Source organism: Zalophus californianus, chromosome 5 (genome assembly GCF_009762305.2).
Source record: "Zalophus californianus isolate mZalCal1 chromosome 5, mZalCal1.pri.v2, whole genome shotgun sequence".
NCBI classification, from domain to species: Eukaryota; Metazoa; Chordata; class Mammalia; order Carnivora; family Otariidae; genus Zalophus; species Zalophus californianus.
The window spans coordinates 25714260-25841335 of record NC_045599.1 but is presented as its reverse complement, the minus strand read 5'-3'; the positions used below and the strand labels follow the sequence as shown (position 1 = coordinate 25841335).

The following is a 127076-nucleotide window of genomic DNA, read 5'->3' as shown; positions in this document are numbered from 1 at the left end:
TATTGGATCCTAAAGCCAAGGAAAAACTTAATAATATCGATCCTATCTTTACTTAAAATTCTGATATTGTTGATCATGGATTTTTATATGGACCGATGGATTTTCAGGACCCTGAAATCATGACCTGAGCTGAAGGCAGACGTTTAACCGACTGAGCCACCCAGGTGCCCCTAGAGATACTTTTTTCTTTTTTCTTTTTTTCATCACAACTAAGGAAAGTGTTACTGGCATCCAGTAGATAGAGGCAAGAGATGCTGCTAAACATCCTAAAATGCACAGGACAGCCCCTCACAACAAACAACAATTATCTGGCCCAAAATAGTGCCAAAGTCGAGAAACCCCAATTATGGCACATAGAATGTATGGTGATTACAAGGATCATGGAGTTAAATGGCTTTTGCTAAGTGCTTTAGAGCCTTGAAAAAAGAAAATGTAGGCCCAGGGTGCCCGGGTGGCTCAGTTGGTTAAGTGACCCACTCTTGGCTTTAGCTCGGGTCATAATCTCAGGGTCATGGGATCACGACCTCGGAATGCTTTCTCTCCCTCTCTCTCTGCCCCTTCCCCTGCTCTCCCTCTCTCTCTCACGTGCGTTCCCTCTCTCTCTCTCTCTCTCTCTCTTAAATAAATAAATAAATAAATAAATAAATAAATAAATAAATAAAAGCTTAAAAAAAAACAAAGAAAATGATAGGCCTGGCTTAGCCATCTATAAACTCAAGGCACACTGTATAAGCCAGGAAACCTCCATGGCAGCTCTTAAAGAGACCCTCATTTCCTGCAGCCTCAGGGAAGGTGGTGCTGGAAATCAAACCCAGGATTTAACTGATTTAATTGAAAGAGTAGGACAGCTTCATAAAAAGGCTGCATGCACAGCTTTTTTTTTTTTTTTTTTTTAAGAGAGAGAGCTTGAGAGCATGACAGCCAGTACCTGCTCATGAGCCTGGAGGGTGGGAAGGGCAGAGGGAAGGGGAGAGAGAGAATCTTAAGCAGGCTCCACACCTGGCGAGGAGCCCAGTGCTGCGTTCGCTGGATCTCGTGACCCTGAGATCACAACCTGAGCAGAAATCAAGAGTTGGTTGCTTAGCCAACTGAGCCACCCAGGCACCGCTGCATGCACAGCTCTGATAGGTGTTCTATGACAAAGTCATAGCCCTAAAAGGAAATGCATAGAATCCTGAAAGATGGAACAGAAACGTTTGGTAAATTAATTGTGAGAATTTTGAATTCTCGGATTCCCTTAAACCTTCCAGTGCAGCAGCAGCAGCAGCTCTCTTCTCCTTCCTGAATAAGAGCAACCTCTCCTTGATAGGAATCCCTCCTCAAGACTCCTCTAGAGGCAAGGGGCTCCTAAGATGATGCTTATCTTCCTCAAGATCCTCCCCTGCCCACCCCTCACCACTGCCTCCAGACCAACAACTAGGGGGAAGTCTCAGCACAGCCTCAGTGGGGAAATACAGACCCTGATCCACAAGGAAATGGCATACTCATTGGGGAAACAAAACAAAAAACAAAAGAACAGGCCCTATGTTTTGGTGGGAACAGGGGTAACATGTGGGACTTTATTAACTTAGGAGCACTCTGTGATAATGCTGGGTTTAACATCGAAGCAAGGATACAGAAAAACATATCCATTTGCTTCTGAGATGGCTCTTTGAAACTTTGACACAGTTATGGCCTATTGATATAAGCTGGAGATGCCAGAACTTTCTTGACAGAGTACGAAAAGAGTCAGAAGGCTCAGGGGGAGTGAGAGTGTATTTATCGTGCAAGACCAGAGAAACTATCACCAGATTGCATTCCCAAGGCAAGTCCTGAGGACACTCCCTTCTCTTTGGCAGTACAAAATGCACAGGTGAGGATTCCTAGTGTCCGTGAGGATAAGATTCTAGAATAGCAGAGGCTGGCTGGTGACACAATCAACAGAGGCAGGCTGTAGGTCATGACAAGACTGAAGTAGCAACCAGCATGCTTACGCTGGTTGCAGCCATGTGGTGATGGCTAATCGACCATAAGGTGTTCCTAGGAGTCAAGTAAATGGGCAGATGACCAGGTGTTACTTGACTTGTATAAGAACCTCACCTCCAAAAGAAGAGCTAGTAAGCAGAAGGCTGATGGATGCTGCCATAACGGGAAATAATATTTTCTCATTAATTTCCCAGATTTAGGCCAGTTCACAGGCTCAGAGCCTATTGATTGAAAAGGAGGCCAAGTCTCTTTAAGGAAAAAACCGCCTATGCTGCCAAAAGTATATATGATAATTATTTCTCTAATCTCTTCCCACAAAGGATCTGTGGCTATCTTAGTCTGCTCAAGCTGCCATAACAAAATATCACAGACTGGTAGGCTTAAACAACAGAAATGTATTGCCCATGGTTCTGGAGGCTGGGAAGTCCAAGATCAAGGTGCTGGCAGATTCAGTTTCTCATGAGAGTCTTCTTCCTGGCTTGTAGATGGCCACCTTCTTAGGAGCTCCCTGGTGTGTCTTCTTCTAAAGGCACTAATCCCATCATAAGGGCCCCACTCTCATGATCTCATCTAAACATAGTTAGTCCCCAAAGTCCCCATCTCCAAATATGGTTGAGGGTTAGGGCTTTCAGTATGAATTTAGGGGAGACACAGTTCAGTCCATAGCAATGATCTTTTACCAGAGCAACTCTGGCCTGGGAAAAGGGAAAGTCCTAGACCTTTCAAGGGCTGTTGGATTCAGAGTATGAGCTAGCCTTGCTCCCAAGGGTTGGGAAACACCATCATGGTGCCCCAGTTAGATTGGAGGCTCATGAAAGCCAGGTGGTAAATGGAGTTCTTATTCAAACAGGTCTAATTGATGTAAAGATCCATACTGTAGTGGTCCCTACGTGTATTCCCGGTCCCTAAGTGCACAGCTGGGAGAGTGAGGCTTAGCAGCTGGCCACACCCTAAAATTTACTCTCTGCCCTATTAAATAAGAGCCGTTATGGTAGGTAGGGACAAATAGAAGCCTTTAACATGCCCACATTTTTGACCAATTTATTAAATCAGGAGTGATACCACATCCTGGGAGGAATTACAAAACTAGCACCAATATTGTGGATTTTCTCTTCCCCAAATCCTTCAGTAAGGAGAATCAAAAGCTATTTGCTTTTCTGTGGGATGAATAGCAGTACATATTCACTTTCTTTTTTTTAAGATTTTATTTATTTATTTGAGAGAGAGAGAGGGAGAGAGCACAAGCAGGGGGAGTAGCAGAGGCAGAGGGAGAAGCAGACTCCCCCCTAAGCAGGGACCTCTATGTGGGACGCGATCCCAGGACCCTGGGATCATGACCTGAGCCGAAGGCAGATGCTTAACCGACTGAGCCACCCAGGCGCCCCCATATTCACTTTCTTGCCCCTGGGCTATGTCAATTCTCCTATTCTCTGTCACAACATAGTAGTTAGTGACTTTGGCTACCTTGATATTCCCTAAAACATCATGATAGCCACTGTATTGATGACATAATGCTAATATGACTTAATGAGCAAGAATAGACAAGTACTCTAGATGTCCTAGTAAGACACACACATGTCAGAATATGGGGAATAAAAAGATTCAGGGCCTTCCACACTGGTGACATTTTCCTTTACCTTTTTGTTCTGGAATGAGTTAAATGTATATAAAAATGGACAGACTAGAAAATGTACCCTTAGACCCACCATCATGGCCAATCTTATTTCATCTATATCCTCACTTGCTTCATCCATCCTATATTATTTTGAAGCAAATTGGTAAAGTTATTAGAGAACCAGTAGTGTGGAGTATGCCTGGTGATCCCCTATAAGGTAAAGTCAAGTTGCTACACCCTGTACCCTCTACCAGTAATAAAGACATAGTGCTTCGTGAGAATACTACTCTGACCCATTTATTGGGTGCCTTGGAAGGCTCCCAGTTGTGAGTGAAGCCCAGAGCCAGAGAGAGCTCTACCGTGTGTCCAACGTACAAGGTTCCCTGCCACTTGGTCCACATGACCCAGCAAAATCAATGGTGCTAGAGGTGTTCATGGTGATAAGAATGCTGGATAGTCTCTGATAAGCTGTAATAAAAGAATTTCAGTACAGGTCTCTAGAGTTCCAGAGCAAGGTCATGTCTTCTATAGCAGAGAGCTATTTGGCTTTTGAAAAGCAGCTATCTGGGGGCACCTGGGTGGCTCAGTTGGCTAAGCGTCTGCCTTTGGCTCAGGTCATGATCTCCTTGGATGGAAGTCCTCATTGGGTTCCCTGCTCATTGGGGAGTCTGCTTCTCCTTCTCCCTCTGCCCCTCTCTCTGCTTGTGCTCTCTCTCAATCTGTCTCTGTCTCTCTCTCTCAAATAAATAAATAAAATCTTTTAAAAAAATCTCTAGGCCCATCAGTAAATGTCCACTGAGTGGGGGGGTTTATATCACCCCTGGTTCAAAAACACTGATGCAAGCCAATGTTCCACTTTCCACTTGTGTCTCTTTCTCATCTTGCATGGATGGGAGTTTCGCCACCGGGTGCCAGGCATCATTACCAGCCTACTTACTAACAGTAATGGGCTCCTTAACCCTGTTTGAAAGGAGAGTGTTCCAACTGTAGAATCCCTCCCTTCTAAGTCTGCCTTCCGTCTGGGGATGGACCTAAGGGAACAGGAGTAAGGGACTGCAGAGAGTGAAACAGAGAAGAAAAGCTACTCCAAGGGCACAGCATAGGGCTGTTTACGGTTGCGGGAGACTGGAGGATGGTGTCTCAGAAATGTCCGTCTCAGGTTTGCAAGTAGGCAAACCTATTTATCCATAGGTTTCTATCCCTCATTGGCTCAGGGGTGCTGCTTTGGGTGTTAACTCCCCCACACTTTCAGATGGCACATGTGTGAGTGTTGAGCAGGTTTCTGTATGCGTTCCAGGCCTCAGTGTCAGAGACGTCCCGGAGCAGCAAGTGGGAAGTAAGCCGCGCACTGAGATTGGGCCAGGTCGGACACAGCGGCTGCAGTAAGCAGGAGGCCCGGAGGGTCTGAAGCAGCGAGGGGGAGGTGCCATATTCAGTCGTCCTAGACGTATGTGACCAGGGAGGACGCAGCTTGTGCGGCCTTCCACTGGGTGCGGCTCAGGAGCCTGAGGGAGGCGGGCCCCTGGCAGCCTCGCTAATAAGGTGAACTCCCTCTTCTGCTCATTCCTGCCAAGAGGGTCTGCAGGCAACAAATGTGGCTCCGCGGGCCCCCTCTGGGCCCTGGAACAATCCGATCCAGCTCACTTGCCCATGTGAGCACTAAACCAGGAGTGGCGGAAGGCAGAGGGATGAGGTTGGAAATGTTGGCAGAGGCTACCCCGTGCTTGACCTTAAACATTCTTGTTACTTGGTGTTGGATTTAATTCTGAGGCCAAGGAGAGTCCGGAGCAAAACCTATTGAGACTTGTGTTTTTAGAAAGTTCCCTCTGGTGGCCAAATTGAGAATGCAGGGAAGGGAGCTAGGGTCGAAGCGGGAACACCAGGGAGACTGTTGTAGGTGTCAGAGAGGGTGATGGTAGGGGTGGCCAAGCAAGAGATGGATTCTGGAGCTCTTACGGAGGTGGCAGGACAGGTGTTGATGACCCGCTGGATGTGGGCATAAGGAAGGGAGAGGAGGCAGGGAAGATGTCTGATTTGGGTGTTGTCTTTGGCTAAGATGGAAGCATAGGAGTAAAAGTAGGTTTGAGAGAAGATGGTGAGCTGGGTTTGGGATGCTTTGAGTTTGAGGTGTCTTTGGGACACCCGGGTAGACATGTACAGGCGGTCAGAGGTCTGGGCTGGAGATACAGATTTGGGAGTGTTCACGATGGCAGAGTTCCGGTCACCAGGGAGTGGAGCCAGTCAGGGTGCCTGGCTGCAAGCCGACTCAGAGAATTGATGGCAAAGCTGGACAGCTTGAAGGGATAAGCAGAAATCTGCCATGGAGGCGGCTCTGGGTGCTGGGAAGTAAACAAACCTAAGTGGACTCCAAGCAGGACAGTCACTTTCAGATCGAGCCTAGAGAAAGAACTCCCCCTTGCCTGCGCTAGGGTGTCCTTTGTTCTCTGTCCTCCCAGACCAAATGCAGTGGATGAGGTGGGACTACAAAAGGATGGCAGGGGCAGTTTGGAAGGGGTCTAGCTATTACACGGCCCAAACAACCCAAGCCATTCTAGAGAGTGAGCTTCTGGAGAGGACGGGAGGGCTTGGGCTGGAGCTTTGAGGTAGCGGGTGCCTCAGGGACAGGCAGGAGAGGGGCAGGAACATGGGATGAGAAAGCACGGCCTGAGGGGCTGAGGGGCAAGAGACTGCTCCCACCCAGGAACCTCTCTGTGGGTGACGAGGGAGGCTCCAGTGGTCAGAGCAAGGGCCCTGGGAGCTGGAGAGGGCCATTCCCAGCTCGCTCTCAGTAGCGCCAGGAACCACTGAGAAGCTGGTGAGCAGCCAACAGCTGTTTAGCAGGAATCGTGACCTGACCCCAGAAACAGGCCTGGGGGTGGGTTCATGCATGCCACAATTTATGATGAGATGTTGTGGGCACCAGCCTCGTCTACACGCAGACCCAAAGCTTCAGGGGTCACCTTGGTTCAGCCCAGCTTCCGCCATCCCGTGGCCCACGGAGGGTTGGAAGCTCAGCCCCATGTGAGGAGGGGATGAGTCCGAAGCCTGCACTCTGGCCTCTTCTGGAGACCTGGCCGAGCCGAGACAGATTAGCACCCTTCAGAAGTGACCTAGTCGGAGTCACCAGATCATTAGTAGGGCAGGCAATGTTCTCCAGGGAAGACGCATACTTGGGGTTGCCCTAGGTGCCCTTGTCATCAAGATGAGCTAGCCAGTATGTGACACTGGCAAGTTTCTCAACATTTCTGAGCTCATCCATAAAATGTGGATAATAATTTCCTTTTAGGTTGATGTGAGTGAGGATTAAAGAAGAGTAATATCAGTTCACCAAGGACTCGGGGATGAAGGCCTGGGACACATCAGCTCTTGTGCGAGTTATTATCCAGCACACATTTCTTTCTCTAAGTCTGGGGCTGTCCTCTGGCTGCCCATGAAAACGTGCCCTTAGGCCAAGAATGCCCTGGACAGCAGCTGAGTGTCGTTCTACTGCTGCCTTTCTTGGTGAAGATGTGTGTGCGGAGCAGTGCGTCAGCCTCTGGGCTTGGCTACCAGCTCCAACCAGGGAGACAGACCCCCCTCCACAGGGCTGGTCAGTCAGGTTCCTGAGCCTGCGTGGCTAAAGCCGGCCCCAGACCCCGCAGGAACCGGTGAGGCTTCTGGCAGTCTCTCCTGGGATTTCTGGCCTCTGCCTTCAACCACAAGTGGTTGCAAATTATTTATTAGATAGGAGCAAAGAAGAAATTTGATTTCTGTGGAGACTCAAATAGAGTTTCCCACTCGTGGTAGAGGAGGCACAGGAGGACAGCCCTTGCTTGTTAGAGCGACCCCTTTATTACCCTCAATCCTTTTTAGACTTCCACCTCCAGTCAGGGGTGCTGAGGAATATTGTATGGAAAAATACTGAATGTTATGTGGGAAAATGATAAATGAGGAAATTATCTGGAGTCGTGAAGACAAGTCAGGGGCTGGCTGGGGCCCAATGGCAAGAAGCTGTTACCCTGGGTAAGAGTGAGCAGTCCAAGATGGAGCGGGAGTGCAGGTAAGCTAGGCAGGGAGAGCCAGAGGCCAAGGAGGGGGCAAGGCACTCCCCAGGTGGGCAGAGGGACCCTGGGCTCACAGCCTAGTCATCTGGGCATCACAGTACAGGTCACAACATCCCCCAACTCAGTTGTTCATTGGCTACGAGCATAGCGCCAGACCATTGTACGCTCTGGAGTGGCTCGGTCCTTGGCCTGGAAGGGAGGGCTGGCATGAAGTGACCTCCTGCCCTCACCCCTTTCTTTGAATCTCAAGGACAAAGGTGGGGCAGACAAAGCTTGTGACACAGAGAACTAAAAAGAAGGACTCCATTTTCATTTCAAGCTCCTTGGATGGTCCAGGAAGGCTGCAAGAGTCTGGAAGATAGCCTGATGAATTAAACTTACAGGTCAGCATGACTGCAGTCAAGGCATGAGGCAGGGCCGTCAGCAGGGATCAGCAGGAGCTGCTTGTGGGCTCGGATTGGGAGTTTAGGCTTTGTCCTAAGACCAATGGGGAGCTATGGAAGCTTTAATAGACAGGAGTGACATAATCAGAATGGCATTTTAAAAAGCTCCTTTGGCTGTTGTGTGGAGAAAGGATTGAGGGGCCAGACAGAAGACAGAAAGGTCAAGCAGGAGGCTATTACAGCACCCAGGCAAGAGAATGTGGGGGCCTGGGTTGGGGCTGGAGCTATGGAGGCAGAGGAAAATGGGCTAGTTAGGGATTAGTTAGGGATGAATGCAGTCATGCCTACTAACTGGTCTCCCTGCTTCCACCTTTGCCCCTTACAGTCTTGTCTTCATAGAGCAGCCAGAATGATCCTGGTTAAAACATAAAAGTCCAGGTCAGGCCACTCCTCTGGCTTCTCATCTCAGAGTTAAGAGCCAAAGTCCTTCCTATGGCTTACAGGGCCAACAGAGTCAGCTCAACTGCCCCCACATCTCTCTGGCCTTATCTACTGCTCCTAAGCATTTCACTTACTCTACTTCAGCCATTTCTTCACTGTTCTTAGAACATGGCAAGCACATGCCTCCTCCCCCTGCCCCACACAGCACCTTTGTATTTCCTGCTCCCACTGCTTGCAATGCAATTTCCCTAGATACCCACACAGATGCTCCCTTAACAGCTCAGGTCTTTGCTTAAATGTCAGCTTAAGTGAGAGATCTTTCTCAATTCCCTTTTCAATTCCCTATGTTCCTGGAACATAGTAGATTCTTAGCAAATAATTAGTTGAATGAATGAGTTGGGGTTGAGGATGCCGGATGTAGGCTGAGGATATACGAGGGATAGAGTTGCCCTCCGGGCCTTACCACCCCAGCGGGCTTAGGAAGTACGCCAGCAGAAACCAGTACAGCAAGGTGAGGAGGGAGACGGTGGGAGATGTGTGTGTGTGTGTGTGTGTGTGTAGGGGAAGGGGTGCGCGGACCAGTACAGCAAGGTGAGGAGGGAGACGGTGGGAGATGTAGGTGTGTGTGTGTGTGTGTGTGTGTAGGGGAAGGGGTGCGCGGTGCGGTGCTGCCCCTAGTGGCCTAGGGTCTGGGTAAGACAGACATAGATCTGGGCCAGGCTCTGATAAAGGAGATAACAGGTTGTGCCCAGATCTGGGCCAGGCTCTGATAAAGGAGATAACAGGTTGTGCCCAGAAGCATGGGGTAGGAATGGAAGGGGTGGGGTAGAGGGCATGTGGATGGAAATTACTCTGCCTGGGGTTGTGTGGGCCAAAGCTTTGTTCTAAGGGAGGGGACGATGGGGGCAGCGGAGTTGGGCCTTGAAGAGTGAGTAGGAGTTTGCTGGATGGACAAGAAAGAACAAAGGCATTTTGAGTTTGAGAGAAGATCTGAGAGGTATGTAAAGACAGGATGGTATGGTGTAGCAGAGGAAGCGAGACCAAGCAGTCAGCAATATCAGTCAGAGAGGCTTGAAATGCTAGGCCTACAACTGATAGATCAGGGACTCCATCCTGAGGGCTCTGGGGGCCATGAAGGGGTCCATGAAACAAGGGAGTGGGAGAATGCTCCAGCTGCCCTGAAATAGACCCCAGAAATGGTTGGGAGGCAGAACCCCAGACACAGTGGTGGGTAGGATGTGATGGTTGGGGTGATGGTGCAGATGATAGCCAAATCTCTGGTTTGAAGGCCTCTGAGGTAAGGACCTGAGAGAGGGGAAGGTTCGGGATCAGTAATAAGCGCTGGGTCCGGGCCAGGTGGGCTGGGGCACTCAGAATTGGGGATCCTGGATCTGTGTCTCCTCCTGAGAGTCGGCCGCCCTGTCTCAGAACTGGGACCCGGGTCACAGAAAACTTGTGACGCAGTCACTCCCTGCGCATCCCGGGATTAAAGGCTAGCACAAGCAGCTGGTGGATCTACAGAGCGGCGGGTGGGAGTGGGGAGCCGAGTCTGCGAGTTTGAGCCTGGCCGAGCTGTGGGGGCCCGTCCCCGTGGCGCGGGTATTTATTTTTCCGCCTGCTCCTGCGCCTAATGGCTTCTCCGGCTGCCCGTCATCCCTTCTGCGCCCGCCTAGGACGGGGTGGGGCCCGGACCTCGTCCCTGGGGCGAGGCGGGGTGGGGAGGAAAGGGCAGAGGCCTCCACCGGCCCCACCCGACTCCCAAGCGGCTTTAGGGGGCGAGAGTGAGAGGGTGCGTGCGTGCGTGCGTGTGTCCGTGTGTGTGTGTATGTGCGCGCGCGCGCGCGCGCGCGCGCGGCGCCGCAGCCCGGACACCCTGTCCGCTCCAGACTCGGCCTCCCTGCTCGCCGTCTGACCCCTCGCCGAGCAGAAGGAGACACGCGCGCGGCGGGGCCCGAGGTCGTCCGCAGGACCCAGGCCCAGGACTCCAGCCCTCTCCTCGCCTCACTTCTCAGGGGACACCTGCCCGCCGCCCTGGCCTGGGAGCCCTCAGGGAGGGGAGGAGGCGGCGGGAGGAGCCTTTGGAAGGCGCCTCTCAGAACGACTTAAAGCAGGAACACGATGTCTGAAAGAAGCAAGCAGAAATAAAAATTTACGAGATTATTTACACAACCCCTGAGAAAATGCAGAGTAAGCACGGATCACCGTATTCTTCAGGACAGGGCAGTTCTTACCAAAGGAGTGTGTAGAGACAGGGTCACAGTTCAAAAAGGTTGGTTGGTTGGTTGGTTGGTTTTTCCAGAGCTTGACACGACTGAGTCTAAAACTTGACAGTTGGAAATGGACAAGAACAGCCTTGACAAGTTAGTAAATGAAGAACAAGAAGGAGAGGTTGGCATATTAAACTCCACAACAGTAGTAATTAAATCAATGCGATTGTGTCAGTGGAATCGAGTCCAGTAACAGAGACTCTTACAAAAATATGAAAAGGTCCTAACACTAAGAAGTAAAATAAGCCTCGGAAAATGAGTGAAGGGTTTAGGGCAATTCACGCAAGAACTTTTGGAGGGAGAAGACCGTCCTGTTCCCCCACTGTTCAGTCAGCGCCCAAGAGCAAACACAAGAAATATTAGTTGAATGAAGGTGCATCACTGGTAATCAGAGGAATGCAAATTAAAGCAAGTACATTATCTTATTTTACTTATCGGATTGCCAGAAAGGAAAAAAAAAAGATAATATCCTGTGTTGGCAAGAGCACGAAGGAAAAGGGTGCCGTCGTGTGCTGATGGTAGGAGCGTGAACTGTAAGTCTTTTGTGGTTTGCGACAGTACAAAATTGAAAATAGCACAAACGTTCTTTAGTCGGGGCTCCCTAAATAAACCGGCACTGAGTAAATGAGGCTGCTTCCCGCCCAGAGCGCGTTGTGGAGAGCGCAGATCCGCGTGACGCGGAGTCCGGGACGGTTTGTTCGTGTGAACAGCTATAATTCACCAACTCTGATACCATTTATATTTTTAATAAGTGCAAGTCTGTGCAGGCTTGTGCAACGGAGCCGTGGAAGGCTCCAGGTCACCCCACCACCCTGTAACCGCCAGGCCTCGGAGAAGTGGTTGTGTTTACCCTTGGCTTTGGCAACAGGAGCTAGGCAAAGGGTGCGGCCCTGGGCCCTCTTCCTCTCCGCCCCCCCCCCCCGCCCCCGCCGCCTTCTCGCGTCTCCCACTGCCCCTCCCCGACACTCTCTAAGCGCGCCCCCTGCTGGGGAGAAAGGGGAAGGGGAAAGAAAAAGGGGTCAGGGCGAGAATAAAGTGGGCAGGGGGCGGGAGAGGAGAGAGGGAGAAACCCGTAAGAACGCCGCCGCCGAGAAGGCCAGGAGGCAGATAACCCCCCACAGCAGTGCCGGTGATCTTCCCACGCTGCGCAATCCTTCCTGCAGCTTCTAGGGGCTGCCCTCACTCTGCTGGTGGCCAGGCGGGACCTCTCCTGTCTGTGCTCACCTTAGTCATACCTGTGCACACACACGTTCCTCACCCTGAAGAGCAATTCCCTCCTCATCCCTTAGTTCTCGGCTGACACCTTCCCTGACTCCACGGAGGTCCAGCCCCTTGGCGGGACATCACTTCTAGCACCCCAGACCTCACCTCCCTATTACTGTAACTGCCCCTTGTGGTTTATATCTGCCATCCATCTAGGCTGTGGCCTCCTTGAGGACAGCACAGCACCTGTGTTGCTCACCAGTGCACCCGGTGCCCAGGACAGGCTTGGCACCTGAACAGAGGCACTGACATGTTCAAGGCCGAGCAGAGGGAATTTATTAGAGAGGCAGGGGGCAAACACATATTTACACGGGCCGCGCCGGGGCATTAAAAGCAGAAGCGGGGACGGGAGGTTCCGGAAGCAGCTCAGACGAGTTCCACCTTGGCATTGGGGTATACCGCCACCACGTCGTAGCCCTCAGGTGGCTTGACGCGCGCCTTGGCGTGGCTCTCGCAGTAGAGCCGCTCGTCCAGAAAGAAGTAACCGCGCTGCTTAAGGTTCAAGCCGCAGTCGCTGCACATGAAGCACTCAGGGTGGTAGAGCTTGTCCCGCGCCTTGACGATGGTGCCCCTGATGGGGAGACGGGGAGAGGACTGCTTCCGGCGACCGATTCTCGAGCACGCTCCCATCCAGGGCCTCGGGCGGGGCCGGGGGAGTGCCGGGGTCGGGGAAGCAGGGGAGGGTACTCACACTATGCCGTGGCCGCAGCGCGTGCACTCGGGCAGTCCTTGAAGGCCACTCAGCGGAGCGCTCAGCTTGCTGGCCGTGGGCTTGAGGTTGCGAGGGCCGCTGGGGCCAGGCCGCTCCCCTGAAAGCCGGAGCGCAAGGGGCATGAGCCCGGTGCAGAGGTCAGAAAAGGGAACTTCACTTCTGCACGGTGTGGGATGGACCCAGCTTCCGGGACCACCAGCACTCCGACTGGGGACGTTTGGAGGGGGAGGGGCCGCGACAGGGGTGGAGTGGGAATCGGACACTGAGGCGCCGCGAGGGGCGTGGGAACACTCGGAGGAGACGCGGCAGGGGTAGATGGCTGGGAGGCAGGACGGGCGGGGGGGGGGTCGCAAAGCGGCGGGGGCGGGGCGGGGCTCTCCGGGGCACCCGAGGGAGTGGTTAGGCAGGTGGGGCAAGGTGGCGGGAGTCTTACCGCCCTCCCCAGCCTCTAGCATGCCCTGCAAGTAGCGGAAGGAGCCTGACTGCTTGGGCTCCGAAGCCGAGGGCTCGGCCGGGTCCCGCAGCATCCTGTACACCTCTGAGCCCAGGTCCACGCCGCAGTCACGGCTCCGTGGGAGGCCTCTGGCTGTGTCCGCGCTGGGCAAAAGAGATGCACCAAGGGACACGGTTGTGGTACCAGCCTTCCCCCTGCCAGCACAGGGGTCTGGTGAGGTTTTCAGAATGAAACCAGCTGAGACCCAAAGATCAAGTGTCAGGGGTCAAGATGTGACCCAGTGAGATCTGAGAGATCTGGGATTAAGATGGGATCTGGGTGTGGCTTCAAAGGCCACTTCTCTGTACTACCTGTGAAGTGGAGACACATGCAGGGTGCTCATTTGGGTCAGTAAAGTAGCCTCACTGCTGCTGCCATTGTGATGGAATGGGAGGTGAGATGGCTGCCCATAAGGAGGTCCCAGGCCTGGCCTGCCATCTTCTAGCCCAATCCCGGTGGCTGAGGGCCTCCTGCTGGTCGCTGGACTGCCATCCTACGAGAGAGAGGGGCCTGAGGCACTGAGAAACCATTGGGGTAGGGCTTCTGGCCATTCCTTATACATTCCATCCTTACCCCATTATGCCAGGCCTTCTTGGAGGTTGGCTGGTTACCCCTGCTCTGGCATCTCTGGGCTGTGGTGCCCAGCCAGGGACAGGCTAAAACTTGGGCCTGGTTCAATCCCAGAAGAAATGAGAAATGACCGTGGAAAGTCAGACACAAAAACCTAAGTGCCTGAGACTCAACCTTGGCACATGAGCCATGTGGTGGTTCTCACCACCAGCGCCCGTAATGGATGGTGTTGGGGCATGACCATTCCAAGTAGCCTTTTAAGGCCAGCGTGACTGGAGCAGAGTGGGTGGCTTCCTTGCAGAGATGGTCCTGGTGCCAGGCCTTCTCACCTGCCAGAACTGTGCTGGGTATTGTAGGGGCCTGTAGCTGGGAACATGAAAAAGAAAGCCCTGTCCTGCAGCCAGGAAGAGTCATCAATCACTGTGTGCCCAAAGCACACAATGGGGGTGGGGGGCAGACTGAGGTTCAAAGGCGTCATTGTGAGGTCAGCCCCTTTCAGGACTGTACATTTGCCTCCATTCCATGCTCTGCAGGGTGATATGCATGGCCCTTCGACAGGCAAAGCAGATGAGGGGCAGTGGCTAGGCCAGGGCTTAAAGATCCCCACCCTACCACTCCATAGCCAGCCTGATGCCCTTGGCTGAAACATTTGGGTGCACACTCTCACAAGAACTTTCACAGACAAACACATGCACAAAGACAACACACAAGGTCTAGCCAGTCCACTGACATATACCTAATCATACATACACAGTCTCATATACTCAGAGCCAGTGCTGGTCACCCTGGGGACCACCATAATGGTAGCCTCCATGGCTGGGATGAGGTTGGTGGCCAGAGCAGCCTGACTTTAGGATAAGGCACAAGAGTCCAGGACAGGAAGGTGGGTCTCAGCCTCAGCCTGGGAGGTGACATGCAAATTTCCCCTCTGCTCTACCCTGGGAACGAGGAGACTAAGGGAAAGAGCCTGTATAGGACTCAGGCAGCCTCCAGCACTGGGGCACAGTGGAGCCTGCAGAGCTTTGTCCCGACTGCTGCTGCTTTTTCTGCAGCCTCTGAGCTGGGTGGGAGCTTGAGGAAAGGGCGGACCAGCCACTGAGTGGGGGTGGTGCCCCCATTTCCCCCACCTCAACAGACAAAGGGGAGGGTCTCCCGCTGCCCAGGTGGGCCCCTATCAACGAGGCAATAGCAGTAGGAAAGCCCTCTTCCCCACTGGGCCGAACAAAAGCCTCTGAGAAACCCGATCACTTTTGCACATGTGTCTGCAGGGCAGACAGGCAGGCAAGGCTGGCCTGGCCTGTAATGGGGACCAGATGGGCCATGAGCTGTGGGGGCAGGGCTGGGCCTGGTACGGAGGAGGCTGGGACAGGAAGGGGAGTCAGAAGGTCCTGGAGGAAGGAGGCCCTCACTCACCCAGCAGGGTCATCAAAGCCACTGCCCCTCCCATGGCCACCCATGCAGCCGCCTCTCTCGGTCTGAACTCAGTGGTTAGGATACACATGGTGACCTCAGTCTCGGGTGAGTCACACCTCTACCACCTCTCTGAATCCGTTTTTTCATCTGTTAAATGGGGATTGTAATGGTCTCTGCATCCTAAGTTCCTTGTGGGGATAAAATGAGACAGTTGCATGTAAAGCACTTAGCATAGTGCCTGGCATACAGCAGATGCTTGTTGGATAAAGGGCTGCCATGGGCATTCCTGAGTTCCTATTCCTCTTCCTGGATGTCCCCCTCTGTGTGGCAGTGCACCTGGTGTCACGTGCTCCCCCTCTCTGAGTATCTGCAGCTGTTGATTTGGTTGTTGAAGCCTCAGTGGGATAATCAGCAGAATGGGGGTAACTGCCTGCTTGTTCATCAGCTCCCACGTGACTGTGGTCAGAATCTGGGACACTCGGGGCGCCTGGGTGGCTTAGCTGGTTAAGTATCTGCCTTTGGCTCAGGTCATGATCCCAGGGTCCTGGGATCGAGCCCCGCATCGGGCTCCCTGCTCTCGGGGAGCCTGCTGCTCCCTCTCCTCCCTGCTTGTGCGCGCTCTCTCGAATAAATAAATAAAATCTTAAAAAAAAAAAAAAAAGAAGAATCTGGGATACTCAGCTTGGATGGAGGTGGGCACTGAGTCCAGAGGAGCGGGTGGTACCTCCGGGAGGCCAAACCCCAGCTCCCTGCAGGTCTGGAGGGGACAGGCTGAGTGTGTGAGGGCTGCCTGCTCTACCCAGCTTGCCTGGTTCTCAGCTTAAATGCCATCCTCTCCAAGAAACCTTCCCTAACCGTCATCCTTCCTCTGCCCTGGGCAGGACCAGATGCCTCTTGTGTTCCCACCTGAGTAAGGCCCGAGGGAAGAAGGGTCTCCTATGACCCTACATGACCTGCAGAACCTATTTGCATCGGGGGTGCGTGTCAGGGTACCTTGTGCTGGTCTTAGGGCCAACTGTGGTTTTCTCCTTCTCTGATGTCTCTGGCTGGGCCCACCCACTCGCCGCTGCAGGCGGAGGGTGGGAGCACTGTGGGGACAATGAGCCCTGTGTCTGTGTTCCTGAGGACACAGCCCTGCGGGGGCTGGGTGGGGGTGTTTCTGTCGCCACCCATGGAGCTCATGACTTTTAAGTACAAGAGGGGGATGGCAGCTGAGGGACAGCCCCCTCAGCTTAGAGAAAAATCCCTCTGACTCCAGCCTGAGCCACTGGCAGCCTGGCCGTTGAGGAGGTCAGTAAAGGAAGGTGTCGGGGCAGGGGCCGCTGCTCTCCAGCGCCCCTGCCCCCAGGCGCCCTGGCCCTGACGGAATAGAGCTGAGATTCAAATTCCAAAACTCCTGCGCTCATGCCCTGTCCATCCTGCTCTCACACGGGACATCGGGCCTCACATAGGTGCTGGGACCTGCACAAGGTTGCTGCCTGCCGCCTGGCCGAGTTGTCAACCCCTGGTCACCCCTGGCTCCTTGGACCAGGGCAAGCTCTGGAGACACAAGTGTGGCCACGAATCTCTGCAGGAACAGCTGAGGTCCTGGACAGTGGGAACCAAGAGACTGTCCGTGGTTCTGCCCCATCACCTCATCCCTTGCTTCTGCCCTCCCACCCTTGGAGCTTTCTTTTTCCTGAACCTATGATGCACAATCTCACTTCTGAGCCTTTGCATGTGATTCCTTGCACACTTCCCTTCTCCATGCCTCTTTGCTGGCCTTATTCTTCCTAGTCCTGCAGGTCTTGGCTTGGATTCTCCCTCCTCCAGGAAGCCCTCTCTGAACTGTTAGGTGAATCATGTGCCTACTCTGGACTCCTTTGGCCCCTGGCTTCTGCCATTCCAGAGTTGCTAAGTGCCTCTTCCTTTTCATAACGGGCACTCCCTGGCATGTAGTAAGCATCTGGCCTCCGAGATTCCAGCAAAAGCAAGGTAGGGAACAAATATCAGAGCAAGCGGATTGGGATAAATGGTGAGGGAGATGGCCTTCTGTACGGTGAAGGCTCCATGGTGAGAGAGTAGACACAAGCAGGCCTAGAAGGCCATGGCCCCACATGCTGAGTCCCATAGCTCTGGCTCCATCACAGACCAGTCCAATCTCCACCTTGTCCAAACTCTCTAGCCCAGAGATGTTGAGCTGGCGGCTCTGGATACTTCAGCCCTGCCCACTTGGCTAGCCCTCACGTCCACGGCAAAACGAGGCCCTAGAGCAGCTTCTTCCCGTCCCCCTCCCGCATTTGAGGACAGTATCACAGTTGTGACTCCTGTCATACATGGCAAGGTGACTGTGGCCTGAGGTCTGCTGGGTGCAATCACAGGATGGCCAGGAGAAAACTTCAGCCTTCGATAGAGCAAGGAAGTGCCTTATAGTCTAAGGTCAGCCTTGAGGCCCAAGTTTGGCTTTAGCCGGGTGGGTGTCCAACGCTAAGATGAGACAGAAGAGAGTACCCAAACAGTCTGAGGTCACTCCACAGCCTACAGTTTCCCCCCAGCCAGCCCCCAAGCCCAGTGACTTCCTCTTGGTCTGGCATCACTAGGCACCAGAGTGAAACCCAGCCGGGTGGGTGGTAGCCCTGAGCCAAGGCCTAGCCCCATTCCTGCCCACGCTAGGTACCTTTATCTCAGCACCTAGGACGGCCTAGAGTACAAACAGAGCTGCCAGCAGATGCTTATCACCTGGGGAGCACAGGATGGGGCATGGACATAGACCAGAGAAGTCTGCTGCTTCAGTCTCTGGCCTGGGCATCCAAAAGCCAGACAGCAAGACATCTAGTGCAATTAAACCCATGGACCAGGCCTGGCCCCTCTTCCCTGGGCTTGCTCTGAATCAGGCCAGGCCCGGTGATGTCCATACATACCTGGGCCTCAGGGTCAGTGTGGATCCTCTGTGCCTGAGCCTTGCTGTCCTCTGGGGCACCGGGCCAGCTCCTGCCTTCAGGTCTGTGACAGGAATTAGGACGGTCAGATAGGTCTGCTTACTGTGCCTACCATGACTGGGACCGGGACCAAGAGGGGCTGTGCTCTGCGCCCAGAGCCACCCAGGACCAGGCCTGGCACTCTGCATGGCAGAGGACACCACTGCCACACTTGCCCCTGCACCAGAATGGTGGCCGTTGTGGGCAAGGAGACAGAACTCTAGATCTGCCACCTGCCTAGGGCAGGGCTGTGTGTTCCAGCCCCACCAGCTGCTCCACGCCTCTCTGGTCTCATTCCCAGACAGGATGCAACAGAAGCCCTTCTGCTTCCCCACTTTTTCACCCTCTCCGTGGCCTCAGCAAAAAGGCGAGCTCAGAGCAGGGTGCGTCAGGCCTCACACATTGATCAGCGAGGAGCCCATCTGCTTACCCTCTTCCATCTACAGCCTCTGGCCTGGCCTGGAGGTCAGGCATCCATGGGCTCTGGGGGAGGTGACATAAAGGCTTTGAGGGGTGCTCCTCCCCTCTTGCTGCCGGCAGAGTCATCACCAACGTCTGCCCAGCCCAGATGGGAAACAGGCCATTAGGAAATTCCTGCTTCACCATAGAAACCAAAAGCCAAACACCACTCAGGAGGGAGAAAAACATCATAAACCTGCCATAAGCCGGGCAGGCAAGGCAGGCGGGACTGAGAGCCTATGGGCCTGGGGCCCAGTCCTGCCATTCGGTAGCCCTGTGAGGAGGCAAGCCATAGGGTGCAGGGACCCTGGACTGACAGGTGGGTGTGAGGTGAGGCTGGTTAGATGGTTAGACGGAAGGGGAGTAATGTCCCCATTCACCTCAAAAGGCCTCCTGGGGCTTTCCAAGAACTCCTCACTGGGCCAGCAGCTCAACACGGCCTCTCTCACCCCAACTCACTGAAGGATTTTAACTATCTGTCTACACCTGTAGACCACACTCACTCTACACTTCCTCACCCTGGCCCGTTCCTTAACCCAGTACAGACTAGCTTCTCTCCTCCAGAGCCTTCCACAGGCCTGTGCGACCAAGCTCTGCTGCCCGAGGCCAACACCATCCCCACTGGTGCCTGGCCCCAGCCCTCTCAGCCAGACTCCCAAGGACTGCCCTAACTCACAGCTCCACCTATGGCCTCCACCCACTCGGAACTCTGCTGAGATCAGTCTAGGACATCTCAGGTGGTTAAGACGGACTTATACTTCCCTGAAGCTCTGCCCAGAAGAGAAGTACAAGCCTGTGGTCTGGAGGTCAGAGTGCACAAAGTACCCAGAGCAAAGAGCGTGGCCCAAGGCAGCAGATCAGAATGAAGTGCTTATTCAATCTCCATCCCTAGGCCTTCACTTCAGGCCTGAGAGGTGCTAACATCTACCATCTTTTTTTTTTTTTTTTTAAGATTTTATTTATTTATTTGACAGAGAGAGAGAGACAGCGAGAGAGGGAACACAAGCAGGGAAGAGGGAGAAGCAGGCTTCCCGCTGGGCAGGGAGCCCAATGTGGGCCGGATCCTGGGACCCTGGGATCATGACCTGAGCCAAAGGCAGACGCTTAACGACTGAGCCACCCAAGCGCCCAACATCCACCATCTTTAAGCAAAATGACAGCCCAAGGATGGGCCATGTAACTGCACCTTGTAACATACACAATGGGCAATACAGACCCCACCAGAAGCCCAAGGTTGGAGCTGATGCCAGGAAGGTTCTGGGCCTACAGAAATGCCCGCAAAGTATGGGTTTGCTTGGATTGTTAGATAACTGGCTCCAAGCTCTAGACAAAATAAGCATAGCAGGGAAGGTGGGCCCTTCCTTCACTTTTCATCCTGTGGAGAAGTCTGTGGAGGATTAGAGCCCTCTATACATAAGAGGGCAGGTAGGGAACTGGTCTGGATAGAGTTCTGGGGGTGGGGGCACAGAATAGCTCTCTCCAGTCAGCTCACCAGGCTGATCTTCCACAGAAACCATGTTGAAGGGGTCTTTGGAGCATAGGTCCTGGCATAGCAGGCAGGACAGAGAACAGGGTGAGAGGCCTTGCTGGTGAGAGGTGCTCAGGAAAAGAAATGCTGGCCCTGGGGGTCAAGGTGGCCTTTATGTCTTGATCTCCCAGAATCTGCATGTGTGAGAACTGGGAATGGGGGCTAGAAGACAGGACCCCAGATTTTCACCCTGAGCAGACCTGGTACATCATAAGCATCCAACCTCCCAATCCTAAAATGGTCCCATTTTGGAGTTAAGGAAACTGAGAGCTTTGAGATTAAAACACTTGCTGGAGGATAACACAGTTCTTAAGTGCAGAGCTGGGACTTGAACTCAGATCTGTGATAGTAGAGAATGTGCTCTCACCTGCTCCATGGCCAGGCAGCATTTGGGGGCAGAGTAGAACAGGTCAGGGGACCCCTGGCTCCATCCATGCTTGGCTTGGAACAAATGACCAGGAAAGGAAGGAAGGAAGGAAGGAATGGGGACCTCCACCCTGCCCCCATCCTGCTACCCTCCCCTGACATCATTCCCTCTGGGAACCTCCTGACTCAGGCCCCCTACAAGCCCCTGCTGCCTCCCCCACCCCACTACTACCAGGGCTTCCTTTCTTTAGCCATGAAAAATCAAGGCCGGAGGTGAGTCAGGGCCCAGGAAACCAGCCAAGTGGGGCAGCCACAGAGGCCACTCGTGGGCAGAGCAGTGCTGATGTTTCCCCAGCCAGACTGTACCTCAGTCTGGGAGAGGGCGATGAATGTGATCCTGTTTGGTGGAGAAGGAAACCCAGGCTCATAGCGGTCATCTGGTGTACCTAAGATCCCACAGAGTCGGGATTACAGCCAGCTCTGCTGAACTCCCAGGCCAGGGCCCACTCCCCTTGGAGTTGCACTCAGCTCCAAGAGCACAGTCAGGGGTCCTGACCCCAACCTGGACCCAGACCCGGGCCAGACACACATGGAGGCTATCTCAGAAGCCTTCCTAACATGTTTAACGGCTCCCAGCCCTGCCAGCTCTAACTCAAAGTTAGCTGTGTTGTGGTTTGGGGAGGCTTTGCCGACATGCGTCCACAGGGGAATCACGGAAAGTCCCTGTTAGCAGTGAACGTGGCAGAGCTGAGCAGTTATGTCTGACTTCTCTGGATCCAAGCAAGAGAGGGGGAAGGGAGGTCCCACTCAGCCAGGACCTGGCCAACTGCCTTCAGAACTGAACAAAGACCCAGGGCCTGACGAGGGCTGCGGAAGCCTCAGGTGGACCTTCAATCCTAGACCATTTATAAGGCACATATGGGGCTTGGGGATCCCCAATCCTCCCCTTCATGTAGGCTGTATGGCATGATACAGGCCATAGCATCCAGATTTAACCAGGACAGAGGCAGGGCCTGTAGCGGGGCCAGCCGAGGCAGGACAGCCGTGGGGTGGCAGGAATGGTCGGCAGCCACTCCTAGGAGCGAGAGAGACCCGAGGACAAGTTTTCCTTCCCCACTCCCTTGCTGTGTGACTTTAGGCACCTGCTAACCGTTCGGAGCCTCAGCTATCTCATCTGTAATACGGGGACCATACCAGGAGACTGAAACCACCCCGCCCCCCACCCCCCCCTCACCCCGACCCAGCCTGCCCTGTGCGTACCTGCTCACAGAGAGTGTGAGGTGGTCATGGCAGCCCTTGATGCGGTTCTGCGCCTCCAGGTGCGTCATGAGCTCTGTGCTTTCCCCATTGATGGCCTGGATCAGGTCTCCGGGGCACAGGGCGGCCAGTGCGGCCTTGCTGCCGGCATGAACCTGTAGGGAGACAAGCCAGAGGCCTGGGCGTCAGTCATTACGTGGCCTTGCTGCAGTCTCTGCCCTGGACCCCCTCCAACCTCAGAACCTGGGCTGTGCGGCCCTGCTGCCCACACGACCTGGGGTGGGGCGGGGGGGACCAGCCCAGAGACCAGTTGAGTCCCCATGTGGTCTTGCCACAGCCTCTGCTCTAAACACCCCCAGTTCCAGCCCCTGAGGCACTGCTAGGGTGTGAGGGCATATAAGAGGGGCTTCTTTGGGATTGGGACAAGTGGAATGTCACTCTTGTTGCCTGCATATGTGCCAAAGGACATGCAAGGGACACATGGGGACACATGTGCTCCAGATACATACAAAGCAGGGACATGTCACAAATACCCTCCATAGACAGGGCCCTACCCAGACATACTGCAGAGCAGCCCCTTGGCCTGATATTTCCTTGTCTCCCTACTTGTTTCCTTTCATCCCTACTCCCCACCCCACATTCACCTCCACCTCCCCACACTCTGTCCCGACCAACCGAATATCCAGGCGCTAACAGCAGCCCCGGATAGTTCTTACCTCCACACGTCTGCAGATGCTCTTCTCTCGACCTGCAACACTCTTCCCTTTGACCTCAAACCCTAAGTACCAGCTTACTCCTCCTCACTTTCACGTCTTAGCAGACAGGCCAGGCCCCTAGGAGCCTCTTCTCTGGGCTCTCACAGTACTCTGCGCACCCTCTTTACCACTTTGCTCCCCTAACATTGTTAGAGCCTCGTTCTGGGTCTGTGTCATCACGTCCCCAGCAAGTCCAGGACCATGTACTTCCAGCTGCCCACTTGTGCTCCTGAGTCACAATTTTACCCACACTTCCTCTGCAGGACAGACACTCTCTCAGGCCACCCCGGTGCTACTATTGACTCCAGGCAAATAGTGTCCCGATCTGGAGCCTCTTACAATGTTGGTCCTGGACGAGAGCCACATGAGGTTACGGATAGGCGAACAGGGAGGCCTGAGAAGGGGGCCCAGGGGAAGTCAGGCAACGGGGCACTCTTTGCCCTCTTCCTGGTCCCAACACAGCCTTTGGAAAGAGACTTTAGGCGCCCTCATTTAAAAAAAAATTTTTAAGTAATTTCTATACCTGATGTGGGGCTCAAACTCATAACCCTGAGATTAAGAGTCACATGCTCTACCAACTGAACCAGCCAGGGCCCTGTAGGCGCCCTCATTCCTACTCAGCCTCCCCAGTGGTGCCCTCAAGAGCTTCCAATGACCCCGTTCCTACTGCTGGAGTTGAGAGCTCTTGGAAGCCCAGCTAGGCTCAGCTTATCCAGTTTTCAGTAGTGAGTGGACAAAGCCGAGGTGCTGGCAGCTCCTTGGCTGGAGTCCTGGTATGGGCAGTGCCTAAGCTGACACGCCCTGAAATAGGCTGCCCCAAGGAATGTTTTTCTGGAGCATGACCCCCTCAGCCAATAGCCCATGAATGCTTATCCACAGGGCATAGGCACCCGCACAAGCCTGTCATCCTGGGGGAAGGACCCCACTGGGCATTATCCCACCCTCCACTCAAGGCCCAGCTCCAGGCCCCTCTCCTTCATGGACACATGCTCTGTGACATGGCCTGGGCTCTGTGCTTTACCCATAACCAGTTCACGGCAACTTTTCAACCACCTGATGAGACAGAGGCTGTTCTCATTCCTAGAGATGAAGTAAGGGAGGCCTGGGGGAAGGGACACCTTGCCCCAGTCCCCACGCTGGAGAGCAGTCTTCTTCTTCAGGGGGGCGGCTAGCTGCAGGATGACTCAGCCAGTACAAGGGGTGCATTCAGGACCCTGTGGGTGGAGGAAGTTCTTGAAAGCTGGGGTGGCTGGGACTCTGCCAGCTCCACTAGCTCAGGGAGTTCTGGTCAGGGAGGGCATGAGGCCAGGAAACCGTGACTCTCCCAACTGCCTTTATATGCATTGTCTCATTAATCCTCCAGGAAAGTCCATTTCTTAGGTGAGGAAACTGAGGTCCAGAGAAGTGCAGAAGAATGCTCAATTGATAAATGGCAGAGTTAGGATTTCATTCCAAGCCAACGGGTTCCAAGTCTTATCCACTAACCACTGTGTGATTTTCTGCAGAAGGGGAGTGAGGGGAGAGAGTGTCCCAGGGGAGAGAGAGTGTCGCAGGTAAAAAGATCAGGTATAATGACTCATCTGGGAGAGAGAATAAAAGCAGTCTTCTGGGGTTGAAGCATCATTAGTGAGAAGAGAGCGGAAGAAAAGTCAGAGAAGAAGCAGGGACCAGATCTGAGGGCCTTGTAGGCCCAGGTGAGAAGCTGGCATTTCTCCTGGGTGGTTGGGAACTATGGAGGGTTCTAAGCAGGGAAGTCACAGGACACAGTTTAACTCAGGCCTCTCCCTCTGGCTGCTGAGCACAGGATAAATAGACAGAAGGAAGGGAGAGGGGTACAGCGAGGTCAGCTGGGAGGCTGGGGCATGAACTAGCCCCCTCACCTGCAGCAGCTACATTCCTGGCCCCTGCTCCACTCTGCCCAGCCTAGACACTGTGGTGGACTGGGAGTCACAGAGTCTGGGGCCGTATTGTCCCATACGGTCACAGCAAGTGCCAGACAGGCCTGGATTCCTGTCCCTGCTCTGCTTCTCTGGATACACCACCTTGGCCTCTCTGAGCCTTAGTGTCCCCATCTATAATGTGAGGCCAGAAGGAGTTCTTACCGGTCAGGACTCTCGGAGGACTACCTAAGACAATCAGGGTAAAAAGTCCCCACAATGGGTTGAGCACATGGTGGTGCTCACTCCAGGTGCTGGTTGCTGGGGAGCTGGTACCAACACCCATTAGGATGGGGCCTGGAATGCTGCGGATGCTCAGCCAGGGCCAGCAATCACTGTAGTTCATAGGAGAAGAAGCCCGGGGCAGTGTTCTTGGGGGCTCTCTGAGGCTTCATGGGCTGAGGTTGTAAGGCCCCAGCTCCGCCAGGCAGCCAGCCTTCTCCCTGTCTGAGTGTGGCTGTCCCCGCGGTGGGGTGGGCAGGGGGAGGCCCTGGAAGCATGGAAAAGGTTGGGTCTCGAGCCCCCTTGGTAAAAAGACTCCCACATATCATCTGCCCTTGAGGTACCTGCTGGGCAAGCTGTGGCCTGTGTCTCCCCAGCTGCATACGTCTTCCCAGATCCCACCCAAATCCAGACTCAGGCATCCTGGTTCCTTGGGCCTGAGCTGCTGCCGCAAGACTTTGGGGGACAAGAGGGAGTGTTCTTCCTGGCAAACCTTCTCCCAGCCTGCCTGCCTGCCAGGAGAATGCATCCTGGTCAGCTCCAAACAAGGCCGCCGGTGGCTGCGACTGTGACGTGTGGAGGCCTTTCCTCCACGGGCAGGCAGCCGCGTGGGCAACAGATGTGTCTGCTCCCTGCCGCCTGTGGCCGTCAGCCGCTGCCACTGAGCCTGTCAGCGGCCTCACGCCCAGGGTGCCTGGACTGCTGGCCGGCCCAACACCCCCACCAGCCCGCCCTGGCGGACACACAGCAAGGCATACATGCACACACGCGTGCGCACGCGCGCACACACACACACACACACACACACACACACACACCCAGCTGTCTCCCTCAGGGAAGTGGGAGATGAAAGGCTCCCGGATGTGTTAAAGGCCCACCTCACTCAGCCCCAGGAACCTGGTGGCCATGGGCTAAGGGCAGATGTGGGAAACCTCCCAGGACAGCTGGGCCTGCCTGTCACCCTGGCCCCCAGAAATGGGATTCCATGATTCTCCGCTCTACCCCCTCCCAAGCAGTGGAAAGAAGGCTCTGAAAGCCCAGCCAGCTTGGTCCAGCCTCCACAGAGAGGTGGCAGTACAGTGGGGGAAGGTGGTTCTCAGTTCTCCTGACTCAGGCCCCCAAAGGCAGCCTGTGTGGGGCTAAAGGATGGCCCTCAAATGCCCCCAGGTCCCCTCTGCTCTTTCCTCCAGAGTGAGAGCTTTGTCCCCTGGTCTGGGATCCCCAAAGGCAGAGTCTGACTCCCCTGTTTTAGCCCTTCAAACCAAGGGACCCTGAGGTGGGGCCAGGATCCTGTCTCCCTGAGACTGGACACCCCTTCTGAAAGGGCCTGAATCCCCTCCTCAGCTCCTCTGTCCTCTTCAGATTAGCCACCACCCAGGGCTGTGCCCACTCCTCTCTCTCCTCTGTCTTAAGCCTGGGGCAATGCATGGCCCTGGGAACCGGAGGAACTGGGCCAAGACCATACTGGCCCCTGGCCTTGTGTGGTATTGTGGGGAGGGGGTCTCACAACCTCACAGTAAAGTCTCCCCTTCCCCTGGAAGCCCAAAATTCCTCTTGGTCACTTCCCCTTAGGACGATTGAGGTCATTGATGAGAGTCTGACCAAAACTAGAGTGAGGAAGTGGATGGCTCTTCTTTTCACATTCAGAGAGGACCCCAGGCCTCCCTGGGGTCACCCAGCTCTACTGGCAGGGACCTTTGATAGGAGAAGGGGCTCTCATTTTGCCCTAAATGCTCAGGCTGGGTTCAGTTTAAGCAGCAGTGTTTCTGGGCCTCCGTAGATCTGTCCAGACCCCTGGCCCAGCGCACTCCTTCCCCGGCCTGCAGCAACTCCCCCAAAATGAGACCAGCAGGGAGGCTGGTGTGTGAACTGGGGTGGGGGGGAATCCTTCAAGGGATAGGGCAGGCAGGCCCGGCGCAGGGAGGGAGGGGGTTGGGGCCGCACTGCCCTGCCTGGAAGCCTCCAGAGCCCGTGTGTCGCCCTGGCCAGTCCTTGGCTTTCGAACCTCAGGGACGTCGGGGATTCGGGTCTCGGTGGACCTCGAGGACAGGGTCTCAGATCGAAGACCTCCCCGCCGCCCCGTGGCCGCCGGACTCACCCGCGAGATGGTGAGGGGTGCGCTGAAGTCCCGGCCGCCTACTAGGCGGAAGCCCCAGGGCGAAGGGCCGCGCAGGGTCACGGAATGGGGCATCGCGGGCGGGAGCCGCAGCCGGAGCCTGAGCCGGACACTGAGGAGCCGGAGCCGCCGGAGCCGCCGCCGCCGCCGCCGCCGCCGCCGCCTGGACGCCGCGCCCCGCCCCCGGGCCGCCCGCCCCCGTACCCCCTCCACCCGGCCCCCGCCCCCGCTCCCCTCGCGCCGGGATTGGCCCCGCGGCCGGCCCGCCCCGCCCACTTCGGGGGGCTCTGAGGACCCGCCCCTCGGCCCGCGCGTCTAGAGCCCGGCACCCCCCTCCGCGGTCGCGGAGACCCCGGGACCAGGACAGCCCCCACGTCCGGGATCCTGCCCTGGCCTCGCCCTGAGGGCCGCAGACCCTTTCGGGCACGGGCCTTTTGAAGTCCCATCTATCGGCGGCGCCCCAGCCTGAGGAGGGATGGGGGGGCGGCCCAGATGGGGGCTGGGGCCGTGCCTTGCCCCGAAAACTCCTCAAGGTCCTGGCAGGCCGACCTGCCTCCCTACCCCTCGCAGTGGTGCGAGTCCTCCTCTACACAGCAAGCGCTGACGAGCAGCCACCGGCCTGAGGAGGCCTGGGCCAGGGACACAGCCCCAGGCTGACAGCAGGCAGTGCCAAGTATGGGGTGAGAAGAGCAAGGTCCCCAGCCTCGTTCTGGGAGGCCAGGAGGTCTGTCTGGAAGAAGTGGCCCCTGACTTGAGTCTAGAAGCAAGGTGGCATCTTGTCCTTACAGGTGTCACTCCTTCCCCAGCTTCCCTCCTCTCAGGCATCTCCCAGGCTGCACTGCCTCTTCCCGTCCTCCTTTGCAGGGATTTTTGTTTCCCCAGCCTTCCTAGAAAAGGAGCAGCTAAGGTGGTTGGGGTAGTAGCGGCACCACTGGTGGGGAGTGATGTATTTGAGGGGCATGGAATTGTGGGCAGGCTCTCGCTTCACGCGCTTCCTGGTGCTGTCTTCACTCGGCCATTGTCCTCCAGGGATGTCCTTGAACGGCCCTTGCAGGTGCCATGGCTTGGCTCCCCTGGACACTTCGTGTCTGGCTGTGTCAGGAAAGCACTGTTTGGGTTTTTTTCCCCAGATTCTGAGGAGGCCCCTAACTTAGCCATTCTTGACAACCCTGTGTGCTCTCTTAGCCAACTTTTTGTAAGGGCTCTGCCCTCTTGAGGCTAACAGGCTATGGGGTGAGATATGTCCATGGGGTCTCTAACAGCCCCAAGAAGGGAGGCCACATAAGAGGCACAAACTCGGGCGCCTGGGTGACTCAGTCGTTATGCGTCTGCCTTTGGCTGAGGTCATGATCCCATGGTCCTGGGATCGAGCCCCGCATCTGGCTGCTTGCTCAGCAGGGAGCCTGCCTCTCCCTCTCCCCCTGCCTGCTGTCGCCCTGCTTGTGCTCTCTCTCTGTCAAATAAATAAATAAAATCTTAAAAAAGAGAGAGAGAGAAACTTAGCGTAGTCCAAGGAATGGGGGGTGCCTTCACAGTGGAACGTGGGTTCCTCTCTGGGGGGTGGGGTGCTGCTGTCTGTTCAGCTGGCAGAGAAAGGTGAGTGGTATGAGTGGCAGTGGTATGTATTGGGGGGGTGTTCATACACACAGAGTGCCAGCCACAGTATTGGGCTCTCAGTCCTGTGAGGTGGAGGTTTCTGCTCAGCCCTATACAGTACTGGAGAGGAGTGGACTTGGACAGAGTGGAGGCGCCAGCAGAAAGCTCTTCTCCAGATGGTCTCTCAGAGGTCCTTAGGCAAGAGGCTCCACAGACCTTGGATCCCACTGAGTGACATGGACAGTGGGGACAACCATCACCTATCACAGACTGTCCAAGTGTTAGATGCACAGAATGGCTTGGTAGTCAGAGACCCCTTATCCGGATTCCAGGAACTATAGTGAATGTAAGTGGCACAGAGTCATGCTGGGGGAAAGGGATCCTTAAGAGTCTGTGGAAGTTCCCGGCACCTGGGTGGCTCAGTTGGTTAAGCGACTGCCTTCGGCTCAGGTCATGATCCTGGAGTCCCGGGATCGAGTCCCGCATCGGGGTTCCTGCTCAGCAGGGAGTCTGCTTCTCCCTCTGACCCTCTTCCCTCTAGTGCTTTCTATCTCTCATTCTCTCTCTCTCTCTCTCTCAAATAAATAAATAAAATCTTTAAAAAAAAAGAGTCTGTGTAAGTTCCTAAGTGAGACATCCAGTGGATTCTTGAAACTCCTCCTTAGCACTGCTTCCTTCACCCAACTTACACACCTCTAGAGACTGTCAACCCACACCTCCACCCCACCCATCCTGAAATCACTTCACTGCCTTTCTGTTTACTTCCTTTTTCAGGGAGGCACATCACTCCCTTCCAGAAGTAGTTCTCCTGAATATGACTTTCCTGGCCCTTTATGATCTCGTCAGTGTAATCCATCTGTGAGGGCTTCTATCACAGGGTTGAAGATGGGGGTGGGGTGGGGAGTGGCTCTTCTAGAATCTGTACATAAACTTACCCATTTCAATGTGCAGTTTCTGGGTCCGTTCCAGGGTCCATGCCAGTTATCTTGCACAGTGGGTCCGTGATGGCATCCATGACTTGAGAGGGCTTCAGAAGCCCGTTCCTGACAGTGCCCTCCCACAGGACACAGCCTGGGCAGGCTGTGCTCCTGAGACTGGGGACAGACCTTAGGAGCCACACTGTGGGGTCACTCCTGTGGTAGCCGGTGTCCTGAATAGCAGACCAGATAACTATCCCTGATACTTCCTCCAGGAAGCCTTCAGAAATTCCTTTCACTCTTAATGGCCTTAATGCTGTGTTGTTGAATCCCTATCATGCCAGGAAATCACATCACAGGGCAATTACAGGGTCTGGGAGTCCTCTCCAAGGTGGAGATGGGTGGCAGCTGGGTCATGCCTCACCTTTGACCTAGTCGACTTCACTTGTTCACTGCACACCACCAGGCATCTGTGCTGTTGGGTATCACCAATGCATTTCATGCATTCTCTATTCATTCAACAAAGATGTATAGAGTGCTTTTCCTGCGCCATGGCCCGTGCCTACCTGGGGCTGGGGTCAAGGCATCCGTGGGGGGTAAAGCCTGTGTCTATCTTATTTATTTATGTTTTCCCGGCACCCAGCAGAGAGCCTGGCACACAGAGGGTGTTCAAAAACATTGGCTATTCAATAGCATTATCATTGTTATAGGAAATATCATCTTGGCTCACCCCTTGGCCACCACGCAGAGAGAGGCAGGGAGGGCGTGAGGGGCCAGGAAGGGGGAAGACTTCTGCTCCTGCTGCCGTGGAGGTCACTCTCAAGGGACCCAAGTGGCTCAGGGCACTATGCCCAGGCTCTCTGTGAGCAGCCAAGGTCAGGAGAAAACACAGTGCTTTTTCCTCAACGAGCTGGCAAACTCTAGCAGGAGCAGAAGTGGTTGCAAGATGCCCTTGGGGCTGAGGCTACAGTGCAGGAGAGGGAAGTGCTAGGAGAACCTCAGGCCGACCTGAGTATGAGGCCAGCCTAGGGGACAGCCCAGCATAGGAAGCAGACCTGGGTTGGGGGGTGGGGGTGCGAAGTGAAGCTGATGGAGCTGCCCATGAGGATACCTCCCTGCGAGGTGCTAGAGGTTAGTCGGAAAGCTCAGACCTGGACCTGCCCCATCCTGGCCCAGTGGCCACAGGTCTCTGAGTGGAGCCTGCCCCATTCAGGCTCAGCTCCTCAGGTCAATACTTCCCTTTCTGTAGGCCCAGTTTCCTCCCCCAGTCAGTAGCCTGGATTCCAAGGGGATTTAAACCCTTGATGGGTCATCCCCTCTTCATGAGGTACCCAGTCCACAGCACTGACTACTGCAGGGCCCCAGAGGACAGTGAAAGAAGAAACTGAGAAGCCCCCATTTTAGGGTGGCCTGTTTGGCCCCCCTCCCGGTCCTGTAGCTTCTGGTCACCCAGGGGTCTGCTCTCCACGAGGCTTGCTGCTCAAGGTTAGGAGTCTCTGAGTCTGCAGGATGACAGCAATCTGTGGCAAGGCTGGATGAGGAGGGGCTGTGGGGGCCTTCTGTAGGGCTAGGACTTGGCCCTACATTAGTAGGGAGCCAAGGTGGGTTCTAGGCAGGGTTTGAGGGGCTCTGAAAGGAACAGAGGCATCCAGGAGCATGGGCACCAGGCAATATCTAAAAGGAAATGTGGGGTCGTGTAGCCTGTGAGGCGCGTGGAGGGCTGATGCGCCACACATCCTGGGTGGACAGGATTCGGCCAAGGAGGTAATAAAGCTGGCTTTTGAGCTGGGTTTGGTGCCACAGAACACACGGGGGAAGGTGTGCCTGTGACCAAGGGAGTTTCCCAGCTCTAGTTTTGTGCCATTAGATCCCTCAACAAACACGGAGTACCTGCTGTGTGTGTAGCCTAGACCTGATTAACAGGACTTGGAGGTTTGGTGGGGACTTCCCACCCTGCCGCAATTCCCCTGGGGGCTGAGAGGCTAGGGGCTCCAGGGGAGGCCAGTGTCTGAGGGTCCAAATGGAGACAAAGCTGGTTTTGACAACTGAAGCCTAGTTCCTGGCTCTGAGCCAGGTTCCAGGACAGGCACAAAAGCAGAACCAATCCCGGTCAGGAAACTCAGCCCTGGGGAGGGCAAGTGACCACCCCAGGCTCATCTAGGTTCTCAGCAGTTCATCTGGGGCTTAGACCCTACCCTGGTGGCTTTAGGCCATGCCCCTTGCAGCAGGTACTGGACATGTCTCAGTCAGACCTGCAACCCCCAACAGCACCCCTGTCAGACCTGCTCTGTGTTTACTTTCACAGAGAAAACCTGTCTACTCTGGGTCCCAACAAAGGGGCTGCCAGGCAGCAGGGCGGGGCCAGGTTTACCCAGCTGGGCCCAGGGAGGCCCTGGCCCTGAGGCTTGGGAGTGGTGGATGTTGGGAGAAGTGCCATCTCACACAAGGGGGAGGCAGCAGACAATGGGAGAGGCAGCTCAGCCAGCTCAGGCAGGGAAGTGACAGAACAGGCCGGCAGCCTTGGTGGTGAGATTGAGTGGGATTGAGTGTTGTGCGCCGGGGCCTCAAGAAGACTGCTTCTAAAGGCACCATGGTCTTCCTCGGCCACAAGGATACCCCCGTCCTTACCTTCCATCCTACTTCTCATTCAGGCCAGAGGGTGCAGACAGCCTGCCCTGGATTACCCAGCCTCCCCTGGCACCAGATGTCTCAGTTCTACTTGTATCCTCCAAATAGAAGCCCAACCCAGGGGTTCTCAGGTTTCCAGCTTCCCCTGACAGGTGAGGGCTGCTATCAGCCAGCCATGCTGGGCCTTGTGCAGAGAAGGCACCTCCTTGTGTAAATCAGCTGCTCCGGCTGCAGCAGCAGAAGAATCGGGGAGCAACTGGACCATGTACTCGTTCTGTGCCTTGGACACTCTTTTTTTTTTTTTTTTTTTTAAGATTCTATTGATTTGACGGAGAGAGACAGCGAGAGAGGGAACACAAGCAGGGGGAGTGGGAGAGGGAGAAGCAGGCTTCCCTCCGAGCTGGGAGCCCGATGCGGGGCTCGGTCCCAGGACCCTGGGATCATGGCCTGAGCCGAAGGCAGACGCTTAACGACTGAGCCACCCAAGCGCTCCTGTGTCTTGGACACTCTTGACCTTGGCCTGATCATCACCATGCTCTGGCACAAGCAGGGGTGCAGGGCCCTCCCCCTCCTCAGCCCAGGGAGGGAGACCTGGCTGTCAGGTGTGGGTAAGGTTCCACCAAAAACAAAGGGACGACAAAGAGGAAATAAGCATGGGAGGCATGGAAACCCATAACCAGGGCTCCGCGTACACAGACCACCACTCACCCGGCAACCGGGACTGCAGCCCCGCCCCAGTCCACACAACCACAGGCACATTCAGCTGTGCCCCGGCCAGTGCGCTCTGGTCTGTTGGCTGAGGACCCTCCTCTCCTCCTGACCACTAGAGCTGAGATCCAGGACCTCTCAGAGAGCTAGAGGCCACTTCCATAGTTCTAGGCTCCCCCAGAAAAATAAAAATGGAAGTAATGTAAAAATAGTGTTTTAAGAATTATGGCCTATGTTGTTTATGCTTTGCTCATTTATTCCACAAAATATTTTACTCAATTTTACTCAATAAAATATTCAAATAGCTTTGAGAGGCTTTTATGTCTCAGGCACCGTTTTAGGCCTAAGCACTGAACAATTAAATGTCTGTAACCCACATACAAAACGTATAGCATCATTTGGAGAGAACTTCAAAGATTTAAATTCTAGACTTCCTGGCTCTCTTCCTCAGGCTGGACCTCCACAGTCCTCATCCCCCATGATTTTCTTTTTTCTTTATTTAAGGAATCTCTACACCCAACATAGGGCTTAAACTCATGACCCCAAGATCAAGAGTCGCAGGCTCTACCAACTGAGTCAGCCAGGCATCCCCATAATTTTCTCACTGGTATGGGTTAGGCTCTGTCCCCTGCTCCAAGAGGTCCTGTGGCCCGCAGTGAGATTAGTGGACTCAGCAGAGGCTTCACTGGGAGTCCAGCCAGCCGAGACTGTCTTTAGCCTGTCCTCCCAGCCCTGTCCTTTCTATATCTTATAGCTGCCTTCTCCTCTGCAGCACCAGCTCCTTTAGTCACTGATCGGTCTTGGTGAAGTGTCCTGCCCAGTGGTGCGCAGCACCGCCCCGTGGTTCCTGTGGTTCCTCTCGTGGCTGAGTCACAGGCTGGCAGGACTGTTTGGACTGACCTCACCTCCGGGCCTGGCCTTGGGACACCCCAGCTGTGGCCACCTGGTGTGAGCCTGGCTGCCTGTGTTGCTGGGAGACTGGGGCAAGGCTGTGCCACCAGTGCGCTGCAGTCTGGGAATCCAGGTGCGGGGGGCCACGGGGATTAGAGCAGGAAGAGCCAGATCCAGGCCGGCAAGGGTGCAACTGGGCTGAGGCTGCTTTAGGCCCATGCTGAGAATGGACTGGAGCAAGACCCATGAGGCAGTCTCGTGTCCTGGGTGGCTGTTTTACTTGGCTCCCAAGAATCTTCAGAATCCTTTTCCACTTCCCTTCCCTTCCAAGGTTAGGTCGATAGCTGTGCAGAGCCTGGCTCAGCAGTGGGGAATGAGTGGCAGAGCCCCGAGGGGTGGGGGGGCTGCACTCGCACCCCACATCTCTCATACCACCCCACAATGGCAAAAGCATATATTTGACTTGAGCCCCCACTGATCAGATCATTTGCTGCCTGTGAGGTCAGCGAATTTGTGGGAAGGCAGTTTTGCCTAAGCCACAGGGAGGGGACATGCCTCTCCCACATGAGAAGCCAGAATCACTTCAAAAGAATGTATAATGACAACTTCTATGGGCTGAGAATTAAACAAGAACTGTCTCATCTCAGGGAAGAGAAAGAGAAAATGGCAGGTCTGGACTAGGGATGCACTGAGTGTTGGAATGGGTGCTGCCCAGAACCCTGGGACCAGAAGTCCATGAGAAGTGGCTGTGTCCAGGATTAAGACAAGCTGACCACAAAGAGCTGTGACATTTGGCATTCAAGCATGAAACATTGTTGGCCCAGAGAAGGAGCACACACATTCTCCTTCACAAAACCGTGATGTTCTAGAGCCAGGGAGAGACGAAGTGCTTCCCTAATCCTTGTGAAGATCTATTTATTATCGTAACACCAAGATAGCCCCTGCAAAAAAACGACAGATTGGTTAAATTCGTGAATATAACAAATTGTCTTCCATAGTATGTTAAAATAGTTACCAACTTGGAGATTTTCTTGGATTACAAGGTTAATTTAATACTTAAAATCCATTGACTAAGAGATTAAAAGGAAAAAAAGAAACCCTGTGATCATCTCAAAAGGCATTTGATAAGATTTACCAGTCATTCACAGTAAAAAGTTGGAAAACCATGAAGAGAAAGAAATGTTCTTGGCACTTTATTCATTTTTTTTTTTAAAGATTTTTTCAGACAAGATCGGGCGTGTTCAGTGCACAAGCAGGGCGCAGGGGGGAGGGGGAGGGCCAAAGGGAGAAGCAGACTCCCCGCTGAGCAGCCTGAGCTCATGACCTGAGCCAAAGGCAGACACTTAACTGACTGAGCCACCCAGGCACCTCTTGGGATCTTAAAGAACATATATTGGAAAGCAAAATCCAATATCGTACTTAACCTCTGAAATTCCCATTAAATGTCTAGATCCAAACAATGTCCCTTTCACTGCTCTTGCTCAGTATTGCTCATGTCCTTACTAGGACAAAAAGGTGAGAAAAAGAAATAATGCTTAAGCACAAGAAATAAGTAATAGAAAGCATCAAAATGATCGTTACTGGCAGATGATATTATGATTGTGCCTCCATAAAATCCAGGAAAATCAATTGAAAAACTATTATGACTAGTAGAGGGATCGAGTCAGGTGGCACAGAATAAGATAAATTTGTATATGTGTACAGATTTTAGTAGTTCTTAAAAGTGCTAAATCACAACTAATTAGAGAATATGATGAAAATAATTTACGATTCACAATAACAGTGACTCATAAGAAATATGTGGAAATTCATTTAGGGCACACAGAAAGCATATAAACTTTGTTCTAGGACAGATATAAAAGAAGACAAAATAAATAGACGCATAGGTCACGTACCTGGAAAACTCGATATTTTAAATTTGTGATTCAATAAATGCAATTACAATCAAACTTCATTTGGGTGGAGGGAATTGACAAGGTGACCCTAAGGATCAAATGAAAGAGTTAATATGGATGTGAGTATTGTGATTTATAAAAATTATATATTTGGTCATTCAGATGACTGAAATCTATTTCTCCTACGTATTTGGTCTTCATCCAGCGTCCCTGGCTCACGCCTTAAAACCCTTGGAATTTCCTGCGATAAAGGCAGTAAGTGTGTCTTTTGTTATGTTCATGAAGGTGACTTTTGGTCTTCACTCATGGGGGGGGGGAGCAGGAAGGCCACTAGTTGCCAGGGCGACCAACCAGGTGATTAGAAGATTGGAACCTTCAGTCCAACGCCCTCTCCTCCACCTCTGGGAAGCAGAGTGGCGAAGGCCAGGTTGAAGTAGCCAATGTTCAATGACTTATTTAATCATGACTATGCAGTGAAGCCTCCATTGAAAGCCAAAAGGACAAGGTTCTGAGAGCTTCCAGGTTGGTGAACACATGGAGGTAGGGGAGAGTAAAGGGTCTGCAGAGGGCCCCGAAGCTCTGAGCCCTTTTCCCATACCTTGCCCTATGTATCTCTTCATCTGGTTGCTGATTCATTGTCATTAATCATATCCTTTAATGAACTGGTAAATATTAAGTGTTTCTCTGAGTTCTGTGAAATACTCTAGCAAATTAAAAGTACTGAAGGAGGAAGTCGATAGAACCGCCGCAGTCTTTAGCCAGTCGGTCAGAAACACAGGTAACAGTCTGGGGCTTAAGACTTGGTATCTCAAGTAGGGGGTGGAGGGCAGTCTTGTAGGGCTGAGCCCTTAACCTGTGGAATCTCATGCAATCTCTGGGTAGTGAATGTCAGAATTGAGTTAAATTCTTGGACCCTCTATTGGTGTCTGAGAATCACTTGGTGTTGTGTTGGTGGGGGTGGAAAATCCCTCCACATTGGAATTGGGTTTGGCAACACAAACAGAAGATGAAAAACCAGAAATTGGGTTAAAAGACTAATAAGGTAAGATTTGCCCATATAGGCATCCAGTGTGTGATAAAGCTAAAGTAAAGTAATTAAAGAATGTGGTGGCTCCACAGGGGAAAAAAATACAGTGGAACAAAAGAGAGTTCGCAGCAAGTGATAAAGGAAACATCTTAATTCAGAGGATAAAGAGTAGTTTATTCAATAAATCAGGTTGAGCCATTTATTATGGCCTACACACACAAAAACCGATTACAATCCTACATACTATGTACTTCTTCACACTATAAAATGAATTACAAATTGGTTCACCATGGGCTTCTGGGTGGCTTAGTCGGTTAAGCGTCTGGTTCGGCTCAGTTCATGATCTCAGGGTCCTGGGATCTAGTCCCACCTCGGGCTCTCTGCTCAGCGGGGAGTCTGTTTCTCTGCCCCTCCCCTGACTCTCTCTTGCTTGCTCACTCTCTCTCTCTCAAATAAATAAATAAAATCTTTAAAAAAAATTGATTCACCGTCTTTCCAACATGTATATTTTCATAAACTATTTATATACTTAAACACAAGGTTTGGTAGAAAATATAGAGAAATATTCTTATAATGAACATCTTTTTCATCAAGGTAAACATTTTACTTTTTTGTTTTTTAAAAAAAGATTTTATTTATTCATTTGACAGAGAAATAGAGAGCAAGAGAGAGAACAAGTGGCGGGGTGGGGGGATGGGGAGAGGGAGAAGACTCCCCGCTGAGCAAGGAGCCTGATCCCAGGACCTCGGGATCATGACCTGAGCTGAAGGTAGACACTTAACTGACTGAGCCACCCAGGCGCCCCAAGGTAAACATTTTAAATATGTTTTTCTATTACATAGAGATAAAAAGTATCAGAAATACAGTGTACACTATTGATAGTTGTTATTGCTGACAATAGCATTCGGGACATTTACATTTTCTAGGTTATGTATTAGTCTAGTTTTAATTTTATATAAATAAATTTGTATTATGGTTGTAACTAGAAAAATGATAATAAAATGGAAAATAAAGGCAAGGAATAAAGGATAAATACTGCTTCTTATATAATGTAAGAATCTTGCCATAACATACTTACCTTTACCCCTCTATGTTAGTGTCCTTGTACATTTACTTGTACAAATGTCATCCACTCCATAGTACATAGTTATTGTTTTCACTTTAAACAGTCAGTTGTCTTAAGTAATTTAAGAAACCAGAAAACATTTTATATTTACTTATTACATTTAGTGATAGTCTTGGTTCTTTTTTTTAGAGCCAAATTTCTGTCAGGTATCACTTCTTTTCAGCCTTAAAATTTTCCTTTCACATTTCTGGTGGTGCAGGTCCAGTGGTGATGAATTCTCTCAGCAATATCTTTATTTCTCATCCCCTTTTTAAAGATAATTTCTCTGGATATAGAGTTCTAGGTGGTTTTTTTTCCCATAGTATATTTAATATTTAACATATTCTGTTTCCATGTTTTTTGGCTTGCTTAGCTTCTTTTTTCTTTTTAAGGTTTTATTTATTTATTTGACGGAGAGAGAGACACATTGAGAGAGGGAACACAAGCAGGGGGAGTGGGAGAGGGAGAAGCAGACTCCCCACTGAGCAGGGAGCCCGATGCGGGGCTTGATCCCAGGACCTCGGGATCATGACCTGAGCTGAAGGCAAACGCTTAACGACTGAGCCACCCAGGTGCCCCTGGCTTGCTTAACTTCTGACAAGAGGTAAATAGTATTCCTTATCATTGTTCCTCTTAATGTAATACGTTTGTGTTTTTTCAGTGTTTTTAAGGTGTTATCTTTGGTTTTAAGATATTTGACTATGATGCACCTAGGCGTGGTTTCCTTTGCATTTATCCCACTTGGGGTTTCAGAATCCTAAACTTCTAGTGGTGGTGAGTTAATTTTTACAACCAAATTTAGAATTTAGCCACTTTTTTTTTTTTTTAATTTTGCTTCGGTCTCTTTCTCCTCTCCTGGGACTCTAATTTTATGTACATTAGATGTCATTTCACTGAGGTTCTGTTCTTTTTTGGTTTTGTTTCATTTCTTTTTCTTTCTATTGTATATGTTTCTATGTTTCCATTTAGATTGTTTCTATTGCCTTGATGTCAAGTTCACTGAGCTTGTTTTCTTCAGTGTACCCTTTCCTCTTAAGCCTACCTAGTAAAATTTTAATTTTGATATTTTCCAATTTTAGAATTTCCATTAAGTTCCTTTTTAGTTTCCATTTTTCTGCTGAGATGACTCATCTGTTTATTTATTATATCCATCTTACCATTTAAAATTCTTAGATATAGTACAATAGCTGTTTTAAAGTCTTTATCTAATTCCAATATCTCTATTATCTCTGGATCTGTTTCTATGCATTATTTTTTTTCCTGGTTATGGATTATATTTTCCTGCTTCTTCATGTGCCTGGCAATATTTGAATGTATGTTGGGAATTGTAGATGGTACATTGTTGAGAGTCTGGATTATGCTGTCTCCTTTACAGAGTGCTGAGTTTGTTACGGTAGGCAGTAAATGTACTTGAGGCTCGATGTGATCCTGTTGAGGCTTGATTTTAGGCTTTGTTAGGGTGAGTGTAAAGTAGTGCATACAAAATGGCTAGCGTAGTTCCTATTCCTACGCCATGGACTTTCTATGATTTTAATTAAATGCTCATCGTGGGGCACCTGGGTGGCTCAGATGGTTAAGCGTCTGCCTCCGGCTCAGGTCATGATCCCAGGGTCCTGGGATTGAGTCCCGCATCGGGCTCCCTGCTCCTTGGGAGCCTGCTTCTCCCTCTGCTTCTCTCTCTCTCTCTCTCTCTCTCCGTCTCTCATGAATAAATAAGTAAAATCTTAAAAAAAGATAAATGCTCATTGTGTTCGGCAAGGTCTTTCCACTCTGGCTGGCCTGTGTGACCTCTGGAATCCCCATTTAGTTAACAGACCCAGAAGTTGGTTTTGTTTTGTTTCGTTTTTAAGTAGGCTCCACATCCAACATCGAGCTGGAACTCACGACCCCAAGAGCAAGAGTCACATGCTGCACTGACAGCCAGGCACCCCACAGACTCAGAATTTTTAACCCACCAGTCCTCAGAGAGCCTTTCCCTGATGCATGCAACTTAGGTGAAATCTCAAGACAACCTCTACGCATATTTCTAGAGCCCCTTCTCCACGTGGTTCCCTCCTCTTCGATGCCCTGCCCCTCAAATTCATCCAACTCTTCATCTTTTATCTCTGATATCTGTTTCCTTCACCCAGCGAGACCATTGCATCATATGGGTTCCACTTTCCTCTGCCATAGCTTGGAAAGTGCCCCAGGCAAAAACTTCAGTGAATGTGGAATTCACCTTTTGTTTTCCTTCTCAAGGATCAAAGCTATTTGATGTCCAATGCCTGTAATCAGTTGCTATAAATGTTTTATCTAGTTTTATAGTTGTTTACAGTAGGGAAGTAAGTTTATTACCAATTACTCAGTCATGTTTGGAATCCAATAAAAGTTTTAAAAGAAGAAAGGCCATTAAGAGTGAAAGGAAAGAAGGAAAGGGGAGGGGAGGGGAGTAGGGAGCCCTAATTCAGGATGTGGATCTGATGCCACACATGTCTAGGAATCTAATTTAGCAGAAAGCAGCTGGGCCAGTAGGGGCTACCCATCTCCAGTTCTTTCAGTTCTTTCCAATCTGGCATCAGAATTGTACTGAATAAAACATTTCTGGCCATAATGGTATGTTATATCAGACTAATCCTCCTGCCAAAAACAACTGTAACAATTGAACAAAATATATAAAACAACCATTTGTCGTTGCATTGGAGAACAACCAATACAGGTAAGAATTGAAGGATTATGGTCCTTGAGATAAGGGAATAATGTGTGTTGAGTTCCACATTTACCCTGGTTTTTTCCCTGGGGGCATTTCCTACATTGTTGCATGGTGGAGGATGGGGGGCGGGGGAGAGACCAAGCAGAAAGCATCAGTCTTACCAGACAGGGACGGGGGGGGGGGGGGGTGGGGGGGGGTGGGGGGTGGGGGGGGTGGGTTTGGAGTTCGGGAATGCAGAAGAGGCTAGAACTTAGGGGCAGAAGATTGTGGAAAAGGAGGGAATATCAGAGAAGGAGCCCAGTGAACAAATTTCTCTGAATTTATGGGTGAGTGAGGGTGTAGTGGGCTTCTGAGACCTCAGGCTGAGTGACCTTGTGTGGAAGCCCTTCTAGAACAGATGGGCCTAGCCATTCCTTAGCATGGCCAGGGCAGCCCAAAGACGATCCTGAGGCTACACAGATCACTGAGCCAGGCCCACAAGTATAGGCTGTAGGCAACTTCCTCAAAATCCATTTCCTCCCCCTGACTGATATTTCCTTGGTATTCCCCATTGGTTGGACCCAGTTAGAAGTCACAGAGCAGGAGAACCTGTTGATGTCATCCACACAGGTCAGCACCCAGGGGCACAGAGCAGGGGCAAAGGTGGGAGAAGAGACTAGCAGAGGTTGTCCAAGTCCGGCAAGTGTTAGTTACACTTGGTACAGGGAAAGTGCTCCATATGTTAACTGCTCAATCACAGAAGCAGCTTAGAGCATTAGAAGAACCCACATAAGGACTGCCTGTTCCTGCTCCTCTGGTCCCTCTCCTCCAGGGGCTCATTTCAACAGGAGCCAGAATATTCTAGATATGTCCAGAATGCTGTCGGTTGTCTCCCCTATCTGCTTCCCTAACCTCACTGCACTACTAGCCTTTGTTTTTTCATTAGGCCTACTGGCTTCTATGCCCTGAGCCTCCTGTAAAGCTCTAAGTTAGCTTAACTGGCTGTGAAAGGCCCTGGTCCACCATGGCTGAGTAAGGGCTTTGGGACCCTCCCCACATCCTCCCTGCCTTCTCCACCACTAGAGGTCGCAGCATTGGTCATTGTCTATGAAAATAGCTCTATCTGCCCCACCTGCTCATGCTTAGTCAGCTCTAAGCAAGGGTTCTGGCTAAACGTTGTCAAGTGGGAGAGATATAGCACTGGACCAGGCCCCGAGGGACTTTTCGAAGGAGACAGGGACTGCTCCTTTAACTGGGTGTCCTATGGTGGGCTCCAGGCACCCTCTACTGGCCGTCCTCATTTCTGCAGCTGCAGCTCTCTGGGCAGGACCGGAATTCCCCCAAAGGGTTCTGAGGCCCCATGTGTCTTTGCCTGGGGACACAGATAACTGCAGGTGTCCTGGGATGGAACAAGAGAAAATCTCAAGTACTTGTTGAGGGTAGGGAACAGCCTGGCCTGGAGCTGTTGGGGTGGGAGAGCACGGCTTGCTTCTAGGACTGCTGAAACCCCACAGTATCTAATGGCCCAGCCATTGTGGGAAAGCCATCTCTCTGCCTTCACCCACTGGATTGCTTACTCTCCAGCCAGGCAGAATCCTTGTTCTAGGCATGCCTGCTCCCCTTTGGGCTCTGGTTCCTGCAGATGATGGAGGTAGACATCTTCCTGATTCCAAGCCTTATCTGGCTGGCTCAGGATCAGGGATAAGGTCAGATTCTGGTTCAAAGTCAACATCAGGTTCTGAGTGAGAGTCAAGGTTAAGGGTAGAGCCAGAGTACAGAGCAGAGGGCTTCTTCCTCCTCGTGGGGGAGGCCAAGTTCCACAAGCGTGTGCATTCATGCACATTCCTGTGTGCGTGTGCCTGTGTGTCTAGTGGTAAAGGACCCTTCCACCAAAAGCTGTGGCCAAGTTGTTATGTCTTTCAGGTGCCAGAGGCACAAGGATCATCAGCTTCTCATAGGTTCACACAAATGCTGGGGACAGGAAAAAAAATGTGGAAAACTATAAAAAGAAAGTATAAATACTAAATGCTAGCAAATGTAGCATTATGTCATGGAAACTAGTCCATTGTGGCTCAGCCATGTTCTTGCTGGATAAGGATAAAATGTACTTCTGTGGGATATGGGTGCGTTAGAATATGTTTGATGTGGTGTCGGGTAGTCAGGCCCTCTGGAGGAATGAGTGCTCTGGCCTTTCTGTGGTAGGTAGGTTGGATTCCCAGGCAGTGTCCCACAGAGGCAGAGGACAGGGCTCACCAGCAAGTTTGGATGATAGTGTCTATTCAAGGGACGGGGGGAGAGTCAGAGTCACAACCAGACCTGATACAGGCAGGAGAGTGGAGGGCAGGAGAGAGCCCACAGGAGAGGCTGGAGTCTTTGAGGCAGGTGTAAGCAGGCCTCTGTCACAGGGGTGACTCAGGCTTCTTTGGAGGTAGATCTACAAAAGCATATGGTGATTTTGTATAAATTAGCAAAGGATACCCGCTTTTCACCTCACTTTATGTTTGATCTACTGGAAAGTTGTTGTAATGAATATGTAAGTCTATAGTGTCTATGATGCGAATGGAGCGCCCCCATTTACAAGGTACGGAATTTGAACAAATTCGACTGGGCTGGGCAGCCTCACAGATGGAGAGACTGACACCCATCACATCTATCCAAAAAGGCACTGAAGGTTCCTTACAAACATGTATCACTATAGCAAGAAGAACCCAACACTTCAGAGTCTTTAAAGGGTTTCTGAGTGTATCAGTGTATTAGAATAGTGTTTTATCACCAGCTGCCTTTGTTCCTCGTTAGTGTAACAAGTATTTCATAGATGTTTATTAATTTGTTTATCCAAACCATTAATTTTATTTGTTTCTGTTCTGTCTTTGTAATTCAATAAAATTTGAGTACCATGCAGTGGTAAAAAAAAAAAAGAAAAGAAAAGAAAAGAAAAATTGGAGGGGACATGAAGCACAGGGAGAGGAAGGGTAACATTAGTGAGCTAGTGTTGAAACCACCATTAAATGGGTGGTTACCTTCTGGTGGAAGGAGTCTGGTGATTAAGGAAACCAGACATTGTGATTACGATTCCTTGTCAGTCTGAAAGCTTGAAGGCTGCTGGTGTGTTCTCTGTGGGTAGCCAACTCGCTCCCCATTCTTGTGCTGTCTGGGGGCCACCACTGATTCCCTTTAGCAGGACCTGCTCTGGGAGCAGGGCAGAGGTGGAGCCACGGGTGAAAAACCCTCATTCTGGACAAGACGTAGGTCCTCATCCCCAAAAAGGAGCTCAGAATAGGGAGCAGAACATTTAATAAATGTTTGGGTGTTTTGTTTTGTTTAGGATTTTACTTATTCACTTATTGGAGAGAGAGAGAGAGAGAGAGAGAGAGCAGGAGAGGGAGAGAGAATCTGAAGTAGCCTGCACTGAGCATGGAGCCCGATGTGGGGCTCAATCCCACGAAATCAAGAATCAGACGCTCAACCGACTGAGCCACCCAGGCGCCCTTAAATGTTTGTTGAATAAACAAATGAGTGAACGAACACAGCCCTTCCTTTTTTTTTTTTAAAGATTTTTAATTTATTTATTTGAGAGAGAGAATGAGAGAGAGAGAGTACATGAGAGGGGGGAAGGTCAGAGGGAGAAGCAGACTCCCTGCTGAGCAGGGAGCCCGATGTGGGACTCGATCCCGGGACTCCAGGATCATGACCTGAGCCGAGGGCAGCTGCCCAACCAACTGAGCCACCCAGGCGCCCTGAACACAGCCCTTCCTATTTTAGCTCTTTATAATTCTCAAGTCTGCCCACTTCTCCCTGTATGCATTGCCATTTCTCAGTCCGGGTCACCATCAGCTGTCATCTAGACTCTGTACCAGCTCCCTGCCGATCACCTCCAGGCTCTGCTTTTCTTCCTCCTTTCTCCTCAGGGCCCTTTTCCTAAACCCCCAATGCTCTTCCCAGGTCATCTGCCCCTGGGACCTCTGCAGCCTTCCCTCTCATTCTCTACTGGCTCCCTGACATTTTGACAAGGCCTAAAGAAAATAGTAAAACGACTGCACTCTCAGCCTTTTAAGAAAGTAGCTAAGTCAGATGTCCAATCGCTATCCCAACCCTCGCTCATCCATAATCCCCACCCAATCTCAATTTGGGCTCAAGGTTCGGGGAGGAGGAATTACAATAATAATGACTTTTAAAAGTGTGATTTATCTGCATATATCAAAAATCGGGATTTGTAAGCACCATACCTAGCTAACTCCCAGCCCTCTGGGCATTTGCGCCAGCTGAAGCTTCTTGCCAAAGATGGAAGGGAGGCGTGCGCAGTGAGGAGGGAAGTCAAAGTCTAAGCCTGCTATCTTTATCACAAGGGCTTGCCCTGGACCTGCTGGGTAATTACAGCTCCGAAGGCCCTGGGACTCCTCTCTCCACCCTGTAATGACAGCCCAGCTTGTGGTGGCTCTGCTGTTCTGGGCTGCAGAGGTCTATGGGGGAGGCAGCTGGGAAGGGACTTCCCATGGGGCCTGTCTTATTTTTTGTATGTACCACATGGGCTCAGGGATTTGGGGAGCACTTTCTGGGGACCTACTTGGCTCTGTCCAGGGCTGGCCCCACAGAGTCCTGGGGATTCTGCCACTTTCTCTCTCCTGTCTCGGGGGTCATGCACCAAGCTGGTCCTTGACCGGAGGACCTGGGACGCCCTGTTTCTGAAGCAGTAGGGCCACCACTAGGTGGCCCCACTCAAACTGCACCTCCTACCTTCTGTTGCTGGCCTGGAGTCAAAGTACCGGTCAGTTGGGACACCCAGGCTTTCCTCAGTCCCCAAAGGGAAGAAACTGGAGTGGGGAGGGTGGCGGTCCCGGAGTCCAGTGGACAGCTGTATGCTGAGTGTGCCACAATGTACAGATGTGCATCAACATATACAAGGCCTTCTGTGCAGCATCGGTTGGCCCTGGGGGCCCTGCTCTGGGGAATTTCATGGTGGGACCAGGTGCTCATAAATCCCGGCCAGGCCACCACCGCTGCTGTGGTTGCCAGGGTCTGCAAGAGTCATTAGCAGCCAGGGAGGCCTCAGTGCCAAGCAGTCCAGCCTGCCCCCCTCCCCTTCCCCAGAGATCACAGCTAAGCCGGGGAAATCAGGGGCAGTCTGAGGAGGCCTCTGTTTAGAGGCAAGTACTACACCCACACACCTCATCCAGTTCCCTGTCCACTGAGTAGGGGGTATCCAAGTATTTTTGACATCCTTCCTGGAGAGACACCAGGTCCTTCCCTTGGGATAGCGGTGGTGGGCAGATAAGTCTAGTCTACCAGATGACATCTATAATGGGGGAATGTGGTGGGGAAAAAGATAGAAATGACTGGGATACAGAAAATACTGGAGTAGAAAGAGCGCCGGGGTGTGGGTAGGGTGTGGGGAGATAATTAATTCACTGATCGAGAGGCTGCAAATAAAAGGCTATGTGGGTCTAGAGTGGGTGTGGGCTAGAGATTCAGACCTGAGCGTCATGGATTTCACCCAGGCCCAGTAGTCCCTGGAGGGCATGTTGGAATATCAGGGGTAGAGGGTTGAATGGTGGCCCCTAAAAAGATATGACCATGTCCTAATACCTGGCCCCTGTGCGTGTGAACTTACTTGGAAAGAAAGACTTTACAGATGTAATTAAGTTATAGATCATGAGACGAGATCATCTTGATTACCGAGGTGGCCCTAAATTCGATGGCAAGTATCCTTATAAGAGACAGAAGATAAGATTCAGGCACTAAGGAATGAGTGGGGTGCAGGACTCTGAGGGCCTGTGGAGGACTTAGCCGGGTCTTTGGCTACTGGTGTGTGGTGGAGCAAGGCGTTAAAGAGACACACATCCCTTCATGTAGTCAGCAAGTATTTATTGAGCCCAGTTCTGTGATTGGAGCCGAGGATATGATCATGGGCAGAAATACAGTTAATGTACCCCTGGGGGTCCCAGGCTGGTGGAGGAGGCAGACAGTAGTCAAACAATCAATCAACTATATCGACTGTGGCAAGTGTTACAAAGCACATAGGCCATGGGAGGCTGTTAAAGCAGGTTTTGACCTGGCCAGGGACATGAGAAAAATCCCTCTAAGGGTAAGGGAAGAATTTGATTGGAGAGGAGGGAAGATTTTCTACACAAAAAGAAAAGCATGTACAAAGGCCTGGGAGTGTGGTGGGTAGGGAAAATGGTCCGTTAGAGGGATGGGAAGAAGGTCAAGCGTAACTAGAGAAGTGAGCAGGGCCCAAGCCATGTGGGGCCTTACAGACCACCTTTAGGACTTTAACTAAGAACAGTGCAGTTTACTAAGCTGGGAGTGATGGGTTCAGACGTGAACTTTAAGGAGACGACCACAGCTGCAGTGTGCATGGATTGGAGAGAGATTTAGGTGGTAAAAGTGAATGCACACGGGATCTGGAAAGACAGGGTCTGGGGGCAAGGCAGAGGGAGATGCTGGGCGTGATTCCCAGGCTTCTGGTTAGGTACCTGATGGAGGGTGGCTCCTTCACTGAAGCAGGGAGTTGGAATGTTGGCTGTGTGGAGAGGAGAACGGGAGAGGCCATGAATTCAGTGGTGGGCATGTTGTGGATGAAGTGCCTGTGGACGCTCCATTGAGATGTGGACTCAGCAGGCAGTCATAGGAGTCTGCAGCTTGGGAGTTAGGGCAAGTGTAGAGAAATACGTGAGCCATCTGTGTAAAGGAAGAAATCAGAGAGGAGGCAAGTAGGGTGCTTAGGCCTGAGCTTTGAGGAACCCCCAAACTTTACTGAGTAAGGAGGAGAGGGGGAGGGGAGGATGTACTGGGAGGGAAGAAGCTGGGGCAAGTGGTGGGAAAAGAGGGCCATGGAAACCACGAAAAATGAGTGTTCCAGGGAGGCAGGGGTCAGACACTGCTGGGGAGTCAAATGCTGCTGGGGGCTTCCGCAGAGGAGAACTGAAGAGAGGTTATTGAATTTTGAGACTTGGAAGTTACGGAGAGTTAACTGAGACCTGGTTTGGTGTTGTGAGGACACCAGAGAGCCCGGTGTCGGAGCCTGCAAGGTGGGAGAAATGAGGACAAGGGCCGACAGACTGTTCTTTACGGGGATTTTGCTGGGGTCGAAAAGGAGAGAGACATTGCAGTAGCTGCTGGAGTCAAATGAGGGTTTTGTTTCCACACTAGAGGCCTAAACGTATTTAGAGGTCAAGGGAAGAAGCCAGTTGAGAAGGGGAGATTGAACCTTCAGCAGAGAGAAAGGATGATCCACAGGGCAAGCTCCTGAGACGGGGGAGAGGTCGGGGAAGTCTGGGCAGACAGAGGGAGGCTCCAGTGGCGTAACAGGATGTAGCAGATGCAGGAAGGTTTCTGTTTGGTTTTAGCTGAACTCTGGCTGGTGGCCGACGGAGGCCAGAACAGTGGCTTGTTCCTTATTTTCTACGTCCGGTGTGTAGTTCTCTGTGTGTGCTGGTGCTTTCGGCACGGCTGGGCGGCCAGCCTGGACAGAGTGCCATAGGGAATATCCCCACACAGCCTGGGCGGAGGCTGGGCACCTCCCACTCCGGGCTAGCTCCCTGATGAGATTCTCAGACCGTGTTTCCCCTCATTCATGACCAGAGGTTCACAGAGCAGGCGTGGGAACCTGCTCGGCCGCCAGGGCCTCCTCCTAACTCAGGCTGAGATTTTTGCTGCATCCCAGCCTTCATTCCCTCACACATCTGCCTAGGTAAATGAGCTGTCCACTGTTTTTGGCCCCTGTTGAATGAAAAGGTTTGGGCAAACCAAGAGTTGGCCCCAATATGCCACCCCCCACCTCAGTCTTTGATTGGTCCACTTCTCATCAACCCATCACCCACACACACGTCACCAGGAGGAGTGCCTGACACAGGAGCTGGGGACAGGCAGAATCCCTTCGGGGGCTTGGTCCTGTGGGTGGACCCCGGGTCTCTCGTCTTCTTCAAGGTCTTCTCCACTGGTCTGCCCAGTCCACTGATACCCGAGCCCCCGGCCCGCGTGCCCCGCCCCGTAACCCGGGGGTGGTGATGATGGGGAGGGGCAGCAGAAGCCCGTGCGCCGAGCAGGACCCCTGAAGAGATGGGCAGGAGCGGAGGCCGGGGGAGTCCGCACGCGGACAGCGGCGCTCCCCACCGCACCCGCGCCAGGATCGGGTGGCGGGCCCTTCAGCAGCAGCCCCGGGGCTGATAAGGAGGGAGGGCCATGGCCCGCAGGTGGAGCGGGCTGAGGGGAGGCGGGCGCGGCGTACGTGCGGCGAGCAGCCGGCCGCATGAAGGGCGCGGATAGCAGCTCCCGCCCGGCCCCCAGCCCGCTCCCGGCGCCCGGCGCCCGGCCCCAGCGCGCACTGCAGCCCGGACCTTCCCTGGGGTCGCTAGTGGGGACGACCCCCGGCCGAGGTAGTCAGGGCGCGGAGCCAGGGCGGGGGGAGGGGGGGCGGCCGGCAGGGGGGGCGGGAGGTGGGGACGTGGCTAAGGCTCAAGCGGGCGGGGCCCGGCCGCGGTGGGAGGAGGAGCCGCCCGGGGAGGAGGCGCTGAGCGGGCCGGGCGCCGCCGCTGGAGGTTCTGGAAAAGCCGGGAGCGGCGCGTGTCCAGGTGAGCGCCCTGCCGGCGGCCGCCGGGGCTGGGCTAATACGCAGACCGGGGGCGGCGGGCTGTGCGTGCTGCCCGCGCGGGGCGGAGAGTTGGGGACCGGGGGATCGCGCAGTCCGGGCCGCAGCCCCGAGCCCTCCGCCCTGTTTCTCCTCCCGTCTGGGTTCCTGTCCCGCCGCCTGCGTGCCCTTCCCGAGCTCAGGGTGGGGAGGTCAGCGGCGCCCTTCCTGCCGGTCCCTAGGCGTCCGCGCCGGGCGGGGCGGGGAACTTGGTTGTCCAGCCTCGTCAGGCTCCCCGGGAACGGGAACGGGCGGCCCGGCCCCGAGGGCGGCCAGAGGTTGGAGGCGGAGGCGGGGCCGTCGGCCGGGCCCCGGGGGGCCGCTTAATGTTAGCGAGGTCCGCCTTCCTCCCTCCAAAAGGCTGGGAGTCTCTGGCCTCGGCCCGGCGGGGTCCAGCTCGGTGCTCCTGCAACGGGCTGTTGGTTGAGAAGGTTGCCCTCTCGCCCCAGACATCTCTTTCCAACGTGCTTGTTTTTCCTCAGCAGCTGCGCAGACCTGTGATAACTAGTTAACTAAGTCAACAAACGGACCCTTCTGTGTGTCAGAAACTGCAAGGAGTTGCTAGCCCAGTGAGGCAGACGGATTGAAGAGTGGGAAAGTCCAGGTCCAGAACAGTGTGGTGAGTGCTGTGCTGGGAGGGAGTACCAGGCTGTGGCTCCTTGGTAGAGGACAGGTGCTTCAGGCCAGAGGGCTTCCTGGAGGAGGTGATCTATGAACTAGAACTGGTCTGAAGAAGGTTGAATAAAGGGTAACCTGGAACCTGGACAGAGGAACAGCGCGTGTGCGTGGGAGCAGACTTGGGCACTCCAGTAGAGGCAAGGTGACGAGGAAGGGACATGTAAGGGGATGGCTGCCCACGGACCCTATCCACGAGAGTTTTAAGTGAGAGGGCAGTGCCTGGTACTGTGTCCTGCATGTGGATGCTGCTCAACATGAGCAGGTATCAGGGCACTTTCTACTTCAGGACACTTGGGCCCCTGGCCTTGTATTCTAATGTGACATCTTTAGGATGGTGTAGAACATTTGTGTGCCTCCCAAGACTGAAGCTGGTGTCTTCTATTGTAGAGGGACACCTAAGGCTTGTGCTCCTTAATGTGAACTATCTGAGGCCTGCAGCCCCCTTGCAGGAGCTCCTGGTTCTGAGAGCAAGGGTTGGGGCACATCATTTTGTAGCTGAGGGCATTCTCGCATGTCCCAGATTTTGCCAAGATCTGCTGTCCACCTAAAAATTTGGAGAATGTTTTTGCAAGCTGCTGCTGTAGCTTCTCACCCTGTATCACATCTGGAACAACAGGTTCTGTGATTTAGTTCTCTGTTAAATGAACCGAGATTTCCTTTGGCCTGTGCTTAAACTGTCCCTGAAGTGTCTAGGGTGCAGTCTCTCACTGTGGTTCCGGGACTCAGAGCCCAGCTTCTTCTGTTCACTTCAGCACGCTCACAGGAGTGTGCTTTGAATCCTTTTCTTCGAGGGCTTTCTTATTCTCTGATGGCCAAGTATGTCCACTGTGCGGCCCAGCCAAGGAGGCCACGTAGCAAGGATGGAGTGAGTTGGCTGGGGGCCTCATCCCAGAGATGCTGTCATGTCGGGCCACCCTCGTTCTCTGAGAGCTCAGCGGGCAGACATGACACCTAGGCATTGCCTGTGACTTGTGATAGGCCCTTTTACCCAGTAGGAGGCTCTGAAATGGGGTGCCTGGGAGAGTGCTTACTTAGCCACTGCTTTAGCCTGTACACAGCTGATCTCTGTTCATTCCCTGTGCCTGGCTTCTGCTTGGAGTGTGCCTTGGGGTGGAATTAGGAGGGAGAGGAGGAGGGGGAGGTGGTGGTGATGACACTGTCCTTGCTCGTGGGTAGCTCATAAATCTCCCCGAGATTGCTGCTTCAGGCTGGCAGCTGGCCACGTGGCAGAGGAGGAGCTCAGAGTGTGAATACTCATCGGAAGGAGAGACTGTGTGGGTGCAGCCCTGAGGAATGACTAGGGTGAGGGAGTCTGGGGTGTACTCTTTTCCTGACAGAGCCTCGCTTTTTACTCTGCCCTCCCACGTCCATGGGAGGTTCTGAGGCTGGATGCAAGACCTTGGCCGATTTGTGGCCACGCTGGCCGATAGTGTACATTGGGCTGGTGGGTGTGTCCCTGGCTCTTGGGATCTGTCAAGAGTTTAATTTTATGCAGATGGTCATTGGCAGGAAATGCTCTGATGCAGGCACGTGCAAGCCTAGACAGAATGCTAGAGCAAGAGTTAAACTGAGGTTGCCTGAATCTAGCAGTTTGGACTTTTGAAGTGCCCCAGAGTGGGACATCAGCCTGTCTTAGAGTGAGAGGGCCAGTGCTCCTGTGGTGTCTGGGGTTTTTGCTGGCGATGTGGACTGAAGGATATAGTTTTTATTCTCAGAAGGGGGGATGAAAAGTCTGGACTAGACTTCTTGGAGCCCTAGAAGAGAGTTTTTGTTCAAGTGGTGTCGTTGCCTGGCAGAGGATTAAGTATTTGGGGAGTGAGTTCTCCAGCTCAGATTGGATCTGTCTGAGCCTGTTCACAGACCAGTATGTGCTCTAGACCTTTCAGGAAGTGCTTGCTAGAGTAGAGCCTGCTCTGTACCTGCCACTCCCAAGGACCAGGGTGTGGCCGAGATCCTGAGGCCTGGTACTTGTAGGAACTCAGAACCAGAAGATCAGAGGTATAGAAATACAAGAGATCCTAGATTATTAGTCCAGTCGCCTGCCTTTTGCTGGAGAGCTTTCTTCCCTTGATGAGCTTTAGAGCCACTATTTGACCTATTCCAGGGTTATTCCCTGATGGTCAGTGTGCTCCATTATGTCTGACTCTGCTCTCTCCTAAAGTAATGTTTCATTTCTTTTGACCCTCGTGGGAATTGGAGAGTGCCCAGTATCTGCCTCGTTTTCATCTTCACTGTCCCCTAGACTGGACTCTTCTTCTTTGCCAGGGATTAGCCAGGCAGCTGGCCGCTTAAGGTCTGCTGATGTTATTCCAGTATCCTGGATGCTGATGTCTGGTATAAGCTGTGTTTGATGGTAGGCTGCCCACGGATAATTGCCATCTCATTCAGTCCTCGCACCAACCCTGTGAGATGTAGGTCCTCATGTTGTCACCATGATATAGATGGGAAACAGGCTCAGAGAGATCTGGAACTTGTGTAAAGTCACAAAGCCAAGAAGTGATGGTGGAGCTGAGATTGAAGTTAGGGTTGTCTGACCCCTGACTAGACAGTACTGCCCTGCCCTGAGTGGGGCTGGGTGGTCATTGCTGGGTGCTGTGATGTCTGAGGCAGGAGTGACTGCCCACCTGAACTTGAGGCCCCATGTTGCCGTCCACTTTTGGTGGGATCCCACCCTGCATGTCATGCACCTGATTTGTGAACCATGATAAAGACCTTGACCTGGGCAGGCCTGCTCCGCTAGGTCAACGGGGCTCCTCCTTGTGGGAGACCGTTGTGCTGTAAGACAATGGGTGTCACTGAGTGGGACAGAATGGTTGCAATATCTAACAGAAAGCGTGTTTTGGGTTTGAGTCTCAGCTCTGCCACTCATTTGTGGTAGCATGTCAGGTGTGCAGGAAACTCTCGCTCAGCCTTACTCATCTAGCTTCTGTATCTGAAACGGAGATGATTATCTCGTTTACAGGGTTTTGGTGAGGATTAGATGGTAGAAATGAAAGAGTTTTGGACATACAAGTAGTGGTTAGCTTAGTTCCCAAAAAGAGCGGAGCCTGAGGCGGTGCTTCATGCTTTATTGGAAGGTGCGGGGCAGCAAGAGTAAGGGAAGAGAAACCCAAGGGAGAGAAGGATGGAAGGCACAAGGTGGTGCTTCAGTTGGCTGGACAGTAGCTGCCATGCAGGATATATCTGGGTGAGCTCTACAGCAACTCCATGCCACAGAACAGTTTGTCAGCAGAGGCCTGGTGGGGGAGTTTATCGGCCGACCTCCTCCTGTCTTCTGTCTTCATTGGTCAGAGTTGCCTCATGGGGGATAGCTCCCTCTTGCTCCTTGGTTGCACTACGAGAGTCCTTCAGCAGCCACTGGGGGGCGGCCAGTGTGGCACTTCTGTGGAGTTTGGAAGTAGTGGGAGGAGCCAGAGATACGGGGCCTGCACACACTCCGCCACTGACTCTGAGGCCCAGCAAGAGACCCAGGGCCCAGCGGCCTGGTGAGGCCAAGAGCCTATGAACTGGGACATCGGAGGCATCCTATATATTGCTTTGTGGATTTTGTCCTCATGTGTAGTCCCTTCTTATGAGTTAGTCTCACTTAGGTTGCCAAGCCTCTGCCAAGACCCTGACTGGAAGTCCAGTTTGGACTTTGCATGTTGATCTTTATAGCCTCTGCTCCTCCACTGCCTAGCTATGGAAACAGGAGACGCTGTGGTTTTGATGGTACCCAAGTGGGAGGTACAAATCAACATGTTCGTAGACTTGATAGAGAAGCGTAAGGATGGATACAGGTGAACATCGAGGTTTCAGTGAAGAAAGTCCTCCGTGAAGAATATTTTTCCAGGTGATGTAGCATCTGAAGCTGGGAAACCTAGAGTCATGAGATAGGGCTGGAGAGGGCCGTAGGACCATGTCATGCAGAGTCAAAAAGGCCCTTGGGGCTAAGGAGTTTGGACTTGATTCCGAGGGCAGTGGGGAGAGAGACCAAATGAGGGGCTGCGGTAAGCCATGCTGGCTGCCTTGTAGGGCAGAGGTAGGGGGGACACCAGATGAGAGGAGAGACCAGGACGGGCAGGGGCCAGGATGGCTGTGGGAGGGAAATGGGGGGGCTGAGACCAGGGTGATGACTGAAGCCTGATGTCAGGTAAGGAGAATAAGGTGCCTTCCATCCTCCCTGGGGGTCAGCTTCTGGGCCTGAATGAACTTCCACGTGCCTAAGTTCCGGAGCCTCCTGAGCCTCTCCACAACTCACAAGTCCTTGTGGCTTTGGTGGTCCAGAGTTGGCCACACCACTGGGAAGCAGGGCCACTGGGGGGCGCCCTTTTCAGACAGGTTTTTGCTCCTTCACAGAAGGCAGGCAGCTTCTTGATTAGTGCCAGGCAAGACCTGCTTGTACTCAGCAAACCCATGTTCTGTCTCTAGGCTGTTAAATACATTGTTAAAATTCAAGCTGTTGCCTTTGGGTTGCAGCTGGGAGCTTGGCAGAGGTTCGTGCCTGATGAGGTAAGGGGAGAAGCTAAGGACGCTGCTGGTTTGCAGCTGGAAACCTCTTTTCATGGCCATTTGGCCAGATTGTAAATGTCCTTTCCAAAGAGCAGGCTTGTGGGGCCTCTGATTGTATGTCTTGGAATTTGCCTGTGCTTAGAAACAGTGCTGGTCACCTGGTGAGTGAATCATTGTCACTGGGGTGTTGGTGGGCTTTGGGTAACTTCCCTGTGGGGGTCCAAACTTGGGACTTAATATGCATACAGTGTCCATTCTTAACAATCCATTATGTGGAAAAAATGTAAAATTTTTTGTTGTTGTTTCTAACTTGAACAAGTCTGTGGTGAAGCATTATTTGTTGGATGCCTGATAAGGGGCAGGCTTTCTAAGCTCAGGACGCAGTGCAGATAAAACTCCATGTTGGTTTTCTCCTCAGGCTTGGTGCCACTTTGTGTTTTGTTTTTCATAAAAGGAGGTTTGACATTGCCCATTTCCAGGTCTATTCAGCATGGATTTCTGAGGGTTCCTAGAAGGGATTTTTGGCAGCACTGGACACTTGGTGGAGGTGGGGGGGCACCAGGCATGCACACACATTTCCACCTGCTCTGTCCTAAGCAAGCTCTGGGTATAGGTGTGAGATTGGACTGGGGGCAAGGCAAGTAGGGGCTTCCCAACACTGTGGGACAGTCCCTCTTGGATGCTGCCTCTTCCCAACCTGACCCTGATTAGATAACTTTTTATATAAAGCCTTTAGCGTTCAGGGTCAGGATCCGGAGAAATGTTGGGACCCTAGGGCATCTCTGCCTGAGGTGGCAGTCTAGGGGCTGCTTGGGGGTACCTAGCTCTCTGGCCAGTGGAGTTATCTCCCCCCCCCCCCCCCCCGCACCAGAGCAGGACTTGGCAGGCTCTTGTCAAGCCATTTCCCAGAACCCCATCTGTGATTCTTTGGGGCTCTGCCTCCGGGCTGGTACTCATGGATGGGCTTAGTCTAAGCCAGATAGTTCATTCCAGAGAAATAACAGCTGGTATTCATGTAATGAAGGAACCTGGCTGCTCTTTCCTGAGTGCTGTGAGGCACGAACCCTGGACAGTATCACCAGGAGGATTTGAGAGGAACAGAGAGGTGTCTCCCTCCGTTGAACTTGTTACCCCATCTTTGAAGAGGTATGCCACTGCAGCCAGTGACAGCAGGGGAGAAGCGCTGGGTTCCCCTCCTTCCAACCGTGTCTGGTCTGGTCTCTTGCCTGGGCCCTGCTCTCCCACCATCCCAGCCTGATAGGTAGTTGGCTGGTCCCTCACTGTCCAGATACGACCTCTTGGCCCTGGATTTTACTGTTCCTTTTTTTCACGTATAGAGGGTGCTTTCCTGAGTTAGTTAAGCCTCTTGAGGTATAAGGAACAGACACTACTCCCTGTAAAGGGGCTTATGTAAGCAAGACGAGGGGCCTTCATGAATCCTGGGCTGGAGATGCAGAGGATGTGAGGCCTGGGAGCAGACCTGTGGCTGGGACGGGGAGGACCTGCACTCCACCTTGGGGCCGATGGCCTGCTCACCTTCTCTCCCAGTGACTTGCTTTCCTCTGCTGCCCTAACTCCATAATCCATCCCTTAGCCTGATACTCCGTGCCCTGCAGCACGTTCTGGCCCCAAAGCTCTTGCTCTGTGCATCTCGGCCGCCAACACCTAGGGCCCTGATGGGCATGCTGATGGCTCTGCAGACATCTAGCAGGGACATGAACAAAAGCAGCCATTCAGTTATTCTCTCCTCTTTCTGATAGAGGAACCCGTTTGGGGGTAGGCCTTGTGGTTCGGCTTCTCTGAGCCTAACCTGGAGCCACAGTGGGTTGGAATTTCTTCTAAGGCGAGGAATGGTAGGCATGACTGTGTGTCTGATCAACCAGAGCAGGCAAAACACTGATGAACTGGCGTTAGCTCAGACGTGGAATTCTGTCAGGTAAGGCTTACCTTTTGGGGAGAAGCCTTTCTATTTTCGTCATTGTCCTTGTTTTCTCTTAGTATATGTCTGGTGGGGCTTGGCTGATGTCGAGCAGGAAGAGAAGGGACTGGTAGAGCTGGGGCTCCAGCGTGCCTTGGGCCGCATGGCTGAGCTGGGAGACTATGTCCAAAGTTTCCGTTATGTACTTAGGTCCACTGCCAGTGAGGCTTGCCCCAGCTTGTGCCTGCTGCCTTCACAGCCAAGTCTGGCTATTTCTAGGCTGACGAGAAGCCAGAGGCTGGTCTTGCATCCATGTCAGCAGTCCAGCCCATCCCAGGGTTTTGGCCTTGCATGGCTGATTGATTTTTATATCCTAAGTGCCTAACTCGGTGAATAGCCTATGTGGATCTTCAGCAAATATTTGTGAGTGGTGACTTGCTAGTGAGGACAGTGTCTGGTGAGGTGGCAGGCAGGAAGGGCAGTGTCTGCCCAGAGTGCCTGCTCCCCACACTGCCTTTGCTGTGGCCAGGTGCAGTTTTATTCCCCTCCTGGCCAGCCATCTGCTGTACACCTCATTTTGGGGGTGGAGTCCCTGGAGCCTATTGTGTCAAGTTCTCTGTCTGTCATTGTTTCTCCTGTACTTTCAATTTTCTCGTAGGCAGGAGCTACATGTTACCTGTGGGTCCCCAGCACCTGGCACCGTCCTGACACATGTATTGGAAAGAAAGAAATAAGACAAGCAATTTGTGAAACGAGAAGGGGTGGGCCAGAATCTTGGACTGACCATTAGAAGCAGAGGGGACTGTCTCCCACACCATTCAGCTTTTCCATGTTGCTAGTAGTTACTGGGAATCTGGAGGGCAGGGGCTGTCCCAAGGGCACATGGCCTCCCGGAACAGGGGCCAGAATTGAGCACACATCACTGGTTGCACACCCTGGCCTCTTTCCACTGCTGGTGCAGAATATGCTTGGTTTCTGTGTCCTAGGTCAGGATTTTGGCATGTTCGGTGTATCTATGTGCACATGTGTATCTATCTCTTCACCTAAGTTGCTTTTTTCACCTGTTGATCAAGTGGCTGTCACTGAATGCCTTGCAGACCCTGCTCTCTATGACCATGAAACGCTGGCTGTCCACATTGCTAGTGGCCTGGTTTGGTGTCCTGGGCTGTGTGCAGGCTGAAGTCTTCACTTCTATTGGTATGTTGTGCCAACAGGACTGTCTTCTCCCTGAGCGATCCTTGGCTCAAGTACTGGGGAATGTCACCACCCGAAGCCTGTTCTCACTGAAGGTGGGATGGCTCAGCCACTGGTTTTGACCAGTTCTGGGGAAAGGGGGGCTTGCGGAGCTGCCGTTTCCCCTTCTGAGGCCCTGATGACCTGACTGTACTTTGCTGGGAGCCAGCTGTCTCAATTGGATCTCCTCCCTGAGAAGCGCAGGCTGCTCCTGGGCTCCCTGGCCTTTCTGACCATCTTGTCCAGGGCCAGAGAGTGGTTCTGAGCAATGAAGCCCTTAGGGCATCCAGGCCCTGGTGCCATGACCCATCCGGGTGCCAGTAGGAGAATGAGACCTGGGGCTTCTTCCTTAAGGCACTCCCAGTGTGCTTGTCTCCCCCTCCCCTTGGAGTCTTCACCCCTGTCTTACTGAAGCTGGGGGCCAGGACCATGTGAGTACCTAGGCCCCCTTTAACTCCCAAGTCCCCAGGATCCCAAGAGAGTTGACATGCCAGTGATCCAGAGAACTTGACTCTGCGCTGGTGTTCTGTGCCTCAAGGAAGGGGGATGGATGTCCTTCATCTGTTTCTTACTGGCCCTTTTCTCTTTCCCTGCAGGGCACATGACTGACTTAATTTATGCGGAGAAGGACCTGGTGCAGTCTCTGAAGGAGTATATCCTTGTGGAGGAAGCCAAGCTCTCCAAGATTAAGAGGTATCTGACGTCCTAAGGCTCCACCCCCACCCCCCAGAACCCATCCAGCGTGCCCATAAGAGGAGGCCCTTGAGAGAGCAGCGAGGGGCTGGCCTGGAAGTTACTTCATGCCAGTCTTCCAGAGTGGCTCAGTACATGGGCTAAGGACTTCCTGCTTTTCCCTATTTAAGAGCCTTTTTGCATACATTAGGGTTCCTACCTCTTTTCTAGATTAAGGGACTGCAAGTGTCAGTGGGCAGTTTCTGTATTCATTTTATACTGCCTTTTGATGGAAAAGGGAATTTCACCAGGGAAATTACCACAGATCAAGACCTGCGTGAGTGGGTGTGTTACATCTTCCTTTTCCTCTGTTTCCACAGCTGGGCCAACAAAATGGAAGCTTTGACCAGCAGGTCAGCTGCTGACCCTGAAGGTTACCTGGCCCACCCCGTGAATGCTTATAAACTGGTGAAGCGGCTGAACACAGACTGGCCTGCGCTGGAGGACCTTGTCCTGCAGGACTCGGCTGCAGGTGAGGAATGGTGAGCAGGTGCTTGGGGAGCCAGTGTGTCCGTGTGCTTGTGTCTGGGGAGTGTGCGTCTGAGCCTGTCCCAGGTCTGCAGGTGTTGGTGGGCATGTACAGTGTGTGGATATGCACCCTGCTGGGCCTGTAGCTGTCTCCCTTCTCTGTGGGCACCTAGCAGTTGGCTGTCCTTGTTTTTAATATGTAAGAATAATCAGTTCTTGCCTTGTCCTAGTGTTTTCATTTCCTCTTTTTTTAAATCATGCTTTACTAATGTGTTTTTGTAGAAAAGTTAGAAAACAAAATGATGTAAGAAAATTAGAGTTCTTAACCCGGTTGTCTAGTGATAAGCACTATTCAAATTCCAGTCTTCCTGCATTTGCATTTACATTAAAAGAAGAAATGGACCCATTCATATAGTCCAGGTAATGCAAACTCACTTGCTTTGCGGGACCAAATGAATTAACAAAAGTGAGTCAAGTGGGCTGAGTGACAGGGCCAACGTAAGCTGGGGATTATGGGCCTCATCTAAATCCATTGCCATTCATACCTTTTAGAAATAAAAACATATCTGTGGGCAGATTTGTGCCATAAGCATACAGTGATTTCCTGAATTTTCCAGCTTCTTTAAATGTCCATTAAATGTTATACAAAATGATTTTAATGGCTACACAGTAGTAAGTCAAACCTATGTAGTATAAAACTGGTCAAATTAGTGGACGTGGGATTGTTTCCACATTATCAGCAATTGTGCATATACATGTTTGTGCCTACCTCTGAATATTTTCTTTTTTAAATTCTCTTTTAAATTTATATTTTTTTAAAGATTTTATTTATTTCAGAGAGAGAGTGTGTGTGAGCCAGTGCAAGAGGGCGGGGAGGGGGCAGAGGGAGAGGGGTGCCTGGGTGGCTCAATCGTTAAGCGTCTGCCTTCAGCTTGGGTCATGATCCTGGGGTCCCGGGATCGAGCCCCGCATTGGGCTCCCTGCTCAGCGGGAAGCCTGCTTCTCCCTCTCCCACTCCCCCTGCCTGTGTTCCCTCTCTCGCTGTGTCTCTCTCTGTCAGTTAAATAAATAAAATCTTAAAAAAAAAAAAAAAAGGGAGAGGGAGAAGCAGGCTCTCCGCGGAGCAGGAAGCCCGACACAGGGGCTCGATCCCAGGACCCTGGGATCATGACCTGAGCTGAAGGCAGACGCTTAACCGACTGAGTCACCCAGGCACCCTCTCTGATTATTTTCTTAGTTTAAATTCTTAGACGTGGTATTTGCAGGTCAGAGTATGAAGTCTTTTAAAGCTTTAAAGCTTTAACCGTGCTTGGTGTCTTTTACTGTGGTGGTATTTTTTATGCGCTAACATTTTCCTCTCTGCAGGAGGTGGTGGGGCAGGCATGGAGGTGGGCCCTCCTGACTCCAGCCAGCCCTGGGCTCAGCCTCCTGGACCTGCTGCCTGCCGTTTCTCCCTGAGTTGGGAGTGCTGATTAACTTCAGACTGGTTGTCTCTGGCTGAGGCAGTTCAGCCCATGTGGCCAGACTGGGCTGGGCTTGGCTGGGGGCAGGGTGGCCTCTGGGGAGGGATTGGTGAGTTCAGCCCTGCTGGAGCTGTGCCCAGTGAGCTCACTGCCTCCAGAAGCCGTGGCTGCCTTTCCCAGCCCTCTGTCTTCCAGCCTGGGGCTGTAGCTCAGAACGGGCTGTTCTGCCGGCATTGCACTGCGGGGAGAATAAGCCTGCTGGGGTGACCTTCCGCTCCCTCATCTTGCTCTCCATACCCCGCCCCCACCGTCAACATCTGGTTCTCGTAGAAAACCTTGTAATTACCAGAAGGCAGACAGGACAGGCCCGGAGAGCAATAGGTTGTTTTCACCTCTGACTTGAGAGTTCTTGCCTCTGAAATGAGGGGGACATGCTGACGGTGTGGCTTTTTCTGGGGGCATGTTTTCTTCTTCCTGAATTCCAGACTCTTAGAATCCCTGACTGGGCAGCCATGAGGAAGGCAGGATTACAGCTTCTTGATCCCTGGGCATGGTTAGAAGTGGGTGTTTGAGCCTGGGGTCCTGAGAGTAGGTGGCTGTGGGTACTGCAGCCCCGAGGAAGAGACCAGGGAAGAAAGGGCCCTGGGGCTCCACTCCCAATGCTCAGCTCACAGGCAGCATTGAAACTCCTGAATCAGCTTCCCTCCACCTGGAGTCCTGAGATATAAGAGGTGCATATCTTGCTTAAGAGCTAGGGCTTGGAGTCCCAGAACAGCCTCCTTGGGCACGTCTGAGGTCAGGGGCTGTCCTAGTTTCCAGGCTGTGGTCTTGAGCGCTTCATTCAGGAAGCTCATGCCTTTCAGTTCATGGCAGGTCTGAGTTGTGGGAGTCCCCTAGAGAGCAAGAACCAGAGCCAGTGTGGTCTCTCAGGGTACTATGCTGGGCTTGGGCAGTCCCACTTCAATGCTTGATCTGGCCAGATGGTCCCCCAGTCCCTAATCTGGAGGGTAGAGACAGCACCAAATCCCTCCCAAGACTGTCATCATCACCTTTCTGGATGATAAGGGCCAGTGGTCAGTAATGAGTGGCCAGGTAAGGTTCCCTGAGTTGACCACCTCTGTCCCTTGGGCTCCTTGACCTGGAATGTGGGCTGGAGGTCTGTTTATCTGCAGCACCCGCCCCCCCAACACCAGTGATCCTGGATCAAGGTTTTCCATGTGATTCATTTTCCATTAAGTGATCAACAGGTCCTTCCTGAGTCTTCTCCTGTGTCCTTTTCAATTACTGTTTCTGTCCTCTGTCCCTTCTGTCTCCACTAGGGCTGACTGAGTGCTTTGGAGCCAAGACTCTCAGACTCCCACATGTTAACCAGTTTGTGGGGCCATCTTTGTTCAATCCCAAATGAGCAGTACAGGCAGTCCGTTCAGTGAGGAGGAAGAAAAGAGGACTTCATGGACTGAAGCTGTCAGGGAGGGCTTCCTGGAGGAAGGGGAAACCGCCTTTGAAGGAAGGGGCAGGGAGATTGCACTAGCCAGAAACCCTCCACTAGGTACCTTTCTGGTCCCATGGGGAATTGTACCCTTGGATCAAAGGTAACCTCTTGTTCTCACTCTCATTTGGAAGGTTTTATTGCCAACCTGTCTGTGCAGCGGCAGTTCTTCCCCACTGATGAGGACGAAATGGGAGCCGCCAAGGCCCTGATGAGACTTCAGGACACATACAAGCTGGACCCAGACACGATTTCTAAAGGGCAACTTCCAGGTACCTTACCACTCCAGGCTTTGCCCATCCAGTGGATGTGCGTCTGCTAGGCGTCTGGACAGGATTGGAGCCACCACCATCTTGTGGTCGTTACCCTCGGGCACACCATCGCTGCTGGTGGTGATGCTCTCTTGGGTTTCCGGTTGGTGCCAGTCCCCCTCATTCACACGACAGCCACCTCCTCTCAGCCCCGCCCCTTCCCTCCCACACCCTCTCCCCTCTCAGAGAAAGCCAAGGCTGCTGCTCAGGACCCCTTGGCCTCTGCCTCCAGAGCACTGCTCAGATCTGCTTCCATACCTGCTTCTGTCCCCACACCCTCTGATTTCTTTTCGACGAAGGCTGATCTCTGGACTCCCTGCCCTGTGTCTTGTGTGTCCTCAGTTAAAGTCTCTGCCCTGTTCATTCTTGGCCTACCCCACTTGGCTCTTCCCCCTGATCTCACACACACCATGGGTTCTTACTCATCTTACAAACCCCTCCCTCAGGACCCAAAGCCCTTCGAGTCTGCTGTTGATGGATCTCTTGGTTAGCCTAACCTGGCTAGGCTGCTGGACAGTCAGCCACACGCTCTTCGCTTCCTTGCTTCCCAGGTCCTCCTGAACATGCAGAGTCTGGCCTCTTTGCCCACCATCCACTGCTCCTGTCCCTGCCAGGTCACCAGTGGCCACTCAGCCGCTAAAGCCAGCAGTCGGGTTTCAGGCATAATGTCCTTAAGTTTTTCAGCAGTATTTGGCACATTGATTGTCCCAGTCTTCCTGATACTCTCCCTCCTTTGAATTCTGGGGCACTGATGTCTACTGCTTCTCTTTCTGACTTTTCTGCTCAAATTTTTTTTTTTTTTTTTTAAAGGCCCCTTTCTTTTGACTGCCTCAGTATGCTAAGAAGAATATATATTGGGTCTGGGGGACTGTTAGAGGCCAATAAACCCAGGGGTTCAGTTAGACCCCATTAGACTTTGGATGCCACTCGCGCATGGGGCCCCGAAAGAGGCACAAACCCAGGGAATCACAGTATGTAGGAGAAAGAGGCAATCTGTTGTCGGCTAGGAAAGGCCTAGAATCAGGCACTGAGGAGTCTGGTGAGCCACTGGGAAAGAGTGTAGACTTCTTATTCCTGCCTCAGTCAGGTCTTGGATCAAGCCAGGCCAGAGCCAGTGAGAGAAGGCCCCTGAGGGCACCTGCAAGATGTGTTCCCTGTAGCTGTGACAATGGTTGGTAGGAGGAGGGAGCCACACCCAAGCATTGACCTTGTACATTCAGTTAATAGATCCTTGCCTGTCCTGGAGGAGCAGGGAGGGCAGAAGGGAGTTATTCCACAGGATTCCTTTATGTAGAGTTTTCTCTAAGCACCTTCTCCAGGTGAGCCCAGCCATTCCCATCGCATATACATGGATGACATCCATATCTGTGTTTCCTATCAAGGCTTACTGCCAAGCCTCCAGCCAGTGAAGGCAAATGCCGTGGGGGCATCTCTACTTGGGTGTTCTGTGGGCTCCTCAAAAGTCACATGTTCCAAACTGAACTCCTCATTGCCTTTTTGAAATGTTTACCCTCCTCCCTCGCTCCTTGCCTGAGCAAACAGCACCTCCGTCCACTGGTAGCCCACGTCAGCATCTTAAGGCCCGTGGATTCTGCCTGTCTTATGTCTTCTTCACTTGGAGTCCCTAACTCCAGCCTCATGGTCACTTACTTCTCAACTGGATTATTGAAATAACGTTTTGACTTGTCATGTATCTCCAGCTCACTCCTGAAAATCATTCTCCGTGTGGTCTTAAGCACATCTCCTGTTTACATCAGTTCCTGATCACAAAGCTTAACTTTTAACTGCTGAACCCAAGTTCCTCCTATGTGTAGTCTTTGAGGTCTTGCATGATGCCCTCTCCCGGGCCTCCTTGCCTATACTAAGTTAAGTTTGTACTAAGCTACCCACCACCTTGCTTCCTTGTCCATCCCACACCCTCTGCAGGAATAGCTTTACCCACATCAGCTGGGTCTCATGTCTGTCTAATTGCTTTTCAGCATGCAGTTCAGCTGGTACTCTCCAGAGAGTGCTTTCCAAGGGGGTAGACTTTTGATGGGCTTCTGGGGAGGATGCTGAATATGTGGGAGCTATTCTTGACCTTCTCGGCCTCTGTGAGACATTTGGCATCCTGGGGATCATAGAAGACATCTTTATATGTCATCTCGTTGAATTTTTGCCACGAGTTCTCTGAAATTGATGGTATTGACTCTAGACCTAAGGGGACTGAGACTCAGAGAGGCTCAGTAAATTATCCATGGGCACACAGCTGGTGGGTGCCATAGCGAGGCCCACACAGACCCAGCTTTGTCCAGCTAGCTCAGCTGCGGTGTTATACTGCCTCTGTCATTGTGAGTTCCTGAGAACGGCATAGCTAAAGGAGATCTGTGGAGGCCCAAGGGATCAAGGGACCCCTTGATCCCTAGCCCGTCTGCTAACTCCATCTTGTGATTACTCTCCTTACCTTCCCATCCCACGTTGCCTATTGCTGCACTATCACAGTGAGCAGACCCCAGTCTCTGAAGTACCCGACCCTTTGCAGTAGGGGTTTCATTGTGGACAGAGCCGCACCTTGGTCATCAGGCGGAAAGAAGCCCCTCTAAGGCAGCTCTTCCATGTCACCCATGCCTGGGTGTCTGTTAATGGGGTTAACGGAGATTCCCCTGCTTCCCAGGGAGGGTCACAGCCCTTCCTTCCTCTGCATGGGGCCTGCTTTTTATTGTTCCCTGAGGAGTACACTCATGGTCCCTCCCACCTCACCCCTATCCTAAATCCTACATTTTCCCAGAGGTAGCATACTACATCTCATCCTTCTTGACTTGAGACTATCTTCAGGTCACTTTCCAGTGCCAGACCCATGGCAAATAACGTGTGCTCATAGGACCTGCAGAATTGATGCTCACCGAGGTCCCTGCCACCTAACAGTCAAAGCTGGCACTGCAGTCTTGGCTGTGACCTCCCTTGGCGTCTGTCCCCGCCCTGCCGCTCTGTTCCTGCTACCTGTCAGGTCCTGCTCAGTGTTAACTCTTTGTCCTTTCTCTGGAGGGTTCTGGCCTTAGCCACGTTCTCTACTCTCTCTTCATACTCTTACTGGAAGTGGTTGTCCTCATCTGTGGCTTTAGCTGCCACCTAAGTTCTGTTTTTTATATTTTTATATATTTTATATTCAACTAAGTTCTCTACTTTCCAGGCTCCTAGGGCCAGCTGCCCAGCAGACATCTCCTCTGTGGCTCACAGGACCTTCATACTCTTCTGAATACTACTGCTTCTTGGGCTTCTTCACAGCAGAGGCCCCTTCCCACATGGGAGAAGGGGAGTCTGTGGCCAGGAGATTGGCTGTGAGCCCCAGTCCGAGGCAGGCCCAGCCTGGTTGTGCTCACTTGGAAGTGCACGGTCTGAAGCCCCGGTGGGACTCTGCCGGGATGATGCCCCTCTTCCACTGGCTCAGGCTTCCTCACTGTGGGAGTCTCTCTCCCTAGCCCAGAGGCTCTTTAGAGCCTGACTGTTTGCCCTTCCTGCTGCAGGAACCAAGTACCAGGCCATGCTGAGTGTGGATGACTGCTTCGGGATGGGCCGCTCTGCCTACAACGAAGGCGACTATTACCACACAGTCCTGTGGATGGAGCAGGTGCTGAAGCAGCTCGATGCTGGGGAGGAGGCCACCATAGCCAAGGCTGAGGCGCTGGACTACCTGAGCTACGCTGTCTTCCAGCTGGGTGACCTGCACCGTGCCCTGGAGCTCACCCGCCGCCTGCTTTCTCTTGGTAAGGAGATTCTAGGGGAAGGTCAGAGCTAAAGGGGGGCCGGCAGGAGAACTAGTCACTCCACCGGCCACTACTTGGCCGACCTCCTGGGACTGAGCCGGTTTGACATGTTGCCTGGCCGGTTACCAATGGCTTACTGCTCTCAGGCCCATTCTAGCTGCTGGTTAGCTCTTTACCCGCCTCATTTCTGGCCCTAGTCCTTGCCCGGTTGCTTATGGATACACTCAGACCTGTGGCCTTACACACTCCCTTTTAAAATAGGAATGCAGTGGTGCCATGCATCCTCTGCTCTCCAGGGTGAGCCTTCACGTGGTCAGGATCAGCTCAGGAAGCAAACTGTGCTTCAGGATTGCTGCAGTGACCATGGCCTGACCTGTTAGTTTGAGGTCTGAGGTCTTACTGGGGGACTTGCTGTGGCCTTGGTGTTGTAAGTGTCTTGGACTGAAGGAGGTTAAAAGCACCGTGTCTTTAAAACCTATCTGTTCCACGTTTTACTGATAGATGGGATAATCATAGTCTGGAATGTCACAGATCAGCAAAGACTTTCTTTTGCTGCTGCTTTTCATGGGCCTTGAGTCTCATGCCCGCTACCATATGAGTGTCCTGCAAGACTGATGTGGGAAGAAAGCTTTGTAGATGCTGTCATGTTAGTAAGAGACTTGGCCTGGGACTCAGGACGCCTGGCTTCCTGTTCAGTCTAACCTTAGCCTGAGTCTATTAATATCTTTGGGCCTTGGTTTCCTCATCTATGGAGTGGCACAGTAATCCTGCCAAGCTTGCTCCTTTGTGTTGTGAGGCCCACAAGATGAGGCTATGGCATTGTCATATGGTGGTTCTTTTTGCCAGGATTTCAGCCTGCCTTGTCATTGTGGCCAGCATGTGATCTGGTCACTGGTAAGGGATGTACTCTAGGGGATGGATGTAAGTGACTCACAGCCAAGTCAGGAAGAGGCAGCAGGAGGCTGGACTGCTTCTCTAGACCTGCACCATTGGGCCCTCCAGGGAGGCCTGAGAGGAGAGCCCCCTGTGTGGCTGGCTATGCGGCCTCCTCTGTGGCTCCTTTCCCATCTCTGACACTGCCGGGAGAGCCCGTGTCGGCTGTTCTGCTCTGACCAGCGAGCCTGGGTTAGATGCTGTGGAAAACACAACACTGCGTTGCAAATGTGCTGCTGGGAGAGAAAACCGCTTACAGAATAATTTCCCTAAATGACCTAACAGATGTTCGTGGTTTCCTTTTCCTTCTTGTTCTTTGCTCTTTCTAGACCCGAGCCATGAACGAGCTGGAGGGAATCTGCGGTACTTTGAACGGTTGTTGGAGGAAGAAAGAGAAAAAATGTTATCAAATCAGACAGAAGCTGGGCTAGCCACACAGGAAAGCATCTATGAGAGACCTGTGGACTACCTGCCTGAGAGGGACGTCTATGAGAGCCTCTGTCGTGGGGAGGGTGTCAAACTGGTGAGACGCATGGCCAGGTCCCACATGTGGACCTAGATTTCGGCTCTGGATGGGCAGATTTGGGGAGGATGTTCCTCTGTGTAGGCTCTTTCCTCAGTATCTTGCCCAGTTCTTCGTAGCATCTGCTGAGGCTGATGGGTGGGTGTTCTCTGAGGTGTGGGATGGGAGACTGTCTCCCCCGACGTCCCAGGCGGAGTTTGAATCCTCTGAGTTATTGCTGAGCTCCCCTCCCTACCCCACCATGCCCAGCTTCTGCTGGACTCATGCTGTGAGGAAGACCATGCGTGTGGATGTGCCCCATGGGAAGCGGCGGTCTCCGTAGTGAAGATGCGGCAGTAGCTAACAGCTCAGTCTCTGGTGTCCCTGATTTTTGAGAGCCCTGGGACTCCAGTGCTTCCTCAGCAGGCTCCGGTATGAGGCGGTCTCTGGGCCCCGTCCATGTCTGTATCTGCCTGCCTCCCACTGGCTTCTCCACCTGGAATGGCCTCTCTCCCGCCTCAGCCCTTCTCACATACTCGTATCTCTGTGAGAAGGGTTAGGGATTAAGCTTGTGCCCCATGACTTGTGGACATGAGGAATTCTTGCAAGAGAGGAAACATTACGTGATTTGTGGGGTGTCGTTTCTCTCGGTCAAGCTGTGGGGCTTTGTTTGCTTCTGTGGTGAGGCAGGAGGGAGCGGCTGCTGGGCGCAGGCTCTGAGACCCGGGTCTGCAGCCAGCCAGCCCAGGGCTGAGGATTAGGACTCACTATGCTCAGAGCCTGTTGCTTTGTATGTTCCCCCAGACTCCCCGGAGGCAGAAGAGGCTTTTCTGTAGGTACCACCATGGCAACAGGACACCACAGCTCCTCATCGCCCCCTTCAAGGAGGAGGATGAGTGGGACAGCCCGCACATCGTCAGGTACTACGACGTCATGTCTGACGAGGAAATCGAGAGGATCAAGGAGATCGCGAAACCCAAAGTAGGTGTCTCTGCAGTTCCTTCCTGGGCTCCGTATCCCCGGTGTCATGGGGTGGTTTGTTTGCTTACTCCACTGGCCTTTGCCAGTGTCTAGCACGAGTCTGCTGTCTGGGTCCTGAGGTACTTCAGACTCAGTTTGACCTTGTGGGTTCACGGTCCAAGGGCAAAGAAGCCTGAAGGAACCAGTGTGGACAGCCAGGTGCTATGACAGAAGGGCTCCCTGGGAGCCGGGCGGGTCCACAGTGGGAAGCGTCAGCTCACCTGGTCGGGGGCTGGTGTGTGGGCGAGTTTTGGGGAACTGCCATAGGGTGCTGCCATCCTGGGTCGTGTGGAGCTCCCAGTTAGTACTGCGAAGAAGTGATTGACTTGGAGAATGAACATCTTTACACTATTCAGTCTTCTCATCCACAAGCTCTCCGGGTCTCTCCATTTATTCATATCTCGTAAAATTTCTTCATACGCACCCAGCACGTTTCTTATTAGCTTTATTCCTAGGTGGTTTTTTGTTTGTTTGTTTGTATTTTCATCATATTTTTCTGGTTACCTTGTTTTATTAGTTTACTGTATCATATGCTGAAGTATTGAATATAAAAGTACATTTCAAAGTAACAGCTAGTGTTTACTAAGTTCTTTTCTTTTTTGAAGATTGGTTTATTTATTGGAGAGAGAGCAGAGTGAGCGAGAGAGAACATGAGTAGGGGAGAGGGGCAGAGGGAGAGGGAGAAGCAGGCTCCCTTCGGAGCCTGACGCGGGGCTCAATCCCAGGACCTTGGGATCAGGACCTGAGCTGAAGGCAGACGGTTAACCAACTGAGCCACCAGGCGCCCCTGAGTTCTTTTTTTAAGATTTATTTATTTGAGAAAGAGCATGCATGAGTGAGTTTAACGGGGTGGTGAGGGACAGAGGGGAAGAATCTCAAGCAGACTCCTGCTGAATGCAGAACCTTCTCGGGGCTCGATCGCATAAGCCTGAGATCGTGACCCTAGCTGAAATCAAGAGTCAGGTTCTTAACCAACTGAGCTACCCAGGTGCCCCTGTTTTCTGAGTTCTTAAGTGTGACAGGCCCTGTTTTAAGTGCTTAACATATATGAACTATCTCGTCTGTTAAGTACACTGTCATTGTCTTCATTTTACCCACAGGGAAGCAGACCTGTGCAGATTGCAGCTAGTTGTTCAACTTCCTTACTTCTCTTTCGGGTTTTAGCTGACTCTCTTGCGTCGTTCGGACACCATCATGAGCTGCAAATAAGGAAAATTTTGTTTTCTCCTTCCTAATAATCCTAGTTCCTTTGTTTTTATCATCTTGTTGAACTGCTTGGAACTCCTTGAGCATGGTTAACATTTGGCTTCCTGGTCTTGTTCCTGAATTTCCTGGAGATTCCTCTGGTATTTCATGTCTAAGAATGCAGTTGGCTGTTTGTTTCATATATACGTCATTAGGCTGTAAAATTGTTCTTATATTTCTAGTTCATACAAGATTTGCTCCCATTTGACGTCATTCAAATAGAGCCACTTCCTGCCATGTCCCCACCCTTTTCCTATCACTGGTGATTACAAGGGGGGGCATTTAGCTGGATCCTCTGTTGCTCTGCACCTAATAGACTTGTAGTGGCCAGGAGGCCCTACACTTGTGGAGAGACGGAAAATAGGTTCCTATCCCGGCCCCCCTGCACCTCATCTTGAAGCGACCTTGGCTTGAGGTACCAGGACATCTAGCGCCCAGACTCAGCCATTGAGGTTGCTGAGGGACGGTCTAGCCAGTGCGCTTGGAGAATGGGGACCAGGACCCATCCTTTCCACTCCCTGGGTCAGCTGCAAAGTCCTCCAAGGACGAAAATTGTTTCCCTGGTTGCCAGGTGAGAGAGGCTTTGTTCCGCTAGGACCTCCTGAGAGGTTCCTCAGTAGTCCCTCAGGCCAAGGCACTGAAACATTTCTGTGTGTGTATTCATGTTGGGTGTGTGGTGCACATGTGTGGCAGGGGCGGTGTGGGGGGAGTGTTGGGGAAACTTGTCTTTGAATAGAAGCCATGACATGGGCCATTACAAGCTGACCTCTCCTTTCTGGAGCCTGTGAGGGACAGATGCTATTCTGGCTTTGAAGTAGGGCCCATGAGCTTAACTTGGCCTGCGGGGAATGCCTGGCAGCTGCTTTTTTGGGTCCCTGGCCTGCTTTCAAAATAGCCCTGCCTATCTCTGGGAGCCGAACGCGGCCGCCCACAGCCTCCTTGTGGATGCCAGGCCAGCGCTGAGGCTCAGAGGTTTGGATGGGGCTTAGCTGCAGCTGCACTTGTCATCGGGAGCAATCGTAGCTAGGAGCTCAGGGAAGTCCTCTGTCTTCGGGGCACTGCCACACTGCCGGAGCTGGGTGCAGTGTCCTGGCTAGGTGATCTCCTGACCAGTCTTTTGCTCCGTCCGCACTTCTCCATCCCTTCTGCCATCGACTCTTGCCTTGAGCTCTGCCTTGAGCTCCTCTCTGGCTGCCGTGTTACCACTCCGGCCCTTCCTTAGTCTGCTTTCCACGAGGTGTCCACATTCTGATTGTGAATGTCCATCACCTGCCTTCCCTGTTTCTCATTCGCCATGAGCTTGCTTCCAGGCCCAGTCTCCACTTGCCTCTTTGGCCTCTTGTCCACAGTCATGGTGTCACACCCATTTTTGTGCCTGGACCTCTGCATTGCTGTTCCTTCCCTGTTCCTGTAATGTTCCCCTACTTGGCTAACGCCTGCTTACCCCTCAGGTCTCAGCTGGGTGGTCTTGCCCTGACCATTCTCGACTGTATAGACTGAGCTCCCACAGACATGAAGCTTTCCCCGCTCCCAGCTCTCCCCACCGGGGTCCATGTCTTGGTCACCCAGTGTAACGCCAGCAACGTAGTAGGCACTCATTAAGTATTTATTGAAATTAGGGGATAGTGCTGTTGGGGTGGGGTCTGTGGTCCCACCCATGTGAGGTCATTAGGACAGTACACAGCTGAAGCATGGCGAGCTGCTTTTGGGCAGCAAGTGCTTCCTGGGAGAGTCACTGTTCCTGCCTCTGGAGATCAAGATGGTATGAGGTAGGTTAGGGGTGTTCGTGGATGTGTGTGTGTTAGCATACATGTGGACGTAGGTGGCTTCCAGGCAGCAGATCACATATTTCAATTTGTGCAGTCCCTTCCAGATTCTATCATCTGACCTTGTGAGGCTCCCAAGCGAGTAGAAAGTGTGCCTATCTTTGCTCTTCACAGCAGTGGGAGCCCAGGGTGAGCTGCTGCAGCAGAAGCGTGTTTGGGTACGTTTCTTGGCAGAGGAGACTGCTGTGGTTGAGAAGGACCAGGTCAAGAGGAGTGTACAAGGTTGAGGGGTCTGAATGTGGTGGGAGTAGCCACGCACAGGTGGTGCTCAGGCAGGGGTGGTGCGTGTGCCTGGTGAGGAAGCAGTGTGTCCAGGCAGATGGGTGGGTGGACAGCGGGGACTCCAGAGGCACAGTTCTGCAGACAGCACAGACCTGGGTGAGAGCAGGGCAGTGGCCAGGGCGTGACAGCAGAGCAGGAAACGTGGGGGCCTTAGACTCCTGCCCTTGCCTGCCTTGCAGGATCACGGTGCCTTGTCTAGGGCCAACTGCCTGAAAAACTTCTTTACCCCACTGGCCTGAATGGCAGATCTGGTCCCAGTCTCTCTAGGAAAGCACTCAAGGCAAAAAAGGATAAGTCTGCCCTCTCTTCCTGCCTTCCAGCTTGCGCGAGCCACTGTTCGTGATCCCAAGACAGGCATCCTCACTGTTGCCAGCTACAGGGTTTCCAAAAGGTTAGCAGAGGTGGTTGTGGTGGTGGGGTGGTGGTGGTGGGGTGGCAGCCCAAGCCCTTACCTCCAGGGCTTCCGCGTTTCACTCAAGGGAGCTTGGTTTGGCTTGTCCTTCCTGCTGACACCTTCCTTACTTAGAATACTCATCCTGTACTGCTTGTTCGTGCTGGCTCTGACTCCGGGGGGTAGAGTACGAGACCTCATCTAAGCCGCCTTCCCCGCCTTCCTTTCTCTCCCTCTTTTGGCTTAGCTCATGGCTGGAGGAGGACGATGACCCTGTTGTGGCTCGAGTGAATCTTCGGATGCAGCACATCACAGGGCTCACAGTAAAGACTGCAGAACTGCTGCAGGTATGGCAGGCTCCCGGGACCCTGGGGCTGGGAAGCGGGTATTTCTGGCTAGATGGTCTTGCAGGGTGCCCAGAAGCCAGGCTTAGGGGGCTTGCCCAGTGAACTGTATGACTGCACAGTGCTTTGGATATGGAGTGACCTCACACAGGGAAGACAGAATTAAGCATGCCTACTGTCATTCCAATAGTTATCATTCAACAGATATTGATTATCTTGTGTGTGCCCAAGTATCATACTAGGAGCTAGGGGCCAGGGGTGGGCATGGCAGACCCATTTGTATTTCTTGACTATGGAAGCTGAAATCCTGAGTTGTTTTAGGGACACTTCTAAGAGAGCTATAAATATCTTTAGAGGTCTTAGTTCTGATGCACCTGGTTCACATGCACTTGGAGGTAAAGTGTTCTGTGATACATTGATAGGAAAAGTGAGAGGTCAGGAGATGCTGATGAGAGTGGAGAGCTTTGTAGCTCCTGTGGAACCCTGGCTTTCTGCCTTTATTGCAAAGGTGATTGTGAAGACACATGGCAGTTGGGTAGAGCTCCTAATAATGTATCCTCTGGTATATATTGAGTTCAAATCAGTTTTGGCCATGCTCTCTTCTGAACGTTGGAACTTCTGGGTTCTATTATAAAGTGGTGACCTGAGACACTGCCAGAGAAGTTTCACTGGCAATTTTTTTTTTTTAAAGATTTTATTTATTTATTGAGAGAGTGTGTGTGTGTGCACACAAGCAGGGGAAGAGGCAGAGGCAGAGGGAGAGAGAGAATCTCAAGCAGGCTCCACGCTGAGCGTGGAGCCCTATGCGGGGCTTGATCCCATGACCCTGGGATCATGACCCGAGCTGAAATCAAGAGTCAGATGCATAATCGACTGAGCCACCCAGATGCCCGTTGCTGGCATTTTTTAAAGAGTCCCCTGGGTCTGTCTGGCCAGAGTTTCTATGTATTTAAGGATTGAACCTTTGATCTTTAGGCTTGGCAACCATAGATTTCATTAGACTATCGAACTGAAGATCATTTGGAAGATTCTCTGAACTTTTGCCTGGATACACTCAAGCAAATCACTGAATTTTTTTTTTTTTCCTCTAGCTGTGTCAGCAATCAGAAAACCAGTTTTGAAGGTCCTCTTTATGGATTTGTGTGAAATCTACCAGTTTTGAAAAACATGCTGATTACCTTTCAGTCTTGTGAAAATTTTATATAATCTTCAGTCCAGTTTAGTGTTGAGTTTGTAAACTTAATTTTTTTTTAAGATTTTATTTATTTATTTGAGAGAGAGTGCATGTGCACATGAGCTGGGGAGAGGGGCAGAGGGAGGGGGAAAAGCACACTCCCCGCTGCGCAGGGAGCCTGACGCGGGGCTCCATCCCAGGACCCTGAGAGCATGACCTGAGCCAAAGGCAGATGCTTAACCGAGCTACCCAGGCGCCCCAGTTTAATTTTTTAAAAAGATTTTATTTATTTGAGAGAGAGTGTGAGCAGGGGGAGGGGCAGAGGGAGAGGGAGAAGCTCAAGCAAACTCTGCCCCGAGGGCAGAGCCCAACATGGGGCTCGATCTCACCAGCCTGAGATCATGACCTGAGCGGAAATCAAGAGTTGGATGCTTAACCAACTGAGCCATGCAGGTGCCCCAAGCTTAATTTAATTTTAAGGTAGTTCCATAAACAAGCACTTCAATAGAGGACTTATGCCACATTTCCCACTTCCACCATTTCAGGAGCAGTAGGGACTCTGAGTGCACTAGGTGCATCTCTTGTTGGCATTGTTGTGATTCCTATCCTCATGGAGCAGGACTATTGTTAAGACATCTGCCACTCTCAGAGCCAGTGTTAGGACTCTCTTGGCCTCCATCGAGGACAGCATTCTGCTTGACTGGCTGATTCCATACCCTGACCGGTGGGCTGAGGAGACGGGATGGGACCTGTGCCCCCGTTGCCCTCCTGGCTGGCTCCCCGGCTCCACGCTCTGAACCCTGTATCACATGCAACCGAGAAGGCAGCAGCTTCGTACTTGGACGGGCTTCTCTGCCACAACCCTGCCTCCATCTTGTCTGGCCTGTCATCGTGTTGTAGGTCAGTGATCAGTGGGATCTGAATGCCAGGACTCCTTGTGGAGGGGCTCTTAAAGTCAGGGTTCTGCTGGAAGACCCAGACCACGGCTGCCCAGGGGCTGAAGCCCCATTTTTGTTTGCCTTCTTCTTCTTCTAGGAACTGCCTTGGCATTTCCTTTGCCAGCCAGCAGTGTTGAAAGCTTTGACCCTGCATGGTCTGGGGCACAGGAACCTGGGTTTCAGCACCTGCCTCTAAATGATCATTCAGTGTGGACTGGTTGCAGTATAATCAGTGCCTAGGCACCAGCAACAGCCTGAACTCCATGGTCCCTCAGAATGTTACAGGCTTCTGGAAAACAGCTAGTTCTTCTGCTTCCTCTTGACACTCTTTCGCCTGTAGTCGATGTGTTTGCAGTGGATCATTTGGAAGAAAAAGAGCAATTGAGGCTTTCTTATGAACTGGATGAAGGCTTGTCTCATAGTGGAAGAGATGCCACACTGCCAGAATTCTCTAAGACTGAAGGCACTTCTGACTTGATGGCTTAGCCTTAGTAAAGTAATTTCTGACCATTTATTTTTTTGTCTTCACTCTGACCCCAGTACCGTAAATACCCATGGTTTTCAAATGACTGGCTCTTACACCTTTGTAACAACACACTTAATGATTCACATGAATGCCTCCCCACAGGAATCAGTTTTTTTTGGTGGGGGATTTATTTATTTTTTTTATTTAAATTCAGTTAATTAACATATAGTATATTGTTGGTTTCAGAGGCAGAGTTCAGTGATTCATCAGTTGTATATAACACCCAGTGCTCATTACATCACGTGCCCTCCTTAATGCCCATCACCCAGTTCCCCCATCCTCCCACCCCCTTCCCCTCCAGCGACCCTCAATTTGTTTCCTAGGGTTAAGAGACTCTTAGGATTTGTCTCCCTCTCTGGTTTCATCTAGTTTTATTTTTCCCTCCCTTCTCATATATTCATCTGTTTTGTTTCTTAAATTCTACATATGAGTGAAATCAAAGGATAATTGTCTCTCTGATTGACTTATTTCGCTTAACATAATACCCTCTAGTTCCATCCGTGTCATTGCAAATGGCAAGATTTCATTTTTCTGATGGCTGCATAATATTCCATTGTATATATATACCACATCTTCTTTATCCATTTGTCTGTTGATGGACATCTGGGCTCTTTCCATAGTTTGGCTATTGTGGACATTGCTGCTATAAACATTGGGGTGCAGGTGCCCCTTCGGATCCCTACATTTGTATCTTTGGGGTAAATACCCAGTAGTGCAATTGCCGGATCGTATGGTAGCTCTATTTTCAACTTTTTGAGGAACCTCCATACTGTTTTCCAGAGTGGTTGCACCAGCTTGCATTCCCACCAACAGTGTAGGAGGGTTCCCCTTTCTCCGCATCCCCGCCAACATCTGTCGTTTCCTGACTTGTTAATTTTAGCCAAGGAATCCGTTTTGATGTACAGTTGCTTGTTACTAAAGTTGTGAGTCTCTGCCTGGAGTTTGCCCGGATGGTGAATCTGATTGCAAATCCTCAAGCTCCCGTGACACACTCTTCGGGGACAGTGTTAAATGGTGTAGACACAAGAGCATCAGCACGTGATCAAGTGGGATTCCCAAAACTGTTAAAAGATGAGTCCGCTATAACTACATGGCTTCTTTCACTCTGTGGGGTCTGCAAGTTTAAGCATCCCATCCCGCAAATGGGAGTATTGGAAAGTACAGTCATTCTCTGCAGGTCCAGCAGCAAGCGGTGACCAAATTTTGCAGAGTGCAGTGGCACGCTAATCCCAGTCATCTTCCAAATTTTCTTCCAAGTTCTCAACAAGTGGACCCAAGGAAAGTGTTTGTATTATCACTTTATCAACTGCTGAAGCCCTTCCTTCCTTAGATGTGCTTCCGGCCTAAGGGCCACGTGCTGAACCTGCCCTCCTGGCACTGTTGGCAGGATTTCCAGGTATTCTGTGCAGGCACCTTGAAGGCTGAAGCAGCCTATGATAGCATGTTTTTGTCCACCGATTCTTCATATCAAAATATTTAGTTTTGCGCACACTGAAAATCATGCTGTGCAGATTCTGGCACTACATCACATTTGATAGATATTGCTTTCTTTTGCAATAAGAGGATTTCCTTTCTTGTAAAGTATCCCCCCCCTCGCCTCTCCCTCATGTCTCTAGGTCTCTATTGTTGCCAGTTTTGCAGAATCTCACATCGGACTGTTGGACTCGCCAAAAAAGGATATGCAAAAAAAAAGCAACTTCCTGAACACCGATAGCTGAGGCCCAGAGGTTTTTAGGGTTTCAGTATGATACAGCGCCAAATGTTCCCAGATGGACATTGGTGGTACCACTTGATCTATCAGCTTCTGTATCAGATACTATACTTCGTCTTGAACTCTGTCTCTCATTCTGTCCACTGAGGCTAGAATAACCGTTTGTGACTTAAGACTTACATTGTGCTGATAAACTGTTCAGTCAGGCGTTTACAGCTTATAATCCAGTTACTGACGTCTGGTAGTTGCGGAAGCCAGGATGGCTCCGGTCCTGCTCCAGGCCCAGGCTGCCACCAGGGACGCTGAGGCGGTCGTTGGCTGCCCGGGTCCTGTTGTTTCACTTGGATGCAGAACTGCCCGTGCAGGGAACCACTGTGAGAGGGAGTGGAGTCTGTTCTCTCTGTTCCCTCTGACTGGGAACAGCAACCAGGGCACAGTGACCTGGGGCAGGAGCAGTGTCAGGTCCTCAGGAGCTCCCAAACTAGCATAAAAACGAAGTTCCTGTCTTGAGTTTCTTTTTGGATTTCCTCTGGATTACCTTCTTGTTATCTTGCAAACACATAGGGCCCCGGCCAGGGCCTGCCTCATGGAAGGCGCTCTCTTCTGCCCTCTGAGTGTCCCTGAAGGGCTGGAGCTTCTCCGCCGTGGCTGTCTGCAGGTTGCCCGTTTTTTTGTGTTTGGGAAACCCCATTCATGCTGTGGTCTGACTCTTGGACACAGCCGTGGATACATTTGATGTGTTCGGTGTCCCAGTGCTGGCAGGGCGTAGTTATCCACCTTCGAGAGGATGCACTTGGGGGTTCTGGTTATTAAGGGATGCAGGTTGTTTTGGTTGTTGTGGGGAGACGGTATCCCTGGGGAGATGGGCTGCTTCAGGACTGTTCATGCTGCTGACAAGATCCAATGCTGTTCTTTCCCACCAGGTTGCTAATTATGGAATGGGAGGACAGTACGAGCCACATTTTGACTTCTCTAGGGTAAGGCCTAAACCATGGGTGTTTCCACAGGGCCCCGTTCCAGCTGATTTGAGAAAGCTGGAGCTTCTCAGAGTATTTCAGCCTCTACATCAGCTCCTCCCACTCCCCGTGCCTTACCAGGACCAGGCCTTTGTTCCTGGAAAAGTCCAAATCGGGAAGCACGGGGCCTGTGGAGCCCAGTGCAGCCTGGCTGTTTCCCTGTGCCATGACTTAGCATCGGCCCTGACTAGGTCTTTGTGAAGGCTCTTCCTGCCCCCTTCCCCTGTGTTTCCTTTGCAGCTCTGGTCCATGGTCCAGGCTGATGTATGGAACACACGCTTAGTGTCCTCCCTTGACCCTTTCGGCCCCAGTCCTGTGAGTGGGGGGTGGAACCATCTGCAAATGTGGGTGAAAGTTGTTGTTTGTTGCAGCGACCTTTTGACAGCGGCCTCAAAACGGAGGGGAATAGGTTAGCGACGTTTCTTAACTATGTAAGTATTGGGGCCAGGTCCACTGTTCATTCTCACTTAATTTTATAGAAAAATGAGCAAGATGCTTTCAAGCGTTTAGGGACGGGGAATCGTGTGGCCACGTTCTTAAACTACGTGAGTATGATGCATGCAGCAAATGGGCCTTTGGGGAACCTGGGTCCAGAGTGCTATCTGACATCCACTCCTGTCAGGGCTGGTAGCACCAGCTGTCGCTCAGTGGCTGGGTTCCTTCTGGCCCTCAGCACTCTTCTTGGCTGGAGGAGAGAGTTGGCCAGTGTTCCCTTCTGTGTGCTCACCCACACCCCTTGATGTTTACATCCCTGGCTCCTTTTGATGGGCCCAGTGCTAGTCAGGACTTTTGGGGTGAGTGCTCTGGAGAGTTCCCTCCTTGGCGGCAGAGTGAGGAGGCTGCCATGAGGTGCTCTTAAATGAAAGATGCCTTTGTTTCCCCAGAGCTTGGTGGCCTGCCTCCCGTCTGCTGCCTGTGCTTCAGCCACAGGCCATTGGGTTTACCTCTCACACGAGGAGCAGTTTGCTTTCCCTCTGCTTAGCCCGCTCTAAAGAGGCATACAAACTGTCAAGTAACTTAGAGACAGAAGCCCACGGCCATCTTTTCCTTTGGTGTCTCATTTAAGTTTTGTGTGTGGTTACTATGTTCTGGGGCTGGCCATGAACATGCTGGTGAGCAGGACACGTGGAGTCTCTCATGGGGTTTACGGTCTAATATGAGGGACTTGCTTTAACCATCGGAGAGGTAATTTATTTAGTTACCATGGTGACAAATACCTTGAAAAAGTATTTGTGGCTCAGGGTTGAGGTTCAGAGAAGGCCTCCCTGGGGAGTAATGTGTCAGTGGAGACTTGAAGGTTGAGTGGAAATTAGTTGGTGGAACATGCTTTCTGGCAGAGGGGAGAATGTGTGGAGACCTGGAAGAGGGAAGGAGCTGGGGATGTTGGAAAAAGGGAAGAAGACGCGTGTGACTCAGAGGCAGTGGCTTGAGACGAGAGCGGCTGGAGAGAGAATGGCTGCTGAGACTGACAGGGCCTTTGGGTTCTAGAAAAGAGCCTGGATTTGATCCCCAGGGCTGTGGGAAGCCATCAAAGGTTTTCATCTTATTCGTTTACCATGTGTCTGTTGAGTGCTCTTTAGTCTGTCTGGCATGCATCCTGTGAAAATATTTTTAAACCTCCACATTTTATTACATTATAGACAAAAAACTTGAAGTAAGACAGCCGGTTGAGAGAGAAGTGGTGCCTTGGGCATGAGTTGAGGCACGCTTTGTGGGCATAAGTGTAGCCTCCCTACTGTGGAGCTTGTGTTCCATTTAGTTTGGGGCCTCCCTGGGAGAAAGCAGGGCCTGTGGAACCACACCCTGTCTGCTCACCTAGCTGGCCCTGGGGAGGGCTGCTAGAACCAGAGAAACAGAGCCCACAGTGGGGGCCACAGATGGTGTTGGGAGCAGCAAGGAGCTTTGGGCTAGGGCAGCTCACAGGGCACGGTGCCTTTGGCGTGGCCCAGACTGGGTGGTGATGCAAGAACGGGGGTTCAGGCAGGCATTCTCCATGTCCAGACTGAGATTGTTCCCATCCGAGGACAGCCAGGATTTGGGTCTCCTGCAGGGCTACCGCTCTCAAGTGCCCCTGGCCTGGGACTATCCTGATGAACCGCATAGATTAAGCAGGGTTTAGGGAGGGGTAATGCATGGGATGCGCTTTTCTTGGTGGAAGGGCCGGCTGTGGAGCAGAGCCTTCAAGCAGTGCCACTCCTGCTCAGAGAAAGGTAATCTGCATACTTGTGTCCTTGTGGCTCAGCTGCTCTGAGAGCTTTGAGTACAAGGGCCAAGCTCTGTGCCTTGTGTTCTCAGATGAGCGACGTAGAAGCTGGTGGTGCCACTGTTTTTCCTGATCTGGGGGCTGCGATTTGGCCTAAGAAGGTAAGTTCTAGTTTTTGTGGGTCACTGGTTGAAGCTCTGTTCCCATTCCCTGGCCTCCTTGACTCTTACTGTGAGAGCCCTTAGCCCCTTCCTGCCTGAACTCTGACGTTGTGGCCTCAGCTTCCATCTGGGGAGATGGGCTGGGAAGGGAAGTCACTTTGGGGGAAGGTGGATTATTAAACATCTGCCCCACCATTGAAGGGTGGATACTTCTGTGCTGTTGGAATGCCAGAGCCCTGTCCCTTTGTACACGGGAAAGTGAGGGTGTTTCTGCTTAGGGAGGTGTTCAGGGTCAGGTCCTTGAGCCCTAAATCTAAGAGTGTTGTCTGACGGGCTCTTTTTCCTAGGGCACAGCCGTATTCTGGTACAACCTCCTGCGGAGCGGGGAAGGTGACTACCGTACGAGACACGCTGCCTGCCCCGTGCTTGTGGGCTGCAAGTGGGGTGAGTGGCTTGGTGGTCTCAGCCTGGGCTCTTGTGGTCAGCCTTAGACTCTGAGTTGGGAGATACCTGCTGCCCTATTTTCACAGTGCCAAGACTGTCTTCCTTTTTGAGTTTTTCCTTTTTCCCCTGCTAACTGGTTGTCTCATCTCAGCCATGTAGCTGTCCACAGAGCTGATTATGGGCCAGGACAGCTGGTTGGGAACACACTCAGAGATGCCCACAGAGCTGAGGAAGCTCCAAGGAAGAATAGCTACACAACCATTGTAGGTCCAGGATGGCTCCCAGAGGAGTAGACTCTGGCAGGGGTTCTGAGGGAGCAGTGGTAGAGAACTGGAATCAGAATGGGGAAGGGGTGACCCAGGCAAGCAAGGCTCACATGGAACAAGGCCGACACTAAAACTGACGTCATGGGTGTGGGGACCAGCTGCCTTTGTCACTTGCATTAGGGGAGACCTGTGGCACAGGGGCCATGAGATGAGGCTCAAGGCTGGGACCAAACTTCAGAGGCTGAAGCTGGAGGTTTGTTCTGGAAGCAGCTATGGTGAACCAGGGAGAGATTTTGGCCAGGATGATAGGAAGTGATTGCAGACAGAGGAGTTTATATCCTCTTGGAGAGTTTTGGGGGTAATAGTGGTAGGTTCACAGAAAATTAAGCAAGTAGAAACTAAATGAAGCAATTGCTGACTTCAGGGAAAAGAAAAAGTTGTACGAGAAATGTCAGCATACACTACTAGGTGGCTCAGGCATGAGCAACATTTACGTGACATGATAATGTTAATTAAAATTTGTGATTTGACACCATTGAGAAGATAGGAGGTGGTAAGTATGTGTTTTAGGGGTAGTATAAAAGAATTCCAAAATTGGAAGTCAAGAGATAGCAGCATAAGCATGTTATTTAGAAATATGTGGTTGAGTATCAGAAGAAACAACTAAAGGAGGCGAGTGTCCTCCAGAAGTGGGGTTTGGCAGTGGAAGGGGTGGGTAGGAGATTGCCGTTTATCATTATAAGCTTTGTAGACACTTTAATTTTTTTTCACCTGAGTACATTTATATTTTAAAAGCTCTGTGGCTTCAGTAGTGCATCAGGATAAGTTTGTTTTGTCATTCTAAGAGTCTTGTGTTAAGGAACGAACTAGTGGCCCGTGTGGATTGGAGGCCCAGCTTTAGGTGACAGTGCTGGCCAGCTCAGCGCCTCTGCTGCCCACAGCACACACACTGGGTCGGCTGGCCCACAGGTCTTGAGGTTGATGTCCAGGCCCTCCACAGTCCTGACAGGCTTCCTCGTCCTTAGCTTCTGTATCTCAGTTCTTCCCCAGTAATACAAGCTGCTTGGGGTCCTCGATACACACCAGGGTAGTTCATGCCTTGATGTCTTTCTCATCCTGTTCCCACTTCCTGGACCCCCTTGATAAAGGAATCATCTGGTATATCCATCTTCTCCCTTGGATAACTCCTGTGCAGCACCATGGCCCAGCCTGGAGTCTCCTCTTCCCTCACATGGTTAGGTGCCCTTTGGTTCAGTTTCCAGGGCAATGTACACATATGTATCTTTTATCATCTTTGAACAGTTATCTGTTTATATATAGGTCTTCCTTACTTTATATATAGGTCTTCCTTACCAGCTCATGAGCAACTTGAAGTATGAGACCATACCTTACTCATGTTTGAGTCCCAAGGCCCAGTGCAGGATTCATCATGAAGGAGTCATTCATTCTGGCTGCTAAACTGCAGGAGTCATCATGAAGGAGTCATTCATTCTGGCTGCTAAACTAACCAACAGGATTGTAACGTATTTTCTTTCTGTTCACAGTCTCAAATAAGTGGTTCCATGAACGAGGACAGGAATTCTTGAGGCCATGTGGATCGACAGAAGTTGACTGACTTCCTTTTCTGCCCCTCTCCTTCCTGGCCCTACAGCCCATGTCATCCTCAAGTTCAACATGACAGACACCTTTGTATGTTCCAGGCCCTGTCACTTGGGTCTTTGTTGGAGTGAATGTTTGTCTGGAGCAAACGGAGAGCTGACTTGGGAGGGTCCCAGGTGACCTGGGTTCTGACCTCCCTGGTCACCCTGTGCCACCTCTGGCCACAAAGGCTGGGTCAGAGTGGCTGCAGCAGAGTCAGGCTGTCTAGCACCTAGCAAGGTGCCTTTGTACCTCAGATGTTTTCCGTGTGAGGGGTTTCGGTGAACCAAAGTTCTGATACCTTGTTTACATGTTTTTATGGCATTTCTATCAATGTGGCTTTAACCAAAAAATAAAGTGTCCCTGCCGGAAGCCTTAAAAGAGCCTTATTTGGAGTATTTTTTAAGATGGGGGAGCTTATACGAAGTTCACTGTTTCTCTCCTATGCATGTCTGTGCAGGCAGAATCTGGGTCGTGAATACTTGATTGGCAAAACCTTGACCTTGGGTTCTACACTGGTTTCAACACTTACATTTCCAAGCTTCAGTATCCTTTCTGGAAAGTGAGGGAAACAGTCTCTCCTTGCCTTCTAGAAACATAGTGATCACGTATGTTCATGACTATTTTGCTGTTAAAATTTGAAATTTTTTTTTTTGGAATTTCTTATCAAAAAATTTTGAGATACACACACAGAATTATGAAACATAAATGTACAATTTAAAGAATATGAAGGTGAACATGAGCATGCTTATGACCACCACCCAGGTTGGAGAAGAGATCATTTTCCAATTTGCACCTCAGGAGCCCCTTTTGTGACCCTCTTCTGGATCATCTCTGGTCCTTTCTGGTCTAGTGGTTTGTGGTAGTTATTCCTATGTGTTTTAATTTTACTACCCATGTCTACATCCCTAAATAAGTAGTTATTTTGTTTTCCCCGATTTTGAATGTTTTATAAGTGAATTGTCCATTTTTACGGGTGTTGGGCTTTTGTTTGACAGTTCTTTTTAAGATTCATTCCTGTTGTGTAGCTCTAGTTTGTTTTAATTTATAGAGTTGCTTCAGTTTTGTTAATGTATATTGTGGAACAGTACATAATATAGCCAATGTACTGTTGATAGGTGAGTTGGTTTCAATCTTTGTATATTATAAAAATGCTGCCATTCGCATTTTTATACACGATTCCTGGTACACATAAACCCATTTCTGTAGAATATATAACTAGCAGTGGAAATGTGGAGTTTTAGTAGTCTTCAGCTTTAACATACAGTGTATTCCAGAGTGGTTATCCATATTCTTGTCAGGAGTGAATGAGAGTTCTTGTTACCCCAACCTTCTCCAGTATCTGGTTATTGTCATACTTCTGCACTTTAGCCAGCTTGTTACCTGCATAGTATTATCTATTTTAACATCATTATTGATGACATTGAATACCTTTTTATTAGTCCTTAGGCTTCTGTAAGTGTCTTCTCAAGTCTTTTACTGATTGACTAGAATTTTTAGCATATTATAGACATAAGCTCTTTGATGGCTATAGGTTTTGCAAGTATCTTGCTTTTTCTAGTTTGTCTTTTCAGTCTTAGTTTTATTTTCTGATGAACAGAAGTTCTTAATTTTTATGTCAGATTTATCAAGCATTCCCTTTTTGATTTATGCTTTTTGTGTCTTGTTTAAGAAATTATTCAATTCTCCAAAATGATAAAGGTATTTCCTGTATTCTTTTCCAAAAGCATTATAGTCTTGTCTCTTACATTTATGTCTTTCATATACCTGGGTTTTATTTTTGTTGTTGCAAGGGTCTACTTAAAAAAATTCTTCTTGCATGTTTTGTTAGAATAGGCTTATGCTACAGTAATAATAAAACCTCTAAATCTCAGTGGCTTTTAATATATAAAATTATCTCTCTTCTAAAAAAAAAAATCCCTGGGTTTGGGCACCTGCTACTTATCTAATGCCATGTAATCTTCTTCTGGTACCTTCTATTGGCAGATCCTAACAGGATGTCAGCTGGTAAGGGAGTATGGGAAACAATTTACAGAGTTGCAACTCCAGTATAACAGCAAGATTACAGAAAGATTCACTTAGAGCTGAGAAACAACGTAAAAATTATTGGCATGCTAGGTGGGTCTGCCTTTACCCCCGCTGTTTGACAGTGTTCAAGCTTCTCAAAGGTGTATAATAGTATTTTTAATCAGTTTTGGAAAACTGTTAAGCCATTTTCTCTTTTAATATTTTCTGTGTGCCTTCTGGAACTCTGATTAAATGTAAGTTAGATTATATCATACTATTCTTAGCTCTTAACCTGCTTTCATATTTTTTTATAACTATGCTATATTTGGGGGTAATTTTTACAATTGTTTTCTAGTTTATTCTCTTTTCTATTAAATTCATCTGCATGTTTTTCTTTAGCCAACTTAAGTGGTAATTCCATTATTTCCAGGCTTACACCATTTCTGTTCAAAATTCAGCTATTTTGTCCTTTTGTTGCTCCTTTGAAAGTAATTTCCCCTCCATCCCCTCCCTGCTGTCTGCTTTGTAAGATTTTTGTTATGGTTTTCAGTGGTTTTACTATGATGTGCCTAGTGTGGGTTTCTTTTTGTTATTTTCTGGCTTGGGGTGTACAGAGTTTTTTGAATTGTGGGTTGTCTTTAATCAGTTTTGGAAATTTTTCAGACATTTTTCAAATACTGTTGCTCATTTTTTTGTGTCTCCTCCGAGACTCCAATAGTCTGGATGTTAAAACTTTTCACTGTTTGAAGTTTGATACTCTTCTCTGTTACCCATCCTTTTTTCCCCACTTGTGTGTCAGACTAAATATTTTCTATTCATCTGTCTTCCAGTTAATTTATCACTTCTGCTAAACCCATCTATTGAGTTCTTAATTTCAGTTTTTTTATTTTTCAGTTCTAGAATATCTGTCCATTCAGTCATTTTTAATAGATTCTATTTCTCCAGGGAACTAGTCTTTTGTGTTTTATCGATGTTTTTCTTCAACTAACGAATCAGTTATTTAAAAGTTCTTGTCTGGGCGCCTGTGTGGCTCAGTTAAGTGTCTGCCTTCGACTCAGGTCATGATTCCTGGGGTCCTGGGATTGAGTCCCGAACCAGGCTCCCTGCTCAGCGGGGAGTGTGCTTCTCCCTCTGCCCTTTCCCCCTGCTCGTGATCTGTCTCTCTCATTCTCTCTCAAATAAATAAAATCTTTAAGAAAATAATAAAAAGTTCTTGTCTGGTAACTCCATGATAAAAATTTTCTGTGGGTTTTCCCTCTTGGTTGCTGATCATTTAGTCCATTCTGTTGGTATGGCTGATAACTTTTGACTGGATGCTCAACATTGTGTATGACAAATTATAGAGGCTCTGGATGGTGACAATGTCCTACACAATGGGTTCATCCTTTTCCTTTACTAAGCAGAGTGGGGATTGATCCACTTAATCTAATCAGAGTCTGAGCTAAACTTAATGAAGGCTGGGTTTCAGTTTTCTTGACTCTACCTCTAGTTTATCGTCATTTCCCCCCCTCCTTAGAGAACTAGTCCTCTAGGGGTTTTCCAGTTGAGCCCAGAGTGCTCACTGCATCTGTCCTTCTGGCAGTTGTGCGGCTCTAATCTTTGTATCCTTTGCATCCAGATACTGCCCAACGCCCTCATTTTTCTTTGTAGGCTTTTCTGCTTCTTAACTTTACATTCTGCATAGCTTCAGAATTCAGAAAATGTCTTAATGGGTAAACAGGCTGAGTGGTTGACTAAGTTCTCCATCCTTCCCTTTTATTCAATATTCAATAAATTAGTCTATTTTTTGCCTTTTAATACCCCCTTGAGACTGCCAAGAGACAGGTCTGATGGTTTCTCTGCCTCTTAGCAACTGCCCATTGCTTGGGTCCTTTATCTACATTCCCAGTTTTTATGCCATGCCTATAATCAGTACATGATCTAAGGGTAACAGAGGCTAGGCGCTTTTGGCTCACTAACTTGAGAATCATTCTTCCCTGGGATCTTGATGCTCAAGTCCTTTTTGTTTCAGCAGTCCGTTGATACCTTAAAACAGATTTTTAAGAGGGCGCCTGGGTGGCTCAGTTGGTTAGGCGACTGCCTTCGGCTCACTCAGGTCATGATCCCGGAGTCCCGGGATCGAGTCCCACATTGGGCTCCCTGCTCTGCGGGGAGTCCGCTTCTCCCTCTGACCCTCCCCCCTCTTGGGCTCTCTCTCTCAAATAAATAAATAAAATCTTTAAAAAAAACCAACAGATTTTTAAGAGATTTTATGCAGCTTTAATGGTACTGTTTGACATGAAAGCTGGTCTACCAGAAGCTACTCCATCTTAGCTGGGAGTGGACGTCTCGTTCTTTTGAGTTTAAAAGTCATTTCATAGGGCTCCTGGGTGGCTCAGTTGTTAAGTGTCTGCCTTCAGCTCAGATCATGATCCCAGGGTCCTGGGATTGAGCCCAGCATCCGGCTCCCTGCCCAGCCGGAAGCCTGCTTCTCCCTCTCCCACTCCCCTTGCTTGTGTTCCCTCTCTCGCCGTGTCTCCCTCTGTCAAATAAATAAATAAAATCTTAAAAAAAAAATAAAATGAAAGTCATTTCATGTGAAATAAAACACAGATACAGAAAAACTTATCTTTGATATCTTCCTTTGTTATATGGCCTAACAAGATGTTCCACATTAATTTTGAACATTTCCTGTGTTAAGCATGGAATCAACCATTAAGGAGTCTGTTATGTCTCGGTGCTTACCTACCAATCTCATTGTGGTCCTGGAAACCAAGGACAACATTAGAGACAGGAAACTATTTTCAGTAATCTTTATTAACTTAGCATTAACATGTTCAATATGACACTAAAGAGGTGAGCATTTCAGTGTGCATTTGAGAATTTGCTAGGCAAACTCACAACCTTTAGAATAAACAAGCTGGAGGTCAGAAAGGTTAGGTAACGTACCTGAGGTCACATGAGCTTTCAATGCTAGTTAGTGAAAAGCTTGAATCAAACCCTGATCTTACCCAAAGCCTTTGCTCAAAATAATTTGTATTTTTGGGATGCCTGGGTGGCACAGTTGGCTGAGCGTCCAACTCTTGGTTTCAGCTCAGGTTGTGATCTCAGGGTCGTGAGATTGGGCTCTGCATTCAGTGCGGAGTCTGCTTAGGACTCTATGCCCCTTCCCGTGCACACACTCTCTCTCAAATAAATAAATCTTTAAAAAAATTATTGTATTTTCATCTATGCAACAGTTATGAAAGATCTGTATGGAAGCAAAGATAAAATACTGCTTTTACATTTAAATAATTTGGAGTAATATAAAAGATTCTTAAATAGATGTGTGAAACAGAAGTCTGATAACAGAGAACCAAGCGCTTGAGTAACGGGAGAGTATCTAAGTTGGCACTACAGTAGGCAACATTAGATCTGGGGCTTGAAGCATATGTAAAAATTTGCTTTCTGTGCTATCCCAGTTAAAAATATGTGCACACGGCTTTGAAATTAAGGAACAACAGCTAACCATGAATAATTTTCCCCCACCCTATTGCTCTCCTCCCCCATCCTTCCTAGAGGAACCTCTTTCCATTGTCTGTTTTCATTTTTCTGACTGTAAATCATATGCTTACAAAGTGCTATCTCTTGATTTTAACACTTTGGAAATTTGAGAGATGATCATCTAGCTATATTCATTATCCTTCATTATATCTCACCCTTTGCTACTTTTTGATAGTTCTATTATTTATAGTCCTCTCTTGGTTGCCTAGTAACATAAACCTCCTTTTTGTTCTGTAGGCCTAAGGCTGTATGTACGACAGCCTAGTATGTGAGATGAAGATCTAGACTACTGTTTGACCAAACAAGTGGTCACAACAGTCTAGGCAAGTTGACATAAAATTCACCATTACATGCACTTTCACTTCACAACTTGTCAGTTATACTTTAGACATTGTTTTAGTTTCCAGGATAAGTAGATTAGTACTCAAAGTTGAAAAACCAATTACTATGTTTCCTTATTTAACTGAACTTATTATAATGTTGATGTAGCTATCATAAAAAGGAATCTGTGCCGTATTTGTATAATAAAATTTAAAACTTGTATGTTTGCTAAGGCTGTCATAATAAAATACCACAAAGTGGCTTAAACAACAGACATTTTCTCACAGTTCTGGAAGCTAAAAGTCCAAGATCAGGGTGTGGGGAAGTTTGGTTATTTTTGAGGTCTCTTTCTGGCTTGCAGATGGCCAAATGCTTACTATGTCCTTACTCTGGACACCCCTTGGTCTGTGTGTTGTGTATTGCCTCAACTCCTCTTAAAAGGATACCAGTCATATTAATTAGAGCCCCCCAATAATGACCTCATTTTACCTTAATTACCTCTTTAAGGCCCTAGGTCCAAATACAGTCACACTGCATTCCAAGGTACTGAGGGTTAGAACTTCAACATATGAATTTTAGGGGAAACATACAATGCTATTTGGAAACCATGTCAGGTCTGAAACACTACTGGGAATAAAAGAAGTAACATACTTTTCCTTATTCTTTGTATACCACAGGCAGCCCATCTTGAACAAATGTGTCAGATGATTAAGTATGTTTGCATTAAGAATGTCTTAACAATAGATGAAAGTTTTACTGATTTTATTGAAGAGATAAGAGGATATGGGCTAGCTAATAAAATTTTTAAATTGGAAAAAGTATTGACAAAAAATCTTGTGGAGGCCAGGGTCATGATAATGGAACAAATATAGCAGGATATACAAACCATTATTTTCCCCCAAAATGATTATGCTAAATTTGTGCCTTGTTCAGCTCATAATCGAATGTGCAAAAACCCTGCTTTCAAGGAATTCAAATATAGCCCTTTTTTAGTACTGGACAAAGGATATTTATGTCTTTTGTGAATTCAATGAGCAGGTAGGATATTAAGCCTGTTCTAAAAACTACACTAAAACACATGGATCCTAAGGGGAGGGGCGCCTGGGTGGCTCAGATGGTTAAGTGTCTGCCTTCGGCTCAGGTCATGATCCCAGGGTCCTGGGACGGAGCCCCGCATCGGGCTCCCTGCTCAGCGGGGAGTCTGCTTCTCCCCCTCCCTCTGCTTCTTCTCCCCCTGCTCATGCTCTCTCTCTCTCTCTGTATCTCTGTGTCTCGAATAAATAAAAAAATCTATAAAAAAAACCCAACACATATGAATCCTAAGGGGAATCAAGATCAAATGCAATCAAAGCACTTCACACAAAGGTATCTGTTAAAGTATTAAAATAACATCAAATGACAAAATACAATGTGCTTAAATAGCAAGCATCTTGGTGCAAAGAGATTACCAATTTTTATGCATCTTACCTGTATGGGATGGTATTTTGAACTAAGTAGAAAAAGTTAAAGGTTGTTACAATAAAAAACCCCCATGACTATATACAAAGCATGTTGCCTGCTTAATAGAAGGCCTGTCCCTTTGCTTTTAAGAAATGAGAGCAAGTAACTCAAAGTATGTTTGATTAATGTAAAACATTAGCAAGAGATATGAATATACGTCTTGAACTTGAAAGAGACTGGAAATGTACAAATCACCAATGAGTGTATCAACTATTATAGGAAATATGTTTATCAAATAGAAGTTAAAGAAGATTACAGATGTTCTAGAAATGGAGATGTCTTCAGATACTTTTAAGTTGGAGAACTTATTTTCTATGGAGAAAGGTTATTTTCTATGAATACATCTGATTTACAAAAAGCAAAGAGTAGCCTAATGATTTATATCCTGTGGAAATTTCATCTGGAGAAGTTTTAGGCAGCAAACAATTTTGTAATGAAAAAATCAGCATTGTGTTTGGATCCTGTAAAACAGATTCACAAATTTTTCTTAGTGGAATCCTATCCAAATATATAAGTGGTCTCAAAATTTTTTAAAACACCAACAGTCACAGTGGTGGCATCCTACAAAGTAAGTCTCAATAAACTCATGTTAATAGAAAATTATTTAGGAGAATACTTGGTCAAGAGAAGTAAATCTTGAAAATTTTATTTATGAGCTTCCATTAAATCCAGGAAAACTAATAATATTTTTTATTTTTGGTATAAATATTTGAATTTTAAAATGTGAATTTCAATATATCAACTCAGTTTTTCAGTATTTAAAAACTATTTTGGGAACATTAGCCATTAAAACACACAAAAACACACAAAAACATGTATGTAAGAGGTACATGTTTCTTTTGCCTCAGGCTCCAATAAGGCTTGGCATAGCACTGCTCCTGTTTCCAAACTTGGTGTCTTAACTCTAGCGTTATGGTTGCCAGATTTAGCAAATAAAAATACAGGCCACCCAGTCAAATTTCAATTTCAGACAAACAACGAATAATTTCGCATGAGCTATAACAAAAAATTAGTCGTTGCGTTTCGGAACTTCAAATTTAAGTGGGTATCCTGCACATTATCTGGCAATCCTCAACATAATTATGTTACATGGTTGACAAAGCTGCCTCCTTCTTGGTCCAATTTTACTGTCCCACCAACAACTCTGGTTTTGCAGGGGTGACTTGGGCTCACACGAGGGTAGTGTCCCGCTGACTGGCCTGTGGGCACCTCGGATCCCTACCTGGTCTGGGAGGCCCCGCGTCCCCACCCATCACCCTTCCTGCTGCCTCTGCCCCAGCCACACTCGCTTCCTCAGGGCCATTGTGCTTGCTGGTCCCTCTTCCCTGGAACGTTCTTCTTCCAGGTAGTCACAGAATTACCGCCCTCATTCCCTTCGGGCTGATCAAATACCACCTTACCAGGAAGGCCGTGTCAAACAGATGACTGATGACTACTAGGAAGGCAATGGGTCCTCATTCCCCTCCCCGGCTTTTTCTTTATAGCACTTACCGCCGCCCGTTAAATAATATATTTACTTGCACATTAGCTTATGGTCGGTATCCCTCAACTGGAATAGAAGCTCCTTGGGGGAAGCAGCTCTGTTTTTCCACTTCTCTAGCCCCTGAGGCTGAAAAGGCGTTTGCCACGCTACAACCCGCTTCCGGCTCGCTGGACAGTTACGGAAATGGGCTTCCGGCAGGGAGCTCAGTACCCGGATGAAGACCGGCGGGGGCGGGGCTTGGTGCGGGAGCTTCCGGAAGGGGCGGTGCCAGAGGCTTCTGGAAAGGCTTTGGCCCTGTGGCTGTCCTCCCGTTGGTGAGAGAGAGAGTTTCCCTGAGGCAATGAGTCCTGGGTGACGCTGTATCTGCCGCTGCTCTGGTTTGGGGCTTGTGACCGCTTCTCCCTTCAGCTTGTCAGCCGGAGCAGCTGGTGACTACTCGCTTGGCGAGGCTAGGAGGGCTAGTGTGGGCTCTGTTCCTGCCAGGGGCTTGCTGGACAGGTGGAGTAGACAGTGTGCCCTGAGGAGGGGTGTACATGTTCCCAGTGGTGTCTTGGAAATCATTTGCAGGGCTGAGGCTACTTTGTGGAGGTTTATTTATTTTTTGTGCAGACTCATTATTCTTTTGAAGTCGGGGAGAATAAAATTTTTTATGTATATATGTTTTTAAGTAGGCTTTATGCCCAGTGTGTAGCCGAATGTGGGGCTTGAACTCCTGACCCTAAGATCAAGACCTGAGCTGAGGTCAAGAGTTGGATGTTCAACTGGTTGAGCCACCCAGGCACCCAGAAAATAACTTTTTTGTAAAGCGTTTGAGGGTTAAGAGAAGTAGGTGGTTGGAAAAGGCCACAGGCATTAGACAAAGCCAAAATTTTGTGTTTTGAGCGAATCTCTCAGCAGCTCCCCCAACCCCACCACCAGGTCTGCCTTCTCTGATATTTCTGTCTTCTCTGAAAAGTCTTTCCCTACCTCCTGAATTTTCTAAACCTCACTAAAGTAATAACCAAACCCTCCCTTGTACATTATGGGCTCGTGGCTGTCACCTTGTCTATCTTCTTGATTTCACTGTCAAGCTATAAAACTATATGCCGTATTTACTGCCCTCTCATTTCCCTGTCTTCATTTTTTGACCCAGTAAGTCTATCCCCGCTAATTCCCTGAAATTTTCTGGTCTGGTGGTCAGGGTCCTCCTAGTGGCCAAATTCGGTAGGTATTTTTTACTTTTTTTTTCCTTGTTAACTGAAGCAGTGATCCTTGGTTTTCCCTTTTTTCCCAGACTCCCTTGCTGGCTCTTCTTCATCAGCCCACCTTTCTCCAGTATGTTTTCCCCAGTCTAATTCCCTAGCATGTGTTCCATAATCTAATTCCAGTTTCCTTTTCACAATGCTATCCTGTAGGAATAAGGATCTTATCCACTTCTGTTACTTTAACAACTGTCTGTATGCTTATGATTTGTTAAACTGTTTTTTGCATTAAAATCTTTCTCTTAAATTCTCTTCTAGACGTTTATATCCAAGTTCCTAGTGGATGTATCTTCCTGTTCTGCCCACGTGCATCTAAAGAATGGATGAAAATTATTAAATGTATGATCATAAATAGGACCGAGGTAGGAAAATATGAACTTACAGTGCCTTTTAACCCTTGGGGTGACAGGCCCTCTTGAGAATCTTATGAAAATCAAGGACTTTCTCCCTAAAATGGTGTACACTAATTTTTGCCTCTAGTTTTGGAGCTTCCCAGACCTGGTGTAGTTCAAGAATACAGATCTGGATTAGGGCTTTCTAAAATAATGACAAAATGCAGAAGAGTGTTTTCATAGATATACATTGGATTTAGAAGCTTACAATGAGAATACAATGTATTCTAGCCTCCATGCCATTAACCCAAATTAATACATCAGACATATTTATGAAACCTTGATATTTAGAAGCAGCATCTGCAATGAAAAGTCTGGAGCCCAAGCATGATAGTTTCTGATTAACTGTGGGTGGTGTGTTTCATAGTCCAAATGGGATCTGCCTTACATTGGTCAGAGGCCAGAGTGCTGCAGACCTTTCAGAAAGTGTTTGCTAGTGAGAGTGTAGCCTGTTCCTCTCACTAGGTTCTGAGGCCTGCTGCTGTCTGAGGAGGCAAGAATGATAGAGATGCAAGAGATTTGAGGGGTTTTCTTTTAACAGAAAGACCTTCCTTCTTTGATGACTTGTAGGGCTGGTGATTTCTCAGCTCTAGAGTTATTCTTTTATTTTTTATTTATTTTTTAAGATGTGAAAGGGCCTTTTTTTTTAAGAAATAAATAAAAATATTTATTCATTTGAGGCACAGAGATAGAGAGCATGAGCAGGGGGAGAGGCAGGCCCCCCGCTGAGCCAGGAGCCCGATGTGGGGCTTGATCCCAGGACCCCAGGATCACGGCCTTCATGGCCTGAGCCAAAGGCAGATGCTTAACCATCTGAGCCACCCTGGGGCCCATAGAGTTATTCTTTTAATGGTGAGTGCTACTCTGAGATTCACCTCACTCTTTCCTGAGTTGAATCTCTTTCATCTCTTCTTATGCCAATAGGCTACTTAATATTTCTTTTTTATAAAGGAGACTTTAGCTATTTTTTTTAAACTCATTTCTTGGCTCCCATGACCCTTCTGTCTTCTGTTTTTTTTATCTTTTGGTGTTTTTTTGTTTTATCCCCTTTCTCTCTGAGTACAACTTCTCTACTCTCTCCTGGTCCTCCTTTCTCACTCCTCAGTTATGGTCAGTTTCTTTGTGGCCATTTTGCTTTCTCTGAAGGCTCATGATTGCAAATACTACCTATGTATTGGTAACTCTTGGATCTTTAGTTCCTATTTTTATCGTTTTCCAGCTAGCAGCTCCAGCTCTACTTAAATGGCCCTCAGGTTCTTCCATTGTAATATATCCCAAACAAGGCTTATTTTATTTCCCTTAAATGGTTCTTATTTCTGTTTTGCCTATCTTTGTGAATGGCAAAAATAACTGTTTCTCCTAGTCACAAATTTTTATGTTGTTCCGGATTCCATCTTCTCTCGCCACTGCTCTTAATAACTATTCATGTGAAATAACTTTTTCATTTTTTTAAATGTACCAAAAAAATGATTTGTTTCTATTTTGTTTTTTAGTATGTATAGTTTAGGAGTTTAGGTATATACTTCCCATTTTACCCATGAGGAAATAGGCTTTCTTTGTAAATTATTAATGATTATCGCTTCTTGGCCTTTTTGTCTAAGATCAAGTGTTGTAAATTATTAATTATATAAAGAACATCTATGTACATGCTCCCTCTAAACAATTTAGGCAGAACAAACAGAGCAAGATGTTAAAATGCCTTCTTTCTCCATTTTCCTCCTATCTCTAGAGCAGTGGTTTTCAACTGGGCATGATTTGCCCCCACCCCAGTCCCCCCAGGAATATTTAGCAAGGTTTGAAGATAATTTTGACTGACTGAAGACAAATTGGTTATGACTGAGAGCATACTACTGGCATCTAGAGGGCAGAGGCTAGGGTTACTGCTAAATGTCTACAGTATACAGAACAGCTCCTAAAACTAAATAATTTAAATTTAGTGGTGGTGTGAAATAATTCAGTTTCATAATTTAGCAATTGTAATTTTACTTTTTAAGAAGTTTATGTGCATGAATATTATGTATTCTTTTTTATCTAGTTTATTTTACTCAGTGTTATGTGGGGTTTTTTTTTTTTGCCCTTCAATTTTTAATTTTTAAATGTGCCACTTTTAACATCATCAGTTACAAACTACTTTCTGAACTTAGTGTTATGTTCTTAAGATATACGCATTGTTGTTTTTGTGTTTCTGTAGTTCATTCCTTTTAAGTACTTTGTGGTATTCCATTTGGATGACTGTATTATACCTTATTTATCCGTTTTCCTATTGATGGATGTATGAGTTTCTTCCACTTTGGGGATATAATGAACTCTGATATGAATATTCTTGTACTTGTTTCCTGTACACACATTTCTATTCATTTCGTACGTAAGAATGGAATGTTTGGGTCATTGGAATTTACTAGGTTATGGCACTTTCTCAAAACAGTAGTATCTTCTCTCTGACCAACTATGTGTGAGCGTTTCCATTGCACTGTTTCCCTCCCAGGTTTTAAGATTTTAAGAGTGTCACACTCTTAAATTTCAGACTTTCTGCTGGTATGTGATTGTTTCTTGTAGTTTTGTTTTGCATTTCTCTGATTATGAATGATACTGAACACATTTCATATATTTATTGGCCATTTGGATATTCTTTTATGAGTTCTTTTTGAGTCTCTAGTGCATTTTCCTGTAGTTTTTCTTAATCATTTGTAGGAATACATATTCTTGATGCAAGCTTTATACTGTTTTATATGTTGCAAAGATATGCTCTTGCTTTAATGGCTTGCCTTTTCTCTCTTAGTGATAATTTTTGTTTTGAAGACAAATACCAGACTTTCTTCCTAAGGTCATTTATCAAAAGCAAAATAATGCTATGACAATGCCCTGTTTAAGTTGGCTTAGTTCCTCATTTCCAACGTTTACAATCACTTCCATATAATCTAAAAAGAAAAAAATTCTATAAATCATAGTCTTTGTAAATTTAATTAAATTTTCTCTCTTTTTTTCCACATCTCCAGTTTTGGAAATAGCCACCAGTAAATCATCATCAAATGTCTATATTTGGACATATCACTTAAATATTTAGAGCATCGGTTTCTTCCAAACAGAAGGGAAATACTTGTTTTATCTACCTGTAGAGTTCACTGAATGCTGTATTAGAACTAGTTGATACTAACTTAGAACGTGATTATTCACTTTGTAAGCTCTTGCTATCCTAGTTACACAATAAGGTACCATTTACTGGGTGACCTAGGGCAAGTTAATTTAATGACACTCTGCACTAATTTCCATTGCCATAGAAATTGGACAATAGTCAATTCCATAATTTTGTTATTATAACAAATAGCCTGTTGCTTAGATAGAACAATTGAAAGAATTTGTAAACAAAAGGACTAAGCAAATGATTGAGTTTTCCTAATTGGTCAGGTCAAGGGAGAGTGGTATAAGAACTGTAGAGTTCTGGATGAAATTATGGTATCACCTCAGAGACATGGCCCCTTACTCTCTGGTTATGTGTTATTACTGAAGTATTTTGGGGGGATGTGGGAGTGAAGAGGGTGTCATGAGCCTGACCTCAGGTTACTAATAGGGAAATGAGTGTCCTGCCCATTTATTTCAGTGGGCTAAGCATAGTTGTCCTTAAGGGAAGACTTTCCTGATGCTTCAGGTAATAGAAGTCCTTCAGCTTTGTTCTTTTTCAAAATTGTTTGGCTGTTCTAGATCCCTTGCATTTCCACATGAATTTTAGAATCATCTTGTCAATTTTTGCAAAAATGCTAGGTGAGATTTTGATAGGGATTGCATTGAATCTTTAAATCAATTTGGGGGCATATTGCCAGCTTAATATTAAGCCTTCTAGCCCACAAATACAAAATGTTTCCATTTATTTAGACTTTTAAAATTTTTTCTCATCTTTGTTTTGTCATTTTCAATGTGTAAGTCTTATGCTTTTGTTAAATATGTTTCTGTGTATTGCGTTCTTTTTATTTTATTTTTTAAAAATTTATTATGTCAGAGAGAGAGAGAGAGAGTACAAATGGGGAGCAGCAGGCAGAGGGAGAAGCAAGCTCCCCGCGGAGCAGAGAGCCCAATGCAGGACTCGATCCCAGGACCCTGAGATCATGACCTGAGCCGAAGGCAGACGCTTAACCGACTAAGCCACCCAGGTGTCCCTTGCGTTCGTTTAAAAAAAAAACATATTTATTGTTTTTTAAATTCCAGTGTAATTAATGTACAGTATTATATTCATTTCAGGTGTACAATATAGTAGTTCAGCAATTCTATACAGTATTCTGTGCTCATCACAATAAATGTACTCTTCACCCCCTTCACCTGTTTCACCCATACCCCCACCCTCTTCCTCTCTAGTAACCACCAGTTTATTCTCTATAGTTAAGAGTATGGTTTTTGGTTTGTCTCTTTTTTTCTTTATTTGTTTTGTTTCTGAATTCCACATATAAGTGAGATCATACGATACTTGTTTTTCTCTTATTTCACTTAGCATTATACCTTCTAGATCCATCCATGTTTTTGCAAATATTTTTATGCCTTAGTAATATTTTTTTTTTAAAGATTTTATTTATTTATTTATTTGACAGAGAGAGACACAGCGAGAGCAGGAACACAAGCAGGGGGAGTGGGGGAGGGAGAAGCAGGCTTCCCGCAGAGCAGGGAGCCTGATGCGGGGCTCGATCCCGGGACCCTGGGATCATGACCTGAGCTGAAGGCAGACGCCCAATGACTGAGCCACCCAGGTGCCCCTATGCCTTAGTAATATTCTTCCATTGTGTATATATATACATATACACACACACCATATCTTCTTTATCCATTCCTCTATCAGTGGACACTAGGGTTGCCTCCATATTTTGGCTATGGTAAATAATGCTTCAGTAAACATAGGGGTTCATGTATCTTTTTGAATTCGTGTCTTTGTATTCTTTGGTTAATAGCAAATAGAGTATTTTTTTTTAACCTCTAATTTTTTGAGGAACTTCCGTATGAGTTTTTATAGTAGCTGCACAAGGTTGCATGCCCACCACAAGGTTGCAGGCCCACCAGGAAGGTTTCTTGTCCTCTTCAGTGTCATCGATACTTATTATTTCTTGTGTTTTTTAGGTCAGCCATTCTGACAGGTGGTGGTTTTTATTTGTATTTCTTTGATGATGAGTGATAATTGAGCATCTTTTCATGTGTTGTTGGCTACATGTATGTCTTTGGAGAAATATCTGTTCATGTCCCTTGCCCATTTGGGTTTTTCAAAGATTTTTTAAGATTTTATTTATTTGATAGAGCACAAGCAGGGGGAGAAGCAGGCTCCCCACTGAGGAGGGAGTACCCCCTCTTCCAGGCCCCAGTGCAGGGCTCAATCCCAGGACCCTAGGATTAGGACCTGAGCCAAAGACAGATGCTTAACTGATTGAGCCTCCCAGGCGCCCCTGGATTATTATTTTTTTGTGTCTGTGTTGTGTAAGTTCTTTATATATTTCGGATACTAACAGTTTATTGGATATGGCATTTGCAAATATCTTCTCTCATTCATTAGTTTTTTGTTTTTGTTTTTAATTGTTTCCTTCTCTGTGCAGAAGCTTTTTATTTTGATGTAGTCCCAATAGTTTATTTTTGCTTTGTTTCCCTTTCCTCAGGAGACATATCCTGAAAAATGTTGCTGTGGCTGATGTCAGAGAAATTACTGCTTGTGTTCTTTTTTTAAAAGATTTTATTTATTTATTTGACAGAGAGAGAGATAGCAAGAGAGGGAACACAAGCAGGGGGAGGGCGAGAGGGAGAAGCAGGCTCCCCACCAAACAGGGAGCCCGATGCGAGGCTCGATCCCAGGACCCTGGGAACATGACCCGAGCCGAAGGCAGACGCTTAACGACTGAGCCACCCAGGTGCCCCTACTGCTTGTGTTCTCTTCTAGGATTTTTATGGTTTCAGGTCTCACATTTAAGCCTGTATTGTATTCTTTTTGATGCTGTTTTAAGGGGCTTGTTTTCGTAGTTTCATTTTTGTAGTGTTCATTGAAAGACATCATTCATATATAAATACAATGGATTTTTGTGTATTGATCTCATATTCTGTGATCTTGCTAAACTTTTTGATAAGTTCTAATAGTTTTCTTATGAATTTCTTAGATTTTCTATTTGCAGTCTGCAAATCACAGTTTTATTTTTCCTTTCTAAGTTTTAAAAATAGTGTTACTGCCTTGGCTACAATTTCCAGTATAGTGTTGAACAGAAGTGGCAAGAGTAGACATCCTTATATTGTTCCTGATTTTATCAGGGAAGCATTCTGTCCTTCACCATTAAATATGCTAAATTGTGAGATATTCATACATATTGTTTTTTTTTAAGATTTTATTTATTTATTTGACACACAGAGAGAGAGAGAGACACAGAGAGGGAACACAAGCAGGGGGAGAGGGAGAAGCAGGCTCCGCACTGAGCAGGGAGCCCGACGTGGGTCTCAATCCCAGGACCCTGGAATCATGACCTGAGCTGAAGGCAGATGCCCAACGACGGAGCCACCCAGATACCCCTTCATACATATTGTTAAAGAGAAAATCATAGGCCCATGATAGAGTTATTTAGGTTAAGAACCCGTGTCAACAAAACAAGACTGAATGTCTAACTTAACTAGTTTCAGGCTTCCAAGAGTGTAATCTTTAATCACTCAACATGGAATATCCTGGGCACTACTAGGAAATTTACTACAGACCTCGTTCCATTCCCCTTAGAAGGGCAACTTTGCGTAAACAGTGCATTCCTTTCTCATAAATTCCTTTTTATATGCCTGATCTTTGCCTTTAGAAACCTTCCTTTTGTTTAACTTGGGTGGAATTCCCCTCTACTTGCTAGGTGGAATGCTTCCTGATTCATGAATCATTTTAAAAAGCCAATTAGATCTTCAAATTTCTTGGTTAAATTTTGTTTTTTAATAGATTTGGTGACAACATCAGGAACCCAAGTGAACTTCTGATGGCATATAGGGATAAGGAGAAACACCGGGGTGGCACTCAAAGAACTCTTTTGAGTTCATAGTCTGTCTCACCATTTCCGAGGGCTGTTGGTAAGTCCCTCTCAGTTTCAGCCCTGTTCTTTTTTGCATTTGAGCTACTGATCTAACTGGCTTTCCAGCCCAGGGTAACAAGTCATTCTAGCCCGACACAGGAGTTGCTAATGGAGCACTAATTCTTAGCCCTTGGTTTAGTCCTCAATTCCACATTGGAGTCCTTTCCCCATTTCTCATTTGTAGTCCTCATTTCCTGGGGTTTGCTGGTTTAGTCCATGCAGGGAATTGCTGGGCGTTCACATGGGGCCTTCTGTTGGCCAGTCCACCGTGATATATTTTGGTTAATCCTGATGTGCTCAAGTGCACATTTGTTTGTCTTGTTCTGTGTAAATAAAGGCTATTGCTAGCCGGGATCTTGGAGGCCAAAAAGCCCTACGAACTGGTGGGCACAGGTCAGGCATTTAAGAGCTATTAGAATGCCTGCTTCCTAACTCAAAGACTCCTGTGTTAGGATAAGTTGGTTACAGAAACACTGAAACGGATGGCAAGTCACCTGCCTACCTCAAGAAGACACCTGTGCAATGAGGCACACTGTAAAACTTGCACAAACCCGAACTCAGTACCATATCCCTTTTAGGTTTTAGTTCAGCTCCAAGAGACCCAAAGGCTTAGCTAATGGGATCCTTAAATTCTAGAGTCAAGTGCACCACTTTCCAGCACACATGCTTATTTTATGTCTAAAAACTATGGTTCCAGGAACTGTGAATATCTTTGAAAATGGCAACATTTTACTAAAAACAGCCTAGAATTACAGTGGCCTTTATGGGGAACTTTACAGTTAACACAAGATAGTTCATTTGAGAAGTGCCCTTGAAAGTAAGGTTTCCTGAGTTAAATGAAGGGAATGGAATGCCTCTTTTAATTGGAATGTAGAAGCTTCCAGAAGGCTTTAAGATTCTAAAATAGCTTCATGGAGAGATTTATCACAGAAGGCTAATGATTAATGTGACTGCTACAGCTCTTCTCTGTTTTTCTTTACCTGAGTACTCACATTTAGTAATTCTCCCTCTGAACTGACTTTCTACTCTGAGAGACTGTTACACGGTTAAGTTTTAAAATTAAGTTATCTGAAGATGCATATGAACCCCCTCAGTTATCTTTCACCCCTTGGTCAAAATTCTAAAACTCCAGAGGAAGCACAAAAATTTTTTGCAGAATTTAGAGTCTTCATTGGGGCTTATAGGAGTGTTAACTCAATCTTTGGTCCTCCATCTTGTTTGTGACCTCTCTTGGGCCTATGGGTTCTGGGCCCCTTTTAAGTTAATATACATACCTTCGAAATGCCCACCAAGGCTGGGATATAGGGAGGCTTATTTTGGCCTCCCATGAATCTGTTTGAGATAACATAGTCTTTCCCCTTCCTAACTAAGAGGTGGTACCACACAATCTTAATTCAAGGCTAGCTGTCAACTAGGTGCCTACAAACTCTTTGAGGTGTGTGCAGACCTTTTGACCTCACTAGAGTGTTCCTCTGCGCATCCCCTTTCTCTATAAAATCTGTGGACTTAGGTTAAGACACTGCTACGAATAACTGCACAAATGGATTGTCATCCACCCAACTCCCCCATCAGTAAGTTACCCTGTCTGAAACTCTGTGTAAACTGTATGGAGTGGCCTGCTTTGTTTTCTAGTCTCAAAGTGCCTTCTCCTTTAAATTTTTTTATTGTTATGTTAATCACCATACATTACATCATTAGTTTGTGATGTAGTGTTCCATGATTCATTGTGCATAACACCCAGTGCTCCACGCAGAACGTGCCCACTTTAATACCATCACCAGGCTAACCCATCCCCCCAGCCCCCTCCCCTCTAGAACGCTCAGTTTGTTTTTCAGAGTCCATCGTCTCTCATGGTTCGTCTCCCCCTCCGATTTACCCCCCTTCATTCTTCCCCTCCTGCTATCTTCTTCTTTTTTTTTTTCTTAACATATATTGCATTATTTGTTTCAGAGGTACAGATCTGTGATTCAACAGTCTTGCACAATTCACAGCGCTCACCATAGTACATACCCTCCCCAATGTCTATCACCCAGCCACCCCATCCCTCCCACCCCACCCCCACTCCAACCCTCAGTTTGTTTCCTGAGATTAAGAATTCCGTGAGGTCAGTGAGGTCATATGATACATGTCTCAAAGTGCCTTCTCACCTTGGGGATACCTTATTGTCCCTCCCTCACTAACAGGGCCTGTGACCCCGAGCTGCCAAATCTTCATCAGTTTTTGTGCACATGATGGTCAAACCTGGGGAAGCCCAGAAATGGATGCAGGAAGCAAGATAGCCAAACATGGAGGTTAATATTTGAGATCCTCAACCAGAAAGGGCTCACAAAGTAGCAACTGAACTTTTACAAGCCATTCCCAGAGTTTTCCCTGCGCGCACTGATTGGTCCATTATTCAAGAATGCAAACAAAAGAAAGATGAATCTTTTGCACACTTTAAGGCCCGTCTGAAAGCACTCTTCCTACAGCATTTTCTTCCACACAGTAAATAAGGCCACCCAACCTTCTCTAGCTGCCTTATTTGTGAATGGATTATCCCTGACATGAGTGGATTAATAAAAAGACAAAATAGGATGGGAGGCCACCAGCCTAACTAAACTCATGACCCTACCGACACTTTGAAAGGCTCTGGACTGAGATCCTGAACTGATGTCCTTACAACTACACCAGCTCCAAGGCCAGAGACCTGTTAACACCCAGGCCATCCATGTTTCATCTCCCTGGGAGTCTATCAATAAGCTGGCCCAGGAGCTGTCTCACTTGTAATCAATTAGGGCACTGGCAAAAAAATTGTCTTATAGGATCCTATACAAATTCCTTAATAACCAAATATCCATATGGTCCCCTCCCAGTATTGACAGGGACCCTCTGGTAAATTACTACCAGTAATATCCTTAAACAGCCAAGGACAAACAAAAACTAAAATTAATGGAAAACCTTGACAAATTCTGGTGGATACCAGAGCTATCTTTCTGCTTTAAACCGCACTTTCGTGCACAACAAACCCCTCAGAATGAAAAAGAAGTTTCCATACTGAGGTACTAATAAAGTTCAGAGAGAATTTATATCTCAGCCAGTACAAATGACTCTGGGACCTTTCAATGAAAAACATTTGTTTTTTCTGTATGATACAGCCCTGGTCAATCTATTAGCTAGAGATCTCCTTTCTAAATTCAAAGGGCTAATACAGTTTGCCTCCAATGGAGACCTTACTTTAGAGTTCCCTCAGCAACTTCAATCTGATCTATAATGTTCTTTAGATCTGTCCTTGATACCAAAGATGAATTTCAACAGATATTCCTTAGTTGAGGTGCCTGGAATTCTTTGGGCTACTTCAATTACTGACATTGGGAGAATAAGTACAGAGCATATAAAAATTCAAGTAGATACAACTGAACCTCTTTCTAAATTGCCCCAATATGTGTTAAAAGCCTGAGGACATACAAGGTATCACACTACTAATATGAGACTAATCATCCAGGGACTAATCATTCCCTGTACTGGGATTGGGTTGTCCATGATTTTGGAATGTTATGGAAAGAAAGGGGTTTCCTCACATTCACTGGGACCCTAATAAAAAAATTCAAGTAAAACAGCCTTCTTGGTGCTGTTCTTCTTTCTGAAATTATTATCATCAAAATTGAGGCTCATGCTGAAAGGACTGAACCAGAATATCAGGGAAATGTCCTAGGTAAGTTTCATGCAACGGCAGTAGCAACAGAATCTGTAAAGGTTATGTCACATGTATATGAAGTTCATTCTGCTCCTGCAAAGAATGACCTCTTGTTGCCAGACTTTGACCATCCTGGTGTTCTTGTGACATGGCCAACAGTCTGTTCCTGAAGTGGATTGAAATGGGCTGTAAATTCAGTGAATAGTCAAGGCTATGGGAAACCCAAGATGGCCACTTGGTTCTTCCCAGCTCCCAGGCAAATCCCAATTTTTGATTTTTGCATTTCTTTATCCAACATGGTGCATTTGACATGCCTTAAATTATAAACATTGACCTAAGGTATTACCTTTGGCTCTGCTGACTATTCATAGTACCCTCTTTCGGAAACATAAACTCCCTCCATACGAGATAGTCACCAGTAGACCATTGTATGTTGGCATACAACCTTCTGCTGATCCTCTATTATCCCCTGTTAATATAATCAGCTACTGTAAATCTTAAATGCCTTACGCTAAAGCCTATCATCACCAGGTTAAAGCTTTACCTGACCTCAGTTTAAAAGATCCTGTTGGTCATAGTCCAGAACCTGATGACTGGGTATTTTGGGAACATCATCAAAGAAAAACAGCCCTCGAGCCCCATTGGAAAGTGATGAGATAACAAAAGGCAAGCCTGAGGGCAAAAGGCAAGCTGACACCATGTACCTGCCCCCCGCCCCACTCCCAAAGTGGGAGTGTGATACATGTAATATTTCTCAGGCACTCACAATTGCCCAAGAACAAAGGAAGGAAAGACCCAATGGTCAGCTGATGAAGATCACAGTCATGAAGGACATGAAACTCCAACAGTTTGTCACTGTCTTAATGATTTATGAGAAAAGCCCAATCTTGAGAATAGTCAGACCTCCAGAAACCTATAGACTCGATTTTCTGGAGCCCTAACGCACCTTCTCCCTCCATAGGATAAAAAACCCTATATAATCAGTGGCTCCTCACGCTTGTAAAGCAGCTCTTTCTGCCCATGGGTCTTATACCTGTGCTATAATAAAAATACCTTTTTTTGCAATGTAAAACGTCAGTTCTTTCTTGACCATTGGGCTCGACAGTCCCACATGAGAAAGGACCTTATCAAGTGCTCCTGACCACTGACACTGATGCAAAATTAGAGAACACTGAACCTTAGATATACATCTCTCAGCTGAGGAGGTCTCCACCTCATAGTCTGCTCTGTAGAGATGCTGGAGACCTCCAAATCACATTGACAAAGGAGAGAAGAAGCTGACATCGAGGTAGACTACTGCCCAAGATGCCAGAACAAGACTTCTAACTTTAATTAAACAAAATCTTATTTGCGTGGCTTACTCGGTTAAGTGTCTCACTTTGGCTCAGGTCATGATCTCAGAGTCCTGGGATCAAGCTCTGTGTCAGGCTCTGTGCTCAGCAGGGAGTGTGCTTCTCCCTCTCCCTCTGTGCGTGTGCTCGCTCTCTTGCTCACTCGCTCACTCTCAAACAACACCTTTAAAAAAGTATTTTGTTTTCCTTTTGTTTACTCTGGCATTGGCCTGGAAAGAGAACTTCCTCATTTGTATTTCCCAGGTCATTGCTAAGGGCGGGGGGGCGGGGGGTAACATTTCAGCCTGTTGGATTTATCATCAAAAATTTTCATCTGTCCATGATGCTAGAGACCCCTGGTTCTCCCTGTGACCAATTTCTCTTTTTTCCTAATGTCACCATAAACTATAGTTGAACCCCATTAGAACTCTCTTACCAAGTTCAACTTGCCCTTACTCCCTAAGAGATCTCACTATCCCCACCTATCTTTGCAAGGTATTTAGAATGACTCATTCTTTTAGACTAGGAGATTTTCTCCCCATGTGCACTGAAAAACCTGATTCCTGGCTTAAATAGGTAAACACAGAAATCCTATACCGCCCTCATGGGAATTATTTATGCCCCCACAGGGTTTGTTTTTGTCTGTGGGTAGTTATTCTTTTTGGGAAATGAATACCTAGATAGTGGGCATGCAGCTGAGCAATTTCTCTTAGGTTATCTAACTGTGCCCATGACTTTTCACAAGGAAACTAAGGACATCTCATGACCAACTCCCCTGGATTTACATTGTCAAATTAGACAGGACCTACCAGTGTTCTCCTCTAGGATTTTGATGGATTCATGTTTCATATTTAGGTATTTTACCCATTTTGGGTCTGTTTTTGTGTATGGTGTAAGAGAATGGTCTACTTTCATTCTTCTGCATGTGGCTGTCCAATTTTCCCACCACCACTTGTTGAAGAGACTGTCTTCCTCCCCCCCCGCCCCATTGGATATTCTTTCCTGGTTTGTTGAAGCTTAGTTGACCATAGAGTTGAGGGTCCATTTCTGGGTTCTCTATTCTGTTCCATTGATCCATGTGTCTGTTTTTGTGCCAGTACCATACTGTCTTGATGATTAGAGCTTTGTAATAGAGCTTGAAGTCCAGAATTGTGATGCCACCAGTTTTGGTTTTCTTTTTCAACATTCCTTTGGCTATTTGGGGTCTTTTTTGGTTCCATACAAATTTTAGGATTATTTTGTCCAGCTCTGTGAAAAGTGTTGATGGCATTTTGATGAGGATTACATTGAATGTGTAGATTGCTGTAGGTAGCATAGACATTTTAACAATATTTGTTTTTCCAATCCACGAGCATGGAATGTTTTTCCATTTCTTTGTGTGTGTACACATGCGCGCGCGCGCACACACACACACACTCACAATGGAATATTGTTCAGCCATCAAAAAATGAAATCTTGCCATTTGCAATGACATGGTTGGAACTAGAGGGTATTATGCTAAGCTAAATAAGTCAATGAGAGGAAGAAAACACCATTTGTTGAAGTGTATTCCACTGTTTGAGGCAGGAAATTTCTGAATTATGTGTTAGATCTGTTTGAGTAGTCCCATTCAAAGCCACTGTTTCCTTGTCGATTTTCTGTCTGGTTGATCTGTTTATTGATATAAGTGTTAAAGTCCCCTACTATTATTGTATTACTATTGATTTCTTCCTTTATGTGTGTTAATAGTTGCTTTATATATTAGGGTGTTCCCATGGTGGGTGCATAAATATTCACAATTGTTATATCTTCTTGTTGGATTGTTCCATGATATGTAGTGTCCTTTTTTGTCTTGTTACAGTCTTTGTTTTAAACTCTATTTTGTCTATTGTTCCCCCAGGTTTCTTTTCTTCTTTTCTCTCTTTCTTTTTTCTTTCTTTTTCTTTCTTTCTTTCTTTCTTTCTTTCTTTCTTTCTTTCTTTCTTTCTTTCTTTCTTCTTTCTTTCTCTTTCTTCTTTCTTTTTTCTCTTTCAAGATTTTATTTATTTGAGAGAGACAGAGATAGCAACAGAGAACAGGAGCGGGCAGGAGAGGGAGAAGAAGGCTCCCCGCTGAGCAGGGATCCCGATGTGGGGCTTGATCCTAGGACCCTGGGATCATCACCTGAGCTGAAGGCAGACACTTAACTAACCGAGACATCCACGCCTCCTCCCCCTCCCCCCCCCGTTTCTTTTCTCTTCCATTTGCATGATCAATGTTTTTCATCCCTTCCCTTTCAATCTGCATGTGTCTTTCTCTGTGAAATTGAGAAAGTCTTTTGTAGGCAGCATATAGAGGGGTCTTGCATTTTTTTTAATTTAATTTTATTTGTGTGAGAGAGAAAGAGAGAGAGAGAGCACAAGTAGGGGGAGCAGCAGGCATAGAGAGAAGCAGGCTCCCTGCTGAGCAAGGAGCCCAATGTGGGGCTCAATCCCGGAACCCCTGGACCATGACCTGAGCCAAAGGGAGCCACTTAACGGACTGAGCCACCCAGGCTGGGTCTTGCATTTTTATCTATTCTGTCACCCAATGTCTTTGAATTGGAACATTTAGTCCATTTACATTTGAAGTAATTATTGATAGGTATGTACTTATTGCCATATTGTTACTTGTTTTATAGTTGTTTTTGTAGTTCTTCTCTGTTCCTTTCTTGTTCTCTTCCTGTGTGGTGTAATGGCTTTCTTTAATGATATGCTTGGATTCCTTTCTCATTATTTTTTGCATATCTGTTACAGGCTTTTGATTTGTGGTTACCATTCATTTTATATATAACATCCTTTGCTTATAGCAGTTTATATTAGAATGATGGTTGCTTGAGTTTGAACCCATTCTAAAAGCACTAATTTTCCACTCCCCTCCCATGGTTTATGTACATGATGTCATACTTTATTTACATCCTTTTATTCTGTGAATCCTTTGAGTGATTTATGTAGATGTAATTGATTTTACTGTTTTTGTGCTATTATCTCTGGGCTGGTTTTATAAGTGATTAATCTACTACTTTTGTTATATTTGTGTGTATCTGAAATTTTTTCTTTTCCTAATTTTTTACTCCTGATAATGGCTGTTTCTTTCCACTCAAAGAATTCCCTTTAAAGTTTCTTGTAAGCCTGGTTTAGTGAATGAATTCCTTCAACTTTTGGTTTCCTGGGAAACTGTTTATCTCTCCTTCTATTCTGAATGGTAACCTCGATGGATAGAGTATTCTTGGCTGCAGGTTTTTTCCTTTCAGCACTTTGAATATATCATGCCACTTTCATCTGTCCTGCAAAGTTTCTGTTGAAACATCAGTTGATAGCCTTATGTGGTTTCCCTTTCTATGTAATTGTCTTCTTTTCTTGTGCTGCTTTTAAAATTCTCTCTTTATCACTACTTTTGTTTGTTTTTTTTTGTTTGTTTGTTTATAGTTTTTTTGTTTGTTTAAGTAATCTCTACACCCAGCGTGGGGCTTAGACTCACAGCCCTGAGATCAAGAGTCACATGCTCCTCCACCTGAGCCAGCCAGCTGCCCCTACTTTTTGTCATTTTACTTACCGTGTGTCTTGTGGTGAACCTTCTTGAGGGCTCTCTGCGCCTCTATATCTCGATTTCTGTTTCCTTCCCCAGATTCGGCAAGTTTTCAGTTATTTTTTCTTTATAAAAAATTTTTTTGCTGTCTTTTCTGTCTTTCTTTTCCTTTTCGGATCCCTATAATGCTGATGTTATTCTATGTCATGATATCTTGAGTTCCCTTAACTTATTCATATTTTTATTCTTTTTTCTCTTTGCTGTTCGTTTTGGTTGCTTTCCATTACTCTGTCTTCCAGCTCTGATTTGTTCTTGTGCTTCCTCTAGTCTATTATTTATTCCCTTGAATGTATTTTATTTTATTTTAATTTTTTAAGATTTTATTTATTTATTTGAGAGACAGCACAAGCAGGGGGAATGGCAGGCAGAGGGAGAGGGAGAAGCAGGCTCCCCAGTGAGCAGGGAGCCCGATGCAGCGCTCGATCCCAGGACTCTAGGATCATGACCTGAGCTGAAGGCAGATGCTTAACCAACTGAGCCACCCAGGTGCCCCACCTCAAGTGTATTTTAAATTTCAGTTATTGAGTTCTCATCTCTGATTGGTTCTTTTTAATTTTGTATCTTTTTGTTGGAGGGGTCACTGAGATCCTCTACTTTTTTCTCAAGTCCAGTATCTTTATGATCATTACTCTGGATTCTATATCAGCTGTGTCTCTGCATCTTGAAAGTAGTGGCTTTATGGAGAAGAGGTACTGTAGTGCTCTGCTTTGGAATATCCCCTGTTCAAGAGACCTGATGCGTCATGGGTGTCCCCTATGTGTTTTGCATGCGTCCTGCTGTCACGTTTGAGCTGTGTTTGCTTTCAGTCTGTTTGGCTGCAGTTGTCCTCTTAACCTGTTGTGGGCAGGGTTTGGTCTCTGTGTGGTTAAAGGCAATTCTGGGGCCATCTTGGGCTTGTGGTTGCTTTAGAGCAGATGCTTGCCCTTGACCTGTTTTCTAGAACTGCAGTCACCTGGAATTGCAGGGCAGGCTCCCTGCTTTGTCCCCTGGAAGGCTTTTGTTGGTGGGTGGAGCCTGCAGTCAGACAAGATGTCTACTCCCAGTCTGTCTGTTGGGATTTCAGTGACCCTGAACTAAAGGGCTTTCTTTTTGTGCTGTCTCCTGTGAGATTTTTGTTGGTGGCGGGCTGGCAGTCAGATCAGGGGTGTGCTTCCAGCCCACTGCTGGGGCTGCATTTGAACTGGTGTATGTGGTTATCTTCCTCTCTCCCTAGGCGAAGAGTTACTTTAAAGTGTTGCTGGCTACTGCCAAGTTTACTTACAGAATGAGATGCTTTGTAGGGATTCTTGCTGAGGTGGGTTGGATGGGGCTAGTCTGCAGGAGAATGTGGGAGGAGGGCACAGGGTGTTAGAAGGTAGGTGGAGAGTGTTCACACTGGTTCCCACAGGTGTCTGAGTATCTAGACTGGAGGGTGAGGTTTGGGGAGAGAAATGACGCTCACCAGCTCTTTTGTTCTGGAGAACCAGTCTCCTAAAGATTTCTGCTCCTCCACCACAGCTCTGAGATTAGTAAATCAGTCTTCTTCCCATATAACCCAGACACTTTTTAAACTGCTGTCCTTTGCTATATCTCAGTGGAGTGTTTGTTATGCTGTTTCTTTAAAGGGTGGAGACTGTTTCCTTTTGTCCTCTGACTCTCCTAGAGCTGAGCCTACTGATTTTTAAAGCTTCTGGTGTTAAGCCCTCCTCACAGTAAAAGCTCAAGAAGATAAGCCCCTCTGGTTCTCAAACCCAAGTGCTATGGGGACTTGTCTTCCCTATCTCTAGGTCTCCTATTTCTGGGGTGCCTGATATGGGCTTTGTTCCTTTCCATTCTCCATGGTTGTGGTATCCCTTGAGTTTGTGGTTAGTCTCATATAATACTTTGGTTCTTGACTGGGACTCCACCCTTTCTACCGTTTTTTTTTTTTTTTTTTTTTCCGATGTAGTCTCCTCTTTATGATTGAATGTGGAGAGTCTGTTCTGCCAGTCCTAGGTTTGTTATCTGGGTTAGTTACAGTGATGTGGCTGTTATCTAGGTGTATCCATGGGAGATCAGCTTAAGATCCTCCTACTCCACCATGTTTTCAGGTTTTTCTCAGATTTTTTATCTCTTCTTGAGTTTGGCTTGGTAATTGTACCTTCTAGGATTCTAGAGTTTTAGGATTTTCCCATTTATCAAAGTTGTCTGCTCTGTTGGCATGAAGATTTATAATATTTCCTTATAATCCCTTACATTCTTGCATGGTCAGTAGTGCTGTTCTTTCTTTCGTTCCTATATGTTTGTGTGTATGTGTCTGTTTATCTGTCCATCTAATCTATCTTTAACTTTTGGGTTCCTTTATTTTCTGTTTTCTCTTTCATTGCTTTCTGCTCTAATGCTTATTTCATTTCTTCTGCTTGCTTTGATTAGTTTAATTTGCCCTTTTTCTAGTTTCTTCGTTTTTTTTGAATGATTAACTGGGAAGATATATTTGCAACTTCTATCACAGATAAGTTAGGAAAAAAACCAACAATTTAGTAGAAAAAAAATGACAAAGGGACAAAAAAGACAATTCATAGTAAAAGGAATACAATGGCCATTAAACATGAGAAAAAATTCTTAACTTTGCTCATAATGAAAAAAATGAAAAGTAAACTATACTGAGATGCCATTTAATGACCAGATTCCAAAAATTTGAAAACATACTCTTTTGGCATAAGTGTGGGAAGACGCATTCTAATGCATTTTTTTTCTTTTCTTTAAATTTTTATTGTTATGTTAATCATCATGCATTACATCATTAGTTTTTGATATAGTGTTCCATGAGTCATTGTTTGTGCATAACACCCAGTGCTCCACACAGAACGTGCCCTCTTTAATACCCATCACCAGGCTAACCCATCCCCCCAACGCCCTCCCCTCTAGAACCCTCAGTTTGTTTTTCAGAGTCCATCTTCTCTCATGGTTCGTCTCCCTCTCCGATTTACCCTCCTTCATTCTTCCCCTCCTGCTATCTTCTTCTTTTTTTTTCTTAACATATATTGCATTATTTGTTTCAGAGATACAGATCTGTGATTCAACAGTCTTGCACAATTCACAGCGCTCACCATTGCACATACCTTCCACAGTGTCTATCACCCAGCCACCCCGTCCTTCCCAACCCCCACCACTCCAGCAACCCTGTTTGTTTCCTGAGATTCCTCATATCAGTGAGGTCATATGATACATGTTTTTCTCTGATTGACTTATTTCACTCAGCATAACACCCTCCAGTTCCATCCACGTCGTTGCAAATGGCAAGATCTCATTCCTTTTGATGGCTGCATAATATTCCATTGTGTATATATACCACTTCTTCTTTATCCATTCATCTGTTGATGGACATCTTGGCTCTTTCCACAGTTTGGCTATTGTGGACATTGCTGCTATAAACATTGGGGCGCATGTACCCCTTCGGATCCCTACATTTGTATCTTTGGAGTAAATACCCAGTGGTGCAATTGCTAGATCGTATGGTAGCTCTATTTTCAACTTTTGGAGGAACCTCCATACTATTTTCCAGAGTGGTTGGACCAGCTTGCATTCCCACCAACAGTGTAGGAGGGTTCCCCTTTCTCCACATCCCCGCCAACATCTGTCATTTCCTGACTTGTTAATTTTGGCCAATCTGACTGGTATGAGGTGGTATCTCATTGAGGTTTTGATTTGGATTTCCCTGATGCCGTGCGACGTGGAGCACTTTTTCATGTGTCTGTTGGCCATTTGGATGTCTTCTGTGGAAAAATGTCTGTTCATGTCTTCTGCCCATTTCTTGATTGGATCATTTGTTCTTTGGGTGTTGAGTTTGATAAGTTCTTTATAGATTTTGGATACTAACCCTTTATCTGATATGTCATTTGCAACTATTTTCTCCCATTCTGTCGGTTGTCTTTTGGTTTTGTGGACTGTTTCTTTTGCTGTGCAAAAGCTTTTTAGCTTGATGAAATCCCAATAGTTCATTTTTGCCCTTGCTTCCCTTGCCTTTGGTGATGTTTCTAGGAAGAAGTTGCTGCGGCTGAGGTTGAAGAGGTTGCTGCCTGTGTTCTCCTTTAGGATTTTGATGGACTCCTGTCTCACGTTTAGGTCTTTCAGCCATTTGGAGTCTATTTTTGTGTGTGGTGTAAGGAAATGGTCCAGTTTCATTCTTCTGCATGTGGCTGTCCAATTTTCCCAACACCTTTTGTTGAAGAGACTGTCTTTTTTCCATTGGACGTTCTTTCCTGCTTTGTCAAAGATGAGTTGACCATAGAGTTGAGGATCCATTTCTGGGCTCTCTATTCTGTTCCATTGATCGATGTGTCTGTTTTTGTGCCAGTACTATACTGTCTTGATGATGACAGCTTTGTAATAGAGCTGGAAGTCCGGAATTGTGATGCCGCCAGCTTTGCTTTTCTTTTTCAACATTCCTCTGGCTATTTGGGGTCTCTTCTGGTTCCATACAAATTTTAGAACTATTTGTTTCATTTCTTTGAAAAAAGTGGATGGTATTTTGATGGGAATTGCATTGAATGTGTAGATTGCTCTAGGTAGCATTGACATCTTCACAATGTTTGTTCTTCCAATCCATGAGCATGGAACGTTTTTCCATTTCTTTGTGTCTTCCTCAATTTCTTTCATGAGTATTTTATAGTTTTCTGAGTACAGATCCTTTGCCTCTTTGGTTAGATTTATTCCTAGGTATCCTACAGTTTTGGGTGCAATTGTAAATGGGATCGACTCCTTAATTTGTCTCTCTTCTGTCTTGTTGCTAGTGTATAGGAATGCCAGTGATTTCTGTGCATTGATTTTATATCCTGCCACTTTACTGAATTCCTGTATGAGTTCTAGCAGTTTTGGGGTGGAGTCTTTTGGGTTTTCCACATACAGTATCATATCATCTGCAAAGAGTGAGAGTTTGACTTCCTCTTTGCCGATTTGGATGCCTTTGATTTCTTTTTGTTGTCTGATTGCTGTGGCTAGGACTTCTAATACTATGTTGAATAGCAGTGGTGAGAGTGGACATCCCTGCTGTGTTCCTGACCTTAGGGGAAAAGCTCTCAGCTTTTCCCCATTGAGAATGATATTCGCTGTAGGTTTTTCATAGATAGCATTTATGATATTGAGGTATGTACTCTCTATCCCTATACTCTGAAGAGTTTTGATCAAGAAAGGATGCTGTACATTGTCAAATGCTTTTTCTGCATCTATTGAGAGGATCATATGATTCTTGTTCTTTCTTTTGTTAATGTATTCTATCACGTTGATTGATTTGCGGAAGTTGAACCAACCTTGCAGCCCAGGGATAAATCCCACTTGGTCATGGTGAATACTCCTTTTAATGTACTGTTGGATCCTATTGGCTAGTATTTTGGTGAGAATTTTTGCATCCATGTTCATCAAGGATATTGGTCTGTAATTTTCCTTTTTGATGGGGTCTTTGTCTGGTTTGGGTATCAAGGTAATGGTGGCCTCATAAAATGAGTTTGGAAGTTTTCCTAGCATTTCTATTTTTTGGAACAGTTTCAGGAGAATAGGTATTAATTCTTCTTCAGATATTTGGTAGAATTCCCCTGGGAAGCCATCTGGCCCTGGGCTTTTGTTTGTTGGGAGATTTTTGATGACTGCTTCAATTTCCTTAGTGGTTATAGATCTGTTCAGGTTTTCTATTTCTTCCTGGTTCAATTTTGGTAGTTGAAACACCTCTAGGAATGCATCCATTTCTTCCAGGTTATCTAATTTGCTGGCATATAGTTGCTCATAATATGTTCTTATAATCGTTTGTATTTCTTTGGTGTTGGTTTTGATCTCTCCTCTTTCATTCATGATTTTGTTGATTTGGGTCATTTCTCTTTTCTTTTTGATAAGTCTGGCCAGGGGTTTATCAATCTTGTTAATTCTTTCAGAGAACCAGCTCCTAGTTTCATTGATCTGTTCTACTGTTCTTTTGGTTTCTAGTTCATTGATTTCTGCTCTGATCTTTATTATTTCTCTTCTCCTGCTGGGTTTAGGCTTTATTTGCTGTTTTTTCTCTAGCTCCTTTAGGTGTATGGTTAGGTTGTGTACTTGAGACCTTGTTTCTTGAGAAAGGCTTGGATTGCTATAACTTTCCTCTCAGGACTGCCTTTGCTGCATCCCAAAGATTTTGAACAGTTCTGTTTTCATTTTCATTGGTTTCCATGGATTTTTTTAATTCTTCTTTAATTTCCTGGTTGACCTATTCATTCTTTAGTAGGATGCTCTTTAGCCTCCATGTATTTGAGTTCTTTCCGACTCTCCTCTTGTGATTGAGTTCTAATTTCAAAGCATTGTGGTCTGAAAATATGCAGGGAATGATCCCAATCTTTTGGTACCGGTTGAGACCTGATCTGTGACCTAGGATGTGATCTATTCTGGAGAATGTTCCATGGGCACTAGAGAAGAATGTGTATTCCGTTGCCTTGTGATGGAATGTTCTGAATATGTCTGTGAAGTCCATTTGGTCCAGTGTGTCATTTAAAGTCTTTATTTCCTTGTTGATCTTTTGCTTAGATGATCTGTCCATTTCAGTCAGGGGGGTGTTAAAGTCTCCCACTATTATTGTATTGTTGTCAATGTGTTTCCTTGCCTCTGTTATTAATTGCCTTATATAATTGGCTGCTCCCATGTTCGGGGCGTAGATATTTACAATTGTTAGATCTTCTTGTTGGATAGACCCTTTAAGCAGGATAGAGTGTCCTTCCTCATCTCTTATTACAGTCTTTGTTTTAAAATCTAATTTGTCTGATATAAGGATTGCCACCCCAGCTTTCTTTTGGTGTCCATTAGCATGGCAAATGGTTTTCCACCCCCTCACTTTCAATGTAGGGGTGTCTTTGGGTCTAAAATGAGTCTCTTGCAGACAGCATATCGATGGGTCTTGTTTTTCAATCCAATCTGATAGCCTCTGTCTTTTGATTGGGGCATTTAGCCCTTTACATTCAGGGTAACTATTGAAAGATATGAATTTAGTGCCATTGTATTGCCTGTAAGGTGACTGTTACTGTATTATGTCTGTGTTCCTTTCTGGTCTATGCTGCATTTAGGCTCTCTCTTTGCTTAGAGGACCCCTTTCAATATTTCTTGGAGGTCTGGTTTCATGTTTGCAAATTCCTTTAGTTTTTGTTTGTCCTGGAAGCTTTTTATCTCTCCTTCTATTTTCAGTGACAGCCTAATTGGATATAGTATTCTTGGCTGCATATTTTTCTCGTTTAGTGCTCTGAAGATATCATGCCCGTCCTTTCCAGATCTCTGTCGATAGGTGTGTTGCCAATCTAATATTTCTACCGTTATAGGTTACATATCTCTTCTCCTGAGCTGCTTTCAAGATTTTCTCTTTGTCTCTGAGACTCGTAAGTTTTAATATTAGATGTCGGGATGTTGACCTATTTTTATTGATTTTGAGAGGGGTTCTCTGTGCCTCCTGGATTTTGATGCCTGTTTCCTTGCCCACATTACTGAAGTTCTCTGCTATAATTTGCTCCAATATACCTTCTGCCTCTCTTTCTCTTTCTTCTTCTTCTGGGATCCCAATTATTCTAATGTTGTTTCGTCTTATCGTATCGCTAATTTCTCAAATTCTGCCCTCTTAATCCAGTAGTTGTTTATCTCTCTTTTTCTCGGCTTCTTTATTTTCCATCATTTGGTCTTGTATATCGCTAATTCTCTCTTCTGCCTCATTTATCCTAGCAGTTAGTGCCCCCATTTTTTATTGCACCTCATGAATAGACTTTTTGATTTCGATTTGGTTAGATTTTAGTTCTTTTATTTCTCCTGGAAGTGTTTTTCTAATAAGTTCCATGCTTTTTTCAAGCCCAGCTAGTCTCTTTAAAATTATGATTCTGAACTCTAGGTCTGACATCATACTAATGTCTGTATTGAGTAGGTCCCTGGCAGACGGTAGTACCTCTTGTTCTTTTTGTTGAGGTTTTTTTCATCTTGTCATTTTGTCCAGAGGAGAATAGATGAATGAGAGAACAAATTGTAACAGGTTAACAACGTCCTCAGAAAATATACTCTAAACAAATCAGAATAGACCTGAAACCAGGGGAAAAGAAAGGGAAAGAAAGAAAAAAGAGAAAAAAAGAAAAAGAAAAAGACAGTAACAAAGAAAAACAGAACAAAACAAAAAAAACAGAATATGATCAAATGTGATCAGGCTAGTGCATAGATCAGTGCCACACACTAGATTTTGGGTGTATTTTGGTCTGTTAGAAGAAATTGCCTCCTAAAATTTTAAAGAAAGAAAGACTTATATATGTACAAAATAAGGGTTGATACAATGAAGGGATGGAATATGACTGTAAAGATGAAAATTATAAAAAATTTTAAAAAAGGAATTGATAAGGTGCTTGAAAAAAGAAAGGATAAAAAAGAGAAAGAAAGAAAAAAAAGGGGAGAGAATGTGATCAGTCAGGAGACTAGAACAAAGCCATACACTAGAAATTTAGGGTGTATTTTGATATGTTAGAAGAAACGGTATCTCCAAATTTTAAAGAGATAACTTATATATATATGTATATATATATATATATATATATGCCCAAAATAAGGGTATGAAGGGATAGAATATGACTCTAAAAATGAAAAATAAAAAGTTTTTTTAAAAAAGGGATTGATAAGATGTTGGTTGAAAAAGGGAAAAAAAATTAAAAAAAAAACAGTTAAAAAAATTAACTTTGAAAGACTAATAAATCATGGTAAATAGTCATGAATTCTATGTGCAGTATTCCCCTAGCACTGGAGTTTTGCCGTTCTCATTGATCGGTAAACTTGGTCTTGGCTGGCTGTTCGTGCTGATCTTCTGGGGGAGGGGCCTGTTGCCGTGGTTCCCAAATGTCTTTGCCGGAGGCAGAATTGCCCCGCCCTTGCCTGGTCTGGGCTAAGTAATCTGCTCGGGTTTGCTCTCGGGAGCTTTTGTTCCCTGCAAGCTCTCGGTACATCTTTGGAGGACGAGAGTGAAAATGGCGGCTTCCCAATCTCCGTCCTGGAGAAGCCAAGAAGTCGGGGCCCCGCTCCTCAGTGCGCCCCCAGAGAAAAGCATTCAGTCACTCCCATCTCCCCACTCTCCGGCCGCACTCTGTGCTCACCTGGCCTGTGACCGAGCATGTCTATGTCTGGTAGCCGACCCCGTGTGAAGTCTCCAAACCCAGCAGATCCCTGCGATGTGCTCCCGTGCCGCTCCTCCCGGGGGAGGAATGGGAGTCTCCCCAGATCTGCCGCTTGTTGGGTCCCTGCTGGAGGAGCAGTGGCCCGACTGTGCCGTGGATCATGGTTTATGGCAACCCCGAGCTGAGAGCCCGCGCCTCGGCTCCGTCTCTGCAGCAGGCTTCCCCGCTCTGATACCTGGGAGCTCTGCTGCACTCAGGCACCCCTGAGGGGTCTTTCTCTGACCCCGAGGGTCCTGAGACCACACTCTCCCAAGAGGGTCCCCCCCCCCCACTTAGCCACTGGAGCGACGTCCCTCAGCGGAGCCAACTTCTAAAAGGTCCGATTTTGTGCTCCACGGCTCTATCACTTGCCAGAAGCGGCCGACGGAGGCCCCCTCCCCCGCTGTCTATCCTCCCGAATATCGCCTCGGATTCACTTCTCCGCACGTCCTGCTTTCCAGAAAGTGGTCGCTTTTCTGTTCAGAGAGTTGTTGCTGTTCTTTTCTTCGATCTCCTGTTGAGTTTGTAGGTGTTCAGAATGGTTTGATCCCTATTCACCTGAATTCCTGAGACCAGACGAAATCCAGATCAACTCTTCCGCCATCCTGCTCTGCCCCCCCCTTTTTCTAGTTTCTTAAGGTGGAAGCTTAGGTTATTGATTTGAGACTTTTCTGATAGAAGCACTTAAAGCTATAAATTTCCTTTTAAGTATTGTTTTAAGCTACATCTTATAAATTTTGACATATTTTATTTTTGTTTTCATTAAGTTCAAAGTATTTCTAGTTTCCATTGCAAATTCTTCTGTGACCAATGGGTTTTTAGAAGTATGTTTTTCAATTTCCAAATATTTGAGGATGTCCAGGAGTTTTTGCTGTTTTTTTTTAATTTTTAATTTAATTTCATGTGATTGGGCCACCTGGGGGTCCTGGGATTGAGTCCCGAGTTGGACTGCCTGCTCAGTGGGGACTTTGCTTTTCCCCCTTCTTACCCCCCTCATGCTCACTTTGTCTCTCAAATAAATAAAATCTTTTAAAAAATAATAATTCCAGGTGCCTGGGTGGCTCAGTTAGTTAAGCATCTGCCTTTCACTCAGGTCATGATCCCAGGGTCCTGGGATCAAGCCTGGCATTGGGCTCCCTGCTCCACGGGGAGCATGCTTCTCCCTCTCCCTCTGCCTGTTTCTCCTTCTTCTTGTGCTCTCTCTCTCTGTCAAATAAATAAAATCTTTAAAAGATAATAATTTCATGTGATTGAAATGCATACTTTGTATGATTTAAATGTTTTTTAAATTTTTTGAGACTTATTTTACGATTCAGCTTATGAACTATCCTGGAGAATGTTTTGTGTGATCTTGAAAGGAATGTGTATTCTAGTGCTGTTTGGTGGAATATTTTATAGATGTTAGATCAAACTGATTGATATTGTAGGGGAAGCAAAACTTCACTTCTACTCTTTATGGTCTCTGGCTGGGCCTGAGAATTATATTGTTATAAAACAGATTAACACGAGAAAAACAGAGTTTAACATGTACTTGGGAGCCCCCATGGGGACATAAGGACCCCAAAAGTGGATGGGATCAAGTGCTTTTATACCAGGTTGAACAGAGTAGCCGTTGTGGAAAAGTACCCAAAATAAGTGGGAGACTAACAGAAGGTAAGAGTTATTTTAACAAGATCTGTTTGTATAGATTTGTCTAGGCTCCACTCATTGTCTTTGATGATAAGAATTTTTTTTCTTCCTGAAAGAGGAAGGGCATCTTTCCCATAGGAGTTTTATCTATTGCTTTCAGGAAGAAAAGGAAAGGTCAGAGTGCCTTTCTTGCATCTGCTGTTTTTCAAGTGTCTTTAGCTCACAATAGTTCTTATGCCAAAATGGCATATTTTGGGGGGACATATTCCACTACTCTTCAGTAACTTTGTTCAAATCTTACATTCTTGCTGATTTTCTGCGTAGTGTTAGATCAGCTATTAAGAATGAGATTTTCAGATATCCAGCTGTTGGTGAAATATCTGTCAGTTGCTTCATGTATTTGGGGCTGTCTTTAAGTTTGTATATTTATAACTATGATATCTTTCTGATATATTGACCCTTTTTATATTATGAAATATTCCTTTTTTAAAGATTTTATTTATTTTTTAGAGAGAGAGAGAACACAAGCAGGGGCAGTGGGAAAAGGGGCAGAGGGAGAGGGAGAAGCAGACTCTCCGCAGGGAGCCTGACATGGGGCTTGATCCCAGGACCCCGAGATCATGAGCTGAAGGCAGATGCTTAACTGACTCAGCCACCCACATGCTCCGAAATATTCCTTTTTGTCTCTAGTGCTATTTCCTGTTTTAAAATCTATCTTGTCAGGTATTAATAAAGCCATTCCAGCTCTCTTGTGATTGCTGTTTGAATGGTTTATCTTTTACTTTTCTTATACTTTCAAAATTGTCTTAGATAATTTGAATTTTAAGGGTGTCTTTTGTATGCAGTATGTATTTTGATCTTGTTTCATTTATTCATACTGAAAAACTCTGCCTTTTGCTAAGAGAAATCAAAAAGGTAGAGTGATGGAGAATCTTGGGGCAGGAGAGTTTCAGATAGGATGTTCAAGGAAGGCCTCTTTGTGAAAGTGACATAGAAGCTGAGACCTAAGGACTAAAAGGAATCAGAGTGGGAATACAGGAAGGGAAATAGCATTGTAGGTAAAAGGAACAAACTGAGCTATAAGAGAGCTTGACATTTTTGAAGAACTAAAAGAGAAGTGTGGTACAGAGGGAGAAAGGGGAATGGGGGCAGATGAGGTTAGATTGCTAAAAAAGGACAAGGCCATGTAGAGTCTTGATGACTACAATCAGGAGTTTGTATTTCATTCAAAATGTGCTTTGGGACTTCCAGGGAGGATGGTTGAATGGGAAGATCCTAGGCCCATCTCATCCCACAGATACAACTAGATAATACCCCCATCAGTGTAAATAGCCCAGAAAATGACCCAAACTGGCAAGACAGACTCTCCACAACTAAATGTAGAGAAGAGCCCACATCAAAGAGAATAGAAAGGGTGGAGATGCGGTCCTGAGCCAAACTGATCTGCAGGACTGTCCCTAGGGAGAGAGAGAGACACTGCAGGTGTGGAGAGGAGCATACCCCCCACCAGGAACCCCAGACATGAGGGACCCTCACTGGGAAGACAAATTCATATAAGATTTGGCTTTGAAAACCAAAGGGGCTTAACTTCTGACTTCTTGCAATCAGTGGAGATTAACACTTGGAACTTTAAAAATCAGTGGGCTCAGCTCTGGGAGAGGTGGAGGTGAGAGTAAACTGAACCCCTTCCTTAAAAAGCAGCATAACAAACAGCCCTGCTGAAGCAGCAGTTTGAAAATGCCTAGGGTATATGGGAGGGAGATTTGTTTACTAATCTCAGAGCATGTGCTGGAGGGGCAGGGATCTTTAGGAGAATTCTCCAGGAACACAAGAGCTGGTGGGTGCCATTTCCTTCTCCTGCCCCCCAGCCTATATATGGACAGGAACCAATTTAGCACAAATGCTCTCCATCTAGCTTGGTAACAGGTCCCATTACCATGCTCTTCTGTGACTGTGCACACTCACAGGAGTCTGTCCGTAGCAGTGCCACACGAGCATGGCAGTATGCAAGCAGGCCCAACAGAAGTCAGCATCACCCCAAATTGGCTCTTGCCCAAGGGAGAGTGGAAGAAAACCACACACACTAGTTCAACTGCAACCCCAACAGTGGGCTGGGAGCAGACATCTGGTCTGACTGGAGGCCCTACTCATCAATGAAAGCTTCTCAGGGGACAATGCAGTGAGAGCACCGTGCAGTTTACTTTTACTGCAGATTTGACAAATGCCTAGTCTGACCCAACTCAAACTCAAGGTGGCCTTAGACTGGCCCACTAACACAGGGTCCAGACCCTGCCCACAACAGGCAAAGAGAGCCATGGCAGATGACTGGACTGAAGGCAAATATGGCTCAGCCACAACAATAGGGCTCAGGCAAGACACACATAGGAGACACCCCTAAAACGCCAGGTTCTGGTGAACAGGGGACATTGCCTTGCAGGACACTACAGGGTTTCTTTTTCATAAGGTCACTACTTTCAAGATCAGGAGATGCAGCTAACTTTCCTAACACATAGAAACAGACCAAGAGATTTAGACAAAATATGGAGACAGAAGAATATGTCCCAAATGAAAGAACAGGACAAAATCACAGCAAAAGACCTAAATGAAACAGAGATAAGTAATATGCCTGAAAGGGGATTTAATGTAGCAGTCATAAAGATACTCAGCGGACTTGAGAAGAGTGGAGGACCTCAGTGAGACCCTTAACAAAGAGATAGAAAGCATAAAAAAGAACCATTCAGAGATGAACTCAATAACTAAAATGAAAAATAACACTGGATAGAATAAATAGTAGACTATAGGAAGCAGGAAATGGATCAGCATCCTGGAGAACAGAGTAATGGAAAACAAGCTGAATAGAGGAGGGAAAAATAATAATAAAAAAGGAAAATAGTTTAAGCGAATTCAGTGACACCATCAAGCATAAAAACATTAGCATTAAAGGGATCCCAGAAGGAGAAGAGAGAGAAAGGGGGGCAGAAAATTTATTTGGAGAAATAAAAACTGAGAACTTTTTGAGTGTGGGGAAGGAAACAGAAATCCAGACCTAGGAGGCACAGAGAGCCCTTGACAAAATCCTGCTAAGCAAGTAGTATATTTTGAAAATTTTTTATAATTCAAATAAAATCAGACTTAGAGCCTCTTTCCTGCTGTGCTGGTGAGAAATTTACTCTTGGTCATCATGGGGACTCTGTCCTCTGCAAATTCCCTACCACAGTCTATGTGGTAAAGTATAACAAGGACCCCAGAAAATAGAAGGAACACTTCTTATCTTCGACCTTATCATGATCATTGCTGATAGTATGTGGATGTTTGTTCACGTATACAGTGTTTTGTTAAAAGATCACAATTTTCTGCTTCTGTGCCACATTGGGGTTCAGCAATCTGGAGGGTGGGAATCCTGGTACTCTTTGCTACCAGAGAACCATCAATTCTGAGCTCTAATTCTTTCTTGTTTGTGAGCGTAGTACTCAGTTCTCTTAACCAGACTTTCGTCTTTTTCCTCCCTTTACCAACCTTTTTTTTCCTGTTTTCAGAAGTTACGCTTCTATAAGCTCTGAGCATGGTCTCACTTAGACTTTTATAGAAGACAAGAAGAGAAGTTATCTCTGAGTGTCTTCTGTGAAGAGAAATAAAGCAGCCAAAGGGGATAGAAAATGTTGGAGTCTGGTATTTTATACAGAAACAGGAGGGATGTCCTTTTTTGGTAAGTGACTTTTTTTTTCTTTTCTTTAAATTTTTTATTGTTAAGTTAATCACCATACATTGCATCATTAGTTTTTGATGTAGCGTTCCATGAGTCATTGTTTGTGCATAACACGCAGTGCTCCATGCAGAACGTGCCCTCTTTAATACTCATCACCAGGCTAACCCATCCCCCCACCCCTCTCCCCTCCAGAACCCTCAATTTGTTTTTCGGAGTCCATCGTCTCTCATGGTTCATCTCCCCATCCAGTTTCCCCCCCTTCATTCTTCCCCTCCTGCTATCTTCTTTTTTTTTTTCTTAACATATATTGCATTATTTGTTTCAGAGGTACAGATCTGTGATTCAACAGTCTTGAGTAGAGTCCTGAATGCAATAAAGAAAAGCATTTCAAGCAGAAGTAATAATAAATATAAACTACCTAGGGATGAAGAATAGTTGGTGTTTTTGAGGGGCAGTAAAGGAAAGGTCACTGTCATTGGAGTGGACAAGCAAGGGTGGGGAGGTTTAGTAGATGAAGTAGCCAGATGCCAGAGCATGAAGGACCTTGCAGTCTGGGGCAAGGACTTCAGGATTTTCCTGTGAATGAGACCATGAAGGATCATTTCTGGTTCCTTTGTCCAGAATAGATTACAGAGGGGGCAAGGTAGAAGAAAGCACTGCTAAGGCACTATTGCATTCATTCAGGAGAGAAGTTATAGTAGCTTGGATGAGAGTGGTAGTGGTGAAAGTAATAAGAAATTATTTCATTTGGTACACTTAATAGAGACAGGTAAGGGATTGCATGTGTATCATGAAAGGAAAAGAGAGGTCGAAGATGATTCCATGGCTTTTTGGGTGAATAGGTTGAATGGTGTGCAATGGGGATTGAATAAAATAATAATATTTATAATACATTCTGATACCAGGTACAAAGTGCTCAGTGCTTAGACTTTAAAGACCTATGTCTTATTGTGTCCTGTATTCTCAACTCTGTGTTACCTTGGTGAGGTAATTGTCTTTTTGTAGACTCAATTTCAAAAGTAGTAACCACTCAGTAAATGTTAGCTACCCTCCAGAGGATGGGAACAAGGCTAAGTGGGTATAGAAAAGTCTTCTACCATAGGAAGGATGTGTGTCATTGGTGTTTGACATAATTCATCTTAGAGTACTGCTTAGCAGGAGCCTCTCTGTGTCACTACTGACTGGTTTTACAAATACAGCACTTTTTGTCATTGCAGCTTTTACCATTGGAACTGAACCCATAGGGACAGAAATTCCATTGGCTGGTTCTAACACCCTCCTGGCTTTAGCCTTGTTTTGAAGTGTTGGTCCAAAGCACCAGAATAGTAGATGTGGGAATTATCTGCTTAGGTGTGCTAGTTGAGGTAGTTGTGACATAGTAGTTAAGAACACGAACTTGAAAGCCATATTGTTTGGCTTTGACACTTTACTGGCTGTGTGACATTGGGCAGGTTACTTAACCTCTCTATGCTCAGTTTCCACATTTATTAAATGGTGAAATTAAGAGGTCCTACCCTCATGGAACTGTTGCAAGGCTTAAATGAGGTTATACAAGCAGAATATGTAGAACATTGGTAACTACCAATAAATGTTAGTTACTATTATATTAAAAGGATAGAGAAGGAGAAGTAGACCAAGGGCAGAATTTGGGCAAGCATAGCAACATAAAAAAAAAGCAGATGCTTTTTACTTTTTATGTTTTATGTTTCTAAAACAGCAATGGCTGTAGTTATCTTTAATAGAATGATGAGTATGTGCCAATCACATTACATCTATTATTTAATCTTCATCCTATGCTAACCACATTGCAGAATAAAAAACAACTTTGAAAGGCAAATCAACTTGCTCAAAGCATCACAGCTAGTAAATGGAAAAGCTATTTTACTCCAGAGTTACAACAATATATACCTATATTATATTTCTTTTTTGAGGCAAGATGTGATAAATATCATATGAATTGTTTGGAAGTAGAGGTGGCCTTAAACATCATGATAGGTAGATATATCATTTTACGAATGAAGAGATTTATCCTTCAAAAAGTAAATGTTGGGAGCAGCTAGGTGGCCTAGTCAGTTGGGCGTCTGCCTTTGGCTCGGGTCATGATCCAGGATCCTGGGATCGAGCCTTGTGTTGGGCTCCCTGCTCAGTGGAGAGTCTGCTTCTCCCTCTCCCTCTGCCCCTCCCCCTGTTCATGCTCTTTTTCTCTCTCTCTCAAATAAATAAATAAAATCATAAAAAAAACCCCAAAACAAGAAGTAAATGTTGTATGTTTCCTGAGTCTGAATATATAGCTTTTTTGTTATGTGCTCACTCATGCATATTCTTGCTTATGCTCCCAGAGGGATCTATAACTTTCCAGGACATACTCCTCTCTCTTTGACCTCAGGGACCATATTTAAATAGAGACAACTGAGTTGTGAAATCTAGAATTATGCCTTGTCTGTGGTAGCTTATTTTTCTTGTTGAGTTCTGTTGTTTTTGATGTTATTTTTGACCAGTTAATTGTTTGCTTGAACTTGGCTTTGTTATAAATTGTGTGCTAAGCTTTGATCACTTCCTTTCTGGACTGAACTGTTTAGTTCCAAAATTCATAGTTTGCTTAACTTGTGATTCTTAGCAGATCATCCTGGTGTTAATATACTCCTTTACCAATGTCTGGTTCCTTTCCAACTCATTGCTCCACTCTACTGCTTGGTTTCCTATAAGCATATAATAAAATAGGTTCCTTAAGCTATTATACTGCAAGTCAATTACTTTGGTTTGTGTTGGGTGTGTTTGCACATGTTCGTGCATTTGTATTAGTCTCCTCATATTAGTCAATGTTTTCTTTTTTAACTATAGTGGTCCAGTGAATGTTATTAAATGCCTTGTAGTTCCTGATGTCTGGAATCATGAAACTCCACGTCCATGATAGTGATGGCCTGGTTTGGTTTCCTGGGCTGCACATGGGCTGAGATCTTCACATCTGTTGGTCTGGGCCAGGAAAGGTAGTATTCTCCACAAATGATTTTTAGTTCCCAGCTCAGGAATTAGCCTGCTTGTTTTCTATCAGGGTGGAAAAATCTCACCAACAAGTTTACTTGCAACTAGAACACAGTGAGAAAGGAGTTTTCAGACATTAATACTTTTCCTTGTAGAGGCCATTAAGGGCCTGAACCTCAACAGACCAAAGGTTTTTTTCTGGGAAACAGGTGTTTGTGGTGTATTTTCTTCTTGTGGGGTGTAGATATTGTCAGGGCCTTTGGGAATGTTCAAACACTTCTTGTGGAATGTCATTGATTGTGGGCAGAGTACATTTTATGGCCTGAAAGTCCTTTCTGCTGTTTTTCTTCATCACCTCAAACTTCAGAGTTTATTCCTCTGTGTTTAAATGGTTTTCTCCCCCACATTTCCAAGCTTATAGGACAAGATTACCCACAGGGTAAAAGGATGAAATAAAGATCCCTCCCTGATGACAGAGATCACTGATTGGCTACAGTCGTTAACATCCCTGTGGGAGTTCCTGTATCTCTTTTCTTGGAGTTGAAGGATAGAACAATGGGACTATGAGATCTCCTTAAGCAGTGAGACCAAGTGATTGAGAAAAAGCTGACTCTCTCCTGGCTCAGGGGATCTCCCTCTTTCATCAGCACTTTTGTCTCAGTGAAGTAAGCTGGGAAGTCATCTGTCCAGTTCTGACTGGCCCTTTCTTCTGTCCTCTTGCAGGGCACATGGCTGGCTTAGTTTCTGTGGAAAAACAACTGGTCCAGCCCCTGAAAGAATATATCCTTTTGGATGAAGCCAAACTATCTATAATGAAAAGGTAAAGGTAATCTGTTATTCCTACAGTTTGCCTAGGACTCTGCCCTTCTCTCAGTTTCCGGACATGAACATGGTCCTCTAGGTTGCTCTAGTAGAAGTTAAGGCAAATTTCTGAAGGGACATACTTTAAATCCAGACCACAGAGGCCCTCCTGAAGATGTTCACAATTCTAAATTACAAAAACAATTCACTGTAACTGTTAGCAGAAACAATAGAAAGCAGAATTAATTTTAGAGCCCCAAGAACTGTTGACACTTATTTTTATTTTTTATTTTTTTAGAGAGAGAGAGCACACATGGGGGTGGGTGGTGAGGTAGGTGCAGAGGGGCAGAGGGAGAGGAAGAGAGAAAATCTTATGCAGGCTCCATGACCAGCACAGAACCCGATGTGGGGCTCAATCTCAGGACCTGAGATCATGACCTGAGCAGAAATCAGGAGTTGGAACACTTAACTGAATGAGCCACCCAGGTGTGTCAAGAACTGTAGACACTTAAAAGATGAGTATTTATTATTATTATTTATTTATTTATTTTTTAAAGATTTTATTTATTTATTTGACAGAGAGAGACACATCGAGGGAGGGAACACAAGCAGTGGGAGTGGGAGAGGGAGAAGCAGGCTCCCTGCTGAGCAGGGAGCCGATGCAGGGCTCGATGCCAGGAACCTGGGATGATGACCTGAGCTGAAGGCAGGCGCTTAATGACTGAGCCACCCAGGTGCC

General features: G+C 47.8%; 2 protein-coding genes across 10 annotated transcripts; one reads left to right on the top strand and one right to left on the bottom strand.

Moving 5' to 3' along the window:
• Positions 1-12232: 12232 nt before the first annotated feature.
• On the bottom strand, positions 12233-26925 carry PDLIM4 (PDZ and LIM domain 4). 5 transcript variants are annotated; one of them, XM_027605708.1, is made up of 8 exons: positions 21736-21863; positions 20842-20921; positions 20477-20550; positions 18066-18147; positions 13494-13675; positions 13123-13337; positions 12669-12786; positions 12239-12548 (listed from the first exon to the last, which is right to left on the bottom strand). In XM_027605708.1, the coding sequence occupies exons 3-8, from the start codon at positions 20542-20544 to the stop codon at positions 12344-12346; spliced, it is 870 nt and encodes a 289-aa protein (XP_027461509.1). In that variant the 5' UTR covers positions 20545-20550; positions 20842-20921; positions 21736-21863; the 3' UTR covers positions 12239-12343. The 5 variants fall into 5 exon arrangements, with proteins under 5 accessions (XP_027461507.1, XP_027461509.1, XP_027461506.1 ...); XM_027605706.1 differs by lacking the exons at positions 20477-20550; positions 20842-20921 and adding an exon at positions 26745-26925 and having other exon boundaries at positions 12233-12548; positions 13123-13286; positions 21736-21887; XM_027605705.1 differs by lacking the exons at positions 20477-20550; positions 20842-20921 and adding an exon at positions 26745-26925 and having other exon boundaries at positions 21736-21887.
• Positions 26926-48644: 21719 nt separating this feature from the next.
• P4HA2 (prolyl 4-hydroxylase subunit alpha 2) lies at positions 48645-82376 on the top strand. 5 transcript variants are annotated; one of them, XM_027606754.1, is made up of 16 exons: positions 48645-48767; positions 49309-49442; positions 57008-57107; positions 57740-57836; positions 58196-58347; positions 61430-61567; positions 65110-65349; positions 66612-66805; positions 67589-67765; positions 71478-71548; positions 71796-71895; positions 77165-77218; positions 77737-77802; positions 79553-79621; positions 79969-80065; positions 81876-82376. In XM_027606754.1, exons 3-16 carry the CDS (start codon positions 57020-57022, stop codon positions 81944-81946), a joined length of 1614 nt encoding a protein of 537 aa, XP_027462555.1. In that variant the 5' UTR covers positions 48645-48767; positions 49309-49442; positions 57008-57019; the 3' UTR covers positions 81947-82376. The 5 variants fall into 5 exon arrangements, with proteins under 5 accessions (XP_027462555.1, XP_027462556.1, XP_027462557.1 ...); XM_027606755.1 differs by lacking the exon at positions 77737-77802 and adding an exon at positions 77629-77688 and having other exon boundaries at positions 81876-82354; XM_027606758.2 differs by lacking the exon at positions 48645-48767 and adding an exon at positions 77629-77688 and having other exon boundaries at positions 49400-49442; positions 81876-82371.
• Positions 82377-127076: the final 44700 nt, after the last annotated feature.

Excerpts from the sequence above, each read along its gene's own strand:
- PDLIM4 (XM_027605705.1), bottom strand. The coding sequence starts at position 26,837 with ATGCCCCATTCCGTGACCCTGCGCGGCCCTTCGCCCTGGGGCTTCCGC. Across the intron at positions 13,676-18,065 it reads ACACTGACCCTGAGGCCCAG|GATGGCAGTCCAGCGACCAG; the intron begins GTATGTATGGAC and ends TCTCTCTCGTAG. Across the intron at positions 12,549-12,668 it reads CGCTGCGGCCACGGCATAGT|GGGCACCATCGTCAAGGCGC; the intron begins GTGAGTACCCTC and ends TCTCCCCATCAG.
- P4HA2 (XM_027606758.2), top strand. The coding sequence starts at position 57,020 with ATGACCATGAAACGCTGGCTGTCCACATTGCTAGTGGCCTGGTTTGGT. Across the intron at positions 57,837-58,195 it reads AAGCTCTCCAAGATTAAGAG|CTGGGCCAACAAAATGGAAG; the intron begins GTATCTGACGTC and ends CTGTTTCCACAG. Across the intron at positions 71,549-71,795 it reads AGCTACAGGGTTTCCAAAAG|CTCATGGCTGGAGGAGGACG; the intron begins GTTAGCAGAGGT and ends CTTTTGGCTTAG.